Here is a 144,179-nt window from a genome sequence, read left to right on the forward strand (position 1 = left end):
TTCTAATATAAAATAAAATCGACTTCCAACCAAAAGGTATCAAAAAAGATAAAAAAGAACACTTCATAATGATCAAAGGAAAAATCCAGCAAGACGAACTCTCAATTCTGAATATCTATGCTCCAAATGCAAGGACTCCTACATTCATAAAAGAAACTTAACTAAAACTCAAAGCACACATTGCACCTTACACAATAATAGTGGTAGACTTCAACATCCCACTCTCATCAATGGATAGATCATAGAAACAGAAACTAAACAGAGACACAGTGAAACTACCAGAAGTTAGAACTAAATACAATTAACAGATATCTATAGAACATTTTGTCTTAAAATAAAAGAATATAACTTCTCAGCACCTCATGGTACCTTCTCCAAAACTGGCAATATTAGTCACAAAACAGGCCTCAACAGGTACAAGATGATATAAATAATCCCATGTATCCTATCAGATTACCATGGACTAAGTCTGGTCTTCAATAACAACAATAATGACAGAAAACCCACATACACAGGGAAACTGAACAATGCTGATAACTTCGTCAAGAAATAAAGAAAGAAATTAAAGACTTTTTAGAATTTGATGATAATGCAGGCACAAGTTTCTAGATAGCAGGTTCCAAAGTTAAATGAGGATCAGCTAAACCATCTAAACAGCCCCATAACTGCTAAAGAAATAGAAGCAGTCATTCAAAGTCTCCTAACACACACACACACACACACACACACACACACACACACACACACACACACACAGAGAGAGAGAGAGAGAGAGAGAGAGAGAGAGAGAGAGAGAGAGAGACAAAGACCATGGTTAAGATGGGTTTAATGTTAAATTCTGTAAATTCTGTCAGACCTTCATAGAAGACCTAATATCAATACTCTCCAAACTATTCTACAAAATAGAAACAGAAGGAACACTACCCAATTCTTTCTATAAAGCCACAATTTTACTTATACCTAAACCACACAAAGACCCAACAAAGAAAGAGAACTTCAGACCAATTTCCCTTGTGAATATTCATGCTAAAATACTCAATTAGATTCTCACAAACTGAATCCAAGTACATATCAAAATGATCATCCATCATGATCAAGTAGACTTCATCCCAGGGATACAGGGATGGTTCAATATATGGAAATTCATTAATGTAATCCACTATATAAACAAAGCAAAAACTACACGATCATGTCATTAGATGCTGAGAAAGCCCTTGACATAATTCAACACCCCTATTTATAAAAGACTTGGAAAGATCAGGAATTCAAGGCCCATACCAAAACATAGTAAAATCAATACATAGCAAAGCAGTAGCCAACATCAAGCTAAATGGAGGAGAAATTTGAAGCATTCCCAATAAAATCAGGAACTAGACAAAGCTCCCCACTCTCTCCCTACCTATTCAATATAGCACTTGAAGTCCTAGCCAGAGCAATTAGATAACAAAAAGAGGTCAAAGGGAAATAAATTGGAAAAGAAGTACCCAGAATATCACTATTTGCAGATGATATGATAGTATACTTAAGAGACCAAAAAAATTCCACCAGAGAATTCATACAGCTGATAAACAACTTTAGCAAAGTAGCTGGATATAAAATTAGGTCAAACAAATCAGTAGCCTTCCTCTATTCAAAGGAAAAACAAGCTGAGAAAGAAATTAGGAAAATGACACCATTTACAATAGTCACAAATAACATAAAATACCTCAGTGTGACTCTAACCAACCAAGTGAAAGATTTGTGTGATAAGAACTTCAAGTCTCTGAAGAAATTGAAGATCTCAGAAGATGGAAAGAACTCCCAGGCTCGTGGATTGGCAGGATTAATATATTAAAAGTGGCCAACTTGCCAAAAGCAATCTACAGATTCAATGTAGTCCCCATCAACATCCCAAGTCAATTCTTCACAGAGTTAGAAAGAACATTTTGCAAATTCATTTGGAAAAGCAAAAAACACAGGAGAGCAAAACCTATCCTCAACAATAAAAGAACTTCTGTGGGAATCACCATCCCTACCCTCCAACTGTATTACAGAGCAATAGTGATAAAAACTGTATGGTATTGGTACAGAGAAAGGCAGTTAGATCGATGGGATAGAATTGGAGAACCAGAAATGAACCCACACACTTATGGTCACTTGATCTTTGACAAAGGAGCTAAAACCATACAGTGGAAAAAAGACAGCCTTATCAACGAATGGTACTTGTTCAACTGGAGGTCAGCATGTAGAAGGATGCAAATCCATCCTTTCTTCTTGCCTTGCAAAGCTCAAGTCCAAGTGGATCAAGGAACTCCATATAAAACACTGAAACTAATAGAAGAGAAAGCGGGTAAGAATTTGGAACACATGAGCATAGGGGAAAATTTCCTGAATAGAATACCAATGGCTTATGCTCTAAGATCAAGAATGGACAAATGGGACCTCATAAAATTGCAAAGGTTCTATAAGGCAAAAGACACTGTCAATAGGACAAAATGGCAACCAATAGATTTGGAAAAGATCTTTACCAATCCTACTTCCAACAGAGGGCTAATAATGTTCAATATATAAAAAAGAAGTTAAAATCCAGAGAATCAAATAACCCTTTTTAAAAAATGGGCTATAGAGCTAAACAAAGAATTCTCAACTGAGGAATGTTCAAAGGTTATGAATCACCTAAAGAAATGTTCAACATCCTTAGCCAGGGAAATTCAGATTAAAACAACTCTGAGATTCCACCTCACCAGTCAGAATGGCTAAGATCAAAAAATTGAGGTGACAACAGATGGTGAAGAAGATATGAAGAAAGAGGAACTCTCCTCCACTGTTGGTGGGATTGCCAGCTGGTACAACCATTCTGGAAATCAGTCTGGCAGATCCTCAGAAAATTGGACATAGTGTTACCTCAGGACACAGCTATACCACCCCTGGGCATATAACCAAAAGATGCTCCAACATATAACAAGGACACATGCTCCACTATGTTCATAGCAGTTTTGTTTATAATAGCCAGAAGCTGGAAAGAACCCAGATGTCCTTCAACAGAAGAATACATACAGAAAATGTGGTACATTTTTACAATGGATACTACTCAGCTATTAAAAACAATGACTTAATGAGATTCTTAGGAAAGTAGACGGAACTTCAAAATATCATCCTGAGTAAGGTAACCCAATTACAAAAGAACACACATGCTATGTACTCACTGATAAGTGGATATTATCCCAAAAGCTCAGAATACCCAAGATACAATTCATAAGGAACATGAAGCTCAAGAAAGAAGACCAATGTGTGGATGCTTCAGACCTTCTTAGAAGGGGGAACAATAATACTCACAGGAGGAAATATGGAAACAAAGTGTAGAGCAGAGACTGAAAGGCCATCCAGAGACTGCCCCCCATAGGAATGTATCCCAAATACAGCCACTAAACCAGACAATATTGTGGATGCCAAGATGTGCATGTTGACAGTGTCCTGATACAGCTGTCTGCTGAGAAGCTCTGCCTGATACTGACAAATACAGAGGCAGATGCTCGCAGTCAACCATTGACTCAGAATGGGGTCCACAATGGAGCAGGTAGAGAAAGGACTGAAGAAGTTGAAGGGGTTTGCAACCCCATAAGAAGAACACAATATCAACCAACCAGTCCCACCAGAGTTCCCAGAAACTAAACTATCATTCCAAGAGAACTCTTGAGTGGACCTATGACTCCATCTGCATATGTAGCAGAGGATTTCCTGATTGGGCATCAATGAGAGGAGAGGCCCTTGGTCCTGTAAAGGCTCTATGCTCCAGTGTAGGGGAATGTCAGGGCGGGGAGGTGGGGGGAGTGAGTGAGTGGGTGGGTTAGGGAGCACCCTCATAGAAGCAGGGCAGTGGGATAGCAGGTTTCTTGAGCAGAAACTGGGAAATGGGATAAAATTTATAATGTAAATTAAAATGCAATTAAAAATTGTTTTATAAAATAGAAACAGAAAGAACATTGCCAAATTCATTTAATGAGACCATCATTTTATGATGCCTAAGCCACAAAAACCTCAACTAACAAAATTTCAGATCAATCTCCCTTATAAACATTGATACAAAAATACCCAATAAAATATTTGCAAACCAAATCCAAGAACACCATCAAAAACATCATCCATCATGATCAAGTAAACTTCATGCTTGGGATGCAGAAATGGTTCAACTGTCTTGCTCTTGTTCCTTGCTCCTTGCTTTTACCCTTTTCCCCTTTGTCCTTTCTCTCTCCATTCCCCTTCCTGCTTCCCTCACCGAGCTCATGGCCTGACTCTTCTCCTCTCCTCTTCTACTCTTCTTCTCTCTCTCATCCCTCTCCCTTATCCCATCCTTCCATTAAACCTCTAAGTGGAGAAAAAAGAAAAAAGAAAGAAATGGTTCAACATAGGAAAATCCATCAATGTAATCCACCATATAAACAAACTGAAAGAAAAATAGCACATGATCATCTTATTAGATAATGAAAAAGTCTTTGACAAAATCCAAAACCCCTTATGTAAAAATTTTGGAGAGATCAGTGATAGAAAGCATATACCTAAACACAATAAAAGCATTATGTACCAAGCTTACAGACAACATTAAATTAAAGCAATTCCACTAAAAATCAGGCGCAACATACAGCTGTATACTCTCTCCATATCCATTCAATATAATCTTTGACATTTTAGCAAGACAATAAGACAACAAATTGAGATCAAATGGATGCAAATTGTAAAGGAAGAAGTATCTCTCTGCACAGATGACATGATAGTGCTCAAAAGTGACCCCAAAAACTCTACAGGAAGAAAACTCCAACAGATGATAAACACCTTTAACAAGTGGCTGCATACAAAATCAACTAAAAATAATCAGTAGCCCTCCTTTACACAAATGATAACTGGGTTGAGAAAGAAATAGAAAAAACAACAACCTTGAAATTGCCACAAATAATGCAAAAATATGTTGTTGTAACTCTAACCAAGCAAGTGAAAGAGCTGTATGACAAGAGCTTCATGTTTCTGAGGGAAAAATTACAAACATCAGGTTGGTCAATTGAATCAAATTGAAGACTCAGAAATAAACCCATATATCTATGGACACTTGATTTTTGACAAAGAAGCCAAAATTTTATAATGGAAAAAAGAAAGCATCTTCAATAAATGGTGCTAGACTTACTGGATGTTTATATGTAAAGGATGCAAATAGATCCATATCTGTCACTCTGCACAAAAGTCAAGATCATAGTCCTCAACATAAAACTGCACACACTAAATTTGTTAGAAGAGAAAGTGAGTTATAGTCTTGAATACCTAGACACAGGAGACATTTTCCTGAACCGAATACCAACAGCTCAGGCATGAAGAGCAGTAACTAATAAATGGGACCTCGTGAACCTGAAAAGCTCCTGTAAGGCAAAGGACACTGTCAATAGGACAAAAGGGCAACCCACAGAGTCCTACAGATTGGGAAAAGATCTTCACCAAACCAACATCCAACAGAGGCTGATATCCAAAATATATAAATAACTCAAGAAATTAGACACCCACAAACCAAATAACACAATTACAAAATGGGGTACAGAACTAGACAGAGAATTCTCAACAGAGGAATCTCTAATGGCCAAGAAGCATTTAAGGAAATGTTCAAGGAAACTCCAATCAAAACTGCTCTGAGATGCTATTGCATGCCCTTCAGAGTAGCCAAGATCAAAAACTCAAGTGGTAGCACATGCTGGCAAGAATGAGGAGCAAGGGGAACATTTCACCATTGCTGGTGGGGGTACAAACTTGTACAACCACTTGGAAATCGTTTTGGTAGTTTCTCAGAAAGTTGGGAATAGTTTACCTCAGGACCCAGCTATACCACTCCAGGGCATATACTAAAAGGTGCTTCGCCATGCCACAGGGACACATGCTCAACTGTGTTCACATTAGCTTTATTAAGAATAGTCAGAAACTGGAAACAAACTAGATGTCCCTCAACCAAAGAATGGATAAACTGTGGTATATTTACATGATGGAATATTACTCTGCCATTAAAAACAATGACATCATGAAATTTTCAGGCAAATTATGGAAGTAGAAAAGATCATCCCGAGTGATATAACCCAGACCCAGAAAGACAAGCATGGTATTTACACACTTATAAGTTGATTTTAGACATAAAGTACAGAATAGTCAGGCTACAATCCACAGACCCAAAGAGACTAAGTAATTAGGAGTGTCCAAGTGAGGAAGCTTGAATCTCATTGAGAAGGGAAGATAGAATAGGCACTGGAGGGGGCTGTGAATGGAGGGGAGAAAGAGAGATCAAGTGTGGAGAGGGACTGAAAGAGAGAGTACAGGGAGAGAGAACTGGAATTTTGTGTGTGTGTGTGTGTGTGTGTGTGTGTGTGTGTGTGTGTGTGTGTGTGTGTGTTTGTGTGTATGTGTGAGTCGGGGTGGAGGGTCATCTCTGGGATACACTAGAAACCTAAACCAATAAAAACAGACACAGAAGGAACACCCATTCAGAGCCTGCCCCACATGCGGCCCATACATATACAGCCACCCAATTAGACAAGATGGATGAAGCAAAGAAGTGCAGACCGACAGGAGCCGGATGTAGATCTCTCCTGAGAGACACAGCCAGAATACAGCAAACACAGAGGCGAATGCCAGCAGCAAACCACTGAACTGAGAACGGGACCCCCGTTGAAGGAATCAGAGAAAGAACTCGAAGAGCTTGAAGGAGCTCGAGACCCCTTATGAACAACAATGCCAAGCAACCAGAGCTTCCAGGGACTAAGCCACTACCTAAAGACTATACATGGACTGACCTTGGACTCTGACCTCATAGGTAGCAATGAATATCCTAGTAAGAGCACCAGTGGAAGGGGAAGCCCTGGGTCCTGCTAAGACTGAACCCACAGTGAACTAGTCTGTTGGGGGGAGGGCGGTAATGGGGGGAGGATGGGAAGGGGAACAGCCATAAAGAAGGGGAGGGGGAGGGATTAGGGGGATGATTGCCCGGAAACCGGGAAAGGGAATAACACTCGAAATGTAAATAAGAAATACTCAAGTTAATAAAAAAAAAAACTTCTAGGATTCTATGAGGGTGACCCCAATAAGACTCTTAGCAATGAGAGATAAGGAACATGAAAAGGCCATATACTGTAAACAGAAAAGACTTTCCATGAAGGGACTGGAATACCAAACCAACCATAAAACCTTAGATCCATATTCTGTCCTGCCAATAAGATGTAGGGGTAAAGATGGAGCAGCAATTGAAGGTGGTTAACCAATGACTGGTCCAGCCTGAGACCCATGGCATGAGAGAGAGCCCACCCCTGACGCTATTAATGATATTCTGCTATACTTTCAGACAGGTGCCTAGCATAATTGTCATCGGAGAGATTTCACCCAGCAACTGATAGAAACAGATGCAGAGACCTAACCAAATATTAGGTGGAGTTTGGGGAATCCTATGTAAGAGAGAAAGGAGAATTGAAGGAGTTAAAGAGGTTAAGGACACCTCAAGAAAATATACAGCATCAACTGAACTGGGCCCATTAGAGCCCAAAGACCTAAACAACCAAGCATGGAATGAACCTAGGCCCTCTGCATATATGTAACAGTTGTGCATCTGGGTCATCCCTTAGGATTCTAATAGCAGAAGCAGAGGCTATATCCAACTCTGTTCCCCGCCTTTGCATCCTTTTCTCCTAACCAAGTTGCTTTATCTAAGGACTCTAGGAAAAGGTATGCCTAATCCTACTGCAACTTGACATGTAAAGGCAGCTTGATATCCATGAGAAACCTCTCCTTTGCTGAGGATAAAGAGAAGGCAGGAGGATGGGAAGGTTGGTGAGAGGGAGAGACTGGTAGGAGAGAAGGGAGGGGAAGATGTGACCTGTATGTTAAGTGCATAATAAATCAACAAACAAACAAAAAGAAACACTCTGGGAAAGTGTATGCTTCTTTGAGTGACTTCTGAAGAAAGGGTTGAATAATAGTGGATATAACAATGTTTGCATTCAGAAAAATTTTCAAATAGGTTTACTATTTTATGTATCACATGACAGTGTATATCAATAGTATACATAGTATCAGTTCGCCAATTACTGGATACTCATGAAATAGATATGGGTAATTATTATGTGCTATATTAAAGACAATGATTAATCTCAGCCTTTATTTTTGTTTTCCATAGTCAGTGCATTTTGAAAAGGTTCCTAAGGAAAGTTTATGTACTATTTGGATAACACACACTTTTCTGGCCCTATAGCTTAGAAAATATCAGGAGAGCATTTTCTGGCTTTGTAATATTAGCACTATTTTTTTTTACAAATGTTTAGTGACTTATCACAAAACCTTTCAAAAGTTCATCCAACAAAGCAAGATGACAATGGTTAGAAGAAGGTGCTTCTGGATTTGGATGGTCCTGCTACATCCTCAACATAAGAGAAGGGAACACCTTCCTTGCCCTCCAACCCCTCAAAGCCCAAATCGAAGCCTCTGCCTCCTTTATTTTGCTCCTCCTTTCTAAGGGTCTTTTCTTTATACTTTGCTAAAGCATCTTTTCTTCCTCATCAGTGCTTAAAGTACAAATCCAGTCGGCTATGCCGATGATGTAATTTTCCCCAAGTCTAAATTAGATTTCATATGGAGCATGAAAAGTCAAAGGCGAAGCTCATGCTGCTGTGAGAGTTTATTTAGTTTGTAGATGAAGAAAGCATGGGGTTTCAAAGTTTGCTGTTTTTATGACTTTCTTTAAACCATGCTTGTAGTTTATTCAGTACTTGTTAGAGCAAATATAGCAAAAACCATCAACTGTGATTACTTTCATCATCAGTAAGCATTTTATTCTTGTTGATTTCCACAGGATACACAGTTTTACAAATAATGTTTACATTTGTAGACAAAGAATGCATTGCCTCCATTTTACTGACAATGTTATATACATTTATATCATGCAAGGTTATCAAATTAATGATGCCATTAAAGCTAAATTTCTAGTGGTTTTCTTAAGAAAACCTATTCTTAAGAAACCCTATTCTTAAGAAACCCTATTTTGCAGACATCACTACCAAAAAATCCACAGAATTTTGTTATGCTCATAAAGATTTTCAACAACTCACTTACATTTTGTACTTAAAATATTGAACATTCTTCAGCAAGCTAATACTACCTACTTAAAACAAACACCACAATAAGCATTACTGAAGACACAAAGGTTTCTCAACTTATCCAATAATGATAATGCACCTGAAGAGTGTAATTAAGACACTCAAGAGGGAAAGGCAAGCAGATCTCCAAACTTAAGGCCAGCCAGGTCTATAGAGAGCAACTTCCAGGACAGCTAAGGCTATGCAAAAAAACCATGTCTTAATAAAACCACCACCACCAATAATAATAATAATAATAATAATAATAATAATAATAATAATAATAATGTTATAAAATATACAATATAGATATTTAAATTTTGCAATTAGTGTATTTTTAGTTTTTAGAAAGTATTACTGTGTAATTTTTATTTTAATTATCTATCATGTTATCATTGTCAAAAGTACATTCACCAACTTCCAACTAAACACTGTTTGCCGCATTAAAATCAGTTAACTAACATTTGTTTCTTATCATAATTGCTGTCTGGAGATAGTTAAGTCTACAGAGTTACATGTCTTTCAGTCAGAGTCAGAAAGAAGGTTGCTAGGTCTCCATCTGTATATGTTTATGGCACCTGTTGTGATGGTCATTCTCGTGTGGTCAGCACACCTCTCAAACACACTGGGTAGTTCCCTGATGCTATTGAGCTTACTCTTTCCTTGTTCAACTCATTCAAAACTAAAGTCCCCTATTAGGCCTCTCTCTTAGACTAAGAGGCAACATTGTCCATATAGAATTGTGGAAACTTGGCATCATAGTAAAGCATATTCAAATAGGAGCTGTTATTTCATCTCTCACCTACCACCAACCTAGGTGGCCAAGGAAAGAACCTTGTCTCCCAATTTATATGTCCTAATCCTCTTGTATTTGACTTCTTTCTGTCTCCTAATCCTCAGTTACTGTCCTGAACCCGCCTTCCTCATTCATTCCCATGCTACTCCTGAATTTTCTTGGAAAAATAACATGGAAGCTAGAAAATATCCAAGTATCTGTGGTTACTTCTAGACAGACAAAATTTTCCAGAACTGTGAGAATGTGCATTAAAATAGTGCCTTAAACATATATTTGAGCCAGTTTTTGGCAGTTTCCTTGGGAAAAATGAAGGAGGGTCTTGAGCAAAGTGATTAAGAATGCTGTATAATTCCTCTAAGCTGCCCACAGGTTTGATCATGCAGAGTGAGAAAAATCACTTTTATGTCTTGGGGGGTGGCATGTTTCCATTCTCTTCCTTTGCTCCCTCTTATCCTCCTACATGCCAAAACAAGGAGACAATGCTGTCATTAAAGGATCTGTACTTGATGTGCTGATTAAACCTTCTCATGCTTAGACCAATTCCTAAACTAAGTTAGAAACTGTACAAACAGAAGCCATATCACCCAGTACACTGCAGAAACTAAATGACTTTGATAATTTAGTTCAACAACAAGGCAAACATAATTACAACTGTTAGCCACTTCTCTAAAATTCACACAGCAATTTATTCCTGGAAATTTAATACACCACCGAGAAATTTCAGTCTCACTATGCTTAACTTACAAGTGCCATCTAACACCACTGAACCAGGGGAAAGGCTACTACCTCATTGTGCCATCATCTTCACATTCCCAGAATCCTTTTCAGCACTTTCATAAACACATCAGTCAGCAAAACACAGGAACTAACAATCAACAGAACATTAACTTATCAGATCAGGGAGATACAGCCATTTTAAAATAATATTCACTTCTGCAGAAGGATGTCTCATAAACAAAAGCATAAATTAGAGTTGATGAAATGTTGTAGATTGCAAGTGATAATTATCTCCAGTAGTTAAACTATAAAAAAATAAACCTTCCTTCAGTCCAATATCCCTTCCTGGGAAAAATATCTGTGAATTAATATGCTAAGATACAAGGTACCTTTAGGACAAATATTATGAGGAAGAATATGAAACAATATGAAATGTAAAAGCCATTTACAACTCATCTGACTTTTTGATCTCTAATTTCTTTGTCTCTGTGGGAAGCTAGTTTGTTTAAAAGAGAAGTCGTGTCTTACAATTCTTTGTAAAAAAAATGTTATCAGTAATACATTCCAGAATGACCACCAGGTCACTGAAGGATTCGAATAGGACGTTTTTTAAATACTTAAATCAAATTCAAATGGAAATAGAACTTACAGGAAATTTTAGAATACTAAAACGAATATTCTAAGAAGTTTATAATTATGAGTACTGTGTTAGCTATAGTCATCTGATAGGAGGAACCTTGCTTGAGAAAATCTGTTCTTAAGATAAAACTACAGACAAGCCTGTAGAATATTTTTTTAACTAATGACTGATATGGGAGGGCTCATATCATTGTGCATCGGTACATTCCTGAATTGGTGGTCTTCGGCTCTATAAAAAAGCAGACTGAGTAGGCTATGAAAAACAAGCCAGTAGGCAGTATCCCTCCATGGCCTCTATATCAGCTCCTATCTTCAAGTTTCCTCCTGGTTTGAGTTCCTATCCTGACTTCACCTAATACTGGACTACAATATGGAAGTGAAAAGCTAAATAAACTTTGTCCTGCCCAACTTGCTTTGTTCATGGCCTTTCATCCTAGCAATAGCAACCCTAAGTAGGATAAATAGTTACATTAAAAATCAGGAAGAACTTAAATTACTTAATGATTTACCTTAGAGATAAAACAAACAGGCAGCAACCCAATTGATACATGGTAAGTAAATATAAAGCCTGGAGTTGAATAAAATGAAATAATGGCAATTAACATGATGATACAAAAATGTGTATGACCTATACACAAAAAGTTGTGCTTATTTAATGTGCCCAACTTAATGGCTCTAAGGCAATATATATATTCCACTAAAAACATCATCATAAACCTATACATTACCTGCAAAATTACCTTGTGAATTCTAATTTCTTGTTTAAAGTAAGAAAATTTGCACACTGTCAAATGGTTACTCATGGCGCTATGGCTAAAACATCTATCCATGATGATCAACCAAATGATCTGGCAAGTCACAAGATTTGTCACTGGGAATGTCTATGTTGAACATAGATTAAATGCTCGAAGTAATTTATTCATATCGAGTTTGGGAGCTTAGAAAAATACTATATACTTTTATGACACAATTTCAATCTTCCAGTCAGTGCATTGTCAAATATATACTCAAATATCTCAAACCCAATTACTCCAACTGGTATCTGCACTCTAATAGAAGCACCAAAGTTGTTATTTGCCTTTCCAAGTGTGTTTTACAAAAGACTATTTAGTGACCTAAAATAAGCAGGGAGTATCTCACAGGGAGTACCTCTCCAAGTGACTACCCCATTGGAGATATATCTTAAACACAAATGAATAGTGTATATTTTATGAAAGATGTTAGGAGAATAGTTTTCAACACTGTAACTCCAAAAGCACAGACATATATGTGGTTAAGGTGAATGAAGACAGAAACATAGCTGGTCTGTGTGATGTTTCACTGTAAGCTTCCTCAGCAGCTGCAAACTGAGTTTTTCCTCTTAAGAATATGAGTTTTGCCTTAAATTCACTGTACCCCTTTTCTCATATAGTCACAGATGTCACAAAGACCACAGAAACTATCTTGAGAACCAACTCAACTGTTTGCTTTATAGGAGGCCTGAGGTTGTAGACAACACATCATAGGCAGAAGGAAGAATTATTGCTGTTCTTGTCTAAATAATGGAGCTCTTACTGGTGGTGGCTCTGGAGCAAAAAAGTCCATTATCCTGGATTCAGTGCCAATTATTTTTAATCATTTTTATCAGAGGGAGCATCAAAATGAGTTATGATAATAGCCACAGGGGAACTAGAGAAGCTTTTTCTTTTCCTCCAATCATCCTTTCTTGACACTGTGGGGTAGAATTTTTCTTCTTACATTCACTTTCCAGGAGACAGAATGTCTGTGCGTTCTTTGGAAGTCTCCTTTCTGATACAGTGGCACCTCGTGGATTGATGCTTTTTTGTCTCTTGAAACATTTCATAAATTAGTAGCTTATGAAGTCCCATCTTTACCTTCATTTCTTTTCCTTGAAAATGGGATTAACTTCCATCTAAACAAAAAGAAATGTCATACTCTTCCACATCCTCACAGACTTTCAGACATATGATGGTAAAATAGTCTCTACAAATCATAGAAAATAAAGTTGGATAAAAGCCTTTCTTTATGCAGTTTGTAATATATTTACTCAATGCAAATGAAAACAGATACATAGTAGTAGGCAAATAATAAAAATATATTAATAAAGTTCATTAACTAAATAAATTATTCCCACATCTACATTGATTAAATTAAAAAATTGTTTCTTATGTTTTCTTTGTTTGTTTCTTGCCTTTATTTTATTCTCCTCTGTATCTGATCAAGTACAAAAATTGATCCTGACACCTGACTTCCTTTCATCAAATATCTATCCCTTTCCTTCCAAAAATGTCAGCCAAGGAGAAATTCTGATAAGAATTTAGAAATCATTAGATAGGGAGGAACCTGGGTCCACCCCTTTGTGTGACTTGTAGCAAATTTGGCAACCCCATTTCTGTGAATTGCTCTAGCCCTCTCACAGAGACCACTCCCATTTAGAGCCATTGCAGAACTAATTCTAGCTGCTGAGTTCTAGCCCACTCTTGTCGTCATCCCCGCATCCTAGGAATGATGACTGCTGTCTAATATTTCTCATCTCAGTTCTGACTCAGAGCTATCTCTTGCATTCTTGCCTCCAGCCAGGTAATTGGATTTTGTCTTGTTTTGTTTGTTTTGTTTGTTTGGTTGGTTGGTTCGTTTTTACTAAATTTCTTTTAATTATTGAACACTAACATAAAAATTTCATTCTGTTTTATTCACTTACTGAGAACTTGTCAATAAGTATTTTTAAAAGCTAAGGAAGTACTTTTGTTATTTAGAACAAATTGAGATATGATAGCATTGTAAAATAGGAAAAATGTGAGTGAGTCTGATATTTAAGTTTTGTCTTTTTAAAAATGATTTTCATTAATTTTTTTTCATACAATACATTTTCCCATGTTTTCCTCCTCCTTTGACTCACTTTCATGCATTTCTTGATCACATCTCAAGAGACAGAGCTCAAGTCAAAGAAATGTCCAAGCATTAATTCAGTATCCAATATTTTAGCTGTTTCATTAAGAAGATTATAGGAAATAACTAAACAGGGAACAACATAAAAGCAAGATTTCTGACCAAACAAAATAATCTTAGGTGTGGTAATCAAGAATTTTCTGATCTGAGACTTATTTTTCCAGTTAAAAAATTGAACCTGTAGATGATCTATTTTCATATATTTTTAACTTGAAACAAGATGGCAGGCATGGAAACAAACAAACAAGCAAACAAACAAAGCTAATAAATGGCATAAGCCAGTGTGCAGTCCTCATATGTTGTGTAACTATCCCTTCAGAATTAAAACATTAATTTCTAGGAGTAGCTTGTAGGGATCAAGTGGCATCCTGAGTGGGATTGCTGACATGAGCACAGCCATCTCAAGGACCCCAGTGCCTCAAAAGTTCATTGGGAATGACAAAGCCTTCATTGAATAAGGCTCATTGAAGTACAAAGCCTTCCTCCTATCCAAATGTGAATGTGGACCAGGAGTGCAGACAATTTCCATAGTAGCTTTCTTCTCCTAAGATTTTCATAGCATCAAGGTTGCTCCAGGCTGCTTTTACTGAGATCAATTAAACATGTCTCTTTGGTTGTATATAATAACCCTGCTTCCTTGTTTATCTCTATGTAATAGTTCCACCTTATTGTTCTACCATATATACTTGAGCTTCTGCAGCTGCCATGGTTTTTCCATCAGAGAGCCCTGACCATTGGATATCAGCTCTGCTGTGACCGTGTGTTAAGGTGAGTCACCAACTCATCAAACCTCAAAGAGAATTTTTCATCAGTTTATCTGTGGACAACTCTACAATTAGTGCCTGACTCTCCTTAGATCATATTCTGCTGGGTTAAATTTACCGTATGATATTCTCTAAGGTTTAATATACTGGTATTTTCTTTCTTTTTTTCTTCTTTGAGTTAAGTTTTCTTCTTACTTGGGTTCACTAGAAAAGTAGAACGTTTTAGACATAGCTCTGGCTAGCCTTGAATCCTCTTACCTGTCTTCCATGTAATGGGGATTTAAACCAGCAAAATCAAAGAACAGAAGTAAAATGGAGGAAATAGTTCTAATGTTATTTTCCATTTGAATAGCTCTGGTGTATGTGCACCTACTGCATCATGCTGTTATCTTTGGAAAAGAAATATTCAACTTTCAGTATTGTAGGCCTTGCAAAGTATCACTTATGTTTTAACACCCATGAGAAACACTGACAGTGTTTACTTATGTTGCCTTATCTGTACTGTTTCAACAAGTGTAGGCTGGATATTGAACAAGAAGACATTGAGTTTTTTTATAGCATTTCTTTTTCTTGACACTTTAAGTATCAGGAGTCATCACAGGAAAAGCTAATAACTAGCAGGGGATACTTCCTGAGATGAGTCTGTCTTGAATTATAATCCACAAAAGATTTACTCCAGTAGGTTAGGCCCAGGAATCATTTTAGGAAAGATTCCTGCTATTAATATGCTTTTACTTTTATTATTAAACATATATAACAATCATTATACCCTTTTGAGCAAACCTCTGTAGAAAAATGAAGATGTACTGTCTTGTAGTGGTGCTATATAGACAAATAGATGATTTCTTAATCCTTAATGATGATCCTATAAGAAGTTTTAAAATTATATTAGTATGCTCTTTTATACTGGGACTGCTATTATGTTCTCTCTGATAATCAAAACTGCCAGTCTTTAGTGTCATGAGTTAATTGCTTCTGAGGTACCAAGTAGGCATCTACTATTGAGAGCACATTCCAAAAGGTGGTAAAACCATTAAATAAAGGTCATAAAAAAGAAACTAATAATGTATTATGGGTGCTTGGACAGAAGAAAAATATTGACTGGGTTTAACCTATACAAAACTTCACTGATACCTTGATCATAAGAGTTATAGTTTTTAACTCTCTATGAACCTGCAGAGCTGATGACAGTTGATGAATGTTTAGTCAGATAATTACTCCTAATAGATATGCATGTAAACATTCTTGTTGTAAACTTATTTAATTTATGACTCGGATTTATGTGTAAACTTGTGATAAACCTTTTACCATGTAATCATGTATTCTGAAAGATATAAGTGCTGAGGACAAAAAGAGGAGACAGAACTGAGCTGAGGATACGATTTTTAGACAGAACTGAACTCAAGAAGAACTTAGAAGTAAAGGCATAGCATTTGGGGTAATGGTATTGAGAGTAAGGGCATTATTGTGACATTCAGAGCAGGAGAAGAGAGTAAGATTAGAAGAAGAATGCAGAGTGGAATAACTTAGAAACTTATAAGGCAATTTAAAACACTCAAAGAGCAATGTGCAGAATGTTAAGAGGAAGAAGGAAAAAAGAAGCTGCAAAGAGAACAGAAGGAGCAGGCAACCTTCTCCTTGCCATGAGACAGAGTAGGTCTTTTCTTAATAGTAAGGCAGGCTTAGTCTTATTAAAGAGAACAAAGCTTTTTTTTTTCTTAAAGACTTGAGTTTAATTCATTTATCAATAAAAAGTGTAGAAGGTTTTTCTTTCTCAATGTAATAAAGATTGGAGCTCATTTTCCATCAAGAATGAGTGAGCTCTTTCTGCACAGGTGCTTGGTCCTTTGCTCCAAACGCATATGTAAGTATGGATGTGTGTTTGGAAGTATGTAATTATGAAAATGTATGAAAGGTGGGCTCAACTGGGTTGAACAGAAATGCATAAATATGCATATGTGAATCTGTAAATGGATTTATGTGAGTTTATGCTTATTTGCTTATGTAAAAGTTTTTTCTTCTGTGATTGTGATTTTCCTCTCCTGGTTCAATAGAAGTTTACTGCTTCAAACTTCCCCCTAGCCTGACTAGGGAGAGGCATCTGGACAAAATGGAAAAACCTCTAGCAATTAATCCTTTACTTTATCTCCTGCTGCTTTACAATAAGGTGGTAAATGCCAGAGACTGCAGTTTCTGGCCTCAAAAGGATTCAAGCAGGTCAGCTACAGTAGCAAAATAACTTAGACTTAAATAGGTAAACGTTTTATTATTATACAGCAACCCTAAATATCTCCTAGAATTATATCTTACCTCCATGAGTATTCTTTCCTCTCAAGAAGAACCAAGAATAAGAAAGAAGACCCACAGGGGCTGGACCCCAGCAGGGGATCTATTTTCCCCCCACTTTTGCTGGGCAAGAAAGAGCCTCCAGAGCAGCTTTCAGCCAAATAATTCTTTTTCAGTGAGGTATAGTTGGTCCTGCAAGCCTATCAGTACATGTCTACTCAGTGCTCACTCCTGGCTTAGCAGTTCTTTCAGAACCTAAACAAAGCATGTGTTGTAGGGATTGCTTCTAAAGCATCCCAGGATAACAAAACAACTCAAATTATTTTTCCAACTCTTATAAATGGAAAGCTACACCAACAAGGTGAATAACCCTCATGTAAATACTTAAAGGGAAAAATACTAAGTGAATAGATATTTATGATAAACCTACAGTGATTAATGATTAACACAACTGCATATATGCTTATGTGCCTGAATAGTGAGTGCTAAGGGGATCTGTCCACATGTGGTGCATTCTCACTTGCTCAGAACTATTGGCTTCTCTAATCTAAGTACTTCTGAACAAACAACATAAAAATTCCTAGGCTATCCTACCATTTCAACATGATCTTCTATGCTCATTTACTGACTAACTTTGCTCTCGTATTTTCATGCCCATGAATTTCTAAAAGACCATGTACCCATTTTTGTTTCACCTACTATGGAGAACTAAAATCAAAATTAGTATTAATGTAGCTTACTTTTTTACAGTTTCAAGCAGTAAACTGTGAAATGTTTTTGATATAGAAATGCATTTATTCTTTATGACTCTTGACATCATTCTGTTTTTGTTTTCAGGGGTTAATATGTTAACTTCCTAAGCACAAACTTGTAGTTAATTTTATGGTAAAGTTTACATATAGTGTCCTAGCTTCTCCAAATAGAAGTGTATTATGTCATTTGTTAACTTCTAAGCTTTTCTTTGCCTATCATTGTCTCCATCTCATAGAAAATACTTAGTTCTCAAGTAGCTGTTTACAGGGAGTTACTTTGTTTTGGGATAGAACTACAAGCAAGGTTTAGACAAAATAAAAGGAAACAAAATATTAGCTTAGTGAAAGAATAATTAAGAATTCATGTCTTCTGCTTCCAGCAAAACATAAGCAATGCTTAAACTAAGAAAACATTATTTGTTGAAAAAAAGTCACAGAGCTAGGACACTGGTGAGTTGGTTTGTGTGTGTGTGTGTGTGTGTGTGTGTGTGTGTGTGTGTGTATGAAAGAGAGAGAGAGAGAGAGAGAGAGAGAGAGAGAAAGAGAGAGAGAGAGAGTGTGTGTCTAATTGACTCAAGGTAGGTTCATCTAACTTCTATAAAGGATTGTTAGGAAATTTGAAACCTAATCCTTCCACAGTGTGAACATTATATTCAAAGGGAACACCATCATGAGACCAAAATAACAGCACTAGAGAAACTTTAATGACATTCAGTCATTCTTCCTTTTATTAGTATTTTAATAATATAAAGAGAACAGATAAAGCCTGGAGTAAACCAAGAAAACAGGAATGCTCTATGCATGCAGCAAAAATACAACACTTCCCCTGGCACAGAGAATCTTTGATTGCTAAAATTCAATTTAATGAGTTACTTAAATGCATGACCTTATGGAAATGTGATAGCTATGGATCATCTGAACTTGTCAGTTGCCCCCATGCTGCGATAATCAATTTTTCAATGTCAGATTCATTTACTCCTCGAAGAATCCTAAAATAGCCATTCTCTCCCCATGACTTTCCCCAGGAATTGGCAGCAATCTGCAGGAAGAAACAAAAACATGAAAACGTTGAGCATTATGCTTTGATATTTTTTAAATCCTTCCTCTACAAACAGAAAAATACTATTTAGCTTTAAATTACTTTTGACTTGTACAGAAAGTAATGATTAAGCACCTAAATATTTTCTGAATAATGATCAAGGAATTCTGTTCCTTATATCACATTAGTATCCTTGCATAGATTCATTGGCAAGAACCAGAACTGATGGCCCTTATATGTTATAACATGTGTGGACTGTAGAGTAGACATAAAATAAAATCTCCTGAGATGGGAGTCACACTGAGGAATTCTACAGATTAGATTGGTTTAGGAGTATGCCCATTAGCGATTTTCTTAATTTCATTAACTGAGATAGAAAGACCCATCCCTGAATGTGGGCAGCACCATTTCCTGGGCCAGACTCAAAAAAAAAAAAAAAATAGCACAATGAGAACTTGCTTGTAAGTGTTGTTTTTCTCCTCTCTGCTCCTGACTGTGGCTACAATGTGAGCAGTTCCCTCATACTTTGTTCCTGTGGTTTCCCCACTACGATAAACCAGAAACTAGAAATGGGAGCTTAAATAAACCCTTTCTTCCTTAAATTACTTTTGACCGGATATTTTGTCACATCAAATGAAGAAGACAATATGATACAGATTGCATGAGAGTTAAGACCCATACTGTGTTAAGCACAAAATAAATAATAAATTATTCTTTGAGTTCAGCAAAGTTATAATCTAATGAATTGTGACCATCCTGGGCTAAGTGTTAAGGTAGATATAGCTGGAGTGCACTTGAGGTCACTGTAGCTGCACCATCTTTAATGCTTGGCACGTGAAAGGTATGGAACTACTCTCCAAAACACATAGGGAAGGCTGTGCAGAAACAGGCCAAACAGTTTACAGTGTAGAGAGATGCTGGGGCAGAGAAAAGCAGCAAACACCATAAGCCATAAGCACTATGCATGGAGCAGCATAAAGAAGTTTATTGAAGTAATTAAATTGTTAAAAATTCTTGTTAGATAGTTCAACCTAGGAGAAAACCTCGGATTCATCATAGATTATATACCAGCCTCAAACACACTAAGGAGGCACATTAGAATCCTCAAAGCTAAGAAATTCCTCCCTAGGACTAGCTCCATAGACACCAGGCCTGTTTGCTAAATGACTACTCTCAGTTATGTAATCTAATGAAGGCAGAGCAAATAAAGTATCTGAGAAAATAAAATCAGCAGGAATTAGAAGTTCTTCCTTTATTCTTTTTCTTTTTAAACTCTGGGGATGATTGGAGAGCTGGACTGGATCCAGAGTAACATTGAGATCTGAAGGTTGAGTGAGTAAGTACATTGGGAGGCAAAAGTGCTAATGGACTGTGCAGAGAATGTCATAAAGGCAGGAGAGGCACATGGAGGGAGTTATTTGACCACATCTAAATGCAGTAGACCAGCTCTGTAAATTAGAGACTTCATAACAACAGCTGCCACACTTGGCTTCCATTCACCCTGTTCTGGGTCTAAGGCAGAAAGTGATCTCGAGTGTGATCTATACCAATATTGCCAAGGCATATGGTGTAGCAGGCAGCTTCCACAGTTTTCTCCTCTGAAACAGACTCCCTCAGCTTCAGAAGTTGTCCTGACAGCTTCAGTTTTCAAAAAAAAAAAACATCCCATTATCATCAGCATTTCTTTTTTAGATTTGGCTTTTTGCTTCCTCAATCATCCCTGACACCTGAAAGGGGAACTCTCAAAGACGGGTCTGAAATCATGAATTCAGTGTCTCTCCTCAAAGTTGAAATGGACTTTGAACACCTGGAAATGAGACAGCCACAAAGTGGATGAGCATCATTCTAACTAGGATCTAAACAGAATTCCAATTCCCAAATTTTGTCGTCAGTACCAATATGTGTACATATTGGAGAATGGTTTGTTGTGTGATTATGTATCTGTATATGCTTATGTCTTCCCTCAGATGGGAAAATCAAGTACAGATAACCTCAAGTGAAAAATATTTCAGGAGCATTATTTTTATAGTGAAACTATGATATTTGTAACATTGTACATGTTCCCATCTGACAATCTGAAGATTATTACCATTCAAAATTCTGTTACTTCACCTTTGGAAAAACTGGGAACTACATGTAAAATTTGTTAAACAAATGTAAAGTTATATGCTGATGAAAGCTGGGATGGCTAATCTTGGCTGTCAACTTGACTACATCTGGAATCAACTGAAACCCAAACAGATGAACATGCTTGTTAGGAATATTTTTTTTTGGAGGAATCATTTGATATGAGAAGACCCATTCTAAATCTGAGATATACCTTCTGGTGCAACTCATATGGGACGTGAAGAAGGCAGGTTCCTGACTCGCCTGTCAAGTCTATTTATCTTTTGGCTGAGTTATCCGCTCACTGACATCAGAACCTACCTCTCCAGAATTCCAACCAAAACTAAAGGCTAACAGCCCTCTCAGACTCTTGTCGATCCCTTACACAAGATTGGGACTATTGAGATTAATGTAGAACTTGATTAAACAACTTCTTAAAAATGCTTAACTTTGTCACAAAGATGCAAGAATCTTGGGGGAGGGGTGAGGTGTTGATATATTACATTTGACCTATCATAAAATCAACTCATGATATAAGTATTAATGAATTAAAATGAATTGGCCCTTCCACCATCTTATATAATGTGTCTTCAAGAATCTATACTTAATAGCAGTTACTTCTGAAGTGTTGAAAGCATTTCTTTTATTCTTAGAGAACAAAGCAAGAGCATTTATTATTACCACACACATCAACACTTTAATGGAAGGCCCTTAGGCTCCATTTAAAGAAGACAAAGAATGCTTAATAAAAATATAATTAACATATACAAGTGATCTTCTATATATAAGAGATCTTACTACTCCACCAGAAAATTTTAAGAGCTCATAAACACTTTCATTAAACTTGTGAGAGACAAAATTAACATACAAATATCAGAAGCTTTTCTACATACTAATTACAAAAACATGGAGAGAGAAATAAGAGAAAGAATCCTATATATAAGACAAACAAAAACACACACTAACAACAAAATGCCTGGTATAAACAAGAAAGTAAAAATCTCTACCTTGAAAACTGAAGAAATTGAAAAGGACACTAGAAAATATCCCCCGTGATAAGGGATTACAAAATTAATTTTGTGAAAATGGCCATTCAACTAAGAGCTAACTACAGATTCAACACAATGTTGATAAAGATTCTAATGCCATAAATAGAAACGGATAAAAATAGCCTGACAGTGGGGAGAAAATACACAAGATCAACAGAATGGAATAAAGAACCAACACACACACACACACACACACACACACACACACACACACAGCCCCACAATCACAGACACCAGATCGAATGATAATATGGTAATACAGATTGAGAAAACACAGTATCTTTCACAGTTATTTGAAAGCAACATAAACATGTAGAAGAAGAAAATTAGAGTCTTATGTTTTAGTATCGGTATGTTGGTTTGTAGAATTCCTTATTTTATGGGCCCTGGAAAGATTTAATGTAGCACTGGCTTTATTTGTTCTTTAGATATTTGTGGAAATTGAGAAGACTGCCCACCCAAAGGTTGGTTGGTTTGGTTGGTTGGTTTTTTCATTTTTGTTTTTTGTTTTGTTTTTGGTTTTTTGGGGGGTTTTATTGTGAGAATGACGTAATGAAGTCAGTTTTCTAAATATCTCCCAAGAAGTGCTCAGGCTTTCTACCGCAATCCCCTTGAAGGTTTTCTTTCTCAGAAACACATATATTTCATGTTGAATAATTTACAGTGTATTGCCACAGAGTTCTACAACCAAATATTCTATTTGGTGGAATTAGGAAAGTCCTGTAGAGGAGGGAAGGAGCCAGAGAGATCAAAGACACCACAAGAACATGGCCCACAGAATCAACTGACTGGGATGCGAGTGGGCTCACAGAGATCAGGGAGCCTATATGGGTCTGACCTAGGTTTTCTGCATGTATGTTATGGCTGTGTAGCTCACTGTTTTGGGGGGACTTCTAACAGATGGAGCAGGGGCTCTTTCTGACTCTTGTCTGTCTGTGGGACTCTTTTCCTCCTGCTGGGTTGCCTCATCCAGCCTTGACCTGAGAATGTGTGCCTGGTCCTATTGCAGTTTGTTATGCCATATTTGCTTGATGTCCCTGAAAGACCTACTCTTTTCTGGGGGGAGGTGAAGTGGGTGGATCCAGGAGAGGGATGGGGGAGAAGTGAGACTAGAAGAGTAGATAAAAAGGAAAAAGAACCACCGCTGTATCGCCAAACCTTTTCACAATAGTCTCTTTATTAACTTTGTGTACATTCGGCAGTTTCACTTTCAGTGTGGATTATTTTGTTTCTTTTTTAGTTTTTCAGAAAATTACTTTTCAAGAATCAATTATTTTCTTTAGTTTACATGTGCTTTCTTTCCTTTTATTAACTGTAGGCCTTATCTTTATAAATTTTCTTTCTTTATTGATTATGAGGTTCTCCAATAACTGAAGGAATCACTGTTATGACATCTTCTTAAAATGGTATTTGTTACTTCTTTTATAATCCATTAATTTTATATTAATTTTTATAATATTTTAAGCACAAACATTTCTAACAAGGTGTAGTCTATATAATTTCAATCTTATGTGCTCATTGAATTTACCTTCACCTTGGTAAATATTTCATGAGCTTTCAAATATTTATCTATAGTAGAATTCCATCAAACAGTGTTACCAGGCTTCATCCATAATTAGATATTAGTGGATTTTCCTATGAGATACTGAGTTAGAAATACACACATATATTTATTTATATAACTTTAGCCTGGCTGTTACTGTTAGGTTGTGCCACTGTTCCTGCTATCCTGACACGACTGCACTCTTTCAATTTTCCTTGTCTGGATACCCATTATCTTACTTGCACTTTCAAGACAGCTGTCAGTTCCAAGGAGGCAGGCACACCCTCACTATCCCCTTGTCATCTTTGTTTGACTAAGCAACTTTGTAACATTGTTATTTGGTGGATTTTTCTGCTTTGTTTTCTTTTGTTTTGTTTGTTTCTTTGTTTTTGTATTTAAACATTGGTTGCTTGTCCTATTTACTTAAATATATGCATATTTATATATGTATATGATGCATATGTATATGATGTCTGTGTATATGTATATGTGTATGCATATGCGTATGTATTTGTATATGTATCCTTCCATTTTCTCCTTTTAACCCATCCCATATTCCTCCTCACTTTGTTCATACTTGTGGGCATATTTTCCTTTGATTATAGTTGTTATATATTTTTAATGGAAGACTGTGTCTTTCTCTTTATCTTTTATGTTCTGCTATTGATAATGAAATTCTTTCATATATCCTTCTATTTTCATGATTTCTCCTGATTAGAGTTTATGGCTATATCTGAAACTTTGAGTTAGTATCTTTTATGTTTGGAAAACTGGCCACTATAAGGTGAAATATAAATTCTGCTGTGTTGTCTTTCTCCCTTTTTTTCCAGGAGTATGAACATATGAACATATATTATGCGGTGGAAACTTAAGGGTTCTGTGGAAAGTCAGTTGTGTCAGATGGTGTTTTTCTGGGGCAAACACATGAAAGAACATTTCTCTGAAGCAGACACAGGTGAAAGGCTAGACTTGTGAAGGAATGTGTCACTGAAGCAAACACAGGTGAAGGATGTTCTGCTAACACAAGCAGATGAAGGATTCTTTGCTAACAACAGGCATGTATTGGTCTGCTTTACATTGTGAAGTTGAGCTCCATTTGCTGTGACTACATAGAGAGAAATGCACCCAAAAACCTCTGCTGGTGTGCTGGAAGCTTCTTATCACCTCTGAGGACTTGAGCCAATTGTCAGAAGCAGACTCATGGAGTTTTGCCAAGTCCGACTCACTCATATGCTGGGGCAAAACATGAAAAGAAAGAAGCTTGGAGGACACATGATGTTTGAAGGGTGTATATATAGGACTCAATGGACTGTGAGCTGAGCTTGGCTTGTTTGCATAGCTAAACACTTCTTGTTCTCCCTTCTTCACTGATCCTCGATTCCCTGGCACTCCTGCAGGCACTGGTTCTTCCTTACCACTCCGGCCAATTCAGCTAAGGCCTGCCTGTTGCTACTAGGTCATCCCATGCTGCTCCTATCCTGACACTACTAAACTGGACTGCTGGGATATCTGTGAAGAATTTGCAAGTGGATCGAGCTCCACTACTGACCTGTGGAACTCAACTGCTGTTTTCCTGACAATGCATATGATATTTGCTCCAAAGAACATTTTCTAAATAGGTTCACTTCCCCATACATTTTCTTTTCTACCACTTCTGGTAGATGGTGGGCTAGAAGGAAGATTAAAGCATTTAAGAACCATCATTAAAAGTAGGTTTGAACATTGTTTTTTCTCTATCCAGAGGCAGTCCTTTGTCCCCCCCACCCCACCCCTAGGACAAGTATCTCCTCTGCTTCTCCCTAGTCCTCTATCACCTGTCTTTATCTCTTACTCTTGGTCCTTGTCTTTCTAGGTCAAATAAATCACCTTTGTGCTGAAAAAAAAAGTAGGCTTGAAAAAAATTAAGCTTGCAGTAATGTTTCCATCTGTTTCTGCACACATTTATTGAAATTTTCATTTTTATTCCATTATCTTCTCTATAATTTGTGCATATTTTGTTAACTTTATTTAAAATCATTAATTGAAGTGCTAAGTATAAAAATAAGAGATGAAAACTAAAGTGATACAAGTAGGAAAAGAAGTCAAATTATTACCATCTGCAGATGACATAATCTATCATATATAGGCATATAGATAGATATATAGATGTAGTATAATATAATATACATCTCCAAATTCTATCAGAATACTTGTAGAAATTATCAGCATTTTCAGCAAAATGACAGAATACAAGACATCACAGACACACTCCCACTTCACAATAGCTCAGAAAAAAATAAAATATCTAGGAGGAAACCTAATCAAGTAGGTTAAACACCTCTACAGTGAAAACTTTAAATCTCTGAAGAGACTGAGGAAAACAGTAAGAAAGTAGAAAGACTTCCCATGCATTGGTGTAGTCCAGTGGAACAAAATAGGAAATCTGAATGTTGGTCCACACAACTGTGACCGTCTGATAGTTGACAGAGATGACAAAAAACATACACTGGAGAAAAGAGTGACTTCAATAAATGGTGTTGTGAAAACTAGATGCCAACATGGAGAAAAACTAAATTTGTCCTGTATCAATTAATTTGAACAACAACTAACCCGACATTGATCAAAGACCTCAATATGGAGCCTGAAATGGTAGAAGAAAACATAATCAGATAAGGCAGGGATAACAAAGGGCTTTCTGAGTCTGACTCCAACTGTTCAGGAATTAAGGCAAACAAAAACCAAAACTAAAAAGCTTCTGTACAAATTTCCTTTTTTTCCAGATTTCTCTCATTCCTACTTTATGAAGTGTTTTTATGGTTGCTATTTTAAGTCCTACCTATCAGGCACAATTCGTTAATTATATTGAAAGCTTTCTTCTACTGAGGACTGGCCATAATTTTGCTTAGTCACCTAAATTTTTAGTATGGACTAGATCTGCTAATTGCAAACACTGGTCTAGGATCTGTTTAACACAAAGGCTTAGCCCTTTCTTTATATAGGAGGATATGCTAAGAGACTCATCATTTAAGCACTGAAAAACTTGAGTTGGTCAGAAATGGGAATTTTATTAAACTCAATTCACATGTGACTTTAAGCATTGCAAGATGGTCACTTCACAAAGGATCCTGGGATACCGAAGAATTTGTGCAGATTTTCCATTCTCTTCCTTTACTTGTAAGTTCAAGTGATCAGTCATTATTTCATGGGAGGAAACAGATGTAAGCTTTGGGTCCCTCTAGACTTCTCTGTAAGCTGAATCACATTCTCAGTAATGTTTTCTCTACCCATGACAAAAAATGATTCTCAGCTTGAGTCTGGACCCACCAAATACCCCCAGATCACAAGAAAAGATACATAATTCATCCACTCCCATTTTTAAAATAAAATATAAGATTAAATGTATGTCTACATATATGTTGTGGCTGTTATCTTGGTAGGTTTTTTTTTTCTTTTTCAAACTCCTAACAGTGGGAGCAGGTGTATCTGTATTCTTTCACCTACTGTTGAAACTCTCTCTCCTATTGGGTTGCCTTGTCCAGCCTCAAGCTGAGAGCTTTTACCTAGTCTTACAGTACTTTGTGTTGTCCTGTCTGGCTGTCGTCACTTGAAGGCCTGCACTTTTCTGAGAAGAAAATCGAGGAGGAGTAGATCTGAAGGAGAGGAAGTGTGTCAGGATCAAGGAGAAGTAGGAGGACAAACTGGTTCAGATGTATTGTATAAGAATCTATTTTCAAAGGTTGGGGATTTAGCTCAGTGATAGAGCGCTTGCCTAGCAAGCGCAAGGCCCTGGGTTCGGTCCCCAGCTCCAAAAAAAAAAAAAAAAAAAAAAAAAGAATCTATTTTCAAGGAAAAGAAAAAAATTGTATTTACTTAGTTTTGTCTCTGGCTTACTAGTATCTATTGCATTTACCCAGCAATGGAAAACACCTAACACCTCTATTAGAAAATGGGCCAATGTTATAAATATTTTTATACTCCTATCATGTAACTTTGGGAAAACAATAGGTAGTTTGTTTTCTATTTCTGGGCGCTTTTGAAAAAAAATCTCCATGAACCTAAAATGGAAATAATGTAATGATAAGGAATGCTTTCCTTTTCTTCTCCTAAAAACATTTACTCTTCACATACAACAGGGATTAAGCCTGCAGTCATCTGTCTGGTTCACTGACTTAATGTACATATGTGAAGCAGCTTCTCCTATCTCTCCCCTGAGCCCAACAGTGATTGTTCAGACAAAATCCCAAATTAGTTCCCAAGGACATAACTTTATCTCCCTCAGTATTTACATGTCAGAATAGACAAAGCCCAGTATTAGAAGACATTATCTGGAGTTTATTCAGGCCTTTGGAAGTTATATTTATTTTATTAAAGGCCAGGGCAATGTGAAAAATGTCATTTTATTTTCCTTATTCTTCAGGAAAAAAGGAAACTGCTTTTCTCCTGTTGGTAATTGGAGAAATCTCCTGGTCTCTATTACTACATTATGGGGCATCTACTGCTAGAAATTTCCAGATTCACATTATGTTATGAGTGAGTATGAGGTATGTAGGGCCTATGTTGTTTCCCTGGGATGTTACTCTATGTTGACCTGGCTGTATAGTGAACTGGGCTCTGTTTATAACCCAGGTACTCCATCCTATGTGTGATATGCCTGTGTGTACATGTTGATAACAAGTCAAATAGTATCTCAATTAAAGATGAGCAAGAAGCCTAAGGGCAGGAGTTCAATCTTTATGATTACAGCCTGGTATGGTGGTGCATGCTTAGAATCCCAGTGCTAGTAAGGTGAAGAAAAGGGACATACCTATTGGCAAGTTCCAGATCAGTGAGCAACAATGAACCCTTGAAAAAGTAGTAACAAAGAAACAACACCTGAGGTTGCCCTTAACCTCCACATTTCTTCATAGGCATGAGCATATGTACACACATGTACACACACACACACACACACACACACACACAAAGATAGTGTTTGATATCTATATAGTAAATATCTGAGAGTATATATGTGTGGAGATATATATATATATATATATATATATATATATATATATATATATATATATATGTAGGCATTTTTCATACGCATCTGTTCATGTATTCATATGCATACCACTTATGGTCTCTCAGTTGGAGAAGATCAAGATGAGATGATGTTACACCATTTTCCAATACACATTTCCCCTCACACCCACTCAACAAATAGCTATCCAGTGTAATGTGTTAATAACTATTATGAGTTAATTATATCAAAACATGACTTTCTCTAAACATCATAATGAAATTGAATATGCTTCAAATTTCTTCAATAAGAATTTCAACATAGAATCAATTATAAATATTAAATATTGCCCTCCATATTCTTTTTTACTATAAAACATTAGTGTTATTTATAAAGATATTTGCTAAAAACCACTCTGGTGAGTGTACATCCCAACACTTAATGGCTTCTATGTTATTTTCATTATGTTCTATCCATTGAAATGTAGATTACAGGTATAGACGTTTTAGTATTTCTGGACATGTCTGAGGGCTGAAAGGTTAGATGAGATAAATCTGTGTTTGAATGCTTAGTCTCTAGTTGGTGAAATGATTTGGGATGAATTAGGAGTTGTGGCCTTTTTGGAGGAGGTGTGTCATTGGGGGTAGGCTTTGGAGTTTCAGTGACTAGCACCATGTTAAGTCTCATTCTCTCTCTCTGCCTCTCACTCGTGAGTCAAAACATAAGTTCTCAGAGGTTTCTGTTGTCATTCCTTCATTCTTCCATCAGGGACTCTAGTCCTCTGGAATTAAAAGTTCCAAAATTAAATCCTTTCTTTTTTAATTTGCCTTGTCCATGGTGTTTTATCATAGTAATAGAAAAATAGCTACAAGTTAATATCAGAGAGTACATATTATGACAGACCTGACCATGCTGGTTTTAGAAGGATGTGGAAAACGTTGAAGCTTTGAACTAGAAAAACTGTTTAATATTGCAAGTGGGGTTTAAAGGGCATCCCAATAGAAGATTGGAGGAAAGTAGTGCTGAGAGCAATGGAGACTATGGAGTCCCAGTTCAAGAGGCTTCTAAGGGAAAGCAACTGATCACTTTTGTGATATTTTGGCAAAGAACATAGGTGTCCTTTGCTCTTGTCCTAAGTAGCTTCCTGAGTCTAAATTGAAATATTAGACTAATTTTCTTGGTGGAGTTTTTAAGAAGGCCTACTATTACCTTTGTTGTATGGTTATTGGTAATCACCCTTAAGTAAGTTTCAATAAAAATGAGAAAGCAAGACAAAACAAACACAAATGCATGAAGAGAGAGAAAGAGACATACACACCCACACCCACACAGAGCACAGAGACAGAGAAAGAACAGAGAGACAGAGGGAGACAGAGAGAGAAAGACAGAGAGAGACAGAGAGAACAGGTTAAAGTAAAAAGAGAGAGGGAAGCATCTGGAAAATTAATGTTGGAACCAAAGTTTGTGCAGAAAGAAATGAGAAGAATAAAGAAAGGTCTTTTCCAAAATAGGATAAAGAGTGGGGTTCTCTAAGTTTAAGAGCTCACCAAGCTAAGCTTCCAACTCATAAAAAGGAAAGGACTAAAGAAGTCCCTACACCTAGAAATAACAAATGGATATATATTGAAATGTGATTCAGGAGGTCAAAGCTCCAAACCAAGAAAGGTATCAAATTTTGCAGTATTGTCCATGTGGTTCTGGCTCTAGAATCATGAATGACACATGTAATAAGGGTTGTGAACTCTTCTTCAGCTGTTAAGGAGAATTACTGAGATCTGGTATGTAGCAGGGGAGGGGAGTCTCTTCAAGGAAGCTCTAAAAACTATTGAGTGAACTTGTAAAGGTAAACTGAATTGATTAGTGACCCCAATATGTTATAGATGCCAGATTCTTGAGACATCTACCAAGGAAAGCTTCAGACCTCAAGAGAGAGAAGTTTAGTATAAAACTGGAAGGACGAAGTCATCTAATCCCTTTGGTATCAGACAAAGAGCTACAGAGTTTTCCCTGCTAGGTTTTGGTCTAGATTTGGCCCAGTATTTCTTCACTATGTCTTCATCCCCCCTTCTAGAATGATATATTATCTGTTGTTGTATGCTAGAACTGTGTAAGTTGATTTTCTGATTGTACAGAAAGGTACATTTCAGTAGAGCTTTGGGTCTCAGAAGAGATCTTGGACTTTTAAACTGTATTGATATTATGAAAGATTATAGGAGATTTATAAGATGGACTAAACACATTTTGTACTATGATATGGCCACAGGCTGTGTGAGTCAGAGAGCAGATTGTGATGGTTAAAATGAAAATAGTCCCCTTAGGCTCATTTGATGGTAGAATTGTTTGGAAAGGTATGGCCTTATTTAACGAGGTCTGCCATTGGGAAAGGGTTTTGAGGGTTCACAAGACTCAAACAATTACATCTTTGCCATATATCTAAAGATACAGTCCCTTAGCTTCTACTCCAGATCCACACCTGCTACCATGCTCACCACCAGTACTGTCATAGACTCTAACACTCTGAGACTATAACCAAATAATTTTTCATATGTTTCTTTGGCTGTAATGTTTTATTAGAAAATTCCCTCTACCCTCTTTCTGTCTGCCTGTCTCTGTCTCTGTCTCTGTCTCTGTCTCTGTCTCTCTCTCTCTCTCTCTCTCTCTGTGTGTGTGTGTGCGCGCGCGCACACACACACGCGCGTGCGCTCATTCTGTCGGTAAAGCCACTTGATGGTAAGAATTCTGAGTTTGCCCTTTGCAACTAACATAGTTAGATGAGAAATTTTACTTCTGCTAGTGGTTCTCTAATGTCCATTTTTCTTGAGGTGGATGATAATAATACACACATATAAATACATGTTCACAAAATAAATAAATATCAATGTAATTTAATTTTAAATGTATTTTAAAATTTTTAAAATATATAAATATCAATGTATTTTAAAAATAAGATTTGGAATAATTGCATGCTTTCATTATAAATAATTGACTATTTTTTCAATATATTCTAATCCTCAATTTTTTTATTACTTGTTTCTTACTTATTAAGGTGTTTTATTTTGGAGTTACTTTTCTATTAGAAAGGATCTCTTGTAACCTGAGCTGGATTTTAAATTCCATTTTAAATCCATGTATGCAAGGATACCTGAACCTCTTGTCGTGACTTTCTAAGTGTTGATGTAATAGGCATGCATCAACATTCCTGGTAAAGTTCCACATTACTTTTGAGACTAGATGTTAGCTCCTTCACAGAGAAGATACATGTTTATGTGATAATTGGCAAAAATTACTTTTAACTTTTAACTTTTTATAGATATGTATGTATATATTATACTATATATATACATGCATATGCTGCATATATGCATGATATTAATATAGCAAAGGCTTCAAGTTGGCTGATATGAATACAGATATGAGGAATATAATATTATTTTAATCTAGATGATAATAAAATAGTTATCCTACTGAGCCTCAATTTGAAAGAAACAAAAACAAATTATTCTTTTATAACTTGAAAACACAGGACTTGAAGAAAACTGTTATTACAATACAAACTGTTATAATTAGCTTTGTGCTGAAGAAAATAACAATGTGTGAAAAACATTTCATAATGTGATTACATAATATCAATCTGGGAACCGTGGGGCTGGGTTTCATTTTACAGTAGGAATTCAGTGGGAGAGCTATACATACCCAAAATTTTTCTTTCTTCCCTTGTGCTCCTCTCAGTGTGCCCCATCTGTAATAATAGCAATGATTAATTAGTTAAAACACTTTGTTTTTACCTGAAAACATTTCTTTTACTGTCATTCTCTTTTAAATGTTGCATGTTCTAATCTGCCTTACAACAAAAATGTCATAATTGACTTCCAGAGTTTGATTGTATAGCTTTCTTCTTCACTATAACATTATTTATGTGAGAAATAAAAGGTTATCTTTATCCAAGTAGCATGAAATTAAACATGTTTACCAAAAGAAATGAGAGAGAGAGAGAGAGAGAGAGAGAGAGAGAGAGAGAGAGAGAGAGAAAGAGAGAGAGACCCTTTCATGAGTGATCAGTTCTCAGACAAGCAACTACTACCTTGAGAAAGAAGTTCCCTTGTGGACTAGGAAAGTGTGTGTGTGTGTGTGTGTGTGTGTGTGTGTGTGTGTGTGTGTGTGTGTGTGTAGACAAAATCAGAGATTCTGTCTATGTGGCATAGAGAAGCCCTCACAGTTAGTGGGTAAAGTTTTTTCAGGTACCGGAGTTTGTGGGTAGAATGCCCACCCTCTTAAGTAACTCTTTGCCTATGCTCTGTGGAGCAGTCCAATAGATTCACCGGTCTCAGAATGAACATTTATGCAATGGTGCCTCAATCTGTCATTGAGACATTGGGTACACAATGCTTACTTATCACCTAGGAAGGAATTTCAGCAACAGGTTCTAAGACACCTGTGAAGAGGGGTTTTAAAGATAGCTGTCATATTTTCATGTCACACACTGAAGCTCTACCATAAATGACCATAGATGTCCCCAAGACTTCTAAAAGTGTAATGTAGATATAAGTAATTGATATAGGTTGGAAAGTTCATATAAAATATTCATATATACATACTACCTAATGAAGTACCTATGTTCCCAATTTCTGCACATATGTACACATCTAGAAATTGAATACTAGACTCTCAGTTACATGTAGCAGTTCCTCCAATATTTTCTGGGTTTTTTTTCCTCTTAACAATATGTGTGAGGTAGGTATTGTTCTCCTGTTTTACTTGATGACATAATGAATAGTTTTCTAGAATTGTACAGTAGGAAAGATGAACCAGAAAACCAAATCTCATATTCATTAACATACTTTGTTTCTTCATTCTCTTTCCTTCTTAATTTGTTTCTTCATTTCTTTCACTTTTTCTTTTTTTGAAATTTATTTTTCTCTCACACAACACATCCTAACTGTAAGTTCCCCTCCCTCGACTTCTCCTATACCTGCACCCCACCTCCCCTCTCTGCTTTCACAAAAAGCAGACTTCACAGAGATATAAAGTAAACGTGATCTAACAAGACTCAATAAAACCAGCATAAACTTTCATACTAGGCAGGGAAAGGTGACCCAGTATGATGAAAGGAGTTCTAGAGCAGACTACAGGGTCAAAGACACTCCCACTCTCACTGTTCAAAACATCAAGTTAATAACCATAACACATGTACAGAAGATCTAGTGTAGACACATGCATATTTCTTGTTTGTTTGAAACAAGATTTTGTTAGGTGACATGGGCCAAAAACTCACTATACAGACCAAGTTATGTGGATAAATCTTGCCTCTACTTCCTAACATTTGGAGTTGTAAAACTTATACTTATATTCATCTTATGTTGCTTTCTATTATAAACACATAACCCCAGCTGTAGGGGTTTCCTATGAAACACTGGATTGTATGGTGACTTTCATTTTCATATAATTTGATGGATTATGAGAATAAAATGTATTATTCTCTGACATTACACTAACATCTCTTTAACATATACAACCTTATCCTCAGAGTTTCTTTATACTGAAAATCAAGACAAAATTTTATAGAACAGGCTTTTCCAGAAAACACACAAACTTATTGTTCAAATATTTTGTAATCTGTCCATTTGCAAAAATGGCATTTAATGGCTTAAGTACTAATTATAAAAAAAATGAAAAGTTATTGTCAACAGATGACAGGCTTCTGTTGTACAATGATATTCTCTCTCAATTGAGCCATTTCCTCCAGAATAATGGGAATACACTCTTAAGACTCAGAAAGTAAATGACTCACAAGTCTTAGAAGGTTCCTGAAAGAAAATTCACAGGGCCCCTACCCAAGATATGGAAGTAGTAAAAGAAACGTTGGAGGAGGAATTTCTGGGCTGCCTAGAAAATGACCCTATTTCAAGTCATTCAGTGAACTCCAAGGATATAGTTCCCATAATTTGTCACCCAAGCTGAGGTAAGCTTCAGTGATCTGTCTGCCCTAAGTTGTCCAAACTTTTATGAATAACTGCTCACCACACTCCTGTTGTTAACAATTCCATAAGTTTATTGGCTCACAAAGTTTTATGGAGTCATTATTTTGTTATATAGTTAATGTTCTATCTCAGGTAAATACATCTGAGGTCTCCTGGGAAGGTTTCACGCAATAGCTTCTGGTAGGATCTGTGGAATATTCTGAACTTTGACCCTTTGTCATGAGCTTGTGAAAGAAAATGTAATAAGGATGATTAAGAAAATCTGAAGATCATCTCTGCTTCCTTTTAATTCTGTCCGAGGCTGGGTGCTAACTGCACTTTTGATCTCCTTTTTCTCCGTTTTGCTAAAAAATGAGAATACGTTGGCTTGAATATCTGGGCAGCTTAATGTTTAGGTTAATAAGATCAGAGCACAATTCCCAAAATCATTGTACAGTTTTATAGCTGCTTTTAACTCTTTGCAACTTTCCAAAAGCCACTGATTGTTGAAAAAATTGTCATTCAAAAGTGTCTCAAGATATTAGAAGTCCGATGCCTATTTCACATCCTAGAACCTATCATGGTTGGGGGGGGAGGGAGGGAGGGAAGGAGGGAGGGAGGAAGGGAGAGAGAGAGAGAGAGAGAGAGAGAGAGAGAGAGAGAGAGAGAGAGAATTTGGATGTATCTTTGTGTGTGCCATGTGGTCTGTCCAAGTCAGAGGACATTCTCAGGTATTTATATTCATCTTCTACTTTGTATGAAACAAGGTTCCTGTTCTTTTCTTCTTTTCCTTTCCTGCTATAGACTACAGGATGAGTGCCTGTGAGAATCTGGGGATCTCCTTTCTCTACACCTCATATTCCTTTATGAATACAGACTCTTCTTGTAGAAAGTCTGGTTTTTACAGGTTAGGGTGATTTAAACATGAGTCTTCATGGTTGTACTCAACTGTTATACCTACTAAGCAATCTCCCCAACCACACAGATGAAAACATCTTATTTCTTATTTTCTGTTCATTGATAAGAGCCATCTAAACAACTTCAGGATGCCTTCAGTATGCTTGCAGACTTCCTTTCACGTGGCCCGGCTGACACATTAGCTGTTTAGTTAAAGTGCAAAATATAGGATTAAATAGAAAGAATCATTAATCTGAGATTATATAAGCACAACATAGTCCTTCTCTCTGAGATACTAACAGGTATTGTGATAAGTTGCTTTTAAGAAGGTATATGACAGAATTGTTATCAACATCTGAAAGAATTACTTCCCTAAAAGTTATGCGCATTATACAGAACAATTTCACAACATTCAAACAGCAAACCCAACATTATCAATATTGCTTTGTCACTTACTAAGGTATTTTGAATTCCTTATGCTCTGGAGCATTTAGGAGTGAAGCATAGAAGAACCAAAAAAGTTAATAGAGAAAACAGATAAGACTTACAAGAAAATATGCCAGGAAACAAATACTGTGTTTTTAATAAGCCTACTTAGCATAACCCTCAGGCCTCTCACATATACTGTGATACATTTGGGATAAGTGAAAATACATGGTGACAAATGGGATTGAAAATCAACAACGTGACAGTCACACACACAAAATATTTCATTACAAAGTATGACAGGTAGTTAATTATTTCGAATTCTTCATTATTCTAGTGATCCTAAATGAATTAAAGGTAAAAGAAATTTCCTTAGTTTGCTGACTTTTAACACATGCAATTTTTTGTCTTTATATTTGTTCACTTGTTAACATGTTTTGCTCTGCTTCTATATATTCTTTGTGATTATGCCAAGGATATTTTTAGTCATATGAAATACAGCAGTAATTATAAATCTCTGAATTATTCCAATATTTTCTCAAGAACCATTTTAGTTATAACTTAAGTGTGCTTATTTAAAATAGCATGCAGCAAGTCAAAACTGGAGGGAAACAAGTTTAACATAATCCGAGGCCACTGAGTAAGACTGTCTAAAGCTACCAAGTAAGAAGAAACCCAGGGATGTGGCCCAGTACGACAGTATCTAATGTCTTAGGCACAAGCTTCAATTTCTGTTAACACTAAATAATGAGTAAATAGATAATAAGTCATCAACATTTTCAACACACTTAGGATGCTGATGTTAAGATTTATAATAAACATCCACAAAATGGACAGCAAAATACATGATCTATAACTGGCCAGAAGTGAGAGAAGAAAACCAAAGGAAGATGGCTGACTTGAATATTTTAGGGAGGAGGCTTGTGACAGAATATTTTAACAGAATATTCACCTTAGTGTACCACTCAAGTGGAAATAAAATATTACATAGAGAAATATACCACAATTGCTTGCTTGATCTATAGTTTCTGGGCCAAATAACAAGCAAGACCTACTCATAACTGAACTCAGCATTTGCACAGTGACCTTAAACTGTCCTTTCATTCTCTGCTCTTCTCTAGACATCTAAGATGGCCGTGAGATATGACAGAACTTCAGTGAGTGTTGCAAAGAACCGGACTTGAGGGCTGTTTTCCAAATATCCCATGCTCTAAGTGACTAAGGATAACTACTTTGAAGCAAATGATCTCCCACCTGGTTTTACAGTAAATTCAAGAGACTAAAAATCTTTATTCAAACAAAAACAACTAATACAACCTACATTATTCAATATTAAAAACTCCTCTCTTTATTGATGGAGAACATTTTCCTTTAATACACACATGCTTCTGAACTGTACTCTATACACTGGCCTACTATAACAAGAAGAGTTAGAAAATCAAAAAATATGCATACATCTTGACATATGTCCTCTTGTAAGTCAGTGAATGTCTTTGAACACATAAATACTTTTACAACATGAATATCATTGGTAATCATAACCATTCTCTTTTTCCAATAAAATTAATTCCTTTATTTTAAGGAGAACTGATAAACATTTACTCAGAAAGACTAGAACTTTTGATGAAATTTTTTCATAACTTTACTATCATTTAAGTTGACAAGCTAGAGAGCTCCTAGCACAGACTTGTCTTATCTTAAAATAGTCTACTTAATTATAATCTTATACTGTCCTTTAGAATCTTACCTACATCATTAAAATAAACTTTCACTTATTTTGGACTCAGTAGTTTCTATTTTTTGGAACATGCAGGTTTTGAAAAATTCTAAGCAGCTCTCACTCAGTGTCATGGTCTTTGCATTCCCTTAGGCTTCATATTATACATTCATTCTTTAAAGCTAACACACAATTGCTTGTATTTATGAAGTGCAATGTAATTTTCCAATAAGCTTATAGTGTATAGTGATTACATCCAGTAATTTGCAAGTGTACCACCTCAAACATATATTATTCCTTTATGGTGAGGTAAAACCAACCTCAATCAGCAGTTCCGAACCTTCCTGATGTTGTGACCCTTTAATACAGTTCCTCATGTTGCTGTGATACCCAACCACAAAATTAATTTTGTTGCTACTTCAAAACTGAATTTTGCCACTATTTTGGATTATACTTTAAATATCTTTCTGAGGTCTGAGATGACTTCTGTGAAAGTCATTCAATCCCTCAAATGGGATCAAAGTAGTTAAGAACCATTGCCTAAACCTTCTACTTTAGTTAGTATGGGCCATAAAACCTCACCTCTACCTATTCTAAGAACCTAACTTGAAGCTAAACTTAGCCTAATGTAGACAAGTACTTGAATCCCATCTGAGCCTGTTCTGGGGGCAGTGATTGAACCCCACTGCAGCTCATTCTAGAACAACAATTTGTTCCATATAGAGTGGAAGTGTCATGAAATGTTAGAAAATCCAGTTTTGGCAGCGTTTATGTCTACCAACATTCGTATTCACAGTGTATGTGATAAGAAGTCTTCTTACACAAGACATGGTATAATCTAGATAGTCCTTGAAAATCACAGCTGTGATGCTACCATGAGAAATAGATTCCATGGGAAGGAGACTAGTAGAAAATATAAATCTTGTAGGACAAGCAGAAAATAACAAAATATTGATAAAAACCAATATTACTTATTCTTATAATACTAAAGAGTGACTATCAAATTGGTAACCACAAGTATTTGTTGTGCTTGTGAAGTATATGGGCAAGGGGAATAAAAACAAAATATAAAGTAAAGTGATGGAATTCACTGATTTATTTTAATGGGCTGCAAGCGGGATGAAAGACAAAATCCACACAGGGATTTCAAGGCTAAATTGACAGTCACGTGCCATATGTCTTACATGTGACGTACCTTATATGATACAGCTATGCCTTCCTGGTGATAGACTATTTTATCATTGTCTAATGCCACAAATATATAATAAAGACATCTTCTTTTGGTATCTCAGTATTGGTGGTTGATAGTTCTTCTTAAGACACAAGATTTATTTTTATTTTTATTTATGTGATACAAGTTAAAGGTTAGGTGATATGTGGGTATGGTGTCCATGTATATCAAAAGAGGACAATGAATCACCTGGAGCTGGTGTTATAGGTGGGGGTTGGCCTACAACTTCAGGATACAGCACAGACCACAAACATCTGTATGTCCTTTGGTGGTAACACAGGCCTCAGACACAGCATGAAACACGGACATTAACATATTTTTCAGTATTGGAATAGCATGAGCCCTGTCTCCAGCTTATCTTATTTGATGGCAGATCTGTTTTGTAACAGAATCATCAGACAAAAAAAATGTCAGAATATTCCCAAGATTTGCTACTTCTGGGACCCTGGAATGTCCCCAAAAGGCCAGAGAATTCAAATTTATGTGTTTTAAACAGACTTATTCTACACTGGTGAGGATAGATCCAGATGGAGGGAGACAAAGTTCACAAATGGTAGAGGCACCGCCCACTTCAGCAGGATATATTGCTGTTCATGTGAAAAAACAATCATTCATGTTGTAAAATGAAAGCTAGTTTCCGAGTATGAAGAAACGTTCAGATAGATTTCGAGCAACTTACAATGATATAACTATACACTACAGAATTTGCTTTAAGACTTGAGCCTTTTAGTTAGAGCCTCAATTCCTTTTACACAAAGACTTGGAAGCTAACCGCAGTGAGAATCAGGCAAAGACACACAGACTTTTGTTTCCCCATCAATGTTTTACTAGAAATGTCCGGGAGGCTCACTTGTAAAGGTGTTCATACCTACTGCATGTAGCTGTGGAGAGTATATCAGGGAGGCTGCAGCCAAGTGTCTCTTGCCACTCCATCAAAGGTGAATGAAAATGGATTGTGAAAGAGAAGAGTGAAATGACGCTACTTCTGCGCCTCACTTCATTTTCCTCTTCAAGTAAACAGAAATCAAGCTAGTATTCACCAACTCTAACATTAGTTTCATTGGTATATTTAGCCAAATGGCTCCAATTTTTGTCATAGATTTGAGAAACAGATGGAGATTTCTGAAAGCTAAATTTTTTAAATAAACTGTTTCCTATATCTTTCTTATCCTACTATATCAAGAAGGAAAGGAATTGTGAATGTAGGAACAGATGTAAACCGGCAATACGGGAATAAGCGAAGGGAGATGGGTAGACAGTTAAACCCCATTAATGAAGTCTTGTGTATCCGAGAGAGCTGCCTCTTTTCAGTCTGACATATGGAGAAACTATATGTTAAATGCACACAATCATGAGAAATATCCAGGGGAAAGAGAAGTAATGTCTCAAATCATCTACCCCTAGTTATGGCAGTTAACCCGAGTAATTGGTACAACAAGATAGTTTAATAAAAGTGTTAGTCCTTTAGTGTTAAGAGTAGAAATTACATTTTCTTAGCACTAGTAGACTTGGAGATATGATCCACACAAAGGGTTGGGCAACTGTAGTTCACAGACTCAATCTGACTGGATGTCAATTTTTCTAAATATAATATAATGAGATAACTGTGTTCATTGCTGTCTGTGTCTACTGATGCTAAAGACCCCACAAAATGTATCTGATTTTAATCTAATATCTTTTTTCTTTGTTTTTCTTTAATTTTTTATTACATATTTCTTTACTTACACTTCAAAGGTTATTCCCCTTCCCAGTTTCCTGTCCATAAGTCCCCATCCCCTACCCTCTCCCTCCCCCTCCCCATACGGGTATTCCCCGTATACATCCCCCTTATTGCCCTCCCCCATATTCTCCTGCACTGGGGGTCCAACCTTGGCAGGACCAAGGGCTTCCCCTTCCACTGGTGCCCCAACAAGGCTATTCTCTGCTACATATGCAGTTGGAGCCCTGGGTCAGTCTATGTATAGTCTTTCGGTAGTGGTTTAGTCCCTGGAAGCTCTGGTTGGTTGGCATTGTTGTTTTTATGGGGTTGAAAGCTTCTTCAATTCTTTCAATACTTCCTCTGATTACCCCAACGGGGTCCTATTCTCAGTTCGGTGGTTTTCTGCTAGCATTGACCTCTGTATTGGACATGCTCTGGGTGTGTCTCTCGGGAGAGATCTATATCTAGTCCCTTTCAGCATGCATTTTTTAGCTTCATCAATCTTATCTAGTTTTGGTGGCTGTATATATATGGGCCACATGTGAGGCAGGCTCTGATAGGCCATTCCTTGAGTCGCTGCTCTAAACTTTGCTTCCATATCCCCTCCTATGGATATTTTCCCCCTTTTAAGAAGGAGTGGGAGCATCTACATTTTGGTCATCCTTCTTCTTGAGCTTCCTGTGGTCTGTAGATTGCATCTTGGGTAATTTGAGCTTTTTGGCTAATACCCACTTATCAATGAGTGCATACGAAGTGTGTTTTTCTGTGATTGAGTAACCTCACTCAGGATGATATTTTCTAGTGCATTCCATTTGTCTATGAATTTCATGAAGTCATTGTTTTTGATAGCTGAGTAGTACTCCATTGTGTAGATGTACTACATTTTTTTTAATCCATTCCTCTGTTGAAGGGCATCTGGGTCCTTTCCAGCTTCTGGCTACTATAAATAAGGCCACTATGAACGTAGTGGAGCATGTGTCTTTGTTGTATGTTGGAGCATCTTTTGGGTATATGCCCAAGAGTGGTATAGCTGGGTCCTCAGGTACTGGAATGTCCAATTTTCTGAGGAACCTCCAGACTGATTTCCAGAATGGTTGCACCAGTTTTCGATCCCACCAACAATGGAGGAGTGTTCCTCTCTCTCCACATCCTCGCCAGCATCTGCTGTCACCTGAGTTTTTTATCTTAGCCATTCTGACTGGTGTGAGGAGGAGTCTCTGGGTTGTTTTGATTTGCATTTCCCTGATGACTAAGGATGTTGAACATTTCTTTAGGTGCTTTTTGGCTATTTGATAATCCTCAGCTGAGAATGTTTTGTTTAGCTCTGTACCCCATTTTTAATAGGGTGATTTGGCTCTCTGGAGTCTAACTTCTTGAGTTCTTTGTATATTTTGGATATTAGCCCTCTATCAGATCTAGGATAGGTAAAGATCTTTTCCCGATCTGTTGGTTGCCGTTTTGTCCTAATGACAGTGTCTTTTGCTTTACAAAAGCTTTGCAGTTAATCTAAAATCTTTATGTGCTGGCTAGGGTTTTGTTAACCTGACACAAGCTGTAAGTATCTCAAAGACAAGAACTTCAATTGAGAAAATTTCCTCATAAGATCAGGTTGTGGGCAAGTTTGTGGTGCATTCATTTTATTGGTGATTAATGGACATGGGTTCAGCCACAGGTGCTGGTGCCAGCCATTGGCCTGTGGTTCTAGTTGCTATAAGAAAGCTGGCTGAGCAAGCCTAAGAAACAAGTCTATAAGCAGCATTCCTCCATGGCCTCAGCATCAGTTCACATCTCTAAATTCTTGCCTTGAATTCCTGCCCTGATTTTCCTGGATGATGAACTACAATTCTAAGATAAAATAAACCTGATCCTTCCAAAATTGATTTTGTCACAGTGTTTCAATCACGTCAATGGTTATCCAAACTAAGATATTTAGTTAACAGATAATAAAAATGAGGCCTGAAGAGATAAACTAACAAAACATGAATCTAAGTTTCCAAGTTGTTATGAATATCTGAGAAGAAATTGATAACATAAACCATGAACTCTAGGACCTTAAGGGAGAAAGGATGGAGCCATTACTTGCTGTGCTGAGTTATGAAAGCATAATAATTCTTGAATAATTTATAGAAGATCATAAGGAGAAATGAGGGTGTAAATCAGAGACAATCACAAGCTAATGTAAAGATCTTTCCTTCATATATTTCTACAAAATTGTGAAAGTTTGGAAGAAAGACAATTGTGGCCACACATAGGATTAAAATGTTAGTTACTGATGACAACATTATCAGTTGAATGAATAAGAGAACTTTGGGACAGAGAAAGCACATGGGCCATCATAAGTGTGTTCTAATAAAAGTTCATCTAGTTACTTCTTATAGTCCTGGTTCTTATATCCTGAAATGTAATGGATGAAGTTGTTACAAAGAAGAGATGGGTAGGATTAATACTTAATATGTATATTTTACAGGTCAGAATGAATCAAAGTTGTCACTAATGTAGTAAATGGTATCCATTTATTATCTACAAGTTTTTGTGGGGTTAGTGCATTTTTCTTTTTTGTTACAGCATAGACTTGAGCAGAATTTTTCCTTGTTCTCATTGAGGTAGTCAGTGATAAACAAATTTTTCTGTGCAGAGAACAAATTGTAAGTTGCCATAGCAACACATTCTCTTAATAAAACCTCCTGGTTTGTTTGTTCATATATATATATATATATATATATATACTTATATGTATTCCATATGTATAAATATTACTTCTAGACCACAGGATAAAATACTAGTTTAACATTCTGATAGGTAATCAGAATTACCTATGTGCTTAAAGGTAGAGTGCTTGCGGTGATATGGTTTTCTGAAAATAGATCTTGATCCCAAATTTTGCTGGTCTTTACATCCAAGTTAATAATATACCTTGAGATAATTTTAAGATTTTGTGTTTAACCTGCTATACTACTGCATAGTCAGCCAGTTTAAGTTTTAATAACCTCCAAGAAAATAATCTAATCTTTTTTACTATGGATTGGATTTCCCATTCTATCAATGTTTATAACCTTAATTTAGTGTATTACTTTATCTTCAAGTTATGTACTCTTTAATACCCTGACACAGAATAGTGTGTGTGTGTGTGTGTGTGTGTGTGTGTGTGTGTGTGTGAGAGAGAGAGAGAGAGAGAGAGAGAGAGAGAGAGAGAGAGAGAGAGAGTTGTAATTATTTGCAGATCTGTTTGTGGTTGTGGTAGTTGGCAAAGAAATTTCTTTCCTTGTAAATCCTTCTTAAATTTTTTCTATAAATAAATCATCAATTCTTTCCAATTTCATATTATCCTTGTTGTTCAATAATAAATAGCAAATCCCTCTAACCATATGAAAAGGTTGAGATTTCAGAGCTTTCTAGATACACAGAGAAAACTGCTTCCTTCTGGTCAAAAGAGCAGGATATACTGATCTCCAAAGATTAGAAAATCACATAGTGTTGTCTCTACTCATAAAAGTACACATGGGGGAACCCATGGCTCCAGCTGTATCTGCAGCGGAGGATGGCATTGTCTGGCATCAACAGGAGGAGAAGCCCTTGGCTCTGTGGAGGCTCGATGCCCTAGTGTAGAATGCCAGGGTATTGGCGTGGGAGTGGATGGGTGGGAGCAAGAGGATCCTCATAGAAGAAGGACGAGGGGGGATGGGAGAGGGGGGAACTGGGAAAGGGGATAACATTTGAAATGTAAACACATAAACTAATCAATAAAAATAGATAATAAGTTTTTATAAAGTAAAAATAATAAAATTTAATAATGTGATAAAAACTAAGTTTACTTTAAGTAACTTCTTAAGAGTTAGTATTTTGAGAGGCACTCATTCTTTCAACAAATGCCTATTAAAGGGCTAGTCTTGGCAAAATACACGTGAAATAGTAAAACTACGAGCAAGTATTCACTAGGGAAAAATGAAAAAGTAAACACAGCTGAAGTGGTGGTGGCACACACAACTAATCCCAGGACTTGGGAGGCAGAGGAAGGTTAGTCGCAGGTTAGAGCCAGCCTGGTCTAGTGTGAGTTACAGGACAGCCAGGGCTACACACACACACACACACGGCCAGGAGTCCATTCTTAGGAACTATAACTCACCTGCAAACTTACTGAGGATCAGGGGAAATAATCACCATAAATTCATCCTCAACATAGTCACATACAAAACTTGCATCAAACAGCATTGTCAAGCCTGTCCATTTTCTTGAGTTCTAACTCAGAAAAGCATAACATTTATGTCTTTGTTCATAACGTTTTCTTTGAATACTGGCCTAAAGGCTCAGCATACTCTCCCTGACACTTGGGGTTTTCTCACCCTACCTTGTACAGTGGCAGTGCTTGTTTGTCCCATAGCTGCTTAAGGACATGCTTAACTAGACTGTCTGTTTACTTGGACTCAAAAGACACAGCCTTTTCTTTCTTCTCATCCATCTGCCTCCTCCCGGCAGATTCCAACGTTATTGTTTCACTCTCTGGATGGTTTTTCTCTTGCCTTTTATGAGAATTATCTACAATCTTTCTTCCAAGTCAGTTTTGAAATTCTTTTATTAGCAAGAACAAAGACAAAAACAAAAATAAAGAAAGAAAGAAAGAAAGAAAGAAGGGAAGAAAGAAAGAAAGAAGGGAAGAAAGAAAGAAGGAAAGCAATAGTCCCCAAACTCCCTGGTTTTTATGACCATTCTAATTAAAGTGATATGAATTTCAATGCAGTTTCTCTGTGGTTCTCTGGACTCCCAGGCTTTGGGTAGATATAGTTGGGGTTAATTTCTGTGCTTCTCTTACTCATGGTTTATTCTGGTGCTGAGCCTGGGCTGTGAGCATTTGTTGTTCACCAGAGTTACGTCACAGTAGTAGCATCTTTTCCTTGAATGCTAACACCTCTGCTAGCCACACGTGACCCCGCTGTCTATAGTCGGTGCAGTTCTTCCATAATACTTTTGTGTCCCGGTCCACACACAACCAGAAGGCTTGTGTTCCAGTCAGGCGTGACTTTCCAGAGAAGTTGAAATAGGTGGCCAACTCTTGTCAACCTTTGATTTGTACTTTGAGAGAGAGAGACCTGTAGGGTAGCATTTGTGTGGGTGAACACATTAAAGAACCCTCAGAGGGGGCATGAAAGTGCCTCACATTAAGGGACAAGGAAACTTACTTTGGGATCAATTTGACCAAGAGCAAGCTCAGATTTTAAAAGTTGAAGCATAAATAAGCCTACTAGAGACATATATCTTAACTAAACCTCATAACAAGGCAGGGAGGAAACATGTTATCATAGTGGAATATTTGAGAAAGGTGCGATACCACCACGTGATAAGTGGAGATTGCTGAGAGAGTACAGAACTGGCGTTTCAATCCAAGGTTGAGTGAAGAACTCTTGTATTTTATGATGCACAGTACTTCATCACAGTCATCATTAATCATATGCTTGACCTGATATCAAAAAGTCACCCACACACTCACACCCACATACACACATACATTCACTTCTGCACAAGTGCACACATAAACATATTCATACACCTACATACATGTACATACACATTCACACAATTGTATACGTACACCTATACACATGTGCACACACATATTCATACACCTACATGCACATATACACACACACATACATGCACTTACATGTGTGCACAGACATTTAATAAATGTTTTTATGAACACCAACATGTTTTTTCTCAGAATTCTTTCATAACAGCCCTATCATTCATTTTTCTAAGTAAAAAAAAAAAACAAAATTAAGCTTTTTTCCCTTAATGTTGCTTGATGTACTGTTTGTAAAAGGCAGATCACAGCAACAGTGGTTATAACGGGGGGCAGACCTGATCAGCCACAGAGATGACAAATCAGTTAGAGACAGTGTCTGAGAAGAGAACAAGGGAGGCGTGGACTTGTCACTCTGATTCAGTCCTGACAAAAGAGATGACAGGAGTCAATCAGCACTGAAGCAGAAGCAAAGAAAACCCATTGATCAGTTTCACGGTCTCCAGAGCCTTTCCTGTACATGCTAAGTAGAACTTTCTGAATGCCAGCAGCCCTGGGGGACCTCCCAGTGGGTTCCCAGAGTAACAGATCTACATCAAAACAGGGAGACCATTGATTTCCTTCATTTATTGATGCAATACATGTTATTCATCTCAGTATCCTCTGTACCTAACTGAAGGCCTTTTACACAGCTGTTGTGCAATAAAATTTATTGAAAGTCCAGAAAAACTCGGGGAGGCTCGAACTGAACTAAATGACAACATTTTCCCACTTCTATGCAATGTTCAAATATTTTGGAAAGTCATTAACTTCACCTTTATATTTTAAAAGATTTATTTATTATTTTAAACCATAAATAGGTATATATGTGAGCATGTGTACATCAAAGTGCTGGCATTCTCAGAGACCTCAGAGCTCCTTGCCCTGGGCTTACAGATAGTTACGAGCTGCCTGATGTGGGAGCTGGGATCTAAGCCTTGGTCCTCTGGAAGAGAAACCAGAGCTCTTAATCACTGAACCATCTTTCCACACTGGTATTATTTTAGAACTATGTGTTTCTTTACTAATGTAGGCACCTGCATATGCCAGGGAAGGTTGTCAGAATCCCTAGAGCTGTAATTACAGGGGGTTATTAGCCACCCAAAATGGGTGCCTGGAACAGAGAACGCCAGTCTACTGCACGAACGGCAAGAAAACATTCCTAACCACTGAACCACCTTTCCAGTCATGCTTTCAGAGACTCTTAACTATCCCTGTTTCAGCACATATCTCTCACACACACACACACACACACACACACACACACACACACACACACACACACACAAACACACTAACATGTTCTGAAAATAGATGATTGCCAAGAAAACTCACAGGGAAGAAATGAAATTTGTTAACACTTAAAAATGGAGTTAAAAGAGTCTTCACTACAGTTATATGCAAATAAAAAGATTTAGTGAGAACCAACTGTAACTTTTAATATTCCCTTTTCTAAGACACAAGACCCCAATCCCACTGTACAGTTTTTCAGTATCTCATTCATCCAGCATCTAAGCGACATTTCACACTATGAAGCGATTTGTCTTCCTTGGAGTCCTCTTGCTCCAAGATCTATCAGACATGAAATATTCTTGTTTTCTTCTTCCTTATTTGGCTATTTCTCAACTTGACCTTTAAAGCCAGGGTCACTGAAATCTTATCTGATGCTCCAGTTCTGAGGGAAGTTCTCTACTTCCAGGACTTGGGCTATAGACGAAATGTCAGCAGTGATTTTTTTTTTTTGAGACACGTCATTGTCAGTCTCCTTATTGGAAAATAAACTAACATTTCTTCATGCTCATATAATCAATTTTGCCTCTTTAAAAGCTTTTTTTTAAAAAAAAATAAGATTATATCATTTGCCCCTTCCTTTTTTTCTCCCTTCAAACTGACCCATATTTCCTTCCCTGAAGTGTCAATAATTGTTCAAGTTTTTGTTTTGGAGTTTTAGAAATACAGTTTTAAATTTCTGAAATATCTGTGTTTGCTTTGTCTTTTAATTTTAGCTATCCTAGAATTCCCCTAAGTCAGCATGCTAAGTATAAACTTGCTACTCTTTCTGTAAACCCATCTCTTACCCTTCTGTAACTCCTCAATGCAGTTAACAGCGGATATTTACAACCTGGAAGAAACTTGAGAGTCACAGTTGGCACGTTTCTCTTCAATTCTCAAAACATCCAGCAAACTACAATGAGCCATCCGTTCTGCCAAAATTATACCTCATGTTCACCTATTCATACTTATGTCTAGCAATGCTTCTGTTATTTTTCTTAGATTTCTTCTTGTATTTATGTGTGTGCATTATATATGCATGTGATTGTAGATGCCTGCTGAACACAGAAGAGAGTGTCAGATATCCTGATGCTGGAGTTAGAGGTGCTGTTGAGCACCCATGCCCATGTATTGCTACAAAATTAATTTTTGTCTTTTCCAAGAGTACCAAGCAATCTTAACTGCTGAGTAATCTCTTCCTCATGTCTGCTATTAAACCTCTGGTGCGTGTACATTAGTTTCCTACTTGTGATTCTTCTAAATTTCAAGTATATAATTTTATTCTCTAAGCTTCACAAAGAGTGGCCATTCTTAAAATTTAAGTCACGTAGGTTTCTGATGAAAATGCTTTGAAAATAAAATCCCCTTTGACTTTAAATGACCAAAGAAACCACAAACTCTTTGTTCCATCTGTTTCAATTTTTCTCTTGTCCACATTCCCCAAAATTTGTTTCTCCTGAGCCTCCTCAAATTATTAATAAAAATCTACCAAGGGAGAGAAAAATATGCAATCAGGGAATTACCATACTTGAGGTAATATAGCCTTCATAAAAAAAGGATCGAGAACGTTTTTTTGTAATGATGCACAATGACTGCCCCTGAGAATAACCAGTCTTATTAGTGTTCCAAAGACGGGCTAGTATCAACAAGGCCTGGCAACAGAGCTAGCATCTGGTTACAAAAGCACAGAATTCAATGCAGAACTTGGTTGTGAATGGCTCCTGAGAGGAAGAAAAAGCCAAGTGGGGACCAAAAGACTCCGAACTTTTGTTTCCCATCATGAGAGACTGGACAAATTTCTCCTTGTCTTAGGGAATGTAAAGAAGACAGGAACTAGACACTTTAGAAAACGTTAATACCTAGAAAAAATTTATTATAGGAATTGAGAACATTCTCTTGAGTTTTAATTTGTATGATTGGTAGACTGAAAAAAGTTTGACTTTCATAACATTGACATGAGTGGGAAACAATGAGAAATATGTACAACAAGTAAAATGAGGTGTTATACAACCAAAGAGAAAGCAAGCCAGATAAAGTAAGGAAGCTAAGATTGTAGTAGAAAAGTTCTACCTGAGTCTAAGGCTATTATGAACTGAAAGAGATCTTATGGAAAATCAATGCTGACTTAATAATTTATATTATCAATATATAATAACAAATTATTTATTACAATTAAATTATATTAATTTTATTGTTTATTATATTTTAATGAATTGTTTTTATAAATTTTATTGTTGATTATAAATTAAAGTTTTTTATAATAAGAGGAAATTATTATTAAAAGTAACCATACTATAGAACACTTTCTAATAAGAGGTCAGTAAGTATTTTATGACACTACCCTAGATTTATTAACCTATTTCCTATAAATTGGAGGTTGAGAATTGTGGGGTTTTTTTTTTATAAAATGTATATTCTTCTGTTAATTTAGTTTAGATTCAATTTTTTTGTTTTCTGATGTTCTACTTTATCTTATTTTGCATTTTTCTTCTTACCAGTCAGTCCAGTCAGTCTCAACTGTGTATGAAACCTTGATTGATTGATTGATTGATTGATTGATTGATTGATTTTTGTTTCTCTAGTTAGTCATTGGGGGGTTCTTTTATTTATTTGTTTGCTCATTTATTTTTGTAGTGTGGGAGAGTGAAAACTAGGACAGGCTACAGAAATGCTCTGTCACTAAGCGACTGCCTCCCACACATTTGCATTCTGCAATGGGGTCCCACTGGCTGCCTCTCAGTCAATTCTATAACTAAAGCCATCGTTAAACTTGCAATTGTTCTGCCATATCTTCAGGAACTCTGTGACTACAGCTCTATGGAACCAGACTTTGTTTAATCTTATATTTTAACCATTGTGAATCCCTTGATACTTCTGCAAAAATAAGTTTTGTAAACAGGAAATTTTTATGCAGAAACATACTGTCTTTATACTAGAAAACACTCCAAATAAATTAATTTTATGAAAAGCAATAGAGTTAAAATACATTAGCATTTACCAATGTAAAATGAGCAGTTTACATATTAGATGTTCTCATTTTCTGCAATTCCAAGACAGTTAAAAAATAACAAAAGCACACCTATTTATAATATGTATAATACACTATGAGAATAGTGTTGATATGAAATATTTACATTTAATGTAAGCTTCTTAAATGAAAATTTACTTTATAAATATCTCCAGAAGCTTTTGTTTATTTATTATTCTGTTATTCTATTTATTTCACAATGTATCATAATCTTTTACCAAAATCATAAAAGACAGTAATGAGACAATTTTTAAATTGCCTTTCCTCTGTAAATGAAAATTGAAAGAGAGCTGTAAATGAAGCCTGTGAGCCTCTGCACGTTAGAGCTAATTCTCGACCATTGACAGCATCTCTGTGAGGAGTCTACTGCTGTAAATAACATCAGTGGTTCCATGACAAGTGTTTACTTACTCCGGTATGCATTTAAATTAAATTTATATTAATATCGATTTAAAAATTCAAGCTTACTAAAAATTGTATTTTTCAAATCATAATCAGATGGATCTATACTGTCAAGTCAATCAATCTTGAATTATGAACCAAAAGTCGTTGAAGCTTAAAACTTGGGAGCGATCAACATACAGGAGGGGAGAGTAATGAGATTTTATCTCAGGAAAAAGGAGCTCTGAAATCTGAACAATTTAATAAGCATTAAATCACCTTTTGTTTCTCATTAAACTCTTATTATATAATAATATATTCTAATTCCTATCAATGCAATCTCCCTTTTAAAATTTCACTAATGTTCGTGAACACCTCAGCTTTTATAAACAAAAATTAAGATTTCATTAATGTTTTTCTATGAGTAATTGCATATGAAAAGGTGATAACAAGATTGATATAGTGTAATAATGGTATGCTAACAGACACAAGTTTACATGATACGAACTCAAATCTTTGAAATGTTACCCATTGCAAATATTTCTTGAATTAGTGAGATAGCTTGCAAATTATAAAATCCAAGAATGTAAAGGTTGATAAAGTAAATCATTTCATTGATCATAAACAGCAAACACTATTTTAAAAAATATACCTCGATATAACTTATTATACATACTATATACTAACATTATAAACTATGCGATTATTTGTATGTTTGAGTGTGTTACAAATACATGCAAGACTTCAAAAATATTAAATCTTTCTCTGATCAATTTTTTCCCAAGAAGAATTAGAGTATATTTTCATATCAGGTATATTGTCACATACCCATTACAAAGAAAAGTGAAATAAAAACCATTTTGCACTTGGATGTCATTTTAACACACAAATTAAATAATTTATTCAGTCTGTATTACTTATTACAATTACATATCTATATGCACTCATTAAATCATCACAGTAGAAATGTTCACCCAATTATCTTAAACCTGTGCATTAAAAATCTAACTGAAACTCCTACTCACAAGTAATGAGTTGTCCAGGCATTAAACATAACATTGTCTAAAAATTCAGGCTTACCTTTCAATTGCTATTTTAAAAGATAGAGGTCAAAATAGCATGTTGGTAAAAGGTTAGTGGCCTAATAAAAACTATGTCAGACGATTTTATAATCATTCAATCACTTTATGTTCCGAAAATCATTGAAATTTACATATGCAAAAATACAGGATAAGATCCTGGTAAATCAACCTGAAGGAACAGTTTTAAGATACATTAGTGAGCAAGTAGATGCATAGAGAGGTGACAATTACCATACAGATAAATGGCAGATAAGTATGTTGATAGGTGATAGATAGGTATATAGATCCATAATAGCTAGATGATTAATAATGATAGATAGGTAGATAGAAAGATAGATAGATAGATGATAGATAGATAGATAGATAGATAGATAGATAGATAGATAGATAGATAGATAGATAGATATGGCTTCTGACCATGCAGTACACAAATAGTGTGAGAAAACAATTAAGCATCTATTTTAAATAATCAGGGTGTTTAGTAGCTCAGCTAGAAAGTATTTAACCTGTATAATACTATTTCTTTATTAGTACATGACATTTTTCTATAATTGTTTCTAAATTTAGTAAAAAATAATTAAAGAAATGAAATCACTGAGAATAAAAATGGTCATGGTTTCTAGCTCACTTCCTTTTCTACTCTCTAAATTCCTAAATTGCTGGGTTTTTTTTCTATATTATAAAGTTTCTGTAATTTTTATAGCACATCCTCAACACCTTGCTTTTCTGATGCTTTATTCTTTATGAATTTATTTATTTATTCACTTTACATTCGTATCTCTGCTCCCGCTCCTCCCAGTCTCTCCCTCACACAGCCCCTCCCCCACCCCTTCCATTCATCTCTGAGAAGCGGGTGACCCTCGTGGGTACTAAAGCTCAGCACATTCCCCCCTCTCAAATTAGTAGGGGTTGCAACTACATGCATTCATGTTTGTCTCACATAGGTTAACTGTGTGTCAAGTCCAGCAGTGACAAATGTAGATGTCAATAGCGTCTTCACATAACTGTATATTGTGACAAAGTTTTGAACAACAAAGTGGCACCAAAGCCTCACACTGTTCCTGTGAGTCTGCTACCCGAGTATCGCAGTACTAGTTCTGACCTCAATGACAGGAAGATTCATGTGTGTCTGTCCTCAGGAGTATTGTGGTGTGAACTGTGAGTTGGAAATAAAGAATGTGGATACGAGCCCTGTCTACGTGGTGTCAAGATGCTCTTGGAGCTTACCTCTGTGACTATACACCTGCATTCCTTGGAGACCACTGTGAACTCAACTTTGATGGATGTGTTAGCCAGCCATGTCTCCATGAAGGTCTAGGTGTGGATGGAGGAAACAGCTTTTCTGACTCTTTGATGATACCCATCCCCAACATCATTAGTTTTGTTTGTCTCTAACATCAGCAGTGGCCCACCACTGCACAGAGAACAGGGTGGTTCCATGACCAAAAAATGTCAATTCCTTTTGCTTCCTAGTCGCCTCTATTTCCTAAATATCTAGAAGCCCATTGCCAACAATTCTTTTTTCCCTCAAATTATTGGCAATGAAATCTAATTCCTGGCTCTCTTGTACAAATAATGTAATCTTATGCTCCAAAGAGACAAAAGAACCATTCTTCATCAAGATATCTCTGCCCTAAACACTGAAGCATTTTGGTTTATCCTTATATACTGCCCTGACACAACGAAGTTACCAGGATATCAAAACAAGGCTCATGTGCTCTTTGGATTCCAACCTCTTTCAGCTTTCTAAAGTTCTCAACACTCCTCCTTGCCAGCCTTCCCTGATCCATCACTCTGGACTCTTCCTTAGTTCATCAGCCATTGGATTTCTCATGCCTTAGTTTCAATGCTTTTCTTCTTATTTTTAATACTATCCATCTTCAGCTTTTATTGGTTTTCTGTCCTAAGATCAATATACCCACTTGCTGGCTCTGTCATTTATCTTTATTGGTCAGTGGGTGGGATTGTCAAAGATCAAACCTGAGACCTCACATCTACTGAGTGAATAATGTGTCACTGAGCTGCATCCCTATCCTTCCCCTGGAGTTTTTCATATCACAGATTTCTTTACAATGATTATAGGAAATATACTAAAGTTTTAAATCATTTTTCAGCATAAATTTTTGGGATATCTGTGGGTGAATAATTTAAATTAAATTAACTCAATTTTATCTAAAGAGCAATAAATCACAAACCACTCAGGAAATTGCTTTGTTAATTCTCCTCTTTGCCTTTCTTTGACTATTATGATTTCTGTACCCAATCAGGCTTCATATCACTTTAGTTTGTCTTCTCATTTGCTAGATAATGTTCATAAGTTTTAAAAAATTCTTCATGCTACTGATTCTGGACAACAGCGTCCAGTATCTGTATTCTGGTACTTACAAAATACAATTTTAGTTGTTGAATAGTTATGTAAGCACTTATCAGGCTTTCGGTTTGGTGGGGGCAGAGTCTTTGTCTGTTCCACCCATGGATAAAACCTCACTACTTAACCATTTGTTCAAAAATGTGATAAGTGAGACATTAGCTATACATAACAAAGTAACAACTTGAAGCATTATTTTCCTTTGGCAATATGTAGAGCATAGTTTTGATGTAATTGTATTTTACGGAGATGAAAATAAGGGAGAGTAAAAACTTGTTTTTTTTATTATAATTATCTAGAATTTCAAATACTGCATTTAATCACTGAATTCTCTCAGCAATTCTTGAGAAACACTTGCAAAGTAAACACCATTCGTGCAGTGCATTGCCAATTTTGGATTTCAGGTAAGTCTCAGGGATATGGATGAACCATGACAAGGCAGTGGGATTGCAACATAGGGGCCATGGGCTGGAATGAAGTATCTCAAAGAATATCTTTTTGTTACTTAAATGCAATGTTTTCATGTTCCAACATCTTGAAACTTAGGATCCATCTTGAAACCAAAGGGACTCCTTAGTTTTGGCAGTGATATTTTCTAATTTGTAGTATAGGAAATAACTCTGTTTAAAGATATAGTATTTTTTTTTATTTAGTGTGTCATCCCCCAAATAGTATCAAGAGATGTCTGGGGAGTAAAAAAGAGAGAAAGTAGAGTGTTATATTCTAGATGTATGTATGTCCTTCACTGTCCTATGCTTCGTACACAGGAAGACAGTCTTTGCTGCCTTCCAATAGAATCAGTTATATATGTCTGTGCCTCATTTTTCTGGGTTAGCTACGTTTTCATGGCTGATACCAAATGTCTACCAAGAAACAACTTAAAGGAAGAAGGTCATACATCGAGTTATGGGTTAAGAAGATACAGTTCATCTTGGTGGTTAAGGCCTAGCAACAATCGCTTCTCGGCCTTTTGGCTAAGATCAAGTGTAAGGCATAGCAGCAAAACTGACTCACATCTGCCATTAGGAGAACTTGTTCACATCTTGGTGGGGCAGAAAGCATGGGGAAAAATGCTGGTACTCCACCAACTCTGTTTCCCCTCAGTATCCAGTCTGAAAATACAGACCACGTTGAAAGTACAGCCTGCGCATACCTCAGTTGATCCACTCGGCAAAGTGCTTACAGACACACCCTAAAGCGGACCTCATTGATTTCTGAGGAATTTCTCAATCCAATAGAAATGACAATGAGAATTAACCGTAATTTCTGAGAAATGAGACTACACATTATTCGAGCTTTTGTTCCCTAGTGCTAAGCACTTAATATAAACTCAAATTCATTTGTTCAAGTAAATTAAACCTAATAGCTTTAGCTTTGACTTCTACACAAAGGACAGCAGTTTGTTCAGATAAATTTGTTAGGCACTTCACAAAAGCATATCGAGCTCTGCAGATAAGGGACATTAACTTTCTTGAGATACTTGATTACTCTCTAACTCACTAATGCACTTATCTCCTGGATGTAGTAATTACCAAATAAGGAATTGATGGTGGAGCAAGGAATTAAAATCTATGGCTCCGGGGCACCAAACAATGCCAGATGGCCTAAAACATTTGTTAAAATATAGACATATTCCTACCAACAAAGTTAGTTTTGTCAGTTGTCACGGAGAGGAGATACATTTTTAAAGGTTCCAAATCCCAGGAGCTTCGGGATGTGGGCACGGCACTGCGAACAGCAGCAGTGATAGAATGGAAACACATTCCATCTCTGTCCACCACAGCCTGTGAGCTAATGAGTGAGGATAACAGACACCGCGCCCACTAAAGCAGTAGGGACAGGCAGTGAGGAGTTGCCATAAATCAGGGAGCTCTGAAAGAGAAAAATACACCTACCACATAAGGTTTTATGAAGAAGATTTTTGGGACCAAGGATATCACCAGACGAAGACAGAAATGGATATAAATGACACAGATTAAGATTAGAAAAATAAAAGTTAAGCTGATGGAGTGTAGGACCAAATTAGAATTAATCTTGAATCACAATGACACATTATAAAGTCACAGACGTGTCCATTTATAGTCCATTCACTTCCTGAAATTCACTACATGAGTAACACACACACACACACACACACACACACACACACAAAGGCAAACTTTAAGCACCAATTCCTTATTTTTCTATCTTTGCTGATTGAAGCAGTCATGATATAAAAAATTACCTCATGGAACAACAGAAAGACTCATTTTGCACTATATCAAAATAAGACCGGACATTGAGAAGAGACATTCAGTTCAACCCAGTCCTTACTTCACCTGAATACTTAAATCCATGTTGAAAGTTATGTCAGAGTTTGTAGAAATTTCTCTCAAGATCTTTACAGTGAGACCATTTGCAGACTCTATTCCCTTCCCAAACTATCCACGAATGATCAGAATCAAAACTACATTGGAAATTCCAGCAGCATCCAGAGAAATGGCTGAAAAACCATGCACGGTATCAAACACCTGCGAGAGATGTATTAGAAGGCTCGAAGAGCCTTGTGCAAACTGAGAACAGAACCAGATAAGCCTCTAGGAAGAAAGAAAAAAGAAGGGTCCTGTGATCACAGGTCCATTGTCCACAAACTTGAATCAAAGCTATGAGCACCTTGGCTTTTTTCTCCACTTTTCCCCTCTCTTATTTTTAAACTAAAAATCGCCCTACTAAAGATTAATAGTAACAACTGAAAACTAGCTAAGAACAGAAGCTTAAAAGTCACTTTTCAATAGTAAAAGGTATTTTTAAACAGTTATCATGAGTTAACATTGGATTAGATGACTTTGTAACATACACACATCGTGCAAACAGACCTGGTCACAAGAAGCGTCAACTTAGATAATACATGATCAACAAGAAGAGATTGTTAAATTACTCACTAAGGAAGAAATTCATAGCTATATAAAACTGTAGAGAAACAGATGGATAGATAAGGAAAAGAAGAACTAATGGAAGACAGAGTAAATAATGGGTCCCATAGAACATTTAGAGAAGTCACACTGATAAAATAAATTGTAGGATTAGTGGGGTCCCACATCCATTCCGCCACAGGGCTCCGGCCACTCTGGGAGGCAAGACAGGGGAAGTTTGACTGCATTTATCCCACTCTGCATCTGCCAGGGTGGTGTGGGGCTATTGGAAGCTACAGGATACCGCCTGGGGTTTGGGGAAGACACAGCCTGAGATGCCTTGGGGGTCCCCAAGCTGCAAGAAAGCCAGGGCCGTCAATTCTCAGGCTCTTGGGCATCATGGCACCACTGGGATGCTGCGGAAGAGCTGAGAATGGAGTGGGGGCCCACGGGGCTGAATCTAGCCAGGGCAGAGGGGCAAATGGGGAAATGCCCGGCTGGTCCTGTAGGGAGAGTCTTTGGCTGGACAGCTGTAGGCTTGAGCTTAGTGGCAGCCGCTGCTGGGTAAGCAGGGAGGCCTTCTGCAGGAGATTAGACCCTGGTGAAGGGCTTCTCTATGGCTTCCCAAGATGGATCCCATGAAAGGAGACAGTCTGTGGTTTCAAGACGTTTATTGTCATGGCGGAAAGTGGATAAGTTAAACCTACCCCACTTCTCAAGAATGGGCCAGAGATGAAATACCTTTGGCAGGAAGGAGTGTCTGGGAAGGAAAGCTACATTGGCTAAGCCTCAAGGCCTTTAGGTACTTCATTATAATGGAGGTCTGTTTTGGACCTACATGACCTGTGGTCAAGTCTTCTACCTGTGGAGAGGCTTGGGGCACTGCCCTTGCACGACTGATGGTCACACACCTATGGAGAGCTGCGGGCCAGTGATCGTCTTGGTTTCCTAGGAGCGTCATCGGGATTTCAAACCTCCTCAACCAGGAAGCAGGGTGTCTTTCACTGCACCACAGTAAATGTGGGCAGACTAGATGAGGTGTATACACCAAGGGACTGGTTATTTGGTAGAAGAACACATTGGATGGAAGGAGAGTTAGTAGAATTTGACATCAGAAAGTTGGTAGCTGTGTTAGTGTAGTAGGCAACAGAACTTCAGATTCACTCCAAGAGAAGTAGAAAATCATGAACCACTAGTTCTAAGCAAATTAGATCTGAGTAACGTTTTACAATGAAACTCTGGTTTCTATATTAAAAATACAATTATCTGGAATACCTATCAGTAATCCAGATACAAAATAAGAGTCATGGACATTCAGGCAGAGATAATACAGGGGATAAAAAGGTTTTATCCCTTGGTTTTGAAGACAGTGTTGATGGATATACTCAAAGTGGGTTTTAAGGAAAGGAATAAGAAATAATTCCAACCTTTCCCACAATACCATGTGGGAGGAGAGTTTTCGTCGAGTCTGAGAAAATGCTGCTGAGAAAGAGGAAGACAGAGAGCCCCGTTTCAGAAGTGTTAAGTTTGAGGTGTCCATCTTCTGCATTGGGAGATGTTGCTAGAACACAGAATATACATGTCTGGAGTTCAGAAGAGGGGGTCTAACTTGGCAATATTGTTTAATTGATGCCAGCTTTCATCTGGTGCTAAAAGCGAGAAAGAGTTCAGAGAGGACAGAGTTCATTGAAAACAGGTGAGACAAGTAGGAAAAAGAGAGCAAGTCCTGAGGCCAGGATTTAGCATCTACAACAGTGAGAGTCGGAATAAGAGGGGGAAAAGAAACCAGGCAAACTGCAGCAACTATGAGAATGTCACAAGGAAAGGAGGGGCAAGAGGAAAATCTGACAAGTGGTTTTAACAAGGAAGAAGTAACCAATAACCTTGGAACAAGCAGGTCTTAGAAAGGTAATAAGGTGAATAGGCACGAGAAAATAAGCAGCGTGGTTAAGAAAGACTTTGGGGAAGAAGTTTTGAGGACAGTGAATGCAGGCAAAGCCTGTCCTGGAGTGAGAACATTAGAAAATTGGGAAGAAGTTAAGAATAAAGTTTCCTCAGCACTTAGGAAGCAGAGGCAGGCAGATCTTTCAGTTTGAGACCAGCGTGGTCTACAGAGAGAGTTCCAGGAACAGCCAGGCTCCACATAAAACAATGAAACAAACAAAAGCTGTCTTGAAAAAGCAAAGCAAAAACAGAACAACCAAACAAAGAATAAAGGTTTTGCTCTTAAAAGTTGAGAACTGAAAAATAAGGGCATGTACTCACATGACGTCTAATCCTAAGAAGAAAGAGAGAAAACTCCTCAGGAAGTCTCTGAGTAGTTGTAAGAGGGTAGGGGAAAGAGAAACTTAGGGAGAAAGACACAGGGTTTCTGGGTACGATCTGCAAAATAAAGACAACATATGCTGAGAGTGACGTGTGACTCCAGGAAATGTGTTCTGATGGTTTCAAACTCGTCAGTGATATTACACATACGATTATCATTTAAGAACAAGAAGGTGCATCCATGGTTTTGAGAAAACAATTTGAAAATGAAGAAGCAAAGAGAATAGGCATTTAGAAGGCAATTAGCATAAGACATCCCACAGAAAGTTATCATTATAAAATGATATAAAAGTAAAATTAACATAGTTTTCACAAATATTTTTATTTTTAAATTTGACGGGATAAAACAGTGATTTAGGCAAAGAAGAAAAGTGGAAGGTATGGTGATGGTTGGTTTTAATGCCAACTGGCCATAAATTAAAATCACCTTAGCTAAGTAGGGAAACTAAACTATAGAATCATCCTGTTTGCCTTATCGACAGAAAGACCATCCAAGTGTAGGCAGCACCTTCAGAAGCAGCCCTGGTTTAAAAGAAGAGACCATGACACAGGATGGTTATTGTCGTCCCTCTTGCCTGCCCCTCCCTCCTGCACACTGCCAAGTTGATTTATCCCGTGGCTACTGCTCCTGCTGTTTCCATAGCTGATGTCAGAACCAGCATCCAGGCTCCATCACTGACTGAGATCTAGGTCTCGAGGAACCTTCCCAGTTTTACGGGCCAGACAGGAACTGCTGAATCACTCACTCAGTCTTGTGGACTGAATAACTAGTGGGTTCTTGTCCTGCCTGAGAGGACATGGCCAATGTGGATCTATGCCAGTGCGCAGGAACCTGGCTTCAAGGACCAAGCAACTACTGGGTTGTCAACCTCTCATATTCAAGGAAACTGCTTTGTATAAGTCTATTGAAGGCATTTTCACATGTTCATCCTATCTCTTCTGTTCTTCTAAAAATCTCTGACTACTGCAGGGTGTGTATAAAGGTAGTTATAAAGACTGACTATGGCGTTATAACAATTAAAGTTGAATGCATAATTTATTATAACATATGAAGAGCTGCTGAATACCAAGATAGAAAAGAATATAAACTAGAAAAATGGGAAATGCTAGTCAGAGTGGGATACAGATATATGAGATTAAATTTCTAAAGGTAATATGGAAGTGCAAATGGAGAATATACAGATAAAAATAAGTTATCCAAAGCAACCAAAGATATCAGATACAGGCGCAAAGAATGTAACTGAATACTCATAAGTTGTTAACCAACCAATTAATCAATTAATCAATAATATATGGCTGTTTCTTTCTACTCTTGAATTCAGTTTACACATTACACATATATATATATATATGTATATATGTAAAAATTTAAAGTAATTGCCTTACCCAGTGAGTTTAACTGCATGCGTCCGAAGTTTTCTGTACTTTTCTGGTTCTTCATTTGTGCTGACAACATGTCTGTATATTCCTGTCTTATAATAGAAGAAATCTTCATGGACCTGCATTATGGCTGAAGTAAGCCCAACAGGATAAACACCACAGTTACTAAAAAGCCTCTTTAAAAATCTAAGAGAGAGATGACACCTAATTTTACTCTGATTGGCTGGTTACAACCTTTTTCTATTCCTTTATAAACAAGCCAATTTCAGCTACTTAGAATATTACCTACATACAGTTTTTACATTTAAAATGCTTTTCAAACCTTCTCTTGTTGAGCTCTATTAAAAGAAAGTCACGTGCCAAAGAACATTCTGTCAGGATTTCATCCTTACCGCTCTGAAGAGCTGAGTCTGCGTTTCACTCTTTGAAAACCAGAGCCTATGTATACTTCATAAGACGTTCTTTCACTCCTCACTTAGATTACATCTTTTCTATTTCACGTGGGGCTTTGTGCAAGGGCTTGTGCAATTCAGGTTGAAGACGTCAAACTTCTCTCTCAGGAGGCTTAAATCGAAGTAGTTTCTGTTTTTTTGTTTTTAAATTGGGACTAGATATGAATATCGTGGTAGCTAAGAACAGAGCTTACTATCTTAGCTCAACGTGTGTTCTAAATAAGTCCAAGTGAAGGTCACTGGCATTTGCTAGATCCTACAGTAAAGCTCATGCCTCAGAAGGAGATGTGCCTTTTCCTGTTCTGTTTTTAACTTTGTTCTTTATCATTCAGGGCCTTTGGGGGGACTGTGTCATTGGAAGCTAAGTCTCCTTTATCTACTATAAAACACATCCCCACAGGGTTTTTAAGAATTTTTAGACTGTACCCTATGCAAATTTCTGCTTTCTGAAGGTCTTAAAGAAATGCTCTCAGTCTTATTTATTCAAGGTTCAATCCATTTGACATTCTTTTGTCCCAAGACAGAAGTTAAATCAGGCTACAGCAAGCAGAAAATCAAACTGCACCTACAGCAAGGACCAAATAACATTCTTTTCATTAAAAAAAAATGATGATATTCACAGTAATTTCCCGCTCTGTATAACCATTGACTCATTTAGCTCTCACCACTCAGCACTGCTTAAGTACTATGAAAAAAATTATCTGATCACAGCTACAAAACACTGCCAGCTAAAGCCAAGGGTAAGAACCCATCACGAGTAATCAAAGGCATCGTCATCCTTCAGTCTCTGACGTTAAACCAGGGCAGAAGAAGCTACAGGTTTTGTGGATGTGCAAGGAAGTGCTCTACACTCTAACCCTTGAAAAGCGGCACACAGTAAACTATTGCCCAGAGCCATAAGATATGTGAGGGCAAAAGAAAACCTGAGTTTTCCACAACTTTCAAAAGTTGGCATCTAAATTTATTTTATTTCAGAGCATGGGTTGGAGGGTTAGTGTTCCTATGATTTGGAAATTCAGAATTATGTAAGCCAATTTTGTTGCCTAATGAATTGCTAGAACCACTTAAGAAGAAAATGTCAAAGTGTGTGTGGGGGGGGTTGTGAGTTTGGCCTTTAATTAAAATGTCTTCTATCTCCATATATGTTTCACGGCACCACTAGACAAGGCACATAATAAAATTACACACCAATTTCCACAGTTATGACAGCCAACAAACTTCACACATTTAAGAGGAAAGAAACCTTATTGGTTGCAAAGTTAATGTGAAGTTTTAATATTTTTACAATTAAATTTAGGGTATGTTTATATAAGCTTTGATTTCTCGATAAATAATTTCGAAGTTATTAAAATCTATGGTTCTTCCTATATCAATACTAATTGGACCAGCATTCAGGAAAAAAAAAAGAAAAACCTAGCCGATATTCCTTCAAATGCATAACAAGTGATTTTAATTTACGTCCCACTGTATTGAAATTGTATCCAGGCACTTCGCTGTTTACTACTCAGATTCCCACTTCATACCTCAGTGGATTGTTTCCTTATGCACTTCAGGGAAAATGTTATACAGAAAATACATTTTGTGTATTCATCTTTATTAACATTATTGATATAAGACAAATTCCAATAAAGGAAAAGGATCAGATATGCCTTAAGGTCAAAATCTATATTTACTATGCCACAGTATAATTATATTATTTAATAATACTTTATTACTGATAACAAATTTACAAATTTAGGTCACTTAAAATGTTTTTTGTAAAACACAAAAGTCATCCTAGTTTGTTTGATTTTCCTTGACCTAATAGAAAAAGTAAATTTTGTTACTAGTAACACTGTATTCTTTCAATGCATTCCTAAGGCCACCTAAGTTGAAAATGATTACATATCTATTCTTATGTATGATTTTTTTTACATGTAACCCTGTGAATAATGTGAGATCCATTGAATTAATAATGGCATGTTGTACGTGCCCATCATGTGTCCATGATAACTCTGAAAAGACTTAGCAGCCTTTCCTTAAATGTGTTCTTACTGTTTACGAGTTCAACTCATGATCCCGGTCTTCTCAAAATGGAAGCTCATGCTAGGCTTTGAGAACAAATCTTCTGTGATAGCACAGGCTGGAAGTGTTGAAACCTTAGGAAGATGTCTGAGATTTTCTCTTTTATTAAACTCCTTTGATGTCGTATCACATGATGTTGTTTACTATAGGAATTCATAGTTGAAAATGACATTTCATCTGGGCTTACCTTGAACTGGTCCATTTTGTATGATTTCTCTCATGATTTCAGTTTCCTGAAATGAAATACATCAGTGAGTGTCAATGAGAACGACTAAAGCTAATGTCTGGTGCACGTGAGCTACTGTGCAACCCATTTCATGATTGCGTGACTCTCAGTGACTTGGCCGTTTGCAGTGCAGCAGCGCTTTGGAATGGTCTTCTGCACCGTATTGCACTGATGAGCATGCTAAAACTGTGAAATGTTCATTTGGTTTATTGATTTCTATTGCAATAACTTTTACAGTGGAGAGAGAATGGAGTAACTTTTTGTGGTGATGGAGAAAAATAGTAAAGTTAGGAGATTTAACTGTGAATATTCATGTTATCTTTGATCTCATTATCATAAACAAAAGCAGCTACACCAAGTAACTGATAAGGGAGACTCAACAACAACTTAATCATGAATATTGCCATGTTGCAGTCAAGGTCCACTCAGTAGGGAGGCAATTCATTCATTATTCATTCATTCATCCATCCATCCATCCATACAAACATACATACATACATACAAACATGCATACATACATATAAATTATGTATTATAAACTGTGATAAAAACAAATTTGGATGCTTTATCTGTAAGATAGTTACATCTTGATGGTGTAGACAGCCTATGAAGCAGTTAACATAATATCATACAATACATTCTATTATGGGTAAATAATAAAGGGCCATTGATTAAAAACACAAAAGGCACCTAGTGCCACTCAAAAGTAAAATAAAGCATCGGGAAGTTGTGACACAGGTCTGAACTGTTGGGTGACATTTCCCCAGATGAAAAGGTGAATATTCATTTGAGTCAAGGGAATTAGTTTCTATGTCAGTAAAGAAGTAAAGATATATTATATATCTAGACAATAGAAAATAGTCATATGCATCAATGTCATTATGGGTGAGTAGAGGATTAAATACTGGCAAGATACTAATTTCTGTAGATTATAGGTCAAACATTCATAAAAGACCAGTAAGCCAAAATAAAAACACTAGGTTGTGATGTAGAGAAGAAATGGTGGTAACCAAAGTTTAATATATTTCCCAAATAAGTCTAGATAACCCTGATGCGATTAGGTTAAAATTGGGTCAGCATGAAGCATGACAAGCTGAAGTCTAATGGGATCCTTTTTTCCCTATAGCAATGTTCACTTATATTGTGGACTGAGGCATGAGATCAATAAAAGAAGCTATTCCCACCAAAAGGTAGTGGCTTAGCTGTGAACTGTCAGTTTCATTCATGTGCATACTTTATAAACCATAATTAAAAAAAACATTTTAGACGGTACATTAAAATTTAAGTCAGCCCTTTAGATTGCTGCCTTAACAATTTAAAACTTGCTCAAAATGCAAGTTTGAAGTAAGAATAGTAACAACTGTATCTGAACAGACCAGGGAGATTCAGTGGGTAAAGGCGTTGGCCACCAAGACTGACGACCTGAGTTTAATCCCCAGGACCCACACGATGGAAGGAGAAAGCTTGTTCCTGCCAAGTTGTTTGATTTATACAAACATGTATAGTACATTCATACACACACACACACACACACACACACACACACCCCAGACACAAATATATGTAGTAAATAGAGAAAACTATATCTGTAAGCACATTTGTTAGTCTACAATTGTTTTGAATGTTTTAAAAATAATATGAATAACAGCAGAGCCAAAAGTTTGGGAATGTCATCCTTGTTAGTTCTTGAAGTTTAGACTTACATTGGAAGAGATTCTGTATGGAGGAGAACACTGATAAATCCTGTTGGATTTCTCGAAGCTGTTGGGACACGGCCTTGTGGCATGCCGTTTCCCCCGCCCATCTGATCTGCTGGCCATAGCACAGCTATTATTGTTAGTGCTTTGTTCCTTGAAAAGTGGGTAGCATGCATGAGATACCAGTCTGAGGGAATAAGAGTGAGGAGGGTGTTATCTAAGAAAGTTCTGTCAATAATCAAGTTTACCGAACTAAACATTTGTAAAATTTGCTATTTATTTACCTGCATGGTTCTAAAATGTCAACCGACTACATAGCACAGTGGCTTAAGGATACCACAGTCTTCCCTCCTTTTGCTATTTCATTATGATTTTTTTAAAGTCTTGCTTTCACACATTTTACATAAATACTTGGCATGCAGTTTCCTGAAGATGAAAAGGATCCTACAATAATTTGATTATTTCCTGATGGGATATCCTAAAAACTTAACTTTTAGAATTAGGATTGATTTTTTGACACTTCCACTAAGCTGACATTTTCTTAATAATTCATTGAATATATGTCTAGTTCATAATACTGAGGGGGAAACAATATAATGTTTGTACGATATTGAAATTTATAGAGTAAAAAGTTAAAAGTTGTATGTCATTTTAAAAAGAGACTACTATTGGTAGATTTTGAATCTAAGCATACCGATTATTTGGCTCCAAAATATCTGATTCCAAATTTATCATTACCCTAATGAATAGAGAAGTGGAGAGCAAAGAAACAGAATTATACATTTAGTTATGTAAATATGCAATACCAAAAATGCTATAACCCTACACAAAGAACTATCAGTAACTAGTGGCTGGTAGGAAAGATGAATTAGCTTCTCTCAGGGATGAACCCCTTTATTGTTTATCTAATACAAGCTAGTCAGTCCTGAAAATGTATAAAGGCAAACAACAAAAACAGAGTCAACAGATTATATTTATATATTTGTACATAAAATTCCTGACATATGTATCTATGGTTGTAACGAAATTGATCAGGGTAAAATTATAAATTAGGGTGTTGGGGTACAGAAGATGTATTGAGTGGAGGAGCTACAGAAAGGAAATGGAATGAGGTAATCAATACCATTCTATTTTAACTAGAAATGTATTCTTTTAATGATTTATTTAACTTTATTTTATGTGCATTGGTATGAGGGTGTCAGATCCTTTGGAACTGGAGATACGAACAGTTATAAACTGCCATGTGGCTGCCTGGAATTGAACCTGGGTCTTTCAGAAGAGCAGACAGTCCTCTTAACCACCGTGCCATCTCTCCAGCTCCATGAAATGCATTTTTTTAAAATGTTAAATTTCTAAAACTGAGGTAGTGATATCTGAACTTAAGAAATTAAGTAGGTTTAAGTGAGGTAATGAGAATGGGCCTTTTGTGAATGGGATTATTCTCTTCATAAAAATGTTATTTCTCCATTATATAGGGATACTATGAGAGGATAGACATTTGCCAGCCATGTAAGAGCTCTTCTGATGGACTGAAGCAGGCAGCATGTTGATCATGACTTTGCAAGATCCAGAGAAAAGTGTCTACTGTCTATGGCTTTTTCTTATGATGGCCTAAGCAGAAAAACGTGATATGTTTTAATTGGATTGTAATATCAGTTTCTGTATGTAATATATTTAATATGCACATATAAAATTTGTATGTGTGTCATATCCGTGTACACATGTTTGTGCACATGTGTGATGTTGCTTCCATCTATAATTATATGTATGGAGTAAATATTGATGTTGGTGTCTTTCTCTTTCATGCTCCTTCTAGCTTTTAGATAGCATCTCTCACTGAACCTAGAGTTCACTAATGGACTAGTCAGTAGTCTGGCCAGTGAGTCCCTAGGATATTCCTGTTTCTGATTATCAGCAATGATATAGGTTTATAATACCATAACTGGCTTTTTATGAAGGTTAAAATAATTCTACTCAGGCATTTTACCCACTGAGTCATGTCTACATATTAATAAGAATGATGACGATGATAATTTAATATTTTAAAAATAATTTCATACATGAATACTGGACTTACATCATTTCTACAATTTCTTCTCCCACCTCCAATACCCACAATGCCCCATCTTCCACTTCCTCTCAAACCTATGACTTCTTCTCTAAATATTGTTATATTATTATAGTATGTATATACATATATACACATACATGCAATATATATGTGATATGTAAATATCAACCTACTGAGTCCATTTAATGTTCCTTACATGTATATGTGTTTAGGATGATTGCTTAGGAAGGACCAAGCAAAAGTTAATCTGACTGGAAGTTAACAGTCCAAATAAGGCAACTTTAATTTATTATAAATTTTATTAGGTAAAATAACTTAATATCAATATCAGATATGGCTCGCACTCACGTCTGCCTATAGTCAGATACCATGAAATAGCAGATATATTAGAACTGTATGGTAAAGAACAAATGACTCATCCTTTACACCACTCTCTTACAGTTCCTTTTTGCGTTTTAATAACTTGTTTTTATGGTAGTCATGGGTGCTATATAGATATCAAATACCAATAAGAGTAAGAAAATGCTATTTGCTATTTTCCACCAAATTGGAAGGAGGCTAATTAGTCGCCAAAACCCTAAATTGCTCATTAGTTTTACTTTTCTTGTTTTTAATATGATTTTCTTCAGGTATATATTCCTTAACCTGGTTAAACAAATGAAATAACAGATTTATTAGTGACATTAGCCAATATTACTTCCTCTGTGAAGACTCAGTAAAACTATTTGACTCAGAGCAACAAAGAACAAATACTTCGTTCAGTCTTCATACTCATTTAGCTAGAAATGAGTACTGTCTTCCAACATTATCTTCATGGCTGATAATGCTAGAAGTCAGGTATTATATATATTTAAATGTGGCATTTTCTCATGGCTATATAGATAAGATATATTCAGGGGTGTCTTTTTGCAAAAAAAAAAAACAATCTTGAAACTCGTCTTTTTCCATGGTCTCACTTATAAAAACCTAGATATACATGTTGGGCAGTTATTTACCCACGTTTTCTCAGGAACCACCAGGCCCTATCTATGCTTCCACTGTTGCATCCATGACGGTTCTTTGCACAACAAGAGATCAAATTCTGAGGGGAGAGGTTGGCTGTGTATCGACCCTTGGACTGAATTGCAATTCGGTCAGCTGCTACACCTGTTTCAAACAAAATACCGATTAATATTCAAATGACATATTATATTTCTAATACTTTTTTTTATTTGAACCCACAACTACTTTTTCAAAATTGATATTGCTCCAGTAAATTACTGCTTTAAGTCATTTTTTTAGTTATTCAAATATAGTCTATATATATTTAACCCCCCTTTTCATTAAGAAGCCTGCTGAGTGGTAGGTTTTCTGAAAGAGACATATGTAGCCAAATTGTCTAACGATTGCACCTGGAACAGCATCCTCCAGAGAATTACAGGTAAATCTATGTTTTATGTGACAGAGAATCAAGAAAGCTTGTTACAGAAAAATTAACTGTAAATTAATCCATAGGAATTTTACATACTACAGTAACCAAATCCATATTTTTACATTGTCATCTCATATAACTCTCCTGGAGGCCATACTTTGACTAAATTATGCTACCATAAGTCTACATTAAAGTATAGCTAAAATCTTTATAGCATACTTTTTTATACTTATAACATGATTAAAATAATCATATTTTAGTAAACATGTAGTTAATTCTGTATATAAACATATAGATACACACATATGTAACTAGATGAGTATATAAGTAGATGTGGTTATACTGTCTCTATTATAATAGTTTAAAAATTGATAGGGGTATAATGTTTGTTTTAAATGATAAATGTCCCCAGTAGTGCCCAGCACTTGAATCCTTATTTCTCAGTTGGTTGCAGCATTAGAGTGGTTTTAGGAAATATGGCTTTGCTAGAGAAATGTCTCATTAGGTATAGCCTTTTTCTGTTTGTTTTGTTGTTATAGTTGTTATTGTTGTTGTTGCTGCTGCTGCTACTTTTATGCCATGAGACATAATATCATGCATACCATTTTAAAATTTTAACATGAAAAATAAATACATATTTACTGCTGAAGAGTAGAAAAAAAGAAATAACACATCTCTCTCCTTAAAGAATAATAGAATGGGAAATGAGTCAAAAGTAGTGGAAATCAACTCATCATCGTGAGATGAAAAAATTAGGGTGAGGGCCATTTCAGTAAGAATTCTTGAAATACTAGAAATCTATATCATGTCATTGTTCATGCTTCATCACAAGCAAATCACAAGTCAGTATTTTACATACCTTCAATTAAAGGCAGAACGTTAAGAGATTTGCTTTTACTATACATGGACTAGCCCTGGGCTCCAACCTCATAAGGTAGCAATGAATAGCCTAGTAAGAGCACCAGTGGAAGGGGAAGTCCTTGGTCCTGCCAAGACTGAACCCCCAGTGAACATGATTGTTGGGGTGAAGGCGTTAATGGGGGGAAGATGGGGAGGGGAACACCCATATAATAGGGGAGGGGGAGGGTTAGGGGGATGTTAGGTCGGAAACCGGGAAAGGGAATAACAATTGAAATGTAAATAAAAAATACCCAATTTAATAAAGATGAAAAGAAAAAGAGATTTGCTTTTATGCATTTTCTTTTCTCAGAGCAACTTAACTTTTGTTTGTTTGATATTTTTTCTCAACCAAGTTTCATGAAAGTCTCTGAAGGTGTCATCTTGAAGTTTTTGTGTGCTTTCTACATGCCTTAACTGTGTGTCTTATTCTGCCATGTTTAGATGTGTTCACTAACAGCTTACACTTCATTCTCTCCCGTTTATTCTTTAACAAGATACACTTTGTAGGATAAAATGACAGTATCCTGCTGCCTCTGATATTCTCAAAGAGAACAAATCTTTATTTTGCAGTAGAGAATAGAGGTTCTTTGATATGTTGATATTTGTTTTTGTGCATCGAGATCAAATATAGTTTTAAATGTTTGCATAACATTCCATTCAGAATACTTTTGCAACGAAGGAAAACAGGGGTGATGGAGTTCGAGGCTTGATGCTCAGGATGGTTTCTAACACTTTTGCTCTTTGTAAATTAATTCACGATCATGGCTGTCCTTCATGAACAGGAAGGTTGCCAGAGGCTACACTGTGACCTGACATCATATAGACCTCTGCAGGACCATGACCTGGGAAGTCTAAAGGACCCATCCTCTAGATCAGTTCTAGCCAGATTTTTGTTTCTTACCACTAAGAATATTACTTAAATGCATTTGCAAATGCTGTCTACTGGTCTACCCTAAATGTAAGGAAACGGCATTGATTAGGAAATATTTAGCACATAAGCACAAATTAATAAATATTTTACTTGATTAAATCTTTATTCAACTGTCTGAAACAGTGCTCAAAGAAGACATGGGTTCCTAACTCAATAAGAGAAACACAGTGCGGACAACATTTATACTGATAAGGTGGGCAGTAGTACCTAATTAAAAAAAAGGTATAACTACTCTAGAGGTAAACAGCCCTAAGGCTAAAGTTATGCCAGAGCATTTCTAGAGTAACCAAGTTAATACAAAGAAGTAGAGGTACATAATGATTAGCAAGTTTCTGTCACAGGGAATGCCACTGCCTGAGCTGGCTTCTGCAAGAGCCTGGGCACTCATTCCACATCCTTGTTGTGTTTTTAGCACGCTCCTAAATGCTCTTTTGGACTCCATTAAAGCCCCACCAGACAGTTCTATGAGGATGTTAATAGTATCCAGATATCATCATGGTAGGTTCTATTTCGTTGTGGAAAAGTCTTTGGGGACAATTTTGGAGATCAACTTGGGATCAACCTGAGTATCTTATTTGTTGTGCTTAGGAACTTGTGTAAAAATAGCCATTAGAGAAGGGATTCTTTTTTTACAGTTTCAAATGAGCCTCCAAACATTACTTTGGAAAGTAATCTGTTAAAATGAGGTGTAATACTTTAATCTACTATGACTTAATTCTAAAGTTTGACTTTGCTTCAAAACAGTTTAATAACTATACATTTTATACATTTTATAAAGAGAAAATATACATTTTATACATTTTATAAAGAGAAAATAATATAGAGTTTATATATGAATGTTAGCATTCTAGGTGATGTTGTAGTGAAAAGAAAGTAAAGTTCTCTTCTCATTATGTGGTCCAAACTCAAAATCAAATGAATTTTGGTGCCTTTATTTCTTTTTTATTTATTGTGTATATAAATTAGACATCGATATCCGGGTTTATTTCCAAATTTATAACCTCTGTGTTCCTTTCCTTGGACTAATCGTTTGTGGTTATTTACATTTTCTTAACTTAGAAACTGTTCCTCTGCTCTGTCATGCTCTAATGACAAACAGAAGTAATGAAGGAAGGATTGAGATGACATTCTTACTTGCGGTAGAAAAAGCCCAGGATGCAGCACAGTTCTTTTGATCCAGTGGACCATGAGTCCATCCAGGCCACTTATAAGAAGCAATGAAAACCTCAGGAAGATCAGCTCTGGGATAAGATGCCTAAGGGAAAGAGAAGCAGACATATTACATGTTCTCAAGTATGGCCCCGCTGGCAGGGTAAGATGCGTGCACGCCCTCTTGTAATGCTTATCATGATTTTGAATTGTTTTATACATTCTGGTTTCTGAGGGAAGCATTAAGTATAGAGGATTTCTGTACCGTTTGTGTTGAAAGGCGGCTATATGCAGAGACTCACAACATGGACTGAATGCTTCTTCAATTTACCAAATAGTGCAAGAATGTTCCTGCCAGTGCACCTGTCATCTTGAATCATAGCTTTCTCATTCATGTTAAACACACACACACACAATTGTGAAAATTACTACTAATAGAGAATTTATATTTCTGTACCTCTTTTCTTCTTGGGAGTATATATGGCTGTCAGTGGAAAGAAATTTCAAAACAAGCCATTTAGAGTAGCTGCCTATTAATGCAAGAAATCATTCAATTTTACATCATTATGAGAAATGAATTTAAAATTAATTTGTTCATATTTATAAAGTTATTAAAGATTAATGAGGACTATAAAATTTGTGTAAAACAAAATAGATAATGGCATGATGTCATGAAAACCCATAATAATTTTCTAACAGGGTCAGTTTTTGCTACTATTTCAACATACCTAGGTGACATAAGAAGAGGAAATATTTGCAGCATTTTTAAATAAATGAGGAAAAATGACTTTCTAAAAGCTAATTGATAATATAAAGACTCTGTTAAGTAAGATTTTCTCCACGGACTAGACCATCGGCTTAGAGTTCTGTTGACCTCATGAACCATTATTGTCATTTCTACAAGAAATGTGTGGGTGCTGCTCCTTGTGTCAGAAACTGGATGTCTATAAATAATAAAAGCTCATTGACTTAATGGTTTTATGATTCGTGCTAGTAAAGCTACTAATCTGAAAAGTTACCAAAAATTTCTTCTCACAGTTACAAAACAGATTCAAAGTCTAAGGCAAGTAAAATGTCTTTGTGAAAAGGGCGCCCACCCAAACTAATTATAAATTACAGCAGTGATAAGACACATCACTTTAGACATAGAGAAGTATTACTACCCAATGAGAGAGTAAGACATCCTGAGTCCATTTCAAAGGCATTGCTACTTACAAGAGTGAAGGAAGGACACAGAGCTTGTCACTACAACGTGGCTGAATGATAAAGATGAGCGTCACAGAACCAAGAGGTCTAAAATGCCAGTGCTGCCCAATGGAGCGCATAGCAGGAGCTGAGGTGGAGCGATATAAGCATGGTGGTCTGAAAGGGATCACTGAGGAGATAGAGGCTCGGCCTCATCGCTATCTTTCTGAATAGGAAACAGACACACGTCTTATATACCTCCCTGTGCCTTCTGTCATCATGCCCATCGGCGTATCAGTGCCCATGTAAGCACTTATCACATGAGGTTGCCTCACGTTTCCAGATAACTTGATTGTCTCAATGGCCGTTGTTATCATACGACTCTCAAATACAATTTAAGAGTCCAGTGAGGATATAACCCTTTTACTGAGCTGAAGCAATGATCTCTCATTGCTAATGCATTTCAGCAGGATTTAGTTATGTAGAATATTACTTCCACACTTGAGAGATAATCAGATTGTTTTGCATATGTAAGGTAGCCTGTTAATAAGAAAAGTGTGTGTGCACACATGTGCACCTGTGCAAGCCAGGTAGATTTCATCTATTAAAATAGGATTTCTCCTTAGTGCTTTGAACTACTGTAGCACCTTATATTTCTACTTTCATGATTTCTGCTTTAAAATACTGATCACGAAATTTGGGTAATCCTTCTCAGTAAGATAACATAACAGACACACAGAAATTGTAATACTTTTATTGAAAACATATTCATCAGCAGGATAAAGCCAGAAGAATTCATGAAATTCATCCATTGACATTTTAAAGATTTTTTTACCACTTATTTAATATTGGTTCTTCTTAGAAAAATGGCCTGTATGACTTAAAGCTTCTCAGAGGAATTATTTTCAATTTTATTTCCCTCATGATAACAAATTATTTAAGTAATGAACACAGAGAAAATCCCCTAAGTATTATATTCCTGTGGAAACTAAGAATACTTTTGAAAGCCAGAAAGTAAAAATAGTACTACAGAATAATAACTCTTAGACGTGGGTTAAAGAATTCTGATTTTAATAAATGATACATTTTAATTAATTAATTTGGTGGAATATAACCAGGTAACTAAAAGAATCAGAAGTACAACCTAAGAGGTTACAGAAATTATAAATTTGGTATATTATGTGAAATAGAAATTTGTCTTCAAACGAAGTACTCACTCTTCCATAAGGGCCTCTTTAATTTCTTATATTGTTATGTTGAAGGAAATCAATCATAATTTGACTCATAATTTTCAAACAAACATTAGCCAAATTTGAGATTAAATTTGAAGAGTGTCCCTATTTCAACATTTTATTTGGAAATGATAATAATAATAATAATAATAATAATAATAATAATAATAATAAAATAAAGTAAGGATACTGTGGACAGATATACAAATTCATAGCAGTGCTAATCCCCAGAGCCTTCCCTACATTAACCTTTGCATCTAGATTATGGAGAATGGAAAGATAATCACTGAGAAGTCTAAGACACACTTATTTTCTCAGAGACATTAGAAATTATATGCATAAAAATTATATGCATAATTACTATTGAGTCTATGCCTACAAGACACATACTATGTGGTTCACCCCTCTCTTAACTCCAGCTCCAATTTGACCTTCCTCCCCATTTTAATATGGATAACCAGAAACATCTAAAATTCAAATAATGAGACTGAGAACCTAAGTTTATTTCAGTATTCCACGTCAGTGGTAGAGACATTTCTCTGGACTGTTTCATCCTGAGGAGGACAGTATTGTTTTTTCTGGTGGTCAGGGGATACGGAAATACTTCTCATCCTCCAATGTGTTTACCTTTGAGCGTTAGCATTTGAAATCCTTTGATGCTTCTCTGTTGTCTCACGCTCAGTGGCTAGTGCCAGCTCTTCTGTAGCCCTATTCTTCCTTCACAGTCATGGAGTTTGTATCGTGGCACATGCAGGCTCACAAAAGTGACTACACTGGCCACAAGCCAGCTGCTACTGATACCGTTCCCAGCATACTACACCTAAGTGTCACTTGGTAGTGCTTGGTAATTTTCCTTAAAAGACAAATCGTTTCCCTACTCTTCCTGCTTTTTTCTGCTGCCAGCAGTTGGGTCTCATAGTTTGGCTTAGAGGTGACCCCTTGAGCTGGTTTCTAACCTTGGGAATGAAGGAGAAAGTGAAGGAGGAACAACAGAACAGACAGCAGCTTGGGTGCAGGATCCTCCCCATCAGAGGCTTTGCTTACAGAGGCTGGGGTGGGGGTGACTCTTGCCACGCTTATGCCACTGTCATTTTTTGTTCTCTTGGTCTCGGTTTGCCTTATCATACTTACTAAAGAATAAAGTTCTAGGTTAATATTGTATTACATTGTACCAAAAACATGAACTACAAGAAGGCACCCCGGTTTCCGAGGTACTAAAGAAAAACACAGACGAAATAGATGGCTACATCCTAAATGGCTACTCAGATGGTTTACACTAGTTTGAAGGAAATTTAGAAGGTAATTTTAAGGGGAATTTGTAAGAGACGTTTTTAATTAAATGGGCTTATATTTTTTTGCAAGCGCCAATGCTCGTGAGGACACTCTTCGTAGTTTTAAAGGCTTTTCATCTAATTCAATGCAAAATGTTTCATTTTACTCCTTTTCTCATCTCACGCTGATGATAAAGCAAAGAATTGGTGTCTAGTGCAGCAGATTTGGGGAAGAAATAGGAATAGAAAAAAGGGAGTCTGGTATCGGAGAGCCAGCAAGTGGGTATATGGTACATAAGCACCTCAGATTACTTCAGAAATGTCCTCAGCCCTTGTGAAAAATCTATCTGTGCTGATCGCTTAGGCTCCATGACTGGTCTGGTTGTACCAGTTACTGTCACAGCGTTGGGCATAGAATGGTGGCTAGAATTTTAAGAACCTTGACCCAGTGACAGTGAGAATGTCTTACATTCTGGTTTGCTCTTGCCATTTTCCCACAGATGTGAGAAGGTTCTGAGGTGAACACACACTGACACAGTCTCCACCATTCCTGACCTGCCTGTCTGGCACCGTCCAGACTCATTGTGCTGCGGCCAATTGTCCTGTGTGCAAAAGTGGGGGAAGGGGCCATTTTTGTCTAATATTATGTGAATTACAAAATCATGTGACTGATTTCTCTGCTTCTGTTTTTTTTTTTTTTTGTTTTTTGTTAGAGAGATCATGAAATGGAGAGAATTTGGGAAGAGTTGATGGAAGGAAAATAGTATGATCAAGATATATTGGGTGAAAATGTTAAAAATAAGGAGAAAAAGAAAATAAACTGATTATCTAATGACTAGGAGAATAATAAAGCAGTCAGTCAAACAACTGGTGTGTGCTACATAGTAATGAAGTATTCAGTCGGTCAGATGCACTGTTATTTTCTCATCAAAAAACTTAGGAACTTTGAAAGTTAGTTTGTAATTCATAAAATGTTATTTTGTTTAACTTTTAACATACCATCGAAAATTTATATTGTCATTTTTAATTGTTAGTTTTATCAACTAAGTTCATTTACACCGAATGATTGAATAAATATACTTGCTAGGGTAACTGTGAACATTTTTAACCATAACAACTTGGCATCGGATAGAGTATTTTGGTTATGGGTGCCAGCCTTCCTAACATTTTCATACTTTCCAACGAGTTTCACCTCAGGTGGAACAACAAATTATTGACATGGGGTAACCAACAGGCACAGTAAAAATGATGGTTTCTTAAATTTATTGAGCTTACTGCATTCATCCCCTTGTCTGTCCTGCATGAATGTATGTGTCCCACACTTATACCTGCTGCCTGCGGCGTGAAAAGGATGACATGGAATGGACCGGAACTGTAGTTACAGGCACTCGTGAACTGCCATGTGGGTGCTAATAGCTAAAACTGTGTCTTCTACAAGAGTAGAAAGTATTTTTAGTTTCTGAGCCATCTCTCTGGGTCCTGATTTCAACAATTTCAACAGAACCAAATTAGACAAATAAATTCTTAAATTTCAGGTTTTTTTGAATAAGAAATTATATTTTGAATGCAAAATATTTTCAAGATTTACACAAAAGATGTAACACAATTAGGTTTCTTGGAGCTATTTGGTAAATCCCCAAGCACTGGAATATTAAATACGGTAATAAGAATCTTATGCTGTTAATTTGATTTTATTGGGTTTAGTTTGGTCTAAGAACAAAGTCAATTTTCAGGCTCATCGGAAATATGTAAACTCCTTCAGTCAATAAGTGAAAAGCTGCACATTTTAGTAGAAAATAAAATTTTAAAAATGATGAATGTCTAAATAATTAGGTCCTCGTAGGCCTAACCCATTTCCAAATACTGTTCTTCTCTCAAGGTTAACGAAATGAAGGTCAAAAACACAAAGGAGAAAAGCATCTAATAGTGTATAATAGTAGTCGTTGAGAATCGTACTGTAGCCTGTTTTGCTAAGCACATTCTGAGCATGAATATATAAAACTCATGAAGCTTTAAGACCGAGGTAGAACTGTAACCATCACTGTATGGATGAAATAAGCAGTAAGACCTTGATATCCAAACGCCCTGGCTCCAGGGAATGTTCTAGTCTCTAGATAGCCTAGATATATGAACGCATGCACATATCTGTGCAGATGTATAGAACATGAGGTAGAAACCAGGGCTTTGCATATACTAGGCAAGCATTCTACTCCTAAGCTCATCACTAAAGCCACCTACAACTTTTCATATCTCTTCAACAATGTTGTTTCTGCTGGCTCAGTAGAACCGCCATCAGTGTAAGCTTGTATGCAGCTACAATAATTGGTTGTTTCCATTTTGCCCTCTAAGGAACTGTGTTCTATTTTTTCTCCCCAGAATATGCTTCTCTTCCTTTCACCACTCTTACTTAAAAATTTTAGCTGAAGTCAGTATTTCTTAAATTACACTGTGTGGTGTGGAACCTAATACCTGATTACTAACCAAAAGCTTCTCTAATCTTGTGAATTTAGAAAATGCTGCATTAAAAAAAGTTGATGAAATAAACATTACAATAGCCTCAATGTCCTTATGAATAGAGTGAATCTTCAAAAGAAAGATATGGTTTGCTGCTAATCACAGTTTCCTCCTGCATCAGCTGAGATATGGTTCTAGTTGTCCAGAACCCATGGAAACCTACTTGCAGAGTCCAGGCTAGCTGCCTCTCAAACTTCTCCCTTTTGTTCCTTCTGCCTCTGCTCACCATTCTGCTTGTGCCTGAGAAAATATGTTCACTTGCCTTTTGGTTGCCTTATCTAGGTTTCACATCCCAGAGGGTCATCCCCAAATCATAAAATTAACTTCTAGCCCCACACCATTGACATACTTGTATTCCACATTGTTACTAATCACAGCTCATGAAAATGTGTTTGAAGAAGTTCCTGAATTAATTTCTCAATATAATATATGTATTATCTTTGAGAATCTCACACCAGGTATTTTGGACCATAGTTATCCCCCATCCTTTCTCCTAACCTTTCTGAGATCTACCTCCAATTCACAATTCCTTGTCATCTGTTTTGGTTTTGGGTTGATACACTCATGGATATAGGGCCATCCACTGTAGTAGTATAGTCGACTAGCTAGTGGAAATAGCTTTGAAGAAACTGCCTCTCCCTTCCCCAGAAGCCACAGACTATAGCTCCTCATTTAGGAGTGAGAGACAATGAACCCTTCTCCCCTTTATGCGAGTACATTAACTGGCTTGATCTTATACAGGTCTTATGCAGACAACCTCATCTGCAGTCAGTTCATTAGTGAAACAGAGTCTTGAACTTACTGTGCCTATCTTCATAACAGCCATTGATATCCCTTCAAATGACATCCACTAGACTATTACAGACCAACTGTGACTTAAGCTGAAGAATAAAACCAGGTAACAAATAGGAAAGAGCAGAGTTTTCCCAGGAATTAAGGGTGCTTCAGCACCCATTTTCTCAATGCAGAGTAAAGGCTTTTGAGTCTCAACATTCATCTAGACAATGTTTCCAAATAATGGGAGAGATTGTGGGGTTAGAGTACAGTGTATCTCCTTGGTACACCAGCATTCCTATCTTGGTTTGGCAAGTACAGATACAAATCAATAACTGACCAATAACTCCACCAAATTTATAGTTCCCTGCTCCATAGGATTTTACACCAGTAACCCTTGTACATATATAGTCCCTCCTGTACTGAAAATAACTTTAAATGGAGGAAATACCAGTTATTCAGAAATACAATTACATAAATCATTCATTTTTATTGTATTCAAGTACAGTAATTTACTGTACAATAACTGTACAGTCAAAAGTCTACATCTTTAGCCTACATTTGGCCACCACCAGTTCAACTCAGTTCATGTTGATCTCATGTCCTTCCTCTAAGCACTTACCTTAGTTCTATTCTAATCCATTTGACTAGTATTTAAGACAATTTTGACACTTAAAACTTAGCACTCAAGCTACTGTGCCCAAAAAGTCAGAACCTATTTCCATGACTTATGCAGTAATTAAGTAATGGAACTCTTGAAGGTCAGTTGAATTGTTCTTGCCGCTTTCTTGGAATTATTCAGCAACTAGGGATTTTAAACTGTCCTAGAATACTAATCAGTAATTTTTTTCAATTATAAATCTCATAGATACTTTTAGGCAAACAAATATCCAGGAACCAATACATGGCTAGAAATATTCTGCTGTCTACAGTGATGAGTAGTAACTTGAAGTTTTTTTATCATGTGTTTTTATAAATTAGTAAATCACAAAAGCTGAAAAGTTAAAATTTGAACAGGAAAACATTGGAGATCATCTTGAGGAAGATCATATTAATATTTTCCAAAAATTGGGCTCATTGTGGCCCTGGATGAAAGAAAACTCAAGGATAACCATTATAATGAAGCAATGCTAGAGGCAAAAAAGAAAAAAGAAAAGAAAAAACTCACCACTACCGCCACCACCACTACCAACAACAGCAGCAACAAGAACACCATAAAAAACCACAAGGAAAAATGACTTTTTCCAATTGAGCATGAAGTTAAGTCAAGTTACTAAAAAAACATGAAATGAGACATACTGCTAAAGATTTTGTCAGACTGGTTGTAAATGACTTCAAAATATTTCATAACTGGGCATTGTTGAAAAATAGCTTTTAGTGGGAGATTAACCACCCTTTTCCCTATGTTGAATGTGAATTGGTTAAAGTTACCTGGGCCGGCTTATGCTGCAGACCATTGGCATGGGGGAGATAGACAAGGCTCTGCGTGTAATGAACCCGGAGGCAGCATGCTGTTTGTTCATTCTCGGTGTGGTTTGGGCTCACTCAGTTTTAGTTTGTTTGACAGTGAGTGATGGTAGAACCCTGAACACTATGCTATTATGGGAATTCAATGAAGTGAAGTATGAAGGTATTTGCATGCTGGGCACATGTCTGCTCAGGAAATGTCACTTGGTATTATTTTCTCTGATACTAGTTATGTTCCAGCAATGCTGGAATCTAAATTGGAATTTTACTGTGGTGATCATATTCCTAAAAAACAAAGCTTGGGTTAGATGTTTAATAGGCATTGGTTAATTTGCAATTCCTCTAGCGGCAGAAGACTAAGAGCATTTGGGCAGCTGGGACTGATGACTTCATTGTAGACTGACAAGCTCAACCACGGTGCCACTGCATGCCACTCTGCTCTGGACTCGAGTAGAGGTCTCAGAGAGACATCTCAACTTAAAAGTGTATGTGCCTGGGAAACACTATACCAAGTGGTATTTGTGGTCCCTAGAAAGGTTGAAATTTCTTTATGCAACATGAAATACAACCTGTGCAACAGCACAAAGCAAGAAAATACTAATAAACAATTATGTAAATGAGTATGTCAGGTCCCAGGCAACATTCAGATGTATTATTTAAGGCAGCTTGAGGACTTTTGAGGACAACTGTTTTCTAATGACCATGGAATGCATGACTAAGGTTCCCAGTATTTACTTTATCCTTATATGATAATGAGTTGTCTGAGAAAGGTCATCAAAGTCTTGATGTATCCGCAAAATAAAAGCATAGCCGGACATGATAGCACACTCCTATAATCTCAGCACACAATCGATTTGAATATATTTGTGAGATAAAGGTTACCTGGTCCAATGTAGTAAACTCCATCACAATCTGCCTTGTACAATAGGACAATGTCTTAAGCATTATAATGAAACTAATGAAAGTAATACAAATAAATTGGTGTATTATGTCACTCAAGCTTTTCAAAGTGGCAAAACATTCTGTCTAAACTGCATAGCAGGGAAGGGTTTACTCTAGATCATAGTTTTGGAGGTTTTAGGTGGTCATGAGGAGAGGGCAGGTGGAGCCAGCCACTCTCACTTTGATGACCAGGAAACAGAGGAGGGACGAGAGTCCAGACAGCAAGCTTCCCACTTTTCCTTTCCTTATTATACCAGGATCCTTAGATAAAAGCAAGTGATAATGCCACTTAGTTTTAAAGCGGGTCTTCCTACTCTAACTTAATTAAAATATTTAATAACTTTATTAAGTTTATTAGTTAAAACTATCAAATGATTATTTTAATTAATTAATTAATTATGTGTAAAAATTAATTTAAAAAGTCTTCCACTAATTTCTGGAAGCCCTCTCACAAGCATATGCTCCTCAATCAAATCAACTTGACAATCAAGTTTTAACACAGAACACAATGAATAAGCCTTCAGCAGAAATATGGATTTCTTTGAAGTCATTGACAATGAACCAAAACACCAGTCATTGCTGAAAGGGAACACACAATTCTCTGAGTATGTAATGGTCATTACATTGAGGAAGCATCTCGAACACATGGGCACTGGAGAAAATTTCCTGAACAAAACACCAATGGCTTATGCTCTAAGATCAAGAATCGACAAATGGGATCTCATAAAACTGCAAAGCTTCTGTAAGGCAAAGGACACTGTTGTTAGGACAAAATGGCAACCAACAGATTGGGAAAAGATCTTTACCAGTCCTACAACAGATAGAGGGCTTATACTCAAACTATACAAAGAACTCAAGAAGTTAGACCGCAGGGAGAAAAAAAAACCTACTAAAAATGGGGTTCAGGGCTAAACAAAGAATTCACAGCTGAGGAATGCCGAATGGCTGAGAAACACCTAAAGAAATGTTCAACATCTTTAGTCATAAGGGAAATGCAAATCAAAACAACCCTGAGATTTCACCTCACACCAGTGAGAATGGCTAAGATCAAAAACTCAGGTGACAGCAAATGCTGGTGAGGATGTGGAGAGAGAAGAACACTCCTCCATTGTTGGTGGGATTGCAGACTAGTACAACCATTCTGGAAATCAGTCTGGAGGTTCCTCAGAAAATTGGACATTGAACTGCCTGAGGATCCAGCTATACCTCTCTTGGGCATATACCCAAAAGATGCCCCAACATATAACAAAGACACATGCTCCACTATGTTCATCGCAGCCTTATTTATAATAACCAGAAGCTGGAAAGAACCCAGATGCCCTTCAACAGGGAATGAATACAGAAAATGTGGTACATCTACACAATGGAATATTACTCAGCTATCAAAAACAATGACTTTATAAAATTCATAGGCAAATGGATGGAACTGGAAAATATCATCCTGAGTGAGGTAACCCAATCACAGAAAAACACACATGGTATGCACTCACTGATAAGTGGATATTAGCCCAAATGCTTGAATTACCCTAGATGCACAGAACACATGAAACTCAAGAAGGATGACCAAAATGCAAATGCTTCACTCCTTGTTTAAAAGTGGAACAAGGATACCCTTGGGAGGGAATAGGGAGGCAAAGTTCAGAACAGAGGCAGAAGGAACACCCATTCAGAGCCTGCCCCACATGTGGCCCATACATATACAGGCACCAAACTAGATAAGATGGATGAAGCAAAGAAGTGCAAGCCGACAGGAACTGGATGTAGACCTCTCCTGAGAGACACAGCCAGAATATAGCAAATACATAGGCGAATGCCATCATTAAACCACTGAACTGAGAACGGGACCCCCATTGAAGGAATCTTAGAAAGGACTAAAAGAGCTTGAAGGGGCTTGAGAACCCATATGAACAACAATGCCAACCAACCAGAGCTTCCAGGGACTAAGCCACTACCCAAGGACTATACATGGACTGACTGACCCTGGACTCCAACTGCATACGTAGCAATGAATAGCCTAGTAAGAGCACCAGTGGAAGGGGAAGCCCTTGGTCCTGCCAAGAGTGAACCCCAGTGAAAGTGATTGTTGGGGGGAGGCGGTAATGAGGGGAAGATGGGGAGGGGAACACCCATAGAGAAGAGGAGGTGGAGGAGTTAGGGGGATGTTGGCCCTGGAATAACAATCAAAATGCAAATAAGAAATACTCAAGTTAATAAAGATGGAAAAAATTATGATAAAATGTCTCATTTCCATGGCCTGAAAAGTCAAAACTGTATATTATTATTCAGATTTTCTTAAGCATGTACATGGATTCACCTGTAAAAACACATGTACATCCATGAATCAGAAAAAAACCCAACACTTACTGTCATTTCATTCATGCTCAGAAGCATGGGACTAGGTGGCAAGGTGCCAAGGCGAAATTTGAATCCTTCTTCTAAGGTCATTCCCCAGAATTGGCTGTAGTTCTGTGCTGTCCATCTACCTTACAAATGAAGCAAAGAAATATGCATAGGTTACATGATATCACTCTTACGAATACAAGCTTATTTCTAAGTCTAAATAGTATATAGCAACAGGATCTCAAAATATGGGAAACATTAGTACAGGTCAGATAATCTTCATACAGATTCGGCACTGATTATTCTACAATGAAGTACATGAAACACTAGTTTTGAAACTGACCCATCACAGTTATGATTGATATAAGAAACATGAGGCCACATAGTTATAAGTTGAAACCAGGAATATGAAGTCTTTATGTTCTACAAAATAATTAAATATAGTAAGGCTAATATATGCAGTTTCCTTTAAATGTATTTGATTGCTTTTTAGAAAGAAATTTGACTCTACAGACAAGTACTCACAGGGTAAATAGAATAATCTGTACCTTTAGAATTTATATTTGAAAATTCTCAATTAAAAAGAAGTACCCATGAAACATTTAAGGCTAGCTAGCTAGGCATTTTATTTTTGCAGTATTTGACACTGAAGGCAAGACCTCAGACATGCAGGCAAGTGTCCTACCGTTGAGCCACTGCTTGGTAGTCCTCACTGTCCTACTTCAAAGAGATTATATTAGCAACTGTTAATAGACATTAAGACAATTGTGTTAAGGAGTTAATTTGTATACAGTGTTAGCCATTATTAATAGTTACTGGCAAACATAGTAAATCCACTGTTTAAAATTAGCTATTAAAATTCAAGTTTTTCTAAAGGTTTACTTTTCTACCTTGCTTATTAAAAATCTCTAATTTCAAAATGTGATATAGGAAATTAAAGTTAGATTTCTCCAGTAGGTGATATTGGCTGAAAACTGCACATTTGACCGACATCTAAACATTGCTCATCTAAAGCATTCACATTACACACAAATCTTTGCAGTATTTAAATCAGGTCCATACTGTACTTTGTTGTGTTTATTAGCAAAATTACTCATAGTGTGATGGGCTCCTTTGAGTGATTAAAACTTCAACTACATGTTCAGTAATATTTTTAAAGCACAATCTGCAACACCTAAGAAATTTCAAGGTAGAAACCTCTGGATGTATGTTATGCTTGGTCTTGTTGTTTGAAAGACAAAGAGAACTTGTTTGAACAAAGTGTGATGGGAATGGAGGGAGGTGCCCTGTAGTCTTCAAATTGGTCTGATACAACCAGGGTTCATTTAACTCTGCACTCAATTTAATGAAAGGAAAAAGCATTTTAAAATTTAGGAGGGAGGTATGGATCTGGAGTGGGGGATCCTACCTTTAACCCCACCACTCAGGAGGCTCTATGAGTTCAACACCAGCCCAGTCAAGAGTGTGAGTTCTAGCATCCAGGGATGCAAAGTGAGACAGTCAGGAGAGGATGTTCAGCTACAGTTAGGCACATTTGCTGCTCTTGAAAAGGACTGGAATTCAGTTCTCAGCACCCACACCCTCTGTAATTCCAGAACCAAAGGATACAATGTCCACTCTTGACTGCTGCCATGTGTGATATGTACACATATATGAAGACAGGCAAAACACTCATATACATAATAAGTATATAAATATTTAAAGATAACAAGAATATAAAAATCTGGTCCTGGCTGATGGTATGTGGGGACTTCACTCCATCTTGAACTGTTGCAAGGCATGAGGCATCTTCGAGCTCAATTCTGGGAATCAGAAATTGTGTCTGTGAAACCAATTAAGTTAAAGAACATCAAGATAAAAAGACAACAATAGAGGAAATGAGAGAAAGAACTGCAGACCACAGAACTAAGACAAGATGGGCTTTTGCCCACCAGGAAGTCAGAGCAGTAAAAAATACCCAGCACTGGCACAGAGCTAGATCCTGCCAGGAAGAACCATTAGGATTTCAGTACCTGGACCTGTCAGAACTTGGAGAATCGGTTGGTTCTGTGGGAAACCCCAAAGGCTGGGTGAGCTTAAGGACTAAAGAGGACATTGGAAAGAGATTGCCATGCAAGCACTAGGAGAGGGTGGGGAAATCTCAGATGAAGAGATCCCCAATGCTCGCGATGATCTCTGCCGATGCCTGAAGGAGCACATGGTCAGCCTGTGGGTCCACAGAACAAGACTGATGAAAAAGGGCCGAGAGCTGCACCCAAAGCGAACTCAGCCTGCCCAAATCGCGATCAAGTGACAGAGGCACAGCAGCCCTCAGACGCAGCTCTGGAGAAAAGATTAAGGACCATAAAGCTGAAATATCTGCACAGCTAATTATCAACCTACCCTATTACAAGCAAGAAACCAACTAGGATTCAGGGGAGAACATGACAGAGCTTACCTAAATCTATTCCAAATTGTCGGCATGAGTAAATTGAAAGAATGTGTTTTGTTTTGTCGTTAGCTTCATTTGGGTTTTTAGGCAGTGTCTTACTCTGTAACCCTGAATGGCTTACGCCATACTTAAATTGACCTCAAATACCGATCCTCCTCCCTTAGCCTCCCAATTGCTGGGATTGCAAGCTTCAGCTCTGGAGCCTGGAAGAGATCAGCTTTAAAGTGTTGAGTCTGGAATGTTTGCTCCACAGTTTCAGATAAATATAGCAGATAAATAAATCCCTTTATTCTGCTAACTCACTGAGAATTATTTGTGCAATTTTAACTTGGCATTGTGTTCTGCGATTTTAGAATGGTATGGCATGTTGGCTCTTCAAGTAGAGAGTAAATCAGTTTAAAGCAAAAAAAATTTTACTTATATTTTCAGCAATCCCATAAAAGAAAGACACTTTCATTACTAATTGCTGTAAAAAGAAAGCACAAACAAGTGGCACATGGTGGCTCATGCCTGTAATACACTTGGGAAGTGGACCAGAGGACTGTCTTAACTTAGACAGCATCCTGGAGTGTGCAGCAAAATGTGGTCTCAACAAATAAACAAACAAACAAATAGTGGATAAATATACACTAAAGGGCATTATATATAATAATTACAGGTCTGGGCTTAATACAGTGAAGATTTGGGGAAGCAACATTTTCAAGCTTTGCTTGTGTGCTTATAATTCACATTTTAATGTATTTCTTTTTTACAAAAGTAAAAGACTCATGCCTCCTAAATATACCTCCATTGTCCTTAAAACAAGTAAATGAGAGGAGAAAAACTCATCTTCTGAGGAAGGCAGAATTCACACAACATCCATGTTTTTAAGAATGCCTGCTTTCTACCCTACTTAAGACTGGTTCCCGTGCATGCTGTAACAGTAGAAGGCTTTTCTCTTATGATTTCTTGGAAATTTGTGCTGCATGGGTCCACTATTTAAATCCTTCGAGAAACCTGACTAGAGTCATTTATCAAGATGATACATACTCTTGTGTTTGTTATGTCTTTTCAATTATTTGGATATAATTTAGGCACAAGAAACCATAATCGGTTTCCCGAGAAGTACTCAAATGTCATCAAGCTATCTCCTAAAATACTAGTTAAACAAACACACCATACAGAGAACTTAAGAATGACTTCAGAATATTAATGGCAAAAATGTGACTTTCTGTACTTTATGCCTTCCAAGAAAATGCATTAGATACATTGAAATTCAGTGCTACCATTGTCTTGGGAGATATAAATTTTTATGCCTGAAAGAAATCCTTGTAATATTTTTAAAATGTATCTCAAGGGCCACTGGGATAGGTCAGGAGACAATGGCACTTACCACCAAGACCGATGAAGGTAGTGCCCTCCCGGGTGTCACTCGGTGGAAGGACAGAGCCGAGCCTCCAATTTTGTGTGGATATAGCACATGAGCCACAGGTATTAGCATCATACCACAACCATGCTATTCCCACACTCCTCCTCACACACATTTTTTACTCTTTTTTTAGTTTTAAAAATATAATTTCGAAAGGCCCTTTAAAGATACATGTCTGGAAATTACTTCACTTTTCTAGTTGCTTCAAGATGGTCTTTTTACATTCGGTATTTGGAAGAGTGTCAGTAATGATACTGGTGGCTTATAGACTGACAAGTGGCAGCAGGGAGATGTTAAGGTTAGCCAGATTATTCCCTTTTCATTCCATTCTGTAAAGAAAACATCACTGGGAGCCTAAAACTTATTTCCCTGTGTGTAAGGGGAGAAATGACCAAATTCCAGGGTCCTCAGCTGAGCAAGAGCTGTTCCCAGAGTTCCTTGGCCATCCTTTTATCATAAAATTGCTAGCTACATAGTCATCTCCACATGTCTTTTGATGTCAGTGTAAGTAATATTTATTGAGTGTCAAACATTTTTATGAAACTCTCGATTAGAACAATATTAGGGGTGTTGTGAAGATATAACTCTACCTGATTGAGTTTATAGTCTACCTAGGAGAGCCGCATGTGAGTTTGGTTTGGTTAAGGCAACAAGAGGGAGAAACTGAACAGAATCAGTAAGTCTTCTTAACTACCCTGCATGGAAGGGAATATTCCTTTACTCTCTCACCACTCAAACACAAGTCTTTCCTAGACACTCTGAGGCTAACATCTATGTTTTCATTTTCTGTATACATTTTACTTTAACCATTTAATGTTCACTTTGTATATCTGAAATGCATGTTTCTGAAAATCTCCCCCCCCATATTTCTTTTCCAGTCAGTTTTTAATATTAGTGACCCTGTTAGAAGCAAGTGACACATTGTATGTGTTTTGAGTAAGTGGGATTGACAAGAAGCCTATACTGAAAGACATGCTTACCCGTAGTCTCCTTTATTGATGTGATCAATTAATTCTGGAAGAACAAGGCAAACATGTTGGGAACATTTCCATTGTTGTCCTGAACATGTACTGTAAAGATAAAAAAGTTACAAAGTTCTTTGACCTCTACAGGGTATATGTTTCCAAAATATTAATAAGAATAGTACGTTGTTAAGTAAGTCATAGAACATTCTTTTCTTTTCTTTTTCTTTTTCTTTTTTTTTCCGGATCTGAGGACTGAACCCAGGGCCTTGCACTTGCTAGGCAAGTGCTCTACCACTGAGCTAAATCCCCAACCCCAAACATTCTTAATTAATGTAGGCTACATGCACATTTGATTACTGGAGAAAATAAAATATAAAACCTGTATTAAATCCTGGTCAATGTGCTTGTGTCCTCTAAAGTGACTATATAAGACATGGCCTCATATTCACTACATCATAAAAAAACAAATTAAAATGTAACTTTGAAATACTTATATTTGAACATTCTCTGCAAATTAACTCAATTTAATCAGCTTGTTTTCATGTATACTTACTGTGCTAAAAAAAAACAAAAAACACAATTTGTCAGCAGTCCATCAAAACATTTATAATTTAGAATAGGCTTAATGAGTACTTGTTATATGAAGACTTACTATGAAAACATCAAATTTGAAGCTTGCATTAATTACTCACAGAATTACATTTCCAAAACTGTTTTCATACTTCTGAAAATGTATGTCTTAGGGAATGCGACTTTGGCTTAGATGTGTTAGGTGTATGCTTTAAAAAGCAGATTCCCAAATTCCTGGAAAAATATACGGGCAGAAGAGCCCTAGTCTGTGTCGCTTATGTTACTCACCAAGAGTTGCAGTTTTCTTTAATCACTGATCCTTCTTCATAATGTTGACTATCTCTGGAGCAACCTGATAACAGGACATGCAAGCAAATGAGAATTTCAAGCCGAGAAACCATATCTGCGTGACATGCCATCTACGATTGTCATTAGTTGATGGAATGTGAAAAACTACTTATTGCCAATCTGATAGCAGTCTCCATCTGATTTGGGTTAGGGTTTATATATCAAATTCTTTTGTGCTTGCTCTGTGAGCTTTTGTTTTTATGGTGTGCATTACATCCAAAACAGATCAATGTGGAATCTATGAAGAAGAGGCAACAGAGAGATTATAAGAACCAGAGGTTGTGAATGACTTCACGGAACAAGTATCTTCTAGGCACAACAAGACAGATGCAAACATAAATTCACAGAAATCGTGGCAGTGCCCAGGTTCAAACCAGGTAGAGTGCCAGCACTGAAAGGGCCAGTGAACATGGGATCTTAACCCTCATTAAGAAACTATTTGCAAATAGTGATATTTTGATTTCTTCCAATTTGTATCCCTTTGACCTCCTTTCATTGTCTGATTGCTCTGATTAGGACTTAGAGAACTATATTGAATAAGTAGGGAGAGAGTGGGCAGTCTTGTCTGGTCCCTGATTTTAGAGGGATTGCTTCAAGTTTCTCTCCATTTAGTTTGATGGTAGCTACTGGTTTGCTGTATATTGCTTTTACTGTATCTAGATATGGTCCTCGAATTCATGATCTTTCCACGACTTTTATTATGAAGGGGTGTTGAATTTTGTCAAATGCTTTCTCAGCATCTAATGAAATGATCATGTGGTTCTTATCTTTGAGTTTGTTTACATAGTGGATTACATTGATGGATTTTTGTATATTGAACCATCCCTGCATCCCTGGGAGGAAGCCTACTTGATCATGACGGATGATCATTTTGATGTATTCTTGGATTGACTTTGTAAGAATTTTATTGAGTATTTTTGCATCAATATTCATAAAGAAAATTGGTCTGAACTTCTCTTTCTTTATTGGGTCTTTGTGTGGTTTTAGTATAAGAGTAATTGTGGCTTCATATTTTGTGGAGTAGTTTGGACAGTATTGGTATGAGGTCTTCTATGAAGGTCTGATAGAATTCTGCACTGAACCCATCTGGACCCGGGCTCTTTTTGGTTGGGAGACTTTTAATAACTGCTTCCATTTCTTTAGGAGTTATGGGGCTGTTTAGATGATTTATTTGTTCCTGACTTAACTTCGGTACCTGGTATCTGCCTAGAAAATTGTCCATTTCCAAAAGTTACACCAGAGAACTACTTAACCTGATAAACAACTTCAGCAAAATGTCAGGTATAAAATTAACTCAAACAAATCAGTAGCCTTCCTCTACTCAAAGGATTAACAGGCTAAGAAAGAAATTAAGGAAATGATACCCTTCACAATAGTCCCAAATAATATAAAATATCTTGGTGTGACTTTAACCAAGCAAGTGAAAGATCTATATGACAAGAACTTCAAGTCTCTGAAGAAAAAAAATTGAGGAAGATCTCAGAAGATGGAAAGATCTCCCATGTTCATGGATTGGCAGGGTTAATATAGTAAAAATGGCCATTTTACCAAAGGCAATCTACAGATTCAATGCAATCCCCATCAAAATTCCTACTCAATTCTTTATAGAAATAGAAAGAGCAATTTGCAAATTCATTTGGAATAACAAAAAACCCAGGATAGCAAAAACTATATTCAACAATAAAAGATCTTCTGGGGGAATCACCTTCCCTGACTTCAAGCAGTGTTACAGAGCAATAGTGATAAAAACTGCATGGTATTGGTACAGAGACAGGCAGATAGATCAGTGGAACAGAATTGAAGACACAGAAATGAACCCACACACCCACGGTCACTTGATCTTTGACAAAAGAACTAAAACCACCCAATGGAAGAAAGATAGCATTTTGGACAAATGGTGCTGGTTCAACTGGAGGTCAGCATGTAAAAGAATGCAAATCGATCCATTCTTATCACCATGTACAAGCTTAAGTACAAGTGAATCAAGAACCTCCACATCAAACCAGATACACTCAAAGTAATAGAGGAAAAAGTGGGGAAGTGTCTCTAACACATGGGCACTGGGGAAAATTTCCTGAACAAAACACTAATGACTCATGCTCTAAGATCAAGAATCGACAAATGGGATCTCATAAAACTGCAAAGCTTCTACAAGGCAAAAGACACTGTCATTAGGTCAAAAATGACAACCATCAGATTAAGAAAGGATCTTTACCAATCCTACATCTGATAGAGGGCTAATATACAAAATATACAAAGAACTCAAGAAGTTAGACTCCAGAGAGCCAAATAATCTTATTAAAAAATAGAGTACAGAGCTAAACAAAACATTCTCAGTTGAGGATTATCGAATGGCCAAAAAGCAGTTAAAGAAACATTCAACATCCTTAGTCATCAGGGAAATGCAAATCAAAACAACCCTGAGATTTCACCTCACACCAGTCAGAATGGCTAAGATAAAAACTCAGGTGACAGCAGATGCTGGCGAGGATGTGAAGAAAGAGGAACACTCCTCCATTGTTGGTGGGGTTGCAAACTGGTAGAACCACTCTGGAAATCAGTCTGGAGGTTCCTCAGAAAATTGGACATTCCACTACCTGAGGACCCAGCTATACCTCTCTTGGGCATATACCCAAAAGATGCCCCAACATATAACAAAGACATGTGCTCCACTATGTTCATAGCAGCCTTATTTATAATAGCCATAAGCTGGAAAGAACCCAGATGCCCTTCAACAGAGGAATGGATACAGAAAATGTGGTACATCTACACAAAAACAATGACTTCATGAAATTCATAGACAAATGGAATGAACTAGAAAATATCATCCTGAGTGAGGTTACTCAATCACAGAAAAACACACTTGGTATGCACTCATTAATAAGTGGATATTAGCCAAAAAGCTCAAATTACCCAAGATGCAAACTACAGACCATAGGAAGCTAAAGAAGAAGGATGACCAAAAGGCATAAGCTCCCACTTCTTCATAAAAGAAGGAAAAATATTCATAGGAGGGGATATGGAAGCAAAGTTTAGAGCAGTGACTCAAGGAATGGCCATTCAGAGTCTGACATGTGGCAAATATATATATATATATATATATATATATATATATATGTGTGTGTGTGTGTGTGTGTGTGTGTGTGTGTGTGTGTGTGTGTGTGTTCAACCACCAAAACTAGATAAGATTGTTGAAGCTGAAAAATGCATGCTGAAAGGGACCGGATACAAATCTCTCCTGAGAGACACATCCAGAGCATGTCCAATACAGAGGTCAATGCTAGCAGCAAACCAGTGAACTGAGAACAGGACCCCTTGGGGGGAATTAGAGAAAGTATTGAAAGAGGTGAAGGAGCTTGCAACCCCATAAAAACAACAATGCCAACCAACCAGAGCTTCCAGGGACTAAACCATTACCGAAAGACTATACATGGACTGACCCAGAGCTCCAACTGCATATGTAGCAGAGAATAGCCTTGTTGGGCACCAGTGGAAGGGGAAACCCAGGGGAATATGGGGGAGCAATGAGAGTTATGTATAGGGGGAATACCCATATGAGGTGGGAGGAAATGGGGGCTTATGGACAGCAAACTGGGAAGGCGAATAACGTTTGAAATGTATCTAATATATCTAAAGAAATATATCTAATAAATTTTTTAAACAGAAGGGGGAGGGGAGATGGTATAGGAGGTTTATGGATAGGAAACCAGGAAAGGGGATAACATTTGAAATGTAATTTAAAAACGCAATAAAAAAATCTAACTAAAAAAATAAAACTGAAACTATTTGCAATTGATCGCTGCTTACAAAGGAAAATTAATGTTTTACAATGCAGTATCATGGAATGTATATAGCACACTCCATGGCAGGCCCCATGCTCAATAGCGGCACAAATGAACTCCATGTGGTTTTGTATGTAAGATTTTTGTTTCATTTTTTGGTTGTTGTTGTTGTTGCTACATTTTTGTCTTATTGTGTTTGTTTTGATTTTCTATTTTATGGGGCCTTTTTTTGAGAGAGAGGGAGAGAAAGAGAGAGGAAGAGAGCAAGACAGACAGACAAGGTTAATGTGTAGGGAGGTAAAGAATGTGTATGAGCCAAATGCCTCTTAACTCTTTACAAAAATTGGCTTTAATTGGTTTATAATACACAAATTATCTAAAAGGAACTGATAATGAATTGTGGTAATATTGAAACTGCTGGCAAAGTGTTATGAGAGTAATATCCAGGTTCCAAACTAGGTCAGTTTTAAAATTATAATTTGAGAAGTTTAAAATCAATGCTGAATTAGCAAAAGGAACCCCTCTTTGTATAATGTAACATTTTAAAACAAAGATATTTATTGATTTATAATATCAATGGCTCCAAATTTAGCAAAAGAAATTCTAGTCTCCTAATATCAATTGCCCTGAATTTAGCAAAAGAATTATGATCTTCTTACACCGATATGGGTCAACACATTTCCGAAAGTCCCCAGGAGACTTGATTCAACTGCTAGTCACAATGTCATAGACAACTTCAAATTCAAAGCCGTTTGATTTAAACACATGAAAGTTTCCTCTGATATTCTTTCGTTTAATGAACTAAAGCTCCAAGTGTCTGCAGCTCTCCACTCCTTTCCTATAGAAATTTGCTATTCCATAATCATTGACTGGGCTTTCCTGACCAAGCATCTTATAATAAGATAAACTCAAGTAAAGGGGAAATATAACTTTAAATTAAACTTATTGCTTAATTACTCCATGGATGAGGTAGTTTTAATAATGAGGCAGTTTATTATTTAATATTATTTAATAATGACTAATATTTATTACCGGAGTAATGAATCAGACAGTGCTATAAGATAAAGAATTCTAAGGTTAGAGGTTTTTATCAGTAGTTAAGTACTTACTTAACATATTGTAAGACTTCTGTTTTGTACATTTTAGATTAAATCTATGCTAGGCATCTAAATGGAGGTATTGATACAGAAATTATAATATATTACATATTTCTTAAAACCTGAGACTACATGTGTATTACAGTAGTGGGTTTAGGCAAGAAAAAGTTGTCCAGGGCTGTGCTCAAAGCACTCCACATGAGAAATATTCAGAAGAATCAGGACTAAATGGCTTGTAAGGAAGCAGGAAATTCAACAGAGGTTGAATGCGAAAGAAAAGAATTTCTCAAGAGCAAAATGGCTGGTTTGTTGGTTAGTTGTTGTTATTGTTATTGTTGTTATTGTTGTTGTTGTTGTTGTCGACAGATGCAGGGTCAGCTCATTTGGGAAAATATCTCTAAGAGTATCCTGTAGGTGTGTCTGTAAGATATTTTGCTTAATGATTTATGAAGGAGGCACAAGTCCACTGTGAGCAGTAGCTCCCCTAGGCAGGTAGCATAAGAAACCCCTGAGGAGGGAGCCTTGAAGCAGCCATCCTCCATGCCTTCCATTTTCCTTTCTACCTGGAGGTTTCAGCCTTGAATGCCTGCCCTGACCTCCTGGGATGAGGGATTATAAACTATCAAGTGAAATACACCCTTTCCTCTCCAAGCTTCTTTTTTCATGCTCTGAATTAATGTTCATCAAGCAATGGGAAACAAAAACAAGATTAGCCAGTCATGTGCAATATTAGGCAGAGATTACAGGCAAGAATGTAGAAATCTGGACATTACATCTAACATAGGAGAAGTCACCAATTGGCTTATCAAGGGAGGATCAGCAGAGTAGCCAATCGTGAGATCCTCTGGGCCTGAAGTGATGAGCAGCTTGAAAGTAAGCAAGCGAAGGTTTTTCTTTAAGATATTTTGCAATTAAATGGACAAAGGAAAATAAAATAGAACCTAACAGAGTCAAGGAAAGGTCTTTTTAATTTTTAATTAAAGTATTTGAAAATTACATTTAGAAAATCAATGGTCACTTGAGAGAGAGAGAGAGAGAGAGAGAGAGAGAGAGAGAGAGAGAGAGAATATTGTAATACGGAAAAGGAATTGAGCCAACAAGAATACAGGACTCCAAGCGCATGAGACTCAGTTCAACCAAAGTTGGGACCCAGATGGAGCTAAGAAGATGCTAATCTATTGTAAAATATGTACGAAGTATGTCTGAGTGAGTTCACCAAATTGTGTATACATATAACGGTTTTATAAACAATCTAGTGACCATTGAAATTAAGGGAGTCTTTTAACAGATTTTAGGATTAGGCAAATCAATTACGTAGAGAGGGAAATAGTTGGGGTCCTGCTGCTTCAAGAAAAGATAACAATATAATGCATGTGATTTATTTTAAAATACTTCATTCACCTCAGTGTGTTATAAATATCTGTGCAGGCTGAAGCTGCACTGTAGGAAAGACTGTCACTTGCTGTAATCAGGAATCCACACCCTAGGGGTGTGCACTGGCATGCATTCTATGATGGCAGACTTGAGGGCGGCTGCTTGGTGTGCTTACATGTCCCACATGTTCAGCACCAGAGGTAGCATAGGGAACTTGGATTTTTTTTTTGATAAAATTAGCAGCTTGACACTAAACACAGTAGGTCTAAAACATTCACACTGGTTAAGTTAATAGTGGTCAATATAGGTGGTTAGCTGAAATGTTTCAGTGTCACATTGTATCTTTCACATCACAGTTCATATTTATCTATTATTCCTTAAGGGAAAATCATATACAATTGTTGACTCAGTCCCTTCAGATTGATCTTTATCCTGCATACTGCAACAACACTTAAGATTTGCCAATATGATACCTACTACAAGGGTAATAGGACCCAACCTCTATAATAGTATCATGTGTTCCTCCAGTGTTTTTCTTTTATTTTTTAAGAAATGAATTTCTTATGACACAGAGACTTGAAATTTACACATTGCAGATCTTTTTGTTAAGCAATGTATCTTTGGGTTGGTTGATATATGTAGGGAAATTTGAAAAATTCATTGTGATTGAACTTCATTCAAATATGGTTTAAAAGGATGCAAAGGGATCGAGGAACTTGTACAACTCAAAAATTCAAATATGTCAGTGATCCACATATATACACATGCACGTTTGTCCTATCTATGTGTGCATGTATGTAAGTGTATGCATGCGTATGTGTGTGTACATATAAACTCCATGCTAGTTGTTCTCATGGCAGAAATAGAAGTGACCATATAACCAGGTCATGTAAAACTCATAATCACTAAGTAGACATGTAGCATCATAGAGAAAAGCTGCTTTGTAAATAGAAAATAGTGGAAATAATATACTATTTTCCTTTCATTTTAGTTAATTTTACACATTTCTTCAATTTCATGCAGTACTCTTTAAACAAATTCTTTCTCAAGGTAAGACAAAACAAAAGGGAAACTTATCTTTCTTGAAAGCAATTACAGTCAATGTGAACTTTTTGCTACTAACTAAAATGAGTAATTGTTTTTATCCATAATGAATGGTCGTCTAAAAACTATCCCTGGAACATAAATTCTACCTAAAATATAACTGAGTTGAAATCTTTGCAATATTTCCTTTGAGCAAAAAATTAAGTTAAGGAGATAAAAATCATTTTTCATAATGAAGTATATGTTTTAAATAAGGAAAGTCTGGATATACTTTAGTATGTTGGCAGCAATAGCTGTCAGTGTCAGCAACATGGGGGCAGACACCTATAATCTTCCGAAGTAGGAGAAAGGCTGAGGCAGGAAGCTTGCTGTGATCTTAAGGCTGCTCTGAACTACACAGTGAGGTCCAGTCCAGCTTGGGTCCCAAGATGAGACCCTGAATATTTTGTCAATGAAACTAAGTCATCTTATTTTATAATTCTAATATGCAAGGGACCTGGGTTCCTAATAATCAGGAAGTGGAGGCAAGAGACTTGACTGAGTCCAAGTATTCAAGCCTAGCTTAGGAAACAAAGCAAAGTCCTATCTCAAAGCAGGAGACAATTTTATTTCATTGAAATTATGACTTACATTTAAGAAGGCAAACGTCTAGATGATCATGCTTTTGCATGATTCTTAATTTTTAGACAACATTGTTCATATATGAGATTCCTACTCATTTACAATTGCTCTGTTTTATATGCTAAAATTTTCTCACTTATATAGGCCATAATCATCTTAAAATGTGGGGCTTTAGAGTCCTTTATAGTCCTGGTTTATCAGCACATCAATGCTAACTTCATGGAGAGATGTACTACACACTTTAAATGCTTCCAACAGCTTCTGTCAAGATGTTGCCTTGAAAAAGGTATAACCATTATCTATTGAAACTTGGAAAATTACAGCTCACTACTTTAAGTAAATTTTAATAATGACCTCCAGCATGAAAAAAAACATGACTCTTAAAATGTGTTTATTCTTTAAAATTATGTAGACAATGAAGTATAGGGAACAGGAGAAAGCTGGCGGAGGAGGGTCTTCCCTACAGAAGAGCAAACCAACTGTCTCTCCAGTGCCAGATGAGCAGCTCTAAAATCATACAGACAAAAACCATCGTGTGCACTGAGAAGCTTACAATTATAGATACATGATAGATCGGTACATGATAGACAGATAGACAGACAGACACACACACAGAGAGAGAGAGAGAGATAGACAGATAGACAAATAGATAGAAATATACCAACAACTAATAATAAAAAGGCCATGAATTTGGAAAAAGCATGAAGGGATATATGGAAGGGTTTAGAGGGTGGAAAGTGAATGGAAAAGTGTTAGGAATGGAGAAGGATTGTAATTATAGTATAATCTCAAAAATAAAAGAAGTAAAAGGTTTAAAGTATATCAAAATAAAATTATTTGGTGAATATTGCAATAAAAAATGTAAATTTTTATAGATCAACCCAATACTATTAGAACCAATATTTGACAGGAGTGGAAATTTAAGGAGAACCCATAACCACCACCTTACTAAATCAATATAGTCTCTAACTATATTTGTATACTCAAAGATATGGTTGGCTCTCCCCATTTAAGAAATGTTCTTTGAAACAGATATCATCACAGATGATAAAACTGATCAACATGCAGATTTGTTAAGCTTGGTTACAACCTACAACACAACTCCTGCACCTAAGGCTAAGAGAGCATTGTGAAGAATGGATATAAGACTAGGAGCCAAAGAAATAGGAATTTTGACATGAGGTTGTGTCTCCTAAGGATGTTCGAAGCTACACTCACAAAGTCTGATCAACATAGCTGCCTGAACTTAGGCTTAGCAAGGATGATACTAATAGGTATTCTAACACGGACAGGGAAAAGTCCATGAGGCCTCAATCCTACACAATGAACTGCAAGCAACTAAGGAAAACCAAATTGGTCAGCCCTGAAAACATCTACATTAAAGTAGCATTATACAGACTGAGTAGGTTACATTTATGTATTTAAAATATATTCATAAATACATACACACATAGATATAGATACATGATATAGGTGAGAGAGAGAGAAGAGAGAGGAGAGAGAGAAGAGAGGAGAGAGGGGAGAGGGGAGGAGAGAGAGAGAGAGAGAGAGAGAGAGAGAGAGAGAGAGAGAGAGATCAACAAGTATTGATAAAGGAGGCCATGCATTTGAACAGGAGCTAAGAGAGATATATAGAAGAATTTGAATAGAAGAAACTTAAGAAGCAAAAGATGTTGTTATATTATCCTCTCAATAAGGCTACTATAGAGAAAAATATTATTTTATCTAAAGACTTCTTATATTCTTATACTTCAAATACTCTTAGTAAGAGGAAACATACTCTATACTGTTTGATAGAACATCGAACTTTACAAGTGCAGTGATCTCAAAGCAGATCTTGTGGTGGTTACCAGGAACCTTGAAGAATAGGACGGGTGAGACACAGAGAAGGTTGATAAATGCTAATATGTCAAAGTATGTAGAAGCAGGAAGTCCTGATGTGCTATTGCACAGCAGGGTGACAGCAAACAAAAGCAATGTACCTACATGTCGTACTCAGTAGAACAGAGGCTTTTGAATGTTCTAACCATAAACAAATGACATATGCCAAACTTGATTTAAATGTTATACAATATACATTTATATCAACTCATCACACCGTACCCTTAATCCTTACAGTTTGTTTTGTGTCAATTCAAATTTAATTTAAATAAAAATGGCAAATTCTAAGCAATTATTTGCACAGTCTTAGCTTGTTTTAAGTAACAACATAACTCCTTTTAAAGGACTAAGTACTTATCCTGTCATCCTAGAAAGAAAACAGTAAACAAATAAGTAAACTGGCAGTTCTAGATGTTAAGACAAGTAGAAAGCTATAGGTGGTCACAAGCAAATCATGAGAAGAAAGCCCAACATGAGATAAGAAGAGAAGCTCAAACCCATCAGTAATCTAGGGAGAAGGCCAATTTTCACTGTTCATCTAAGGAAAGATTACAACATGGGGCATTAAAAATGTTGTGTAATTAAATTTGTATTCAGAGTCAGACTGGGACTATCAGACTGGGATAGACAATGTGGAGAGCCAAGGAGCAATATTCAGTTTACATCATTGTGTGTCCCTTTCCTAGGAATCTCAGGCATTTGTCTTGTTTATTGTTCTTTTTGTCACACAGTTACAAGAGAAGATATCCAAAGAGTGCATGGGAAGAAAAAAGAACCAGGGGAAGCAATGGAGTCCTGTACAGAGCTGTCTTCTGTGCATGGCATGGAATAGAAGCAGAAGCTATATTAGACCTGTTCAAGACTGGGTTCATGGAAGTTCTATCACAGAGTGGGGAGGGGCATCTGAGGCTCCAATTCTCCTTGAAAGCTATAGACTTTAAAGTCTACCCAGGACCAAGGAGTCATACTCCTCTCAATGATGTAGCCACTAGAAAGTAACCCTGCTTCCAGTAGTTAGCCCCCCACTCAGACTCACGCGGGGAACCCTAAGTAAATACAGTGGGCACACACACATGAAAACAGGAGAGAGATCTGATGGAACAAGAGATTGCATGACTGGGGAAAGTAAATTAGGGGAGGATATGAGCAAAATACATTTATGTATAAGTTTGACGCCGTAAAAGGGTAATTTCAATAAAAAATAAATTAGTTTAGGATGTTGAGACCAATGCATTTTTAAACATTATTATTTTATAAGGTTGGACAGAAGAGAATGGAATGATTTTCAGTAAAGGCAGTTAACATTCAATTAACTTTAAAAAAATTATAAACATTATGTAATAACTAAGTTTCACTGTGAATTTTGTTACTATGGGTAGCCTTTACATATATACACTAAAAAAGTAATGAAAATTTTACTTGTACCAGTTTGTAACACACAAAAATTGGGTATAGTAGGACGGTACATAAAAGAAGACTGATTGTTAACAGAGAGGCTATGCGGGAAACTCTCCAACACTGACTTCTGTGGCTGCCCACACTCATTCATCATGGAGAGAACAGAAAGGAAAGGGACAACCAGAGAGATCTAGACATGGACGAAGACAGAGACAGACCTAAAACATCATTTGTCTGAACAGAATAAGAAAGAAACTTGTCTTTGACAGAAGATACTTTAAAAAATTAATAATTCAGATACATAAAATTATCCCACATAGTTTATGACACATTAGATATATTGAATCCTAAATGGACTTTAATTAGCTCAATTCATTCTCTCCTGAGAATATACAGAGGAGAAATAACATATTTCAATTTGCTAAAACACTGTCTATAAAGCCAGACACACATTTATAGACAGGTAATATGCAATATGAGACTTGTGTTCTTAGTGCAATACCCAGTGTCCTTTTGGAACTCTCCTTTCCCTTCTGCCTATTGCTGATTCTGAGTCTGGACTATGCAGTTTCTTACACATTAATCATGCACATATTATGTTCCCCCTGGAGATAAGGCAGCCCACAACACTTATCCTCTAGATAACCCACTCATTTCTTAGGACTCAGTCCAAATATCCTGGGTTCTTGCCCATTGACTATATTCTTGTCGCAAGTACTGCCCCTGGATGTCCTAAGTCCTTCTAGGGTAAGACTGTCTTTCAAAGTTTCTGCTTTAACACCATCTGAGCATTATTGCTGAAAGGCTTTCCCACACTACCTTGTTTCTTCATCTTCCCATACCACTTAAAATCTAAAGCACACATGTACTAAGGAGCAGAGTCAAAAGTTAAGATTGGAACTCATTGCTTATAAATTGTCAAGGGCTTCAAGATGGCACTGACTGAGCTTGAGCGTCTTCTGAGAATAGGAAGTCTTTGACTCTAGTGTTACACTTCTACACATCTAAGACACTTCACCCTATTCCAATGGTCCATCGTCTGGTGGGTTCTAGCAAACAAATGTGATCTCAAATGCCCAACATGGCCTGAATGGTCTCAAGTACAATAACTTATAGTCACTTCCCAAACTGATCTTCCTCTCACCCTTCCCTCATCAGGATTCTCTGGAAAACATGGTTTTCTTCCAGTTGTTAACTAACACTGTGGTCTTCATGATCAGGGTTGTAACACTCATGTAAACTGGTCTCCAACTCAGCTCCTCTTTTATCATGTGGTAGTTTGTATGTTTTCTCTCACTGGTCCTCTGGTGAGACAGATAGTATATAGCTTCATACATATTAATATTCTCTTGGGTTAGACTTTCTCAGGGCATTTGGTTTGTATGTGAGTGCATTTCCTAGGGAGCCACCACCTTACTTTTGAAACAGGGTTTGTCATTGATGTGGGACAGGTACAGTAGGTTAGCTGGCCACCAAGCCCCTGATGTTTGCCTTCCCTTGCCTTTCCAGTCAAGATATCATAAACACCTGCCACCAATCCTGTTTTTCTATCTGGCTTCTGGATGCCAAAGGCAGGTTCTGGCACTTGCAAGGCAAGCACTTTCATTATCTAAGCTATTTGCAGTCTAGAGGAACACTCTTGTTTTCTTCAAAGAATACATCACTATTTTCAGCTACTCAGTAAATCTCCTAAAGTTTTCCCTACTCGTCCTACTTCATTAATGTTCATAACAGTAAGACGTTTCACGATGCCTGGCACAACAGGGATACTTGAATTGTGGAAGGAAATCTAGGTTTTTCATACCCAGGAGAGTATTTGCCACTTTGTAAAATGAAGGAAATGTTTACTGGGATGGCTGTTGGTAAAATTACAGCTGGGGCTAATTGAAAGTTCTGTGGACAATTCTAAATAATAAATATGCATTTAAAGAAAAACTTTTTTAAGACTTATAAACAGGACAAGTTTATTGAAAATAAGAGTGACCAATGCCATTTCTATTTTGAAATAAGATTTTTAAGTGCCTTCTTCTTCTAACTACAAGTTCTAATCCCATTTAAACATAGTGTGATTGGGCTCTGATTAACTCAAACTTCAGATGGAGATATTTGATGCTATGAGATCTTCATCTAGGGAAGTGTCTCAAGTGCATGTGTCCGTGTATCCTATGAAGGTTTGTTGTAATTACTTCCCCAAACCAATATCCATCCTCCTTTAATTGCATCCGTATACCAAATACCGTTGTTCTACTTATCTCTCTACACATCGCTTCTATTGACCTTTTGGGTCCTAGGTTTTTATAAGAATATTTTATTCTTATTCTTTTTGTATTCTCCACCCCCCAACATTCTCTTTAATGATTCTTTTTTAGACAGGTTCTCATGCAACCCAGGCTGTCATCAATATCACTGCCCAGCTGAGGGTGACCTTGTACATCTCGTCATCCTTCCTCTACCCCCGGGATGCTAGGATGTCAGATGTGTCTTACCAATGTACAGTTTGTGTGATGCTGTGGATCAAACCCGTGGCTTCCCATATGCTAAGCAATCATTCTACCAACAGAATCATCTTCATACCCCTCTCTTTGACAGTCTTAAAATTTCCAGAGTGGTGAAATAAGACAAAAATATACTTGAAGAATTTATCCTTAGGCAAGGGTACTTACTAGTTTTATTTTGCTTTAATTAATTTTGATGTTATTACTAATACCATGAACTCTAATGCTACAGGGAGGAGATAGGAGGAATGGAGAGGAGAGGAGAGGAAAGGAAAGGAGAGGAGAGGAGAGGAGAGGAGAGGAGAGGAGAGGAGAGGAGAGGAAAGGAGAGGAGAGGAGAGGAGAGGAGAGGAGAGGAGAGGAGATTGTCAGATCTAATGACAAGGATAATGTTCAAACACATTCCCGAAGCCTACCTTCCGGGTCTAAAGGCTGTTGGAGAGGAGGCCCATCTTTTCCTTCACGGCAGAATGACTTGTAATCAGGACAGCAATCAGAGGTGTCCCGCTCACAGAAGCTGTCACAGTAGCACAATGCATTGGCCTCATAGAACTGAGTGACACAGGTGTCATCTCTGGCTTCACAGCAGCCAAAGCGCCTACAGTATTCCCCTTGGAAAATGGCTCTTTTGTGCCGAGTACCTTCAAAACTGGTGTGGTTTCTAGTGAAACTCAGCCCTGGATCCACTTCTCCTCCTGATAAATAATGAGTTCCTGCACAGATTTCTGTCATCAGAGAGAAGAAGATTAAGATCTTATATCCGATCCACATTCTCTGGTTGTCAGTTCAGCTTCCTCCTTCAGCTATACCCAATTCTTTTCGTCGTGGGGATTTTTTTTTCCTTGAAGCCTGATCAGTAACCATCAGGATACCTCAGCCTGGACCTTGAGACTCATTCTTTACTTGAGCCTCTTAGAGTTAAACATTAATCAACAAAACTTTCAGTGTTTGCACAAGATAATACAAGTGTTAGAAGTTGACTATTATAATTCATCTAAAATTTTAAAAATGTCTATCTCATGCAATGTCACAAAGTTTATATGATCAACAACAACAATAACAAAAAAAACAAACAAAACCTACTTACAATCTTAAGTGTATAAATGATACATGGACTATTATTGCTTGTCCTTCAGAAAATCTAGGTTGCTAGATCTAAGAAAACAATCCTAGGTACAGGCATGCACTAAAACATGGCTATAAAAGCGCTGGCAAGGTGCAGGAAATGCAAAAGCCAAAAATACAATTACTCATTTCACCTGCTTGCCTGGTCACTAAACCCAGGCTCCTGCAATGTCACCTGCTGGGAACTGTCCCATGGACAGCAGTTCCTCTGAGTCACACACACTCGCATGCTGGCTTCATCTCTCATCTGTACCTCATTTACCTACCACAAGCATTTCCATGTTTAGGCTTGCCAAAGCCCTAGTCAGCAAGAATACTCTGACTTTGACCTTATTTCTCCCCACCCCAGTCTCTACCTAAAGTTAATGGGGAAACTGAACACTCTGGGAAACATTTTTAGCCAAGAAAAGTCAGGTCTCTCTGCTAAGCATCTGGGGTAGGGGGAGCCGTAAGGCACACTCAGAGGTCAAGATGTCTGGTAATCTGCGAAGCTATGCATTTACAATGGATCTCGCCAGACTGTATTTATTCATTAACTACAGTAACTGCCTTTGGATGTGGAATAAATAACCAGAAGGCAATGAATCAGCAAGAGCGTCTAGGTGAACTATTGAAAAGGATCTACCTTAGCAGTCAGAGACCTGGACTTCCACCTGCAAGCAATGTACTGGCTCTGTAGCCTGTAGACCACTATTCACCTATATATTCCTTGATTATTTTCCTATAAAGCAATGGTTCTTCCTCTTGGTGGCTATTTCATCTAAGACCTATCATCAATATATTCCCTGATCTTGCTCTGCCTTTGATTTATCACTCTCTTCATTATTATAGAACTTCCGTGGGAGTAGTGAACTCTCAGGTAAAAACAAGTATAATTCTTTCTGTATGTTTAAAAGATTCTCCACCCTCTTGGTATCACTATCCTATCTCCTGTCTTACCTCCCATCTAGTAACTGATGGTTCTACCTTTTTGCCTTGTACTCAGTCAGCAAACTTCCCTACCATATATGAGGTCCTTGGTACTATCACTAGAACACAATCACACTGGTAATTTTTACATTGAAGGACCTATATCCTGTTTTCCAAGATGGCTAAATTCATTTACACTTCTACCAACAGCATACAGTTCCTTTTTTCTCCATATCATCACAAACATTTGCTACATTTTTGTCCTTTTATCATAGCCCTTCTAACAGATGTGAGATGTCCTCTCATGGCTTTACTATTATTTACATGACAATAGCTTTAAATGTATCTTCTGTACATATTAGCCGTGTGTGTGTGTGTGTGTGTGTGTGTGTGTGTGTTGTGTGTATCCCCTACTTATGGGTGAAATCATAGAATATGTTTATAAAATATTAACCCACAACAATGTTAGGAAGCTTTTCAGAAGCAGATCTCAAACAATGCCCTAAAAATTGGCCTTTAAATGCCATGTTCTGCCAGCATGTGAAAAGGTTCTTTCTGGGACCCATATCAATGTCATATCCTATGGGAAGCTCTCTGGAGTAGAATGGACATAATTATCTTAATGTACCTGTATATGGCATTATTAAATACCTGACTTTATCAATGTCTGGTAAGTACATATACCTCTGATAATATCTAGACCTCTAAAGTAATGCTTTAGATTTTGTAAGAAGAACTCCATGCTGAAAATGTCCTGTACAAGGCATGTTCTACTAGGGCTTAACTCCCTTAAGTCAGTAGTTCTCAGTAGAGGGTGATTTCACTCATAGAAGTTAGGCAGGGTCTGTAGAAATTTTCATGTTCTTGCTGTGGAGATGCTGCTGATGTTTACTTAGTGGGCAGCAGATAGGGTCGACGTTAAGCATCCTGGTACACACAGTGTCTGTAAAGTGCTTATTTTCAGTTTGCCTTCTGTAAAGTTCCAGTAGATAGACCGCCAACAAGTGGCTCCATCGTGAAAGTGACTAATGAAATGCTATGTACTTCCAGGGAGAACTACCTGCCATCCGTGGTTTTGTTAGGGATTGATAGGGCTTTTTCAATGTCACCCAAAGGTTAGGAGACATTTGGAGAATAGAACAGAAAGGTGGTCTGGCTGAAACAACAGACCTAAGTGGCTTACATTCTATCAGTACTCATTTACTAGGGAAACATTTCTCACTGATTTCTCGGTATGGGGGATAGGTAATGTAGACTCACCTCAGCATGGCAGGCGTCACCTTTACCTTGATAAGAGGCCCAGGATGGGTCATGAGATGCTGAAGATTGATCGGCCTGGAAAGATACCTGAAGACTTGTAAGTGGAAGGATCTTTCCTCACTCTTCAACTCAATATTGAAGTGGCCTATTTCTCCTCCACATAGTTGACTTAATGTTATAGAATGAAGAATTTTAGTGACTAAAGAAAACATATATATGGTAATATGTAGTCACATATGATCTCTGCAGCTTTCTTTGATGATATAGGTTGTAACCATCATTCATATTTCAATGTATATGGTATATATTTAGTTTTAAAAGCTATGGATCAAGAGACTAATCAAGGTCACACAAAAGGTTGGCTCAGAGAACATCTTGCTGCCCCATCTGCTCTACTCTCTAAATATTCACCTGAGTCTCTAGACTGAAACCTGGCCTCCATCCATGACATCAGAAAAAAAATTGTTCCATGTCACTTTCCAAGCCAGTGTGATCTGTGAAGAAGAAAGAATATGGTGGAGGTGGGTGTCAGAGGTAGAGATCTAAGCAAGGATAATGATTTTTGCTAACTGGCTAATTATGTATCATAAAAGTGTCCAAGTGCTAAAAGAATTTTCTTGTGCAGAATTATGGTCATTAATGTAAATCCAGAATCTAATTATACAATGCTAATAAAAATAGAAAGATACTGAAAACCTTACAGGCCCATCAGATTGAATGGGTATTACAGTACAATTCTGGATGCTGGGTAAGGTCTGAGGCTTTGGCAGTCTTGTTCATAGTCATCTATTATCTCATTACTGTTAGATGCTCTGCATATCACTTTCCTCTTGTTTTTTTTCAACATCTTTATCTGTTTATGTACCAACACACAGCTGTACAGTATCATGATTTGTGAAATACATATTTAGACAAACTAGATCATCAACACAGAAATTTTTTTCTTTTTTATTGGATATTTTATGTATTTACATTTCAAATGTTATCCCTTTTCCCAGTCCACCACTTCCAGCATTGCTGTCCCTCCGACCCACCCACTCCCACCTCACCTCCCTGGCACTCCCCTACACTTGGGAATGGAGCCTTCACAGGACCAAAGGCCTTTCCTCCTATTGATGCCAGACAATGCCATCCTCTACTACATATGTGGCTGGAGCCATGGGTCCCTCCATGTGTACTCTTTGGTTGGTGGTTTAGTCTCCAGGAGCTCTGGGGGTTCTTGTTGGTTGATATTGTTGTTCTTTCTGTGGAGTTGCTCCTTCAGCTCCTTCAGTCCTTTCTCTAATTCCTCCATTGGGGTCCTCAAGCTCAGTCTGATGGTTAGCCACAATCGTCCTCACCTGTATTGGTAAGGTTCTGGCAGAGCCTCTCAGGAGACATCCATATCAGGCTCCTGTCAGCAAATACTTCTTGGCATCAGCAATAGTGACTGAGTTTGGTGGCTGCATATGGGATGGATCCCCAGGTGTGGCAGTCTCTGGATGGCCTTCCCTTCAGTCTCTGTTCTACTCTTTGTCCCTGTATTTTCTTGAGACAGGAGAAATTCTGGGTTAAAATTTTGATAAGGTTAGGTGGCTCCATCCCCCAACCTGGGACCTTGACTAACCTCTAGATATGGTCTATACAAGTTCTCCCTCCCCTTTGTTGGGCATTTCAGCTAATCTCATCTTTGTTGGGTCCTGGGAGCCTCTTGCTTTAAGAATGCACATGATACACACTCACTGATAAGTGGATATTAGCCCAAAAGCTCAGAATACCCAAGATACAATTCACAGATCATATGAAGCTCAAGAAGAAGGAAGATCAAAATGTGGATGCTTCGATCCTTCTTAGAAGGGAGAACAAAATCCTCACGGGAAATAGAGGGTGGGAGGGACTTAGGAAGAAGAGAAAAAGGGAAGGAGAAAGGGGGAACAGGATCAGGTATGAGAGGAGATGGAGATGATGTACAGAGTGTCAGGAATTTGAACAGAGTTTTGTAACAATGGGGAATGGGGAACTGGGGGTAGCCACCAGCAACACAGAATATTATAATAGACCAATATGATGTGTTCTTCTGAGCCTGGAAGGAAGAGAGACTGACTGAAGCCTTGCCTCACCTCATTCCTGAATTTCTATTCTTGATGAAAGGCCTCCTGAAGAAACATTTTCAACTGTTTGCTTCATTGTGGACTATGAAGTAGTTTTTCAAATTCCCCAATTACACATCTCCCAAAGAAGCCAAAACTGCAATAGAAAATGAAGGGAAATCCACAAAGGAAAGGAGGTAGCAAAGACAAAGGACAGGAGAGAGAAAAGGGCCAACAGAAACCACTCTGCAGACGGAGGCTGCACATATTATAAGTCAGAACCAAGTTTGACTGTAGAACTTCCATTTTAAAGTATTGGAATCGGAAGTAACGGAGAAAGCAAAAGCATCAATTCTAGAGGTAAAAAAAATTGTTTGATTAGTACTTCATTTCACAAGAATCACTCAAAAAGAAGAAATAGTCATGCTGTCTCAAACTAAACATACCCAGCACGTCCAGCATTTAGAATGCTTTGAAGAAGGTAAATATTAGTCATTCCGTTTTACTCAAAAAAAAAAAAAAAAGTTGGGTGATGAGGATGTAGCTCAGTAGGTAGAGCATGTACCTGTCATTCAAAAGGCCCTGGGGTGGGCTCCCAGCAAATGCAAGAAAAAGGTTCATTTAAAACAGATTCAAAACGACGTACCGTATAATGGAGCATGTGGATTAATGATCTTAATCCTTAAAGACAAGTCCAGGATACCCAGAAAGCAAACCTGATAGAAAACTATCTCAGGGGCTGGAGAGATGGTCCAGTGGTTAAGAGCACTGATTGCTCTTCCAGAGGTCCTGAGTTCAATTCCCAGCAACCACATGGTGGCCCACAACCATCTATAGTGGGATCCAATGCCCTCTTCTGGTGTGCCTGAAGGCAGCTATAGTGTACTCGTATAAATAAAATAAACAAACAATTAAAAAGAAGAATATAGCATATTAAAAATTCTTTACAAAGGAAATCATTTCAATACCCCCCCCCAAGTTTTATTGCTGTGGCCAGTAAAAGGTTGTTACCAGGGCACAGAGAGAGATGCTAGGGAGCCCTTCTGGTGGATGTAAGAAAAATAACACCAAGTGATATCACACAGGAGGCTGTTTGCCATGCAATTTGTAGAACGAGAAAAAGAATAGAACACAAAGCACACCTGAAAAACTTATTGGCCCACATAACCGTATCTTGAATGACATGCAAGTTACCAACACTGGGGACTTTAAAAGCCAAGAAGACATGTTTGGTTGTCTTGGTACTCTCATGTCTGTGACAGCTCATAGTTTCCCTGGTGGACCCGTAGGCTTTGTTTCTATCCTAAAGTTCTAGAGGAACTGTCAGCCACAGGGACTCATCTCTACCACCTCTTAGACGTTTCTTACCCCATGGTAAACTAGGCCCTCTGTCTAGTCACCCAAGTCCCAGATGACACTGACTATATAAATAGCAGTGTTTATCATTCAGATACAACGTCCCCAAACTTGATCAACTTGATCATGACTTACAATCTTTCAACTTTTCCTTAACTCTGTAAATGACAATGTTCTCTTAAAACATTCTCCTTTCTTCTTTTCTAGTTAGCAGAAAACCTAGTAGACTGTAACCAAAATTTCATTTCTTACAAATATTAGTATTCATTCTTTAACAATTTCATCCATTCAATGTGTCTTAATCATATGCACCCTCAAGTCATCCAAAACTCCCTCTGCCACAAAACAAAGATTTCATGAGGCAGAAAATTACCACAATTTTGTAACAAGACAAGAATCATGTCCAAATGAGGTTTTTTTAAATATTAGCCCTTGATAGTGATCCCTCCAAGATCCAAAAACACCTAACAAAACCTCCAACCAGACAGATAAGCCCTCTTTTGAATTGTTAAACAGAGCTAAGAGACTTCCAACATATAGTCTATTGCTGTTGTCCTTGGTCATTCCCCAGAGATAGAAAGCAAGTCCCTAGTGCTAAAGATATGATATACTTCAAATACAGGGCCCAGAGACCCCTGAGCTGGAACTGATCTGAATGTCCCCTCCATGCAGACTAGTTTTTATGGTACCAAAAGGCATCATGCAAGCTTCCAAAAGAGGGAAGAAACCAACAGTCCTACCGAACCATGATGCCTATGGATCACGTCAATAACCAGCATGGCATGATCGCCCTATGGAAGCAGTAGTGACGCACACGCCTAGGCAGTAATCAGTTCCTCTCTTATTGGACTTAAGATTTGTTCAACAAGAGGGATCATGCCTGGTACTGGAAACCTAGATAAGCCCAGTGCCAGTGAAATCACGGTTATTGGTGAAGTCATGGTTATTGGAAGGGAATCTATAACCACTAGTTTAGAAAAGCAGAATAATTCCTAACAACAATCTACAAATATCTGTCTTTATATCCACAGATTCACCAAGTCTTACCCTTCATCCAGGAAGCTTCTCTTTGCAGCAGTAGGAGAGCACTGCAGAAAACCACAACCTATTTAAATGCAGAGTTGCAGAACCGGGTCCCAATGCATGCATCTACAAAATACTGAAGACACGGGAAACATTATAGAAAGGGGTGCAGAAAAGATTGCAAGAGACAGAGAATTATGGAGTTTGATGCGAAATCATGTCTCCTAATAACACTCGAAGCTATAACCCATAATGTCTCACCAACATGAGCAGTCAAGGCTAACAAGAATGATACCAATGAACGTGCCAACCCTCACAGAGAAAAGCCCACAGACGTCAATCCTACAGAAAGAACTACTGGCAACTGAATAAAGCTAGGAGTGGGAGAGGAAGTCTTCTCTATGCAAGAACACACACACATTGATTGCCCAGTGCCAAAAATCCATCCCTGAATACATGCAGAGAAGAAACATTACATGGATTTAACTAGTTATATTTGAGAATGTGTGTGTATACAAATACATACATAAATTCAATAAAAATAAAAAAGGGAGGCCACAAATTTGAAGGAGAGTGGAGAGAGTTATATGGGAAGGTTTGGAGGGAGAAAAGAGAAGGGAGAAATGTTGTAATTAAATAACAATTCCCAAAGTAAATGACAAATAAATGTTAGCTCTGAAAACATAAATACAATAATCATTATATAGACTGAGCGGATTATATTTAGGAATATATTTGCAGGTTACAACAATTGATCTTAAAAGGTTATGAATTTGAAAGTAATCAAGTAGGAGCATATAAAAGAGTTCAGAGGAAGATATAATGTAATTATATTATAATCTTAAAAAGGAAAGGAAAATATTTATTTATTTATTTAGGATAAAAAATTGCTACACATCTCAATCTGTCGGGGAATCATAGTCTCTCAACCTCAGCCTCCCAAGTGCTGCGATTATAGATGGGTAACAACACACCTGGTAAACTGCTGTATTAAGTCTATGCTTATTAAGTGGATTGCTATGTCATCAAAATAGAGGACAGGCTCTGTAATGTTAAGACTAGAGGTTTGAAGATGAGCTGCGAAAACATTGCAGTACTTGTGAAAAATAATGATAACCTTCCTTTGAGAACTGACTGTAGAGTGAAAAGACACAGTAAGGAACTAAGAACTGTGAAAGTCACTTGGATCTGACAGAAAATGAACTGTAGTTACCCACACTGAATTTTAGTTTTCTTGCATGAGTGGCTAGATAGTAGGTGTCAGTAGCTTAGAAAAAGCAATTTAAAGCAAAAATGAACTCGGTTTCCAACGTACCCAGTTTGACATTCCATTGGTTTGTCCAGATGGAAAAGTCTAATGAGAAACTCGCTCTCGTCTTTGCTGGAGTGTAGATTTGGAAGCTATCGGCATACAGTTGATACTGAAAGCTGTAAATTGAGTGGCATTACCTTTGCCAGCCAGGGCTGTCAGAGAGACATTTAAACGGTCGAAGTGTGTTTATAAAAGTTAACTGCAAGGGGTTGTATTTTAATGCCTCATGAATGTTACAAAAATGTTTCATAATTCTATCTTCAAATGATACAAAATTCCAACGTACCTCATATATATGTTTTTGAAAAATGTGGTATAATAGAATGGGTCTTAGCTTTGAATTCAAGCCCTACTTACTAGCCATGAGACATTGATCAAGTTAGTTATATCCTAAGAGATTTGACTACCTCAACTAGCAAAGTAGAAAGAGCAATGTAAAACTAATAGAGCTGCTTTGGAGATTAAATAAAACAACACAGGTTAATTTGTTGGAACCATGTGGAAATTAAATACTTGAAAAATATAGTTTTGAAAGGCTGATATAAAATCCATGTGTTCTGAAGTCCAGAGACTGAGAAAATTACAAACTGAGATCCCAAGATACACTTCACATAAATGACTTAAAGTCAAATAAAATATCTTCTTTCAATTAGAAAGCCTTTTGGAAACATATATACAAAAATACATGGATGGAATCTTAAACTTTCCCAATGATGTCTATGCATGAACAATTCGTCTCAGCACCCAGTGTCACCAATCACTGACCCTTCATTGATTTAAGTGTTTACGCTGAGCAGCTTTGTGCCTACAGAATTACCACTGGCATAGTTGTATTATCAAAAATATAGTTCAGGGGCACTTCTAGATGCTTAAAAGACTTTTCACTTAGAAACTCAGAATATCATTCAAAAACTCCTAAGCTATTTCACAATAGCTTTGTATTAGAACCAAGTCATCAGCCTCTATGTTTTATTCCAGGGAAGTTTAAAAGCACATGCAATGTAATGCCCAATTCTTCCTGTGGAATTAGGGACAGGAGCAGCAAGGAAGAGCGAAGAAGTGACACTTTACATCATTAGTGACCCACGAGGTGTAGGCAGCTGAGAGACATCTACTGGAACACAAGCTGACTGACTTGTCAATCACTCTCTTGTCCCCTTTCCTCTATTGCTTCCAGTGGTATAGACTCAGGCCTCCCTCTGCCTTGATTGATTATTACGAGCAGGACTCATTCTGAGAAAAATGAGTCACCATCCACAATTGTACATAATTATCCATTTTCACATCCTCTAATTTATAAAAGTTACCTTCACTCTCTATCCCATAAGCCTTGTCTTTTAGGCTGTCACTTGCTACTTACCAGGCATATAGGGTTATGCATGGAAGTAATAAATTACCGAAATGGTGCAGATGGCCTACTTCCTGTCCATGAGTCTAGAAACCCAATGACTAAAATGCCCTAACACTGTCCTAACCATATCTAATGGTGATGGGTGATTTTAATTAAAGTATAATTTTGTTCACTTACTGAGACTCCATAAATTGAAAGTGTATCTGATTAAAAGGCTCTGCACCAGATGCGTAATAGGCAGTCAGTATCTGCCACTTCCTCTAAATCGGCCTCTTGCTCTGCCCTCCCCTTCCTATCATTCTCCTCCAGATAATAAATGCATTAGGCAGAACTTATCTAATCTTAAATTCTAATCTCTGGTGGGTTATTATTATTCAGAAACATCACGCATCTCCTTTGTATAACAGAAGAAACTCTGTATTCATGAGTGGTATCCTCAGGGTATTCATTTCCCATTTACTCATAAAGATGATGATAACAAGTCATTCAAAAGATGCTGTTTAATCAGAACAGAATGAGCAAGATGAGATGAGAGGCAGGATGTATGTGGGCTGAGATAGTGGATGGCTCTGGCCAGGACCAGAGTTCCTTGTTTTATCAGAAGCAGTTACCTTTCTGTGTAGTGTTATAACGATGGTATGTTGTCAATCTTCTTTCCCCAACATAAGGCATATACCACCCCTAGCTTGAAATGCAAAGTTGCTTTTCAGCATTGTTGTAGTTAAAACCAAAAAAGAAAGAAGGAAACTATTTTAATGAACACACACACAGACACACACACACACACACACACACACACACACACACACACACACACACACACACACAAAGAATCAGAAAGGATAAAGACCAATAGCTTTCTAAGATGTTTTAATGTTACAAGCAGATAGATAGAAAGAAAGAATAGAAAGAGAGAAAGAAGGGAAGGAAAGAAGAGAAGAGAAGAGAAGAGAAGAGAAGAGAAGAGAAGAGAAGAGAAGGAGAGGGGAGGGGAAGAGGAAAAGGAAAGGGAAGACTAAGGAAAGGAGATGAGCAAAGAAAAGGAGAGGAGGGGAGGGAAGGGGAGGGGAGGGGAGGAGAGAGAGGAGAAGGGGAGGAGAGGAGAGGGGAGGAGAGGAGAGGAGGAGAGGAGAGGAGAGGAGAGGAGAGGAGAGGAGAGGAGAGGAGAAGAGAGGAAAAGGAAAGGAAAGGAAAGGAAAGGAAAGGAAAGGAAAGGAAAGGACATTTTTACAGGACATTGACAAAAATCCTCACCTACAACAATCCCATGTAAGACTATGTGGACAAGAGGGAAGCGTGGGGGACTTAGATTCAAAAGGGCTCCAGTTTGGCTCTGGGTTTGACTTTATCCTGCAAGGTATTCCTTTTAGAGTTCACTTGAGGTTTTAACCTTTTCTTACTTTTGCAACTTAGTTATAGATTATATAATGTATCAGTTCAATATGGACCTACCCCCCACTCACATACATTTAGATTATTATGTGGAAGACAACAGCATTTTAGACCATACTAGGCTGGACATGTTCAAATAATTTCATTCTTTCTACCTTGTTTACAACATGATGTGAACTTCATGATTGTGTTTTCCTGCTGATCTCAAGAGTTTCAATTTAAGTCTCTAACGGCTAACTGCTAAGCAGGAATACGCACACATATCTGAACAAGAGTTCACTAACCAAAGCAGGCTGAACTTATAACTGACTCTGATATATCTCTGTCTCCTTAGTACAACACCTGTAGCATTGTGAAGTCTGGCTTGATCATGCAATTTTTTTTTTTTGGTTCTTTTTTTTCGGAGCTGGGGACTGAACCCAGGGCCTTGCGCTTCCTAGGTAAGCGCTCTACCACTGAGCTAAATCCCCAGCCCCTGATCATGCAATTTTTACATCACCAAGTAACTATCTTATTTTCTGTCCCAAAAATAATGGCATTGAGATTACTTTACAGTTGTTGATAATGCTATAGTGACTTGTTCTATGTTTGTGTGACTGATGGCCTCCTTGGATAATTTTTCAAATACAACTTCTGATTTGAATTGGAAACTTCACAAGAAAGAGGGTAGCTGGTTATAACTAGCTAATGATCATGGGGTGACTTCTTTGCCTTTTGTGAGCACAGAAGCTATTCCGTTAAACAATTTAGTAGTCATCGCCCACATGACTCGACATTGGCTCTAATTGTTAAAAATCTATATTGTTTTTAGTCTAGTATTGGCTTGAAATTGTCACACATATTTAGTAACTATATTCTAAATATGTCCATTTTATATCTTAGTTATCTCAAACTTGGTGTTTCTAAATGAAACTCACATTGTGCTTGTTCACTCGCACACACACACACGCATGCACACACACACATACACACACACATGCAAGTGCATGCCTATATGAACACATACATGTACACAATCACACACATAAATGACACACACACAAGTACACACACACACACACACACACACACACACACACACACACACCCTTCTTCTATGTACCAGTATACATCAGGATAGGCTAGCCCTATTTTTCAGGAACAATAGCAACAAAGTTTAAAAGCATACCATGTAAAGTATATTCCTAGCTCAGACAGATCCTTTCCTGACCAGGCAACAGCCCAAAGCATCTGCCCTCCAGGAGGGAATTCACTGTCCTCAGCACTTTGTTTCTTGGATTCAACACCTCACATATGGCCTCTCTGCTTCCTGCCAAAGAGAAAGAAAAAGTATAGTATATAGAAAAATCTCAATATTGCTGAGATTTTTCTAGTATCTCGTCTCAGAAGTAGCATGTATCATTTCCAATCATGCTTAATTAGCCAGAAATGGTTGCACACTTCACCCTAACCTCAAGTGTACTGCCATGAACCATTTTCTATGAGCCAGACAGACAACATAGGAAATGAAAGTCATATAACACTCATTGTCTTAGACCAAATTTCCTACTTCAGATTCCTGGGCCAGAAACAGCTTTCATCAATCTTTCTCTATCACCCTGCATACTTTTCATTTGAAGTATGGAGTGCCAGTTAGAATATTCCCATATTCCTTTAGCCAGTTCACTTTTCTTCATTCCAAGCTCCACCCACAAACAACAAATTCTCACCATCTCCTCTTTGTCACCTAAAACAAGTTTATAATGCATCTTTCTTCTTTTATTATCCTTACCCTAATGTCAACTTTACCTTTAAGCCATATTGACTGTTTAAGTACTAAGTACTTAAGTCGTAAAATGATCGCATGCATTAACTTTGAACTTAAAATCATTAAGACCCCATTATTTAAAATTACCCTTCAGCATAATAAACCTTTATATGTGATTTACAATACCCCCTAGTTATCTAGTCTTACTTGGTCATAATTTACAGTTTTATGTGTTGTGTAGATTTCCCTTTGAGTGTGAATCCCTTTCTGTAGCTGCTTTGGTAGGACCAGCTGACAGCTCACAGCTGAAATGCTTTCCCGAGAATGAACATAAGCTGCCTTATGAAGGCTTTGCTCCATTATCTTTAAACTTTGACTCGGGGTAAATGAAAGGCAAATATCCCCATCTTCCAGAATTCACCATTGATAATTTTCTGTGAGCTTGGTTACAACTAGAATACTGCCCAGTATAGTCTCCTTCAGTCTTTGACGATTATTTTCATTAAGAATGCTTCCATATAACTCTTTGAACCAAAGTCTGTTCATGGGACTGCAGGGAAGGCTGGGAAGGCTGTGCGGTTAGGAGCACATGCTGTTCCCAGAGGACCAGTGTTCAATTCCCAGCACCACACGGCAGTCCACAACCATCTGAAACGCCAGACCCAGGGCTCTCTTCTCGCCAGCATAGGGTACTAGGCATACATTGTGAAGCACCCATGCCCCTATAAGTAAAACCATCAATGATTGATATATGGGACCCCATAAACTGAAAAGCTTCTGTAAGGCCAAAGAAACTGTCAGTAGTACAAACACACAGTCTACAGATTGGGAAAGGATCGTCATTAACCCTACAGAGGGCTATATCCAAAATACATGAAGAACTCAAGAAGTTGGACACCAAAAATAAATAACAAATACATAAATAAATAACCCAATTTAAAAAATGGGGTACAGAGCTAAACAGAGAATTCTCAACAGAGGAATCTCGCATGACTGAGAAGCACTTAAAGAAATGTTCAGTATCCTTAGTAATCAGGAAAATAGAAATCAAAATGACAACTCACAGACATCAAAATGGCTAAGATCAAAATCTCAAGCAATAGCACATGTTGGCAAGGAGGTGTAGAAAGAGGAACACATTCTTCCATTGTTGATGGTAGTGTAAACTTGTCCAACCACTCTGGATATTAAACTGGTGGTTTCTCAGAAAATTGGAAATAGTTCTACCTGAAGACCCAGCTATACTCTTCCTGGGCATATACCCAAAAGATGCTCCACAATACCACAAGGACACATGCTCCACTATGTTCATAGCAACTTTACTCACAGTAGCCAGGAATTGGAAACAACCCAAATGTCCCTCAACTGAAGAATGAATACTTGGTTCATTTACACAATAGAATATTATTTGGCTATTAAAAACGAGGACACCATGAATTTTACAGGCAAGGATTGAACTTTAGAATATCATCCTGAGTGAGGAAACAAAGCCCCCAAAAGACATGCATACTATGTGCTCACTGATAAATGGATATTACCCATAAAGTATAGGATATATTCAATGCATTCCACACATCCAAGGAAGCTACACAGGAAGGAAGGCCCAAGTGAGGATGCTTGAATCTCACTTAGAAGGGGGGACAAAATAGTCATAGGAGGCAGATAGCAGGAGGGAACTGAGTAGGAGAGGGGATGGGAAGGAGGATGAGGGTTGTCATGATCAGGTGCGGGGAGAGACAGGAGAGAGATCCAGAGGGCAGGAGAATGAAAGGAAATCTGCAGTTAGTGGCGGTGGTAGGGTGGGGGACATCTGTAGTGGTTTGACCTAATGCTTCTTGTATTATAATATTAATTTTGGTCCTCAAAACTGCTTACATGAGTGTCTGCACATAAGACACTGAGGGACCCTGTGCCCAGTTGGTTCTGATTGGTAAAGATGTCGGCAGCCAATGGCTAGGCAGGGCAGACAGAAGTGGGAGTTTTAGGATTCCTGGGTTTAGGATTGAGAGAGGAGGAAGAAGGAGATGTGCCATGCTAGGAGGAGAGGAGAGACGCCATACCTGGGAATAGCAGAGGACAGGGAGGCATAGCCAGCATAGAAAGAAGCCAGGAGAGTGTGGCCTGGTTGGGTAGCCTTCCATGTCCTGGGAAGCCAAGGTAGAATATAGAATTTAGTAAATAATAACTCGGAATTATCAGAGGAAGGTGTATTAACCATGTGGAGGTTAGGCCTTGGTCCAGTTATTACACTGTTTAATGAGGATCAAAATGTAAAGGCTGTGTGTATGTCTTTCATTCAGGGAGCAGGAAAGCACCACTGGGATTTATTAAATATTTATTTCTGCATACATCTCTAGGACATGCCAGAAACCTGAGATGAGTGAGGCTCCCAGGAGTCAATATGGGTGACCTTGACTGAGATGCTGAGCTTTGGGGATGTGGAACCTGAAGGGGCCATCTCCTGTAGTCAGGCAGAATCCCTGACGGAGGGACAAAGATACTAACCCACCCACAAAACTTTGAATCCCCAATTCATCCTGTCTAAAAGAAATGCAGAGATAAAGATGGAGAAGAGACTGAGTGAATGGCCAACCAATAACTGGCCTAACTTGAGACCTATCCAATGGGCAAGCACCAATCCCTGACATTTCAATGATACTCTGTTATACCTGCAGGAGTCTAGCACGGCTGTCCTCTGAGAGACTCCACCCAGCAGCTAACTCAGACAGATGCAGACACCCACAGCCAAACATTAGATGGAGTCTAGGGACTTTACGGAAGAGTTGGAGAAATGATTGAGGGCCTCAAAGGGGATAAGAACTCCACAGGAAGACAAACAGAATCAACTAACCTGGACCCTTGGGGGCTCTCAGAGACTCAATGAACAACCAAATAGCGCACACAGGCTGGTCCTTGGCACATGCACATATGTAGAAAATGTGCAGTTCAGTCTTCATGTAAGTGCCCCAATAACTGGAGCAGGGACTGTCCCTAAAACAGTTGCCTGTCTGTGGAATCCATTCTCCAACTAGGCAACATTTTCTGGCCTCAATGGGAGAAGGTATACCTAACCCTGGAGAGACTTGATTTGCCAGGAGAGGGGGATACTTGGGGCAGGGGGGAGGGGGGCTCTCAGAGGAGAAGGTGATATGAGGAGAGACTTGTGAGGGGAGATAGGGAGCAGTGGTCAGGGTATAAAGTAAATAAATAAACTAATGGAAAAATAAATAAAAAAATATATCCAATTTAAAAAAATAACTATTCTTACTATTTTCCGGAGATCATAAAGCATGCTTTTTTTTTTTTTTTTTTTTTATTAACTTGAGTATTTCTTATATACATTTCGAGTGTTATTCCCTTTCCCGGTTTCCGGGCAAACATCCCCCTCCCCCCTCCCCTTCCTTATGGGTGTTCCCCTCCCAACCCTCCCCCCATTGCCGCCCTCCCCCCATAGACTAGTTCACTGTGGGTTCAGTCTTAGCAGGACCCAGGGCTTCCCCTTCCACTGGTGCTCTTACTAGGATATTCATTGCTACCTATGGGGTCAGAGTCCAGGGTCAGTCCATGTATAGTCTTTAGGTAGTGGCTTAGTCCCTGGAAGCTCTGGTTGCTTGGCATTGTTGTACTTTTGGGGTCTCGAGCCCCTTCAAGCTCTTCCAGTTCTTTCTCTGATTCCTTCAATAGGGGACCTATTCTCAGTTCAGTGGTTTGCTGCTGGCATTCGCCTCTATATTTGCTGTATTCTGGCTGTGTCTCTCAGGAGCGATCTACATCCGGCTCCTGTCGGTCTGCACTTCTTTGCTTCATCCATCTTGTCTAATTGGGTGGCTGTATATGTATGGGCCACATGTGGGGCAGGCTCTGAATGGGTGTTCCTTCAGTCTCTGTTTTAATCTTTGCCTCTCCCTTCCCTGCCAAGGGTATTCTTTTTCCTCATTTAAAGAAGGAGTGAAGCATTCACATTTTGATCATCCGTCTTGAGTTTCGTTTGTTCTAGGGATCTAGGGTAATTCAAGCATTTGGGCTAATAGCCACTTATCAATGAGTGCATACCATGTATGTCTTTCTGTGATTGGGTTAGCTCACTCAGGATGATATTTTCCAGTTCCAACCATTTGCCTACGAATTTCATAAACTCGTTGTTTTTGATAGCTGAGTAATATTCCATTGTGTAGATGTACCACATTTTCTGTATCCATTCCTCTGTTGAAGGGCATCTGGGTTCTTTCCATTTTCTGGCTATTATAAATAAGGCTGCGATGAACATAGTGGAGCACGTGTCTCTTTTATATGTTGAGGCATCTTTTGGGTATATGCCCAAGAGAGGTATAGCTGGATCATCAGGCAGTTCAATGTCCAATTTTCTGAGGAACCTCCAGACTGATTTCCAGAATGGTTTTACCAGTCTGCAATCCCACCAACAATGGAGGAGTGTTCCTCTTTCTCCACATCCTCGCCAGCATCTGCTGTCACCTGAGTTTTTGATCTTAGCCAATCGCACTGGTGTGAGGTGAAATCTCAGGGTTGTTTTGATTTGCATTTCCCTTATGACTAAAGATGTTGAACATTTCTTTAGGTGTTTCTCAGCCATTCGGCATTCCTCAGCTGTGAATTCTTTGTTTAGCTCTGAACCCCATTTTTTAATAGGGTTATTTGTTTCCCTGCGGTCTAACTTCTTGAGTTCTTTGTATATTTTGGAAATAAGGCCTCTATCTGTTGTAGGATTGGTAAAGATCTTTTCCCAATCTGTTGGTTCCCGTTTTGTCCTAACCACAGTGTCCTTTGCCTTACAGAAGCTTTGCAGTTTTATGAGATCCCATTTGTCGATTCTTGATCTTAGAGCATAAGCCATTGGTGTTTTGTTCAGGAAATTTTTTCCAGTGCCCATGTGTTCCAGATGCTTCCCTAGTTTTTCTTCTATTAGTTTGAGTGTGTCTGGTTTAATGTGGAGGTCCTTGATCCACTTGGACTTAAGCTTTGTACAGGGTGATAAGGATGGATCGATCTGCATTCTTCTACATGTTGCCCTCCAGTTGAACCAGCACCATTTGCTGAAAATACTATCTTTTTTCCATTGGATGGTTTTGGCTCCTTTGTCAAAAATCAAGTGACCATAGGTGTGTGGGTTCATTTCTGGGTCTTCAATTCTATTCCATTGGTCTATCTGTCTGTCTCTGTACCAATACCATGCAGTTTTTATCACTATTGCTCTGTAATACTGCTTGAGTTCAGGGATAGTGATTCCCCCTGAAGTCCTTTTATTGTTGAGGATAGCTTTAGCTATCCTAGGTTTTTTGTTATTCCAGATGAATTTGCAAATTGTTCTGTCTAACTCTTTGAAGAATTGGATTGGTATTTTGATGGGGATTGCATTGAATCTGTAGATTGCTTTTGGTAAAATGGCCATTTTTACCATATTAATCCTGCCAATCCATGAGCATGGGAGATCTTTCCATCTTCTGAGGTCTTCTTCAATTTCTTTCCTCAGTGTCTTGAAGTTCTTATTGTACAGATCTTTTACTTGCTTGGTTAAAGTCACACCGAGGTACTTTATATTATTTGGGTCTATTATGAAGGGTGTCGTTTCCCTAATTTCTTTCTCGGCTTGTTTCTCTTTTGTATAGAGGAAGGCAACTGATTTATTTGAGTTAATTTTATACCCAGCCACTTTGCTGAAGTTGTTTATCAGCTTTAGTAGTTCTCTGGTGGAACTTTTGGGATCACTTAAATATACTATCATGTCATCTGCAAATAGTGATATTTTGACCTCTTCTTTTCCGATCTGTATCCCTTTGATCTCCTTTTGTTGTCTGATTGCTCTGGCTAGAACTTCAAGAACTATATTGAATAAGTAGGGAGAGAGTGGGCAGCCTTGTCTAGTCCCTGATTTTAGTGGGATTGCTTCAAGTTTCTCTCCATTTAGTTTAATGTTAGCAACTGGTTTGCTGTATATGGCTTTTACTATGTTTAGGTATGGGCCTTGAATTCCTATTCTTTCCAGGACTTTTATCATGAAGGGGTGTTGAATTTTATCAAATGCTTTCTCAGCATCTAATGAAATGATCATGTGGTTCTGTTCTTTCAGTTTGTTTATATAATGGATCACGTTGATGGTTTTCCGTATATTAAACCATCCCTGCATGCCTGGGATGAAGCCTACTTGATCATGGTGGATGATTGTTTTGATGTGCTCTTGAATTCGGTTTGCCAGAATTTTATTGAGTATTTTTGCGTCGATATTCATAAGGGAAATTGGTCTGAAGTTCTCTTTCTTTGTTGTGTCTTTGTGTGGTTTAGGTATAAGAGTAATTGTGGCTTCATAGAAGGAATTCGGTAGGGCTCCATCTGTTTCAATTTTGTGGAATAGTTTGGATAATATTGGTATGAGGTCTTCTATGAAGGTTTGATAGAATTCTGCACTAAACCCGTCTGGACCTGGGCTCTTTTTGGTTGGGAGACCTTTAATGACTGCTTCTATTTCCTTAGGAGTTATGGGGTTGTTTAACTGGTTTATCTGTTCCTGATTTAACTTCGATACCTGGTATCTGTCTAGGAAATTGTCCATTTCCTGAAGATTTTCAAATTTTGTTGAATATAGGTTTTTATAGTAAGATCTGATGATTTTTTGAATTTCCTCCGAATCTGTAGTTATGTCTCCCTTTTCATTTCTGATTTTGTTAATTTGGACACACTCTCTGTGTCCTCTCGTTAGTCTGGCTAAGGGTTTATCTATCTTGTTGATTTTCTCAAAGAACCAACTTTTGGTTCTGTTGATTCTTTCTATGGTCCTTTTTGTTTCTACTTGGTTGATTTCAGCTCTGAGTTTGATTATTTCCTGTCTTCTACTCCTCCTGGGTGTATTTGCTTCTTTTTGTTCTAGAGCTTTTAGGTGTGCTGTCAAGCTGCTGACATATGCTCTTTCCTGTTTCTTTCTGCAGGCACTCAGCGCTATGAGTTTTCCTCTTAGCACAGCTTTCATTGTGTCCCATAAGTTTGAGTATGTTGTATCTTCATTTTCATTAAATTCTAAAAAGTTTTTAATTTCTTTCTTTATTTCTTCCTTGACCAGGTTATCATTGAGTAGAGCATTGTTCAATTTCCACGTATATGTGGGCATTCTTCCCTTATTGTTATTGAAGACCAGTTTTAGGCCGTGGTGGTCCGATAGCACGCATGGGATTATTTCTATCTTTCTGTACCTGTTGAGGCCCGTTTTTTGACCAATTATATGGTCAATTTTGGAGAAAGTACCATGAGGAGCTGAGAAGAAGGTATACCCTTTTGCTTTAGGATAGAATGTTCTATAAATATCCGTTAAGTCCATTTGGCTCATGACTTCTCTTAGTCTGTCTACATCACTGTTTAATTTCTGTTTCCATGATCTGTCCATTGATGAGAGTGGGGTGTTGAAATCTCCCACTATTATTGTGTGAGGTGCAATGTGTGTTTTGAGCTTTAGTAAGGTTTCTTTTACATATGTAGGTGCCCTTGTATTTGGGGCATAGATATTTAGGATTGCGAGTTCATCTTGGTTGATTTTTCCTTTGATGAATATGAAGTGTCCTTCCTTATCTTTTTTGATGACTTTTAGTTGGAAATTGATTTTATTTGATATTAGAATGGCTACTCCAGCTTGCTTCTTCTGACCATTTGCTTGGAAAGTTGTTTTCCAGCCTTTCACTCTGAGGTAGTGTCTGTCTTTGTCTCTGAGGTGTGTTTCCTGTAGGCAGCAGAATGCAGGGTCCTCGTTGCGTATCCAGTTTGTTAATCTATGTCTTTTTATTGGGGAGTTGAGGCCATTGATATTGAGAGATATTAAGGAATAGTGATTATTGCTTCCCGTTATATTCATATTTGATGTGAGGTTATGTTTGTGTGCTTTCATTCTCTTTGTTTTGTTGCCAAGACGATTAGTTTCTTGCTTTTTCTAGGGTATAGCTTGCCTCCTTATGTTGGGCTTTACCATTTATTATCCTTTGTAGTGCTGGATTTGTAGAAAGATATTGTGTAAATTTGGTTTTGTCATGGAATATCTTGGTTTCTCCATCAATGTTAATTGAGAGTTTTGCTGGATACAGTAATCTGGGCTGGCATTTGTGTTCTCTTAGGGTCTGTATAACATCAGTCCAGGATCTTCTGGCCTTCATAGTTTCTGGCGAGAAGTCTGGTGTGATTCTGATAGGTCTCCCTTTATATGTTACTTGACCTTTTTCCCTTACTGCTTTTAATATTCTTTCTTTATTTTGTGCGTTTGGTGTTTTGACAATTATGTGACGGGAGGTGTTTCTTTTCTGGTCCAATCTATTTGGAGTTCTGTAGGCTTCCTGTATGTCTATGGGTATCTCTTTTTTTAGGTTAGGGAAGTTTTCTTCTATGATTTTGTTGAAGATATTTACTGGTCCTTTGAGCTGGGAGTCTTCACTCTCTTCTATACCTATTATCCTTAGGTTTGATCTTCTCATTGAGTCCTGGATTTCCTGTATGTTTTGGACCAGTAGCTTTTTCCGCTTTACATTATCTTTGACAGTTGAGTCAATGATTTCTATGGAATCTTCTGCTCCTGAGATTCTCTCTTCCATCTCTTGTATTCTGTTGGTGAAGCTTGTATCTACAGCTCCTTGTCTCTTCTTTTGGTTTTCTATATCCAGGGTTGTTTCCATGTGTTCTTTCTTGATTGCTTCTATTTCCATTTTTAATTCCTTCAACTGTTTGATTGTGTTTTCCTGGAATTCTTTCAGGGATTTTTGCGATTCTTCTCTGTAGGCTTTTACTTGTTTATTAATGTTTTCCTGTGCTTCCCTAAGTGTGTTCAGGTCTTTCCTGAAGTCCTCCAGCATCATGATCAAATATGATTTTGAAACTAGATCTTGCTTTTCTGGTGTGTTTGGATATTCCATGTTTGTTTTGGTGGGAGAATTGGGCTCCGATGATGGCATGTAGTCTTGGTTTCTGTTGCTTGGGTTCCTGCGCTTGCCTCTCGCCATCAGATTATCTCTAGTGTTACTTTGTTCTGCTATTTCTGACAGTGGCTAGACTGTCCTATAAGCCTGTGTGTCAGGAGTGCTGTAGACCTGTTTTCCTGTTTTCTTTCAGCCAGTTATGGGGACAGAGTGCTCTGCTTTCGGGCGTGTAGTTTTTCCTCTCTACAGGTCTTCAGCTGTTCCTGTGGGCCTGTGTCTTGAGTTCACCAGGCAGCTTTCTTGCAGCAGAAAATTTGGTCTTACCTGTGGTCCCGAGGCTCAGGTTTGCTCGTGGGGTGCTGTCCAGGGGCTCTCTGCAGCGGCAGCAACCAGGAAGACCTGTGCCGCCGTTTCCGGGAGCTTCAGTGCACCAGGGTTCCAGATGGTCTTTGGCTTTTTCCTCTGGCGTCCGAGATGTGTGTGTAGAGAGCAGTCTCTTCTGGTTTCCCAGGCTTGTCTGCCTCTCTGAAGGTTCAGCTCTCCCTCCCACGGGATTTGGGTGCAGAGAACTGTTTATCCGGTCTGTTTCCTTCTGGTTCTGGTGGTGTCTTAGGCACAGGGGTCCTGCCGCTCCTGGGCCCTCCCCCACGGGAGCCCAGAGGCCTTATACAGTTTCCTCTTGGGCCAGGGATGTGGGCAGGGGTGAGCAGTGTTGGTGGTCTCTTCCGCTCTGCAGCCTCAGGAGTGCCCACCTGACCAGGCGGTTGGGTCTCTCTCTCACCGGGTCTGGGAGCAGAGAGCTGCTGCGGGCCGGGATCCGCGGGTGTGGGACTTCCGGTAAACACAGAACGTGCCCGGTTCTAGAGAAATTCTGTTTCCGTGTGTCCCAAGCTCACCAGGCAGCTTTCTTGCAGCAGAAAATTTGGTCTTACCTGTGGTCTCGAGGCTCAAGTTCGCTCGTGGGGTGCTGCCCAGGGGCTCTCTGCAGCGGCAGCAACCAGGAAGATAAAGCATGCTTTAAGTTCATATTTCAAGGTTATATAGCTGATGGACATTCTCATAGCGTGAAGTTAATAATTCTTTTTTTACAAACAATTTATGTGTGTGTGTGTGTGTGTGTGTGTGTGTGTGTGTGTGCATCAGAAAGCCACTCATGCCTCCCAAATTCCACTGGAGTAAATCTACTTATCCTTTAATAAATATCATATCAACAAAGATACCTTCCCATGAACTCCATACAAAGATACCTCCCCATGAACTCTATAGCAAGCACTGCATATGTACCCTTTCCTCTCCCCCTCCTTACTCCAACTCTGTCTGCGTTCTTCTTGGAAAATTGAATTACGAAGGCCCTCTGTTTGAGGTAACCTGATGGATTCATCATTAAATCTATGATCTAATCATTTGGCTTCATCTTGAAGCATAGAACATGTATACCCTTCATTCTGAAGATAAGCCTGTGCTTGCTCTATGGGATCATCAGCACCTCTGACCTGTGAAGTTCCACATCATCCTAATTCAGTTCATGGACAAGGTTCCCTAGATTTCTCCTGCTCTGTCTTTACTCAACCATGTAGTAACTATTGGGATGTAAGAACTAGGTGTCAGCTGGGATCATTCCAGAAGTCTTTATCTTTCTCCTTGTTCTCTCATTCTTCTCATTCTCAAAGCTTTCATTTGTTCTCTGATATCTGAAGATCTCTTCCCCTTGAATTCACTCTTCCATTTACACAGTGATATATTAAGGAAAATAAAATTATTTTAAAAACCACTTCTTTCATTATGATCTCCTTCAGAGCTACTGATTTCCTTAAAGTGTAAAAACAAAAACAATGACAACCAGGTATAAATTAAGAAGAGTTACTTTTCTCACCAATATGTCCTTTCTTAGGGAAAGTTCTGCAGCTCACCCTGGAAATCTCCAGAGATCATCCTGGAAAAGTTCTCAGGTAAGTACACATAGGGTTAACATTGGTCTGCCTGACAGTCAAGTTCTGTTAGGCTACCTTTCCTCTCCTGTGGATGCCACATACAACATTTTTTCAACTTTATCCTCACTCACTACGAATTTGAATGATGGCATACATCCTAATTAGTTATATTTTGACATTTATTAATTATTTTCACCAACCAGATACTGTCTTGAATATTCCACTAGACTGTGACATCTAATGCTTAGTAATCTTCTTTTCCTGTTCTATTACTGATTTAAAATCTTCCTAATATAATTTAAAAACAATGCCACCCAGCAAGCATAAATATGCAAGTAAAGGAATGAGATTTGATAATTATAACTAACTTCATAGTACTGATTTTAATTATGAAGGTGAACAGGTGAACAGAATTTTTAAATTATTCTAAGGCTTAGCTACAGTAATAAAAAAGTGACTCATATATCTGGTTTTTAGAAACATGCTCTTTCTGTCAAGCTCTGAAGGGTAACAAAGAACAATGGCAAAACCTGTAATTTGGGGGGTGGGGTCTATGGGATACTTTTCATACCATTCACAAATAACTCAAAAGGAAGTAGCCCATTCATGATGTTAGGGTTTCTATTTGCTAGCATGTGGTGTCTAGTAGGGGTATTATCCCTGTATTAGGGTAACTCCAGATAGATAGATAGATAGATAGATAGATAGATAGATAGATAGATAGATAGATAGATAGATAGATAGATAGACAGATAGACTGACAGACAGATAGATTGACAGATAGATTGATGGTAGGCATAGGTAGGTAGGTAGGTAAGTAGGTAGGTAAGAAGGTAGGTAGGTAGGTAGATAATAGAGAGATAAAGAGATAGACAGACATAGGTAGGTAGGTAGGTAGGTAGGTAGGTAGGTAGGTAGGTAGGTAGCAAGTCATGTTGGTAAGCTTCCTCCCTCTGTCTAGCTTTCATAGAGCTAGAAGGTGTTACGTATGTTACCTGAGGAACAAAAGAAAACATCAGTCTTAACAAGCTGCAAACAGATTACCAAAATTGGAAGTCAGCACAGAACCCACAACAGGCCAACATGTAGAGACTAAGTAATTACAAAGTACTCAATCCTGATGGTATTCTTTATCGTATCTCTCCCTGAAAAACTCTGGGATTACCTTGGAAGAAAGGGCAGGAAGATGGCAAGAGTCAGAGGTAGTGGGTGAATTCAACAGAACAGTGTCTTCCAGATGTAGCAGGGCAAATGCCTGCATGAACTCATTGTAATTGTGACAAGTGTGATAATATGTACACCATCTGTGTGCCCGAAACAAAACAAATCCCATCCATCATGGACAGGGAATTTGGGCATGAGGTTACACCCCCCAGCTAATAAGTTATAGGCATTTCATAGCTTCTTGGAGAACATGAGTTTGTTAACTACCCCTGGTAGTTCACTAATCTTCAGGGCAGGGCCCATACCCAAAAAATCTTTAGTCAACACAAATTATACTGGATAAGTGTTTGTTTGTGGGGATGGAGAGATGATTCAGAGATTAAGAGCACTGACTGCTCTTCCAGAGGTCCTGAGTTCAATTCCCAGCAACCACATGGTGGCTCACAACCATATGTAAGGGGATCTGAAGTTCTCTTTGGTGGGTCTGAAACAGTGTACTCACATTATATTAAATAAATAAATAAATAAATAAATAAATAAATAAATATATCTTTTTTAAAAAGTGTTCGCTTATAGAGAACTAAAGTTGGGTAAATAGAGAGGTGAGTTTAGATCTGGGAGGAGTTAGAGGAGAAGGAATGAATTATTAATAAAACATGCTATGTGAAATTCTCAAATAATTAATAAATTATTTAAAAGTAACAAAAGATAGTGTGTGTTAAGCCATTATTGAGTTAAAGAATGTTCTTTTAGCAAAATTCCATTTGAATTAGTTTGGACTAAATCTCAGCACCCATTGGAGGGGTGCAGAGAACATGGCAGGAAAGGGCAGTGAGGGCATGGCGCATTCCAAGGCTCTTGGTTTTCTCTGTTGGCATCCATCATTTCCCCCTTTCACTGCAAACCACATTTTTCAAAAGTCAAACTCATATGCTAGAAAAAAATACAGTATCTTCTCAGCATATTAAAGGTAGAATTCAGACTTTTTCTAAATTGTGAAAATAGAAGCATGGTATTTGAGGAAGGAGATTCATGTGGGAGATGCAAGAAAGAGCAATGGGAAAAAATTAATATACACCAATTATTTATATACAATATAACATAATATATGTAATATAAGTATGCATAATATAAAGTGTAAATAATATATACTTTAGAATACTGAGCAGAAAAGATTTTGGATATATATATATATGTATGCATATATATATATATGTATGCATATATATATACGTATGCATATATATATCCATTGGGATTTGTTTTATATATATATATATATATATATATATATATATATATATAGCATATACAATACAATGTAAATATGAGAGGAATTAATGAGGAGAACAGTAGCATCCGGAGGAAGGAAAAGAGGGAAAGCACCAGGTGGTAATGGAGTTCTCGGACATGGTGGCAAATGTGAGATTCAGCAGAAACGCTGCTGTGCCTAGCGATAGAGTCTATGAGACACAATTTCTCGTGATGAGAGGAATTTCTTTTCGTAGCTTAGAAAGGTGAATTTGCATACCTCAAGATTGGGGGAGTTTGGTTAATGAGTTGTTCAGGAGTGAACTTTGAAGCTCTGGCCACCATTCTCTGGGCAGTTTTAACATTCCTAAGTCATGCTCTGCAGCCCAGCCCCTGTTCAGATTAGTTACTCAACACAACAAAAAATGCATGAAGTGACTGAGACAATTAATGAATACTCCCAAATCAGTTTTTCACTATACCCTCCTGAAAGCCACGCTCACTCCCAGAGAGCGGCTAAAACGTTTTCTTGAGTGAATATTATTGGGCTCTTAAGATCTGTAGCAGGGTAGGCTTGCTAATATACTTAACTCATTATACACTTATACAACTCATTTTTCCACCTGGAAAATAAATGCAGCAGTAATAAACAATGGCGTACACCAAGTACCGAAATGATTTAGAGTTGCTAAAATTCTTTCTTGGAGGAAATTTATAAAACCCACCATATGTACATACCTTTGCTAGAGGGAGAGACACACCTTACTGTGGTGACTGGGGGAGGAGGCTATTACCCACTTCTGAGACAGGCTTGAATGTCTTTAACCCACTCATGCCTCTGTGGGTACGTGCATGCGTGCATGTGTGTGGTTTTGTTTTGTTGGTTTGTCTGCTTGCTTGCTTTTGTTTGAAGTTTTTTCCTTTTGGTTTTATCATGGAGCCCTTCTGTAAACTACTTCTTGGACCCTAACACCTTCCCAAAGCTCCTTAGCAAAGAATTCAGCTCTCTTCCATTCCCCTCCCCCTTAGGAACTCCTGCTTGAAGCAAATCCTGTGGCATTGACCTTTGAACAGCCCAGCTTTGCCTTTCTCTTATCTCCTCTAGATTTCTCTCACTTTGCAAACACTTTACTTGCAGGTCTGAGTATCGCACATCTGTCAAAGCCTTTCCAAGTTCATAAAGAGCCTTTTTCTCCAATGCTTACCAAAGCTGTGAAATCCCCAATGTCACTCCTGAGGTCCCCGCTCAATCCTCCGCTCAATCCATTTCTTCCCGGAGTCTGGCCTATTCAGCCCTGCAAACTGGGCATCATGTAGTGCTTTCCTCATAGCCAGTTCTCTCAATGATTCCTGTGCATTTTGGATGCTCCTCTAGCCTATGATATCCATGGAGACCTTCACATGATGCATGATGTCAGAGAAACCTTATGACATTGTTCCTGGCAATGATTTAATGCATGACACCAAGACCACAGGTTAAAAAGCAAAACAAACAGGACTCAATCAAACTAAAAATAATCTGCGTGGCAAAATTATCAGCATATATGTTCAGAAAATTTATCTATGACTCTTAAGTCAGCAATTTTATAAAGAAATAGCTAAAGGGTGCAATCAGTTTACACGACACAACAAAATGCAAGATACCCTTTAAGAAAACCCTCAGGGTGGGAGAGCTAAACCTTCAGAGAGGCAGACAAGCCTGGGAAACCAGAAGAGACTGCTCTCTGCACACACATCTCGGACGCCAGAGGAAAAAGCCAAAGACCATCTGGAACCCTGGTGCACTGAAGCTCCCGGAAGGGGCGGCACAGGTCTTCCTGGTTGCTGCCGCTGCAGAGAGCCCGTGGGCAGCACCCCACGAGCGAACTTGAGCCCCGGGACCACATGTAAGACCAGCTTTTCTGCTGCAAGAAAGCTGCCTGGTGAGCTTGGGACACACGGAAGCAGAATGCCTGTAGGACCGGGCACGTTCTGTGTTTACCGGAAGTCCCACACCCGTGGATCCCGGCCCACAGCAGCTCTCTGCCCCCAGACCCTGTGAGGGAGAGACCCAACCGCCTGGTCAGGTGGGAACTCCTGAGGCTGCAGAGCGGAAGAGACCACCAACACTGCCCACCCCTGCCCACATCCCTGGCCCAAGAGGAAACTGTATAAGGCCTCTGGGCTCCCGTGGGGGAGGGCCCAGGAGCGGCAGGACCCCTGCCTGAGACACCGCTGGAACCTGAAGGAAACAGACCGGATAAACAGTTCTCTGCACCCAAATCCCGTGGGAGGGAGAGCTAAACCTTCAGAGAGGCAGACAAGCCTGGGAAACCAGAAGAGACTGCTCACTGCACACACATCTCGGACGCCAGAGGAAAAAGCCAAAGACCATCTGGAACCCTGGTGCACTGAAGCTCCCGGAAGGGGTGGCACAGGTCTTCCTGGTTGCTGCCCCTGCAGAGAGCCCCTGGGCAGCACCCCACGAGCGAACTTGAGCCTCGGGACAACAGGTAAGACCAAATTTTCTGCTGCAAGAAAGCTGCCTGGTGAACTCAAGACACAGGCCCACAGGAACAGCTGAAGACCTGAAGAGAGGAAAAACTACACGCCCGAAAGCAGAACACTCTGTCCCCATAACTGACTGAAAGAAAGGAAAACAGGTCTACAGCACTCCTGACACACAGGCTTATAGGACAGTCTAGCCACTGTCAGAAATAGCAGAACAAAGTAACACTAGAGATAATCTGATGGCGAGAGGCAAGCGCAGGAACCCAAGCAACAGAAACCAAGACTACATGGCACCATCGGAGCCCAATTCTCCCATCAAAACAAACATGGAATATCCAAACACACCAGAAAAGCAAGATCTAGTTTCAAAATCATTTTTGATCATGATGCTGGAGGACTTCAAGAAAGACGTGAAGAACTCCCTTAGAGAACAAGTAGAAGCCTACAGAGAGGAATCGCAAAAATGCCTGAAAGAATTCCAGGAAAACATAAATAAACAAGTAGAAGCCCATAGAGAGGAGACACAAAAATCCCTGAAAGAATTCCAGGAAAACACAATCAAACAGTTGAAGGAATTAAAAATGGAAATAGAAGCAATCAAGAAAGAACACATGGAAACAACCCTGGATATGGAAAACCAAAAGAAGAGACAAGGAGCTGTAGATACAAGCTTCACCAACAGAATACAAGAGATGGAAGAGAGAATCTCAGGAGCAGAAGATTCCATAGAAATCATTGACTCAACTGTCAAAGATAATGTAAAGCGGAAAAAGCTACTGGTCCAAAACATACAGGAAATCCAGGACTCAATGAGAAGATCAAACCTAAGGATAAAAGGTATAGAAGAGAGTGAAGACTCCCAGCTCAAAGGACCAGTAAATATCTTCAACAAAATCATAGAAGAAAACTTCCCTAACCTAAAAAAAGAGATACCCATAGACATACAAGAAGCCTACAGAATTCCAAATAGATTGGACCAGAAAAGAAACACCTCCCGTCACATAATTGTCAAAACACCAAACACACAAAATAAAGAAAGAATATTAAAAGCAGTAAGGGAAAAAGGTCAAGTAACATATAAAGGCAGACTTATCAGAATCACACCAGACTTCTCGCCAGAAACTATGAAGGCCAGAAGATCCTGGACTGACGTCATACAGACCCTAAGAGAACACAAATGCCAGCCCAGATTACTGTATCCAGCAAAACTCTCAATTAACATTGATGGAGAAACCAAGATATTCCATGACAAAACCAAATTTACACAATATCTTTCTACAAATCCAGCACTACAAAGGATAATAAATGGTAAAGCCCAACATAAGGAGGCAAGCTATATCCTAGAAGAAGCAAGAAACTAATCGTCTTGGCAACAAAACAAAGAGAATGAAAGCACACAAACATAACCTCACATCCAAATATGAATATAACGGGAAGCAATAATCACTATTCCTTAATATCTCTCAATATCACTATTCCTTAATATCTCTTAATAACTCCCCAATAAAAAGACATAGATTAACAAACTGGATACGCAACGAGGACCCTGCATTCTGCTGCCTACAGGAAACACACCTCAGAGACAAAGACAGACACTACCTCAGAGTGAAAGTCTGGAAAACAACTTTCCAAGCAAATGGTCAGAAGAAGCAAGCTGGAGTAGCCATTCTAATATCAAATAAAATCAATTTCCAACTAAAAGTCATCAAAAAAGTTAAAGAAGGACACTTCATATTCATCAAAGGAAAAATCCACCAAGATGAACTCTCAATCCTAAATATCTATGCCCCAAATACAAGGGCACCTACATACGTAAAAGAAACCTTACTAAAGCTCAAAACACACATTGCACCTCACACAATAATAGTAGGAGATTTCAACACACCACTCTCATCAATGGACAGATCATGGAAACAGAAATTAAACAGTGATGTCGACAGACTAAGAGAAGTCATGAGCCAAATGGACTTAACAGATATTTATAGAACATTCTATCCTAAAGCAAAAGGATATACCTTCTTCTCAGCTCCTCATGGTACTTTCTCCAAAATTGACCATATAATTGTTCAAAAAACGGGCCTCAACAGGTACAGAAAGATAGAAATAATCCCATGCGTGCTATCGGACCACCACGGCCTAAAACTGGTCTTCAATAACAATAAGGGAAGAATGCCCACATATCCGTGGAAATTGAACAATGCTCTACTCAATGATAACCTGGTCAAGGAAGAAATAAAGAAAGAAATTAAAAACTTTTTAGAATTTAATGAAAATGAAGGTACAACATACCCAAACTTATGGGACACAATGAAAGCTGTGCTAAGAGGAAAACTCATAGCGCTGAGTGCCTGCAGAAAGAAACAGGAAAGAGCATATGTCAGCAGCTTGACAGCACACCTAAAAGCTCTAGAACAAAAAGAAGCAAATACACCCAGGAGGAGTAGAAGGCAGGAAATAATCAAACTCAGAGCTGAAATCAACCAAGTAGAAACAAAAAGGACCATAGAAAGAATCAACAGAACCAAAAGTTGGTTCTTTGAGAAAATCAACAAGATAGATAAACCCTTAGCCAGACTAACGAGAGGACACAGAGAGTGCGTCCAAATTAACAAAATCAGAAATGAAAAGGGAGACATAACTACAGATTCAGAGGAAATTCAAAAAATCATCAGATCTTACTATAAAAGCCTTTATTCAACAAAACTTGAAAATATGCAGGAAATGCACAATTTCCTAGACAGATACCAGGTATCGAAGTTAAATCAGGAACAGATAAACCAGTTAAACAACTCCATAACTCCTAAGGAAATAGAAGCAGTCATTAAAGGTCTCCCAACGAAAAAGAGCCCAGGTCCAGACGGGTTTAGTGCAGAATTCTATCAAACCTTCATAGAAGACCTCATACCAATATTATCCAAACTATTCCACAAAATTGAAACAGATGGAGCACTACCGAATTCCTTCTATGAAGCCACAATTACACTTATACCTAAACCACACAAAGACACAACAAAGAAAGAGAACTTCAGACCAATTTCCCTTATGAATATCGATGCAAAAATACTCAATAAAATTCTGGCAAACCGAATTCAAGAGCACATCAAAACAATCATCCACCATGATCAAGTAGGCTTCATCCCAGGCATGCAGGGATGGTTTAATATACGGAAAACCATCAACGTGATCCATTATATAAACAAACTGAAAGAACAGAACCACATGACCATTTCATTAGATGCTGAGAAAGCATTTGACAAAATTCAACACCCCTTCATGATAAAAGTCCTGGAAAGAATAGGAATTCAAGGCCCATACCTAAACATAGTAAAAGCCATATACAGCAAACCAGTTGCTAACATTAAACTAAATGGAGAGAAACTTGAAGCAATCCCACTAAAATCAGGGACTAGACAAGGCTGCCCACTCTCTCCCTACTTATTCAATATAGTTCTTGAAGTTCTAGCCAGAGCAATCAGACAACAAAAGGAGATCAAAGGGATACAGATCGGAAAAGAAGAGGTCAAAATATCACTATTTGCAGATGACATGATAGTATATTTAAGTGATCCCAAAAGTTCCACCAGAGAACTACTAAAGCTGATAAACAACTTCAGCAAAGTGGCTGGGTATAAAATTAACTCAAATAAATCAGTTGCCTTCCTCTATACAAAAGAGAAACAAGCCGAGAAAGAAATTAGGGAAACGACACCCTTCATAATAGACCCAAGTAATATAAAGTACCTCGGTGTAACTTTAACCAAGCAAGTAAAAGATCTGTACAATAAGAACTTCAAGACACTGAGGAAAGAAATTGAAGAAGACCTCAGAAGATGGAAAGATCTCCCATGCTCATGGATTGGCAGGATTAACATAGTAAAAATGGCCATTTTACCAAAAGCAATCTACAGATTCAATGCAATCCCCATCAAAATACCAATCCAATTCTTCAAAGAGTTAGACAGAACAATTTGCAAAATCATCTGGAATAACAAAAAACCCAGGATAGCTAAAGCTATCCTCAACAATAAAAGGACTTCAGGGGGAATCACTATCCCTGAACTCAAGCAGTATTACAGAGCAATAGTGATAAAAACTGCATGGTATTGGTACAGAGACAGACAGATAGACCAATGGAATAGAATTGAAGACCCAGAAATGAACCCACACACCTATGGTCACTTGATTTTTGACAAAGGAGCCAAAACCATCCAATGGAAAAAAGATAGCATTTTCAGCAAATGGTGCTGGTTCAACTGGAGGGCAACATGTAGAAGAATGCAGATCGATCCATCCTTATCACCCTGTACAAAGCTTAAGTCCAAGTGGATCAAGGACCTCCACATCAAACCAGATACACTCAAACTAATAGAAGAAAAACTAGGGAAGCATCTGGAACACATGGGCACTGGAAAAAATTTCCTGAACAAAACACCAATGGCTTATGCTCTAAGATCAAGAATCGACAAATGGGATCCCATAAAACTGCAAAGCTTCTGTAAGGCAAAGGACACGGTGGTTAGGACAAAACGGCAACCAACAGATTGGGAAAAGATATTTACCAATCCTACAACAGATAGAGGCCTTATATCCAAAATATACAAAGAACTCAAGAAGTTAGACCGCAGGGAAACAAATAACCCTATTAAAAAATGGGGTTCACACAGTGAACTAGTCTATGGGGGGAGGGCGGCAATGGGGGGAGGGTTGGGAGGGGAACACCCATAAGGAAGGGGAGGGGGGAGGGGGATGTTTGCCCGGAAACCGGGAAAGGGAATAACACTCGAAATGTATATAAGAAATACTCAAGTTAATAAAAAAAAAAATGGGGTTCAGAGCTAAACAAAGAATTCACAGCTGAGGAATGCCGAATGGCTGAGAAACACCTAAAGAAATGTTCAACATCTTTAGTCATAAGGGAAATGCAAATCAAAACAACCCTGAGATTTCACCTCACACCAGTGAGAATGGCTAAGATCAAAAACTCAGGTGACAGCAGATGCTGGCGAGGATGTGGAGAAAGAGGAACACTCCTCCATTGTTGGTGGGATTGCAGACTGGTAAAACCATTCTGGAAATCAGTCTGGAGGTTCGTCAGAAAATTGGACATTGAACTGCCTGAGGATCCAGCTATACCTCTCTTGGGCATATACCCAAAAGATGCCTCAACATACAAAAGAGACACGTGCTCCACTATGTTCATCGCAGCCTTATTTATAATAGCCAGAAACTGGAAAGAACCCAGATGCCCTTCAACAGAGGAATGGATACAGAAAAAGTGGTACATCTACACAATGGAATATTACTCAGCTATCAAAAACAACGAGTTTATGAAATTCGTAGGCAAATGGTTGGAACTGGAAAATATCATCCTGAGTGAGCTAACCCATTCACAGAAAGACATACATGGTATGCACTCATTGATAAGTGGCTATTAGCCCAAATGCTTGAATTACCCTAGATCCCTAGAACAAACAAAACTCAAGATGGATGATCAAAATGTGAATGCTTCACTCCTTCTTTAAATGAGGAAAAAGAATACCCTTGGCAGGGAAGGGAGAGGCAAAGATTAAAACAGAGACTGAAGGAACACCCATTCAGAGCCTGCCCCACATGTGGCCCATACATATACAGCCACCCAATTAGACAAGATGGATGAAGCAAAGAAGTGCAGACCGACAGGAGCCGGATGTAGATCGCTCCTGAGAGACACAGCCAGAATACAGCAAATACAGAGGCGAATGCCAGCAGCAAACCACTGAACTGAGAATAGGTCCCCCGTTGAAGGAATCAGAGAAAGAACTGGAAGAGCTTGAAGGGGCTCGAGACCCCAAAAGTACAACAATGCCAAGCAACCGGAGCTTCCAGGGACTAAGCCACTACCTAAAGACTATACATGGACTGACCCTGGACTCTGACCCCATAGGTAGCAATGAATATCCTAGTAAGAGCACCAGTGGAAGGGGAAGCCCTGGGTCCTGCTAAGACTGAACCCCCAGTGAACTAGACTATGGGGAGAGGGCGGCAATGGGGGGAGGGTTGGGAGGGGAACACCCATAAGGAAGGGAAGGGGGGAGGGGGATGTTTGCCCGGAAACTGGGAGAGGGAATAACACTTGAAATGTATATAAGAAATACTCAAGTTAATAAAAAAAAAAAGAAAAGAAAACCCTCGTAATAAAAAGTAGCAGAGTCCTGATAAATGTTAGAGCATGGATGAACCTTGATTATTATTTATGTTTCATAAAGGAAATTAATAAGAAAACCCCCAACCATTTATATGAAGTGTGAAGAACAGATAAATTCGTGGAGAGGTCAGGCTGATGAATGGTTGTTAGGGATTAAAGATGGGGGTGGGGTGGGGTGACAGCTCCTTTGGGATCTCCTTGGGGTGATGAAAATACCTGAAAGCTGTATGAGGACAGTAACTGTTCAGCATAATGAATGCATGTAATTCGCCGTCCAGTTTCCATACTCCATGAAGGCACTCTTGTGCTCTATGAATTACACGGTAACAAAAGTGTCACTTAGCAAAGAAGAAAATAAAGCAACCCAGGAGAATCTGGGCAAGAAATTCATGGGACGTGTCAGGAATAGAAAATTAGAACGGTCTTTGAGTTCTTGGCATGAGTATAGAAAAATTATCAAAGCTTCTATTTGAAAACAGGGTGTAGCAATGAAGGGATTCAGATAAGAAATGACCAGAGGGGTGTTGGATGAGAGCATAAATGTATAATATGTTCTAGGAGTTTTATAGTTTCATTCCTCTTTAAATACTTAACCCACCTAAGTGTATTTTTGTACACATAAGACAAGGAAGGATCTAGTATCCTTCTGCATATCTGGTCTCAACATCTTTTTAAAAAACACAATCCTACTATGGGACCTGCGTGGGTCTGGACTACTCTCCACGGCCATGCTGTGATTGTCCAGCTTGGGTTTCTTGTTGGACTCCTGGCTGTGGTTCCTGGGGGTGTCTCTGATTCCTTCGCCTGTGCTGGGACCCTGTCCTTCTCCTGGGTTACCTCACCCAGCTTTGGTATGAGGCTTTGTGTCTAGTCTTATAACTTGTTAGGGCATATTCAGTCGACACCACTGGGAGGGCAGCTCTTCTCTGAAGGGAGATGGAGGAGCAATGGATCTGGAGGAGAGGGGAGGTGGCAGGGATGCTGAAAGGAGGCGGGGAGGAGAGGCTGCTGTCAGGATGTATTGTATGAGAGAAGAACAAAGAAAAAGAAGACACAATCCAGTTTTCCAACGTAATTGTTCTGAAACTATCCTTTCTCATACTAAGTCTGCATGGCCCCTGGAGATGATATATTGATTATCGAATCATAAGCTTATTTCTGGTCTTCTTATTCTGCTCCATCCGTTTATGTTTCTTCTTACAGCAGGTCAATGCCAGTTTAGTTACCGTATTTTAATACGTCTTGAAACATAAAGTAAAGCCCCCTGACCTTGCTCTTCTAGGCTTTGTTGTAATTATCCGGGATCACTGGTTTAATTATTCTCTTATTTATCTTAAAAATACCAATAAAACTTTAATGGAGATTGTAATAAGTATGAAGATTTGGGGGGGGGAATATAGGACTTTTAAAGTTAGAAATGTTCCCACCTATAAACATAGATTATTTTTTCATTTACTGACTTCATTAATTCATTTTGCAATAGTCTATGGTTTTAAGTCTACAGAACTCTTACCTCTAGATTAAATCCACCACAAAGACTTTTAAATGAATGTAGATATGATTATTTTCTTGATCATCCTTTCAGTTTCACTACTGTGAGTATGTCGAGATAGGATTGATATTTGTATTGGTTTTCTATCTCATAGCTCTTATGGATTTTCTTGTTCTTAGTTTTCTTTACTTCTAGTTTTAATTTTTAAATCATAGTTCAAATTATACAAATAGTTAGATTTACATATATACATTTAAACTTATACTAAAAATATAAAATTTGTTTATTTATTTTATGTATGCACATGGCCATGCACATGCTATATAACATATGTAGAGATCAGGGTACAACTTGTAGGAGTCAGTTCATTCCTTCTACCTTGTGGATTCAGAGGACCAGACACAGTCAGTCAGGATTGATGGTAAGTGCTTCTATCACTGAGCAGTCTTGCTGGCCCTGCTTTATAACTTAAAATACTTTTATTTTTATAATGACATGCAAATAGCATTTAAATAGTTTTATTTTATGTAAGATCATGCATATCACATACTTTGAGATAATTTTGCTTTTCTAATGAGAATATTTTCATTTATTTATTGCCAAATTGTTCTTCTGACTATGACTGCTGAAGCTACAAGAGCAGACAGCTTTATCCTTATCTCAAAGGAGAACACTACTTCTAATTTAAGAAAAAATAATTTTGGATTTTTCTTCAACATTAAATATGATCTCTATTGTGGAGTTTTAAATATAGCCTTTATCATGTTAGGACAATTTCCTTCTATTAGTTTATGAAATATTTTTTAACAAACAGTCACTAAATTTTACCATTTTTCTGAGCCTACAGAAGATGATTGTGTAATTTTTATAACTGCAGTGTTAATGTGGTGTGTCACATGGGTGAAATTACATGCTTTGAAACACCTTTGCAATCCACAGGTAAATTTAATGTAAACTGATTTCTCTTTTTGTTTTTCACTATTTTATTTATTTATTTATTTATTTATTTATTTATTTATTTATTCACTTTACATCCCAATCTTTAACATAATGCTGAGTTTGTTTGTTGGTGTTTGCTGGGAGCGTTTAAGTCTATATTCCTCAGGGATGTTGTCCCACGTCCTTATTTTAATAATGTCTTTTTGGCTTTGGCATTAAGGAAAAGCCAATCTCATATCAGTTTGGAAGATTTTGTTCCCTTCTAATTTTTGCAAGAGTTTGAGAAAGAATGACATTCAATCTCATTTTTAAATTCAGTAAAATTCATCGGCGAAGCCATCTGGCCTTGGACTCTCCTTTTCTGAGAGGTTTTCAAGTATCGATTCAATCTGCTTCTAGTTACAGGTTTGCTCAGCTGTTCTGTTTCTCGGTTGAGTCTTGGGGGTTTACATTTGTTCTTATTCTTGGTGGTTTGTGTTTTACTGGAGTCCATCCATTTCCTTTATGTTATGCAGTGTCTTTATTTACCCAGTGCGTCCCTCTTTGTGTGGTATAAGCTGTGATGTCCCTCTTTTGCTTCAGGTTGTATTTGAATACTTTTTCATAATAAAGCTGAAATTTTGACAGTGCTGTTCTGTTCATATGCACATCGTATACTAATAGATTTTTACCATTAATTTTGATTTGTTTTTTCTTCTCTAACCTTCACTTTTTCTCTCTCTTTACTATGTTTGTGGCCATGGTTTTCCCTGTTTTAGTCCCTCGACGCACTAAAACTGGAATATAAGCACCCATTCGAGATGTTACTCTTTTTACCTCAGTATTTGTCACTATAAATTTCTCTTTTGTGGGGCTCTGCAGCCTTTCATAAGTTCTGATATGTACTGTTTTTTTTTCATTTATCCATAGCTATTTTTCCCATGTCATTTTTTTCTTTGTCAAATCCAGTGATGCTCAAGTGATTGTAAATTTTACTACCACTTATTTGTAAATTTTCCAGTTCCCACCTGCTATTAACCTCTGTTTTATTACCTCACACTAGGGAAAAGCACTTGATATGATTTTATACTCCTTAAATTTATTAAGACTTTTCCTATTATCTAGCATGATGTGTAGATTAGAGAAGGCCCAGAATAACACGTTGTCGCTCTGTTGGTTCCGTGCTCAGCATATGTGGGTTAGCTCCAATGGTCTGTACTATTATGGTGGCCTCTTTCACTAAGAAACTGTATTTTTGCTGATTAAAGTCAGATATGAAAATCTCATGCTATTATTATGTTGTTGATGAAGTTCCCCTTCAGTTATATTGTTCTTCGCTTCCTGTATTTAGGTGTTTTGATATCGGGTGAATTCTCCTTTGATGTTACACTAGGCCTCCTCTATATATCACCATCTCTTTAAGCTTTGCCTGATATAGGTACTGCTATCCACCAAGCCTTTATGCTACCACTCACAATGGGTGTTTAACCATGTCTTCATCTTCAGCATTTCTAATCTAAAACAATTCTGTAAAGTAGACATGAAGATAGATCTTTATATCGTTGGTGGTTTTGTTTGGTTGCTTTTATTGTCCACCACTCTACTATATTTCATTAAGAATCTTAATTGTTTATACTTAGTGTAATTATTGATGAGGAAGTAGTTCCATTTTTTATTTTCCATATATTTTGCCATTTTGTTCTTGTTGTTCTTGTTGTTGTTGTTGTGGTGGTGGTGGTGGCGGTAGCGGTGATGGTGGTGGTGGCGGTAGCGGTGATGGTGGTGGTGGTGGTGGTGGTGGTGGTGGTGGTGGTGATGGTGGCAATATGCTTTAACATTCTTTCCCTTTGCATTCCCAAAACAAGACAGACAGAAACCAATTTCCTGGACAACATGTTGAGGATGACTACATCAAGCTGTAGCAGCCTACCACGGGCGTTCTGGAGCAGTACTATGTTGCCTGATTTCTTTTGTATTAACAGAGGTCTCTGGATAACTGGATCTTATCAGTGATTCAGTATAGACCTAAACTTGGGAATCCTCTTGAACAGTGTGTATGCGTGCGTGCATGTGTGTGTGTCTGTGTGTCTGTCTGAGTATGCAATACAGTGTTAGAGAAATGGCTTAGCAGGTCAAGGAGCTCACTGTAAAGCTTGATGGTGTGAGTTTGAGATTCCTGGAGCACACTTGATGGAAGGAGAAAACTATTCACACCAGTTTTCCTCTGACTTTCATACCTGCGTCATGGAATATGCATAGCCCCTTTCAATTGTATATAAATAATAAATAAATAAATGTAATTTAAAAGTATTCTATAGTCTTAGGGAGACTCGGCACTCATAATTTCCTCTTCAGCATGGGTATGAATCAGGAAGAAAAGCTATTTTCTTGCTATATTGGATGTAGCTGTTCTCAGTCCTAATTAAGATTCAAGAACCTATTTATCAGATTATATTCTTGACTATACAGGGAACTGATACATAAATATTTTTCTATTTGAAGCAGGGATATATGCAGCCCAAGCTATCCTCAAACTTTCAATGTAGACCAAGATGACCTTGCCTTATTAATCCTCCTTCATGAAGTGCTAGGATTATAAGCATGCATTCCCATGTCTGGATTATCAATGTTAAGGATCAAACCCCAGGATCAAACATATAAGGCCAACACTCTACTAGCTGAGCCAGTCCTCAGATCTCCATATGCCCAGCTTAGACTGGAAAAACACAAGTAATATAGGCATAGAAAGAATACCAAACACCCTCTGCAAAAACCATTAGTCTGAAGGAAATATTCTGTAATGAGAATTACTTAAATGGACCCTGGAATACAGAACTTAAAAGAATATTCACAATTACAATCAAAGAATTCAAGGTTTTTGTTTTTGATTTTTTAAGGACATTAAGAAAGACCTCAGTGGATTTAATGAGGGTCAGAATAAATTCCTAAGTGAAGTCCAACATAAGTGGAAACATGGCGCATGTACACAATGGCGTATTATCCAACTACAAAGAATGATGAAATGTACATGTAAATGGACAGAAGTGTAAAATACAATAGTTAGTGAGGTAACCCAGACTAAGAAAGATAAATATCACATATTCTCTCCTGTTTATGCAATCTGGCTATGAATTTTTGTACATGCATATATAACCAGAAGCAACCACAAAAGCTAAGACTGTAAAGAGGAAGAGAAGGGAATCCAGAGAAAGGTGCAGTAGGGCACAGGTACTGTGGAAGGGGAAGTAAAGAAATAGCCAGAGGCATTAAGAAGGGAGACTCAAGTAATAGCACAAGCTGGCGAGGATGTG

General features: G+C 37.8%; 1 protein-coding gene and 1 pseudogene across 2 annotated transcripts; one reads left to right on the top strand and one right to left on the bottom strand.

Moving 5' to 3' along the window:
- Window positions 1–18,733: 18,733 nt before the first annotated feature.
- Window positions 18,734–103,986, bottom strand: Tinag (tubulointerstitial nephritis antigen). Of its 2 annotated transcripts, none has more exons than XR_015626482.1 (11): window positions 103,411–103,986; window positions 89,243–89,306; window positions 88,400–88,489; window positions 83,605–83,719; window positions 71,841–71,961; window positions 68,464–68,610; window positions 65,400–65,580; window positions 63,658–63,703; window positions 60,961–61,084; window positions 32,440–32,485; window positions 18,734–19,067 (listed from the first exon to the last, which is right to left on the bottom strand). XR_015626482.1 is itself a non-coding variant. In NM_001005549.1 (11 exon segments), coding segments are annotated over 11 exon segments (1,428 nt in total). In that variant the 5' UTR covers window positions 103,766–103,819; the 3' UTR covers window positions 18,734–18,932.
- On the top strand, window positions 55,313–55,465 carry LOC120094535 (U2 spliceosomal RNA; annotated as a pseudogene).
- Window positions 103,987–144,179: the final 40,193 nt, after the last annotated feature.

Source organism: Rattus norvegicus, chromosome 8 (assembly GCF_021556685.1).
Source record: "Rattus norvegicus strain SHRSP/BbbUtx chromosome 8, alternate assembly SHRSP_T2T, whole genome shotgun sequence".
NCBI lineage: Eukaryota > Metazoa > Chordata > Mammalia > Rodentia > Muridae > Rattus > Rattus norvegicus.